Source organism: Anas platyrhynchos, chromosome 7 (genome assembly GCF_047663525.1).
Source record: "Anas platyrhynchos isolate ZD024472 breed Pekin duck chromosome 7, IASCAAS_PekinDuck_T2T, whole genome shotgun sequence".
NCBI classification, from domain to species: Eukaryota; Metazoa; Chordata; class Aves; order Anseriformes; family Anatidae; genus Anas; species Anas platyrhynchos.
The window spans coordinates 22,458,984-22,566,458 of NC_092593.1; the positions used below are offsets into that span (position 1 = coordinate 22,458,984).

The following is a 107,475-nucleotide window of genomic DNA, read 5'->3' on the forward strand; positions in this document are numbered from 1 at the left end:
GACAAGTTCAAAGTTTTCTTTCTCATTTTCAGAAAAGAAAGAAGTAGGGAAAGCTTTCAAAAAACTTCGTAACATTAACCAGAATGGAAGACGTGATAGTGATGGTTAAAGTGCTTTTTCATCTCATTAAAGAGATAGTAAATCGGTACTATTTTTGTACCATTTTACAGCCACTTTGCCCTTACTTCTCCCTTTTATTTTGCTATCGTATTGCACCAGGGTTGTAAGCGTGTGAACACCTGGAGGTCCTGTTAGTGAGCACGACACGCAGATCACCACCACAAGGCTCTCCAGGGGACTCTGCCTCCTCCAGAAGCACCTCAAGACAGGCTCCTCCGCCAGGCCCTAAACACTCCAGCCGAGGAGCACGCCAGGGGACTACAGCTGCTGTCCCCCACCCGCCCCCTCCGTGACACTCGTCTTTACCAGCTCCCCAGGAGCTGCAGGAGCCCTGCCCGGTGAGGCCCCCCCCGCGCCCCCCACCCTCCCCAGATAAGGCAGGAGGGCCCCGCCTGCCCGTGCCCACGAGGCGGCCGCCGCCTACCCGACGTTGGGCAGCCCGACGATGCCGATCTTGAGGGACGTCCCGAACCGGCCGATGATGGGGTGCGCCTTCACCCCGTCGCCTGCCTTCTTCGGCGGCATCTGGGGAGGCAGAGCAGAGCACAGCAGAGCACAGCAGATCAGATCAGAGCAGAGCACAGCAGAGCAGAGCGCCGCGAAGGCCCCGCGGAGCCGCCTAGGGGCGGGGAGCCCCCCGGAGGCCGCCCGCGGAGCCCGGCCTGCTCCCGGGGGCAGGGGCGGCGGGGCGGGGCGGGGGCTGCCCCCAGACGGCCGGGCTCACCTCGCGGCACGGCAGCGGCGGGGAGCGGAGCGGCGGGGAGCGGAGCGGCCTGACACGCGGCCGGGACACGCCGGCCCAGCAGCTGCCGGCGGCGGAACAGGCGGGGCCGCGCCGCCCATCGGCCGTGCCCGCCGCCAGGGGAAAGGTCGGCGGAGCGGGGCGGGGCGGGGCGGCCTCGGCGGGGCTCCGCGAGCGGCCCGGGAGCTCCGCGCTGCCCCGGAACCACAACGGGCTCCCGGGGCCGCCCGTGGCAGGCCCAGCAGGCGGGGAGCAGGAACGGGCACCGGGGAGCACGGAGGGAGCCCTGCGCGTCCCGGCTCCGCCGTGCTTCTGCCAGCAGCCACCCAGGCGGGCTGGGGGCACCGCAGCGTGCGGGACGGGAGGCTTCCACCTCCGAGGATAGCAGTGGGATCGCCTGCAAGTTGATACTTCACGCTGTACAACTTAAAAAGACGTTCCTGAAGCTTCTGGACTTCACAGAACCCCTGCACCACATCCAGCGACCTTTCCAAAGCCATTCAGAGTCAGCAATCCATAGTCTAACATAACGCCCAACGCTCATGGCAGGGAAGATTATCGTTGGGGAAGCAAATACCACAACCTGAATACATTACAATCAAATGTAATTGTGTTTACTTAATAAATTACAATGTATATATAACAGCAACTCATATGCTGTAAGTAAAACCAGCAAAAGTACATATACCAGTTTAAAAAAGAACATTGGTAGATGAGCCCTACCCACCTAGAGGAAACAACTGTGTGCCACAAGACACACAGATCCCAGCATTTAGGGCTGGTGACCATGGGGCTCCCAACACCTGTAGCACCAGCCACCTGGGGCATCCCTCCCAGGAGGAGAAAACACACATCCCCAAATCAGCAAAGACTCAAAGATAGGGGATGGTGGTAAACAACTAAGTAAAAGGGGAGCTGACTGAGGTGCAACACCAGCCTGAGGAATCAGTGAGCCAGCACTGGAGGCGAGAACAGAGCTCTGCACCCAGCTGCAGGTGCGCAGTGTCCAGTCTCCATGTCCCAGCAGAGGAGTGCGGAGCCCTACAGAGCTGGTTCTGTCTGGCAGAATGTGCCTGAACAGCCTGAGCTAGGCAGGAGGTAACAGGGACCTGCAAGAAGTTACAGCTGTACTAGAAGAATTTATCTCCATGCAGGGTTCCACTTAACCTGTAAATAGGATTTTAGTGTAATGGATGACCATTATTAATATAACCTGTGTTTTTGCTGCTTCAGCAATGCCTCTACAGAACCAGCTTTGCTGTCCTACAAAGGAGAGTGCAGGCGCGCAGAGCCTGTTCAGCCACTCTTCAGACGCAAGACTGGACTTGACTCTCAGATCAGCTGGGGGAAGAAGTGGCTGGTTTCAGAAGTCAGTATTTCTACAGGGTGCTAAGTAACATAGCAAGGACATTTAGGGCTACACTGACAGTTATCAGAATAAAGAATGTTTCCATTTGCTGTTTCAAAGAAACAAAGATAATTTTAATCTATAGATAGGATAAAGATTGCTAACTAGCTGTAAGTCATTAAGATCATCAGTTCCCCAATCAAATTACTTTGATAATATCATTTTCAACAGAAAAAAAAAAAGAGTCCATAATGATTAGACTTGCATTATGTGTCTAGAACATTTTCTTATCATGTCATAAATCTATGCTAACATCACATTCTGATACTTTGAAGAGTGCAAATACTTAGTTGAGGGTATAATTTGCTCTAGTGGGTCTTTAAAATATTTTAATTGAAGAAAAATTCATTTTTCATCTAACTTCCTCTAAGATCAATTAAAACAATTAGCCAAAAATAAATAAATCAGCAAGAAAACAACAATTCTCTCAACCTAAATAGGTCTTGTCAAAATACGTCATGCTATAATTTAAGGATGTCCTCCTATACAGGCTTTTTTATTGAACGTGATCTCTAAGAGCACTCTGAAGTGATTATTGCTTGTATAGGAACCATGACCAAGACCCTGCACCCTTCTGCAAATAACATGAAGGGAAGGGAAGCATCAGGCACGAAGAGTAACCCTGTTCACTGCAAGCAGAGATGCAGGTTCAGATCTCCTGGGTCTGTTTCCTGACCCAACAATCCTGCACTGGGGCAGGCAGCACCAGAAACGTAGAATACCAGGAGTATGCACTGAGCATTAGCTTTCCTTTTGGATTCAAGGAGCAGTGGCAGTGAGGCATACTACCAGGTCTTTGTTTGTGCTTATTTAGATTAGTAAAGGCAGCATATGCTCAAGAGGCATATGCCCATTGTAAACACATCCGGATTTGTTTATATCAACTCGCACAGCAATTTAATAAATAACAAACTAATCCTTGAGAGGTTGTATCTGGGAATATATTAGATGTCAAGAAGACAAAACACTTAGAATACACAAAAAATTAGTTGTAGAATGTTACAGAAGTCTGACCAAGACTCTTGAAAAAAAAAAATTAAAGACACTTTCTTCAACTCAGACTGTTCCTCTGAACCATTACAGACAGACACCATCAAGTGTTTGCCTGCTAAGAAAATTGAAGGAGAGATGTCAGTAAAAACTGTTCTTACAGCATGTCCTATTTTAGATTTGTAAGATTAAATTCTCAGAACTGGAAAACCACCAGAGTGAAGGAGTCAAGGTGAGAGTATCATCAGATTATATATCATCTCAGTTACAATAAAAGGAATATAATCTTGATTTTTTATTTATTTATTTTGCTAAGAAAGGACACTGTTTTCCAAAGCCTAATTCTGAATTACGTATCAAAGAAACAGCAGTTACTACTTATTTTCCTTTTCGGTGACCAAAGATTTTGCTGCAGTATGGTGGAGAAAAAGACTACGGTATCCATGCAGAGATTTTTCCTCTTAGTGTAGTGGTAATCATTAATAGTCAGTCTTTGGTGGTAGCATGCTTATGCAAGTCCTTCTATTACTTTAATCTAACACTACCAATAGGACAAAGGAAAAAAATAACAACAACAACTAATTCAAGTTAACGTTTAGTTACTTAGCTCTTGAATGAAGCAAATGGATTACTACAAGAAACATTCAGACATACTGAAATTAGCCAAAAATGTGTATGAATAACTGCTGAGCACCTCTGCAGCCTTTGCATCTGTAAATAAAAAACCTCCAGTAAGCAAAATTTGTGTCTTTTTCAGGAATGGAATTGACACATCTCAGTTTTCCAGCCTTCTGAAAGGTCAAGACAGCCAACTCCTACCCATCCTACACTGTATGTCCTGAAAGTAGGGTCACACAAGGCTACTTCACTGCAGAATAAGGCATGAACTCGCCTAGCTCCATTAATAAGGCCACAAACATTGTGAAAGGCTACTTTTGGGGACCATTTCCATCAAATACATTTTCTTACCCTCTTAACATTTTGTAAATCAATTTTGTTGTCCATCTTTTTAGTGTAGGCATGATATCTCAAAATATTTTTTTAAACTATCTTCTTAAAATATTTAAGCTGAGTATTTGTCTATGACAAGAAAATTGTTAATTATCTAGCACCCAGTTAAATTCTTTTCTTCACCAGTTCATAAGCACAATATAGGTATCAGCAGTTTGCTATTTGAAATAAAGGACTATACATATATCTTTGTATCTATAATGTATATTTATGTATATACATAGAGTCTAAAGTGTGGGTAACTCTGATTTTAGCTATCTGGGAAAACAGCTCAAGTCTGGAAGAGAAAAAATTGTTAAGATCTTGACCACTTCTGCTGCTGTTTCTAGTTCAGCATATCTAAATTAGTGCTGTGCGTGCAAGAATTTGCAAGTTTGCATACAATTTTTCTAATTGATGCCCTTTGTACTTCATCACACACCATACTGTAATAATGCCACCCTTCAATCTATTTCTATATCTATTTTATTGTAAGTCATTGCTGTTTCATTACCTACCGTAAAGGACTTGAAAGCATTTGATTCCATCAGCTAGAAATCATCTCTTGGCAGTGTAACATTTCACCCTACCTACCTTTGTTTTCAAGTTGCATTTAGAGTCATGCTTTGCCTTACTTGGTTGAATGTTTCTATCCAAATCTGTCATAGTGATAAAAGCCTTGTTTTAAACTGGCATGCATAGCTTAAATTATAACAATCCTGTTACTTAAAATGTGTTCTGTAAGTTTGATGGGAAAAAACATCTAGAGAGCAGTCATCTCAATGTCATCTTAACTCTACAACATGGACGCCTGCAAAAATACAGCTTATTGTACAGCTAGCACACGTGCAGAAGTCAAACAGTCCCAGAGGGTCTCTGCCTGATTAAAAACAATGTTTAAGGGAGAGTAATAAAACAAACACCTCGTGGTTTGTGCCACCAACATACTCTTTGCTTTTTGCTTCCCAGAACATATATTTACTGCAAAGCCACCGTTAACTACAAAAATAAGTGGTTTTGTAGAACTGAAAGAATAAACACAGAGCCCCTGATCCTTGCTGTGACCGGGCAATGTTCAGCGCAACCCAGGGGGTTAGAAGAACAAAGTTGCTTTTGCACGCCACCAATCCTGGATTGCCTGGGTCCTTGCCCCTGGGAGGGAATAGGATGGCTCTGAGGAATAAATACACTCTGTGCTAAAAAGAAATGCTGCTCAAGGGCACAGTCTAAACTAAATGCTGTTCAGTGACTTCTGGGGAGTTTAAGGGCACTCATCACCCAGCTGAACTGTACTTTAACACAACATTTTTAAACACTACTTTTGATAGGATTCAATAGGCTTTGGCTTTACTTTCTTAACTGTGGATTCATCTACTTCCATAGAGAATCTAGGCTTGTGCCATTCCTTACATTCTGAAATTCATACCATACTTCATGTTTATATTTACTCATTTTCAATCTTTTTTTTTTTTGTTGTTGTTGTACTTACTCTCCTCACCTAAAGACCAGTACAAGGGTAAGACTTGCTCAGGAGCACATAATGAGGAAGAGTCTGATCTGGCACCTATTAATATTTTTTTCCTAGATCACAGAAATTTCAGCTGAATGTCATAACTCTTAACATAGATGATGTCACTAACAGGTATAATATCTACTAAAGTTTCCACAGTGAGAATAGTGAAAAAGATTCAATCAGACAGAGATGACAGAAAGATACTGAAGTAGGAGAAATTGCTGGGGGATTAATGAAATTTTAGTTCAACAATGACAAGTTTGCTTTGAACTTTCCAGTAGCCTAGCTAAATGACAGTATAAAAGCAAGTACCGATTTAAAATAAAAACAATTCTACAATTACTACTACTAAAAGCAGAGAAAAGTAGGGGAAAAAGAGTTACTCATGGACGTGAATTAAGAGATATTACTCACAAAATACCAAATAATTCCTTAACATCTGTCAAAAGCTGCAACCTTAGGCAGGTCAGCCAGGCTTCTGAGGAAAACCACAGCAGCTGTACCACTGCACAGGCAGCATGTGCTCCCGTAACGATGGAGAGCAACAGGGGCTGGATGCTGAGCGGCTGCAGAATGGTCCTCAGGACTCACTCATTAGAGCACCAAAGTGAGTCACACCTACACATATGTAAAGATACCAAGGACATTATCTACTTCTTCAAGAAGACATTGCGTATAATGACGTGTAAAATTTCAAGAGTTTACAACAGCAGTCATCTAGAAGCTTTGCCTCATGAAAGAACATTGTTAGGGTGACCAAGTGGGTGCATATCTGAGTCCAATCCAGAAATACTGTGGTAGCACTGCACCCCTAGGGAACGTGGGATGACAGTTCTATGTTAGGGTTATCATGACCTTTGCAAATACAATTGAGATTCGTTTGCTAGAATACTCCAATTTCCACATAAATGCTAACTGCAAACAGCTGCTATTGTATTCTTGTGGTCATTATAAGAATCCAATTATTCCTTTACAGTAAAATTCAGCTACTACGCTATAAAAATTCAGTAAGAAAAAGCAATTTTAGCCTTGGACCATATAAATATCTATAAATTTTCTTTAATTTCATCATAGTGTTTTTCATAAGAAAAAGTCACAATACAACCATGCCTCATTCAAGTGTTCAGAAGATGATCTCTTAGCTATTTTGCAACTTATTTCATGATTCTCCACTTGAAAAAGCTTAGCAACTCATCACCAATGTTTTCCCCATAGTTAATTGACAAAGTTGCTCCTAAGAGCCAGTCTTCTTCAAAGCTGGAAGAACACTGTGCCTTCAGGTGCTTTTCTTTCCTTGGCTCTGGGTTTCATCTTTCTGACCTACCTTGTATCCATGTTTTAGAAGAGCTCTGATAACACCTTAGATTTCATGTTTCTTCAAACTCTAGTACTTTCACAAAAGTTGGAAAAAAATTATTATCTAGAATACAGTGGTTTCCTCTTTCTGCTTGCTGCTGATCTATATAATTAATTGCTTTCATAACTGCCCTGTTGACAGAGAGATACCGTTTCCATTTTGTCACTTTCTTTTTGCTATGGATCAAAAGAAGAAATACACTAAAATACAGTAAGAGTAAGTATAAAGTGAAACCATAAGTCATGAATTGAACATGAACACCCAGGTTTTCCCCTCATTTGAAGAACTGCATAAAGCGTGAGTACAGTCCTTCAAAATGACCTATTTATGTTTGCCTTGAAGGTCTGAAGGAAACAACTTATATATATGCACTATATACCCTATGTCCCAGCACAAATCAAGAGTTACAGCAGTTTCCAAGATGTACCAGCCTCCATCTCCACAGGTCACTAACAGCCAGAAGTGCCACACAAGCACCATCATCCGGCAACAGCCATCAACACAACAATGTAGCTGAACAGGAACACCATTTCATAGAATCATAGAATATCCTGAGTTGGAAGGGACCCTTAAGGATCAAGTCCAACTCTTGACACCGCACAGGTCTACCCAAAAGTTCAGACTTTCTACATTTAGCAGACACCTTTCCATTTTACCTTATGCGCTGTTCTCCCAAAATGCGAATAACATTCACGTCAATAATTGAAGGTGATCACCATCCTGCCTTGTGAGTCGCTGGGGTGGAGGATACGCACAGCAAGCCAGAGCACGGCACACCAGAAGGCCTTGCTGACCCACAGCCCAACAACACTTCTGTAGGGCAACTCTTGTTAAGGCAACAAAATTCTCTTACAAAATACTATGAAGTTATTTCCTAAGTGGTAAAGTTTACCATCACAGCATTAAAAGTAAAATAAAATATGACCAGAGAAGTATCACAATTTTAATATTTTTGTGGATACAACCAAAGTTTGACTTAAGCTTGGCTGCTTGTATACAGGTTTCATTGATAGGGATTTCAGCGCCCAAATAAATTCTGCAGAGAGATTTTCAGTTGGAGTTTAACTAGGGCCTGACACTATGCAATACCTCCCCCATGTCCCCAAAGAAAAACAAGAGTGTGGTCTTCCACCAATAGCTGCTCTTCTGCCAAATCTATTCTATGTCTTCATACAGATTTATGCCAATATTTTATATCCCAGTCTCCCCTTTAAAGTAAAATTTTGCCTTACAAAGCAGTTTCGTTACTCTCAATAGCTTTACTCAGATCATCCCCTCTTTACTACAATGTAAAAAAGGTGAGCATATTTACAGCCGGGGCAGTAAGACCCTTGAAGTGGAAAAGGCTGCTGCTGGTAAGCTGTGGGAATGCACCAAAATAACATCACTAACCCGTTATGACAAGAAGGAAAAGTGTGTGGCTGCTCTCGTGGCAGATGCAAAACCTCCAGTAGTTTAATTTGTTATACAAGTAAAACAGATCAATTGATTGTATCTCTATGACACTGAAATTCAGCCTCACACACTGAATTTTCTTAGGGAAGAGCAATCTTTATCAGAAGTACTTGCTTGCTCTGCTTTCTGGCTGAGGAAGATCTTGCAACGCTTGACACGCCAGTTTCAATTTACAGGACTCCTGACAACATCATCTGAGAAATTACACATTTGTGTTGGTCTTCTTCAGAAATCGGGTTCTTAAAATGTGACCCCTTGTTTGTAACCACAGGCTGTCTGACTGGAAGTGAATACAGTTGTCAGCTGGTGGGGCACAAATTTTTAATGTCAAGCATCCAAGAATCCCTGAGAGCTCCATAGCCTATAGTCACGTCTGCCTTAAAGTAATTTTGGAAGAAAGGTTTATTTCCTGCCTGCACAGTTCTAACTGCCAACCTATACGTAACATATATTTGTTCTTTCTTCATTTCAAGGTGGGCAATAACATTTCCTTGTACGTTATAAAGACCCAAAGAAGAATATATCACTAAGGATTTTAGGTGCTTAACTCTCTTAGACTGCTTGAAAAAAATCAAAGGACAATACTTGGAGTTGCATAAGACCCTGTTAAGACATTTATAGATCATTAGATGTCAGAAAACACACTTTTCTGAACATCTTGCCTATAAACTATGAATTAAAACCACAAATGTATGCAGTGGTAATTAAATCTTCCTAAAGTTCATCTTTAAGATTTGTGTTACAATTGTTTACCACGTTTCCGGTAATGTCTTTTGTGAATTCTCTTCAATTTTATGAAGGTCTTGTGAACCAATCTCCAACCTATTTAAAAAGAAAATGTTTTCTGTGCCATTTTGCACTCGTGGTCGTTTGGAGCTCTATTTCAGCTTCATTAATATTGATGCAACTTGTCTCTCCATTCATTCTCAGTAGCTTCTTTGAAATTAATCTTCAGCATTTGCTGTGATTTGTTTCTGTTTTGTGCTTCATCCCTGAGTCCAGCTCTTCTCTAGTTAATTTTGTTTTCTTTATTTTTATCCACTTGCTATGACTGTTCTACTACTTGTGCCACTGTGGTGTGTCAGTCCTTTATGGGATCCCTGTTTCGTCTCTGCCTTTCACTGTGATTTTCCGTCATTATGGGCCTCTTGAATAAAAATGTAGCCCTTGTTTCTGACAAAGTCCATGTTCCTTTTCTTTTCTTTCTGTGTGATTTTCCATCATTACAGTTCTTAAATTTCTTGAATAATGATATATACTATGAACAAATGGATGGAGCAGTAATGGCTTCATCAGTGTTTTCTAAAATGTATCTGCAGCTTTTAAAGCATACAGTGCTACAGCAGAGTCTGTGCCATGTTTGTAAAAGCATGATTTTTAAAGTGTATTTTGTAGTCTGTTGATGACTATGCCACTCTGCATTAATAATTTGACTTCTTTCTAGGATTATCTACTTCTTAGGATAGTGGTTCCAAAATTATATTGAAGTTGAGGAGTAAGTATTAGCACTGAACGTCTTTGAATAAAATGGTGAAAACATAATCACTTAGTGATGTTTACAGTAATACCACTGTTTTATAAAAATAACAATACTCTTTCTAGACCTTTTACACACATTAATAGATTTAGAATCCTCATTAAAAATTAGATAAGATTCTAACCTGAAGCACTGTATCATAATAAACAAGTAATAATAAATGCTTAAAAAAAATGTTTCTGCAAAAATGAAAGTGATAAATGAAAAGTTGTACTTCACTACTAATTAGTTACATTTGAACTATGTCAAGTACATAATGGAAACCAAAATTGTGAAAATACATAGAGTTAAAATCTCAATAAATAATGTCAGTTCACCAGTTTGAACAATGGAAATGCTTAATAAACCATAATGTAAATGGGGTTAAAAATAGGGATCAAAACATAACCCATTTCTCACCTTTTTTGATATTAGTGGTATGGTAACCTAGTCTACAATGTCTTCTAGTTATAGTGAAGGGGGAAAAAGTTAATTACAAAATGATAACCAAGAATGTCAGTGACATTAGCATCACCTTTTTTTACATTATCTCTTAAACGATAGCCACTAGTGTTTCAGTTTGGCCAATGAAAGTAAAGCTCAAAGGACTCTAACAAAGATCTGGAATGCCTTGCACAAAGAGTAAAGAACGTTTGGTGATGCTCACCAGGATCAGCCAAAAGTCCAGTAACTGCCAGAAACGTCCATGAAGCCTGACTGAGTCTGACAAAAGTCCAAGAAGTCTGACACAGAAAATCTGCGGCCCAGTAAAGCACGCATGTCAACAGGCCCCACAACTTGGTGCAGGACCAACTACAGTTTCACACTGAAGTTTAAATGCAGCTCTCTGGTGGGATTTCTTACAGTGCTTCCTCAGGGAACTCTACTCGCATCAGGGCTGCCCTGGGCACAGGCAGTGAGCCCTGGGCAGGCAGGAGCTGGGCAGCAAGCCTCAGCCCATGCAGCTCGTGGTAATTAATGCTCCTTGCCTTGATTTAGCTCAAAACATACAGCTGAGAACATTTTGCACATCCCACTCAGCTTACGTTCCAAAGGACCAGTGATTGTTTAATAATGTTAGTACTAACAATTTCTTCTGACTACTTTCCCTTACAGCAGGTTCACAGTGATTCTGAGGCACTGCTGCTTCAGCTAAAAGCCTTAAGAAGAGCCCTCATTTATGGTATCTATCTGCCACGCAACCATCCCACTCCTACTTTCCCTCCATGGTGTTTCATGGGTTGGAACATGTAGATAGATGGCCAGTTTCAAATAGCTGTGCTTCAGGAAAGATGAAGTGTCATTACTTTAGGCTAATTGTTGTATGGCCTGACAGACACATATGATGCATTTACAACCTATGGAAAAGAAATCTAGGCAATTGCTTGTAGGGCTTTGTCCGACCCTTCTAATGAAATGGTAGGGATTGTTTTGCAGCACAAAGCGAGAGAAGACTTAAAAGAAATGGGGACAATTTTAGTGATACCCTTGCTTCAATACCCGATTTAGGAAAATTGGATACAAATTGACATTTCTCATAAGTAGGTGGTTGAGAACAAATTAGGTTTTTTTTTGTTTGTTTGTTTGTTTTTTTAAATCTTCCAGGTAAAGGTACTGTCTTTTCTTTCTAGCTAGGATGAATTTTGAAGTCCCTTCTCAAGTGCAAGTTCCAGTCCTAATCCCTCTTGGTTTCAGAGAAGAACTGATAAAACTAGTATTTGACCACTATTTGTATCACTCAAAGCACATTCCAGCCAAAAAGCCATGAAAGGTTTCAAGTCATTTTCTTCAAGTTATTTTCTAAGTTGTTTTCTGAGCAGACTCAGGCGTGAAACTTCACAATGAAAGTATTGTTTTGTTATGCAAAGAGCCAAGCACAGCCAGATTTTGTTTTCAAATCAAAATGATAAATAAAACATGCAGAAAATAAAAAGGCTTGCAGTATAAAAAAAGTTGTTAAAAATGAAGAAAGTTTCTGAGAATTTTGCCTCACCAGCCACCATAGTTTAGAACAAAAACAGGAGCTCACACATTTGTTGCTTTTTTCACTAGATAAAGGTAGAAATACAGATGATTTCATAGGAGAATTTTTGATCAAGTTAACTTTTTACAACAGTTACCTGTAAGAGATACTGTTTCACAACAGTATCTGAAACACTTTTCACGTTGACTAATGTCTTCCGTGTAATTCCAGCAGAAATACAGGCTACTTTACAAAGGCATCCAACAATCGAGATGTCCAGTCACTGAAAATCCACCCCAATGCAAATCTTAACACTTACCATTTCTCAGCATTCACCTGTAGGAAACCAGTGATGATATTCTGTCTATATCTTCTGCATATTTTTAAACTGATAGTGTGTGGAGAAACACAGGAGACCTCTTATCATCTCACTTTCAGTCTCACAGGTCAAATATTCAAGAAAACTAACAACAGCAGCATCTGCAGACTCATCTGTCTGTGGGGCAGAAGAATTCCTCTCAATTTAAACCAGAAGTGATCTTCAGTTTCTCCAGTTATTTCTTCTGTCATTTCTGTGGTGGTTTTTGTTGTTGTTGTTCAGCACTTGGTGTATCACTGGTGTCAGAGACTGAAACACTGCCTCATGATTCTATGAGTTTAAGATTCACACTTCCCTTAAGATGTATATTGTCAAGCACAAAATGCCTAAAAAACAGCATTCAGCCAAGTACGATATGATGGTCACTACTGCCAGCATTAATCTCACTGGTGTGATAACACAAGGGGCTGGATGACCCCCACACCATCAAAGCTGAAGAAAAGTTATATCCACTGCCAGAGCACCGGTTGTGTTAACCACAAAAATATATTTAATGAGCAAAATAATGACCACAATAAAATACCTTTAAGTGGGTAAAGCACTTGTTAAGAAACACATGAAGTGCTCGTATAGATGTGCAAATTCCAGTCAACCCCACAGCCCATACCTGGAAGAATAAATGACAGAGAAGTCAGAATGCAACATTCAGCTCTCAAGACCAGAAGACGAATGAGGTAATTAAAAACATGGGCCTCTTACCTAGCCTTGTTAAATTCAGGACTTGCTTAACTTTCTTCTACCCAGCTGAGAAACATCAAGCTGTTTAAGAAACACCCAAGCAAGGGCTTTTGGGAAACAGCCAGAGCTTGAGGACTCTTTAGTGCCTTCAGGGCTTAAATAAGAAAATCTGGAAAGCTTCTCTAGCGTTTCAGGAAGCTGCAAAATGAGTTAAAACCGTTAATTGCACAATTACAGGTGATGTTCTGTGACTGAACATAGTTTCTTAGCCATCTTTACCAGATTTTCTTAGATTTCTAATTCAAAGACCCCAACAGGCAATGAATTAAAAACACTGTCTTGGAGATCTCACGTGTAAGAGTGTGCAATGAGCAAATGCAATCATTACAATACAGAGACAAATTCACAAAGTAAATAATTCCTGTTTTTTTTCTTACTTCAGATGTCATTTTCATATCAATGTTGTCTAAAACACAACATCATATTAGATACTACACACTGAGAATGGGTATGAATAGTTTAAAAAGTAGTTGTACTTATTGTTTCTGTTCAAGGTCCGATAATTACGTATGTGCTCAATGTTCAGTCACAACAGAACTCAAAAATTCTCGAGTCATGAGTTTGACTTGAAAGTAATAAGAACATGCAGCATTTTGAAGGATGGAAGAAAGATAAAACAGTGATTTACTTTTGGATTTTTGAACATCTAAGGGCTGCTGCTAATTCCTCTTTAAAACTCTCAGCCTTAAATATGTTTATAAAGATGTCTGGGTGCAACTTGAAGTGGGACACAGAAGCTGCTGTATACTGAAGCCATTCTCATAAGATGTAAAGCGAGGGTGTACTTCACACCAGGAGATTTGTAGCAATTCCCTGCTACTGGACAGAGTTTTCCTGAAAGTGTGAGCTCTCCTATAAGCTGCTCAGCAGAGCACTCTATTAACCCTGTAAGCTGACTGAAGCAGTCTGATGCAGGCAAAATATTTAAATTTGGCGGTAATCACAAACAGCAGTATCTCCAGAGTATGAAACGTGACCTGTTTTTTTTAATTGCTCACAAACACGTCCAACGTGACATGGGTACAAATCACTAAACCTGAATTTGCCTGGATCCAGCTCTGTGAATGACACACTGTAAGAAGGGTTTGGCTGTGAAGCTTTGCCAGTTTGGTCAACAATCAGTCAAATGAAAAAATAATGCTCCTACATCTCTGCGTTGGAGCACATCTGAGTTGGTCTGTTTGGAGCACATAAATTACAACAACAAGGCCACCTCTGGCTTTGATTAGCCTTCCTGCACCTGACAAAGGGTCCACCAGAAAAAGAGACCTCTGTGCAACTTCAGTATTTAAGTTTCATATTCCTGTAATTCATGGAGTCTGCAGGAATCAAACATTTACAAAATACTTGATAACTTAAGGTTTTAAGGTTTTTCTCCCTTTTCCAGTATGTACCTTGCAGTGTTATTGACTGAAGAAGTACCAGACTATTTAATTTTGAAACGTAGAACTGGTACAGACTGTTAACTGTAGTAGGTATCTGCATCTACAAACTGGGAATTCACCCCAGAAGAACACCTGAAATAAAATCTCCTGATTTCAAAAGCCCTAAATACTATTTCTTGCAATGTGTTTGCAATTAAGAAGCTTGAGACTCTCTTTTGTTTAGCTGAAATTAAAGATGATAATCTAAAGTCTTGAAACCCTGAATCACAAAGATTTGCCGCATTTCTCCTAATAAAAATGTTCTATAAAAATCTTCATTACATTCTCTGCGATGGGGTGAATGAACTCTAAAAAGGAAATCCTGTAATTGGGTCTGAAGTTAGAATCCAGTCATGAAATAACAGTTTCCTTGAGTATCAAGACATTTGCTTATAAGGCCTTCTATTTATTACACACCTTTTGTTTCCACATCATATAGCTTCAACTCTTCTGAAAGAGACTAAACAGAGACTATTTTTAATTTTGTTACCAACAACTGTGAAATAATCCTTACAAATCAGTAATACCAGTCCAGGAATGCTTACAAATAAACAATTTGCAAATGTGGGCTAGATATAATTAGTATGGCTTGATGAATGAGCTCCTTTCTTTGCATTTTTAACAGTCATGGCTATGTTGATCTGGGAACAGAATGCCTTTAGCATCAATGTCCATTTTAGATAGTAATGCACAACTGAAAGCATATTCAGATTCTACCCACTACACCTTTTCTTGTATTTCCCATCACCAATACAGAACTGCATCTGGAAGGATTTTCTTAAAGCAGATTGATCACATGTGAAACTGCTCACAAAGACAGGTTATGAGTCTCTTCAGTTGTGTGTATCTCTGTGGCTACATACTACTTCCAACCCTTATAAACAAAAAAAAGGTTGAAAATCAATAAGAATTACAGGTATACCTCATCTTCTGACAGTGTTACGTCTGGACAATTACAGCATTACATTGGCATGCTAAATGACAACGTGCATATTCACAGTGTTAATGTATTCATACTAAGGAGCTAATTGATTTTCATTTTGTTTCCATCATAGAAAAGCTGATTTAAAAATATGTGGTTTTTTTTCCCCTTTGGCTTGTCCCAAAATGGAAATTAAAATCACAAGCTTTTCTGTTTTGGCAGTTAAAACGTATGTATGCAAATGAGGTACAGATACACGATGCCAGAGCTTTCTAGGTCCTTCTGCCTTTTCATTTAATAAAATAAATACTTGTATGCAAACATCAGATCTCATCCTAGAGCTAATATATACAGCTAATATATAATTACTATGAGATTAGATGTGATCCTAATCTAATAGCAAACATGGTACAAGTGAGGTGGGATTTTCAAATGAACCCTTCAGCAGAGGCCAGTTCAGTATCTCAGTGTCAGTCCAAGCCCTTTTGTCAGACACACCCTAACACACTACTATTTAACTGCCTTCAGACAGACCAAGCATTCTTCCAGCCAAGCAAAGCAGCTTTTATCACTAATGTTTCAACATTTAAGAAGACTGTAAAACTGGGTAGGAATTTCGCTACAGTCTGTTCTAAGGCCCTGTCACCGGCTTCAGGGTGAGCAGTGTGAGAGGGTTATTCACAGCTAGTTTCCCTGAGCTTGGGTAGCGTTACGCATACAGCGCTGCACTAGGAATTTTGGCTAATCCCCCCAAACTGCTGCATTCTGAGTACCCCACGTTACCCACAGGCAGGGCTCTGCACACTCTTACACAAGTGGGCTTCTGAAGAACAAAGCGACAGCAACCAGCGGTCCTTGCGCTGCTGAAGGTGCATCCTGTCCAGACAAAACGTCAGCAGAAAAGTTCTGGTGCAAGCAGAGACAACAGCTACATAACCCTACAGAACGGCTCAGTTGGCTTTGTGTAACTGTCCCTCCTGCTCAGATACTGGCATGCTCCCATTCCTGCTCTCCTAGCCATGTGGAGCACACACTCTTTGGCCACATGTTAGATTTCATACTTTATATTATTTAAATACCACACCGCTGGGTGTTATTAATCAGAATCTAAATATTTTGGAGCTGTTTGTTAAACAAATTTCTTGCATCAAAACCTAGAAAATCCCGATCTGAGACACTCAGCTGCCTTGAAGCTCTCTTCAGAGAGCACTTCAAAGAGTAACCCTTTCAGAGAGGTCACTTCACTACAGACAACCGAGTGAATGCAAGGAAACATTTTTGTTTTAAAAGTTAGCAAGAACAAAATGTTACGTAATAGCTCTAAATTGTTGGACTATTTAGGAAGTCATGTTAAAATAGTCAGGTTCCAGGATGAGGCTTGTCTTATAACTTTTGGCATGCGTAAGCTACAAAGCATGTCTATTATTAATTTCAGAAATAGTTGTGGGTACCTACAGTGAATTAAATTGTCACTTTTGATGTAATTATTAAGCAAGATTGCAGACCCTGCTCAGAAGTTCAAATAGCGGCCGTTTCAAAAGTTCCCTCAGTAGTTCCGAGTCCTAGGGCAACCTACAGTGACTTTGTCACACAGGACCACGGTATGAAAGCTCTTTTTGTTTAAAGCCTCTCTTCTCAACCCCACTTACGGCACAGTGGTGTGAAAGCAAGAGATAGTGGCTGTCGGTACATGAAATGCATCTCATTCACATTTCTCACACAGACATGCAAACAACGTGGAGCGTAACAAAGGCGCACGTGGTACCTGTCACTCGACTTCAAACCTGCAGATTTGTTGCCAGTACGAAACGATCTCAGACTGAACAACCTAGCTGCAGCAAATAAAATCTAGCGGGCAGCCGTGTGGATGAACATCCTTCACGTTATCAATCAGGCTGCAGGAGTCTGTAGCACCACTTCCACCTTTTTACCGAAAGTGATGGCTGATCGAGGAGAGTTAAATCAGCCCCGTCACAGCTCTGTTGCTAAACCAAAGAGAGACACTCGAGCAGACATACTGGTGCTGGACCTGCTGCATTCTGAAAAGTAGAAACACATCAACGTGGGTATGCTTTTAAATACTGCAAAACTGGGGGGAGACGGGGAGATCGTTCAGCTACACATCAGAAAAAAAAAGTATCAGCTACACAGGAAGAAATTGTGATCCCTTCTGAATTTTCAATACAGAGCCACAAATCACATGATTTGTGATGCTGTTTTAAGCATTGCTGTTTGCAGACTTCACAAATGAAACAGAAGACACAAGTAACAATGTAATTCATTGGACCTTTTCTTATTCAGTGATAACTACTTAAAAACCAAAATAACTTACAACATGGTTGTAGCTAATTACAAAAATAACCCTTGCAAAAAGAAATAGTTTTGTCCCTAGATCTACTAAATATTTAATAATGACGAAAAGGCAGTACATGCAATTTAGAAAGTAAATAAGGATGCATATTTTGACTTGGAAAAACATTGTGTCCAAGGTTATATACTTTAAATATGAAAGAAGTATAATGAGAGAAAAAGTGGGCAACCTGTGTAATCATGCAACATTTGAATAGCTGGTACCTCAGTTTCCCTTTCCAAGGAAAAAGAAAGTACAACACCTACTCTCCAGAGGGGCAGCTACATTTGATGATCTGATTAAGTTGTTTCTAGAAATTAAATTCTTAAATTAAATTGTTTCTAGAAAGAAGATGGTATTAAATTGTTTTTATTTTTACCGGTATTCAATTATTTTGAATTTGTTTGAAGATGGTATTAAATTGTTTCTAGAAAGAAGACAGTATTAGCAGACAAATTATTAAATATATTTATCTGAACATGTTTTCCACTGTCAACGGTGCAGATGGCCTGGAAAAGTGATTATTTCTTAGTCATGCAAACTGTTTGAATGCAAAACAAAACTGCCAGCACTTTCAGGGCAGCATCAGTGTTTGAAGGGGATTCCTTTTCTTTTGCTCTTTCTGACTGTTTTATAGTAACTTCTGTTTGATTATGTTAAACCTCTCTTATCTACAATATTTACTTTAAGAATTTAGCAAGATATTGTATCTCTTATCCCTTTTATTCCTCTTCCCCCCCCCCTTTTTTTTCCTCCAGTAGGTATATATATGTCCCTAATAGGTCAAAATCTAATTCTTAGTATTTGGTACACCGTCTGTATTTTAAAGTAGGATATTTCAAGTTTGGTCTGATCCAGATTTTCATGTATGGCAAAATCCTACCAACAGGTATCAAACGTCTTGTTTCATGACTAATGATCAGCTCTGAATCCCATCCTTACTGATATTTGCTCTTCAGAGATGGGGAGGGGGGGGAACAACCGCACAACATGTTTTATAAAGCTCAAATTGGCCTTATCAAACAAAACATCTGCTAGATTTGTGAGTGACTTGTGACAGCAGGAGACATCAGCACTGGCCTCACCAAGAGAAGCCACTGCAGTTAATGGAAGCTATTATGGAAGAATTCTGGCAAGAATATTTTTTTCAAACAGGAAAAAAAAAAGAAGAATATGTTATGTTGTTATGGCAACAGCTATTTGAAAAATACTGTAACAAAAGGCAATCGAATATCAAACTACCAAGCTGGTACTTTGACTATTTGGTTTTCCTCTTAAGCAGCTGATTTTACAGAGATCCCCTTCCTCTTCCTTTCTTGGCCACAAGTGTGCGTGCACAGGTAACAGAGCATCTGCAGATAGTCTGTGTCCACAGAATTTCTGTCCTAGAGCTGCAAAACTTGAGATACAGCAGATTTTTACATCTAACTGGAAGAACACCCAGTGTTATATGGGCTGAATGCCTCACTCACATACCAATAAAAGCACATTTTGTAGTATTTCCAGTCTGCACTTTTGGCACAGAGGTATTCTGGGACTCCCTGGTTACAGGATCCCTCCAGCCTCTCTGCAAGTACCACATCAACTGCTGGAACAGAGCAGTATCACTTCTGTTCCACGTGTGCACCTGCACCTCCCCAGCTGCGGGGAGAGCAGGGGTCCCGCACACTGAGGATTTCAAGCAGAATGCAACACCCTACCTTTCCAAGGCCCGCAGCTGGATCACCTACCTTACAATTTTATTTTTTATTTTTTTAAGTTTCTCTGAATGAACCCAAGTTTCTCCATGTACTCACCTTCACCTTACTCAGGTAGGGTTTCTCTCGAGGCCAGTGAGTATCAAGCTGGGTAGGGACTACGCCACCTGGCTATGTGGTGTTACCTACCAGTTTATGTGTGGGGGTACTCCGAAAGAGCTTGAGGACGCTGCTGCCTCTTCCTCTCAGACCTATATTTTGATTCATCATGTCTCAAAAAAAAAAAAAAAAAAAAAGACAAACACCACGCACTGCTGTCTCAGGCTGAACACACTTAGGCGCTTTGCTAAATTTCCTCTAAATGGCATAATAGAGTTACACAGTGTAAGTATTGCATAGGTATGGCAAACATATTTCTTAATACAGAGGGGAGAACCTACGTTTTGTTACACTGATTTCAATCACTCTGAGGTGCTCAACAGTCTACTTTTAAACTGAGTCCCATTGTAATGAGATAAACTAACATGTTTTACCTAACAGAAATAGGAACCTGGGGGGGATATGATACAGATATTAGCTTCTAGTTGTTTTGCTGTAACAGAGAATTTTGGAGTCGCATCATTTTCTAACTAGGCAACTGTTTGTTAGTGCCAACACTGAAAAATAGTCATGTTAGTGTGCAATAACAGACCTGAGAAATATTGAAGTTAGATAGAAAAAACGCATAACAACTTATTTTCTATCTGTTCTCTGCAACCATTCAAACTCAGAAATAATGTGCTATGTAAGTCCTACTGACACTCGTAGGTATCTATGGGACTGGGTTTGGAAACTGAATGCAAATGGCAGCATTTTCAAACCCACCCCAAAATCCCTGGAGCATTTCAGACATTCCAGTCAAAGTGATTCTTTAATGTGGGACCTACTTACCACATTTGTTTTACATTAGAAAACGCTGTATAGGTTGTTTACATTTGGAAAAGTCAGTGGAGAGAGATTTCTGTAAGTGTTCTGAAAGAAAGATTGCACCGTTACTGTAGCAAGGACAATTATGGACAGACACAGGTAATAGCTGTTTAGAAAATGTTAGGAGCATTATTGTGGATAATAGACATTCTTTTCTTATCATTGCCCTTACCCGAGTTTCATTTCCATCGGTGTTGTCTGCCTAGATTGCTTAAGACAGCTGCAGTCCTCTCATTTACATTAAGGTAACAAAAAGTTGACTGCTGGGTTGTCCCAGACGGAGTTCATCTGTACAAAGGTCTGAAACTGTGAGGGAATACCTAAAATGTCAGACATGTCCAATATGTAGTGCTGCTGCAAATTATCACCTCTTCCAGGTCAGAAAGGCCAAAATAATTTCCAGCTCTATTTTTCTGAAAGCCATTTTCATTTAATCTGTCCTTTACAAATGGTAAATTTAATGAGAACTTCAGGAATAACTCAAACTAAAATTAAGAAAAAACCTTGATATATATGTATTCAATTCAAATGTATTTCAGTAAGCAACAACCTGGCCACTATTGAAACAGTTCTCAAGTACTATTGAAATAATAGGTATGTTCGCAAAGGAAACCTGCTTTCTTTTACAGCAACTGTATGCATTATTTCAGCTTCTTCTGATAATAGCACATTTAATACCAAGGCCAAGATGCAATCAATCTTTTTTGTTGGAAGGAAGTGCCGCATTGTACCCGGAGGCTTGTGCTCACCCGGCAGCTCCAATCTGCCGAGCAGCCCGAGGTTCAGCAGGGCTGTGGCTTGCCGGCCCCTGCCGCTCCTCTCTTACCTCCTTGGGGTGGGGGCAGCATGTGAGGTGAGAGCGGGATGGGGAAGCGAAGAGGTCTGCCTCTGAAGAGACACTGAATTAGGCTGGAGTGAATAGCCGACGTCCTCTGTAATTATACACACATTGAACTCTTTACAGTTGACTTAAGTTACGTCGAACTGCATTGGTGTGGCCCTCTGTATTGATTAAAAGCAGCATCTATTTACCTTAACAATAAATGTGGAGATTAGTAAAAGTTCACTTGATCACAATAAGACGACTGATAATTAAAGGGCAATGCAACCCAGATGGAATGTAAGTGCCTGAAGCAGCATGATAGGAAACATAGGCTGCTTTTTCACAAGAGAGTATAAATGCATAGGGTAGGGCTTGCAGAAAGCACTTTGAATAGACAGCATCTGTAGGGATACTTGAAGGAGGGGAAGGCCAGAGCCTGTCCCAAGAAGGCTGGCACAGTGCTTCTCCTGGGCAAAGTGACAAACACAGCGCTCTGGAGAAGGAAAAAGACCTAAAATCACAATGGTTAAGGGACGCACACTGCAAAACCTTTGAAAGCAGCCTCCACATCTTTTATTCTTCTTTCACATCTTCTCTGTAAGAAAGAACAAGTGTAAGGCAAGCAGGACACACCGTGAGCTGCATGTGTTAAGCTCTTGATGGTGCAGGCTCTAGCAGAATGGGAAGGACTGGGTTCTGTGTGACAGGCTCAACAGAAACACTCCCTCTCGCATCACGGCATCTCCTATAGGGAAGCGGGAGGAGGGCTTGTATTCCGATTGCATCCATCCTTCAGTTTACACGGCAGATGCTGCATTTTCCTAATCCCTTTTTATCAAGAAAAGAAGCAGCTGATGACTAGATTAGTAAGTGAATAGTCTCGGTACCATATGAACAACTAGGAAAATCAGACTCTGAAGTGGTTGTACACACGCTTTGCGACAAAAAGGTCATATCCCTTGACAGGATTTGACACCCTTCCCTTGTTTCTTTTCTTTGTCCCGGTATCGATGCACCCTGTGCTTACCTCCTTGCAGAAAATGACATGATAAAATGGTGACTTTTAACAAGTGCTGTAGCAATTTCTGGAGGCCAGAACGTAGCAAACAGACAACCAGATTGCTGCTGAAACACTGACGATACCTGAGATCTTAAATTAGTAATGCTCTCTCAGAGCAGATTTCCAGCTGAAGGAAGAGTAGAAGTGCATTTCTTTTCCTAACAAACAGTGCCACCAGTCCCATCTGAGTGCTGCTTTAAAGAGCAGCCTGCTTAGCTGGCACTGCGTGTCCCCCTCAGGAGTTCAGATTCAGAGCACTTCAGAGCACCAAGCTGCTGGCTCACTCAGCTTGTAGAAAGGACAGCAATTTTACAGTGCTAAGGAGCAGGGCGAGTAAGGTTAGCGAGAAGGTAAGGGAAAAGGGAGAAACAGAGGCCCTCCACTGAATTTGTGGCAAAACACAGTCCCACTGCCTCTGACCCAAGCCAGCCTTCCCAGCCCCTTACTCTGGAAGGCATTTCCCAGGTGCTAGCCGTTCCCTGCCCCTCTGACCAAGCAAGCAGGCCAAGGCCTACCGGTGACTGCTCTGACCTTGCAAGTGCCTAACATGCCACCACCTCGGGTTGGAGCTGCTAGGCACAGGAGGCCATACCCTACTCCTTCCCTTCTTACCCAGCACCTCAAGGGCTGGTGGCTCCACACCTCCCTGCTCAATACAAGGCTAGGAAGCCACCCCACTGCTTCGTTACACAAATGGGTAACTGCTGCTTTCCTCCTTGCCTCAAACGTGCCCAGCAGGCCAGGGGCTCGTTACGGCAGCAGCCAGGATCCCTTTGTTTCCTTCCCCCCTTCAGGTAGGGGGTGAATTAATCCCTCTGGAAAGCAGCAGCACCCCCGTGCCCACAGCCCCTGCCACCAGGGACCGGCATGGTCTCAGGACGGAGGAGCTGAGCCTGTCTCTTCACATGCAAGTTTTCAAAATAAATCGCTTTTGTTGTTCACAGCTGTGATGAATGGACACGCAGGGCCAGGTTGGCCGCCGGAACAGTACAATGGATGCGAGCAGTTTTTTTTTCTTTGCCATATAAATCATTCACATTGTTTAAGGTACATTGATCAATCTAATGGCTTGTAATAGGCTCCTAATTGGCACTAGGAAAGTACTGCAAGCTTGCATTTGGACGTGAAATGGTTCATGATCCGGGCTGAAATTCACCTTAGGCTGGAGCGCCAGCAATTACCGACGCGTCGGGAGCACGGGAGCGGCTCCGCGTGTCCTGGTCCCGAGCCTGGGGCAGGGGAAGGGACGGGGGGACCCACTGCCATCGGGGGACCCGCAGCCACCGGGGGACCCGCCGGCCGCGTTTGGCGGCCACGGCGGGCCGGGGCTAACTTTGTAACGCCGCTCACCTCGCCCGCTCCGTTCGTGCCCGCACCCCTGCCGAGAGGCGGCCAGCTCGCCCCAAACGCCGGGGGCGAACGGAGCCGGGCCGGGCCCCGCCGGGCTGGGCTCGGGGCCCCGCAACAGGCTGCCGGGGAGCCCAGCTGAGCCGAGCCGAGCCGAGCCGAGCCGTGCCGCAGCCGGGGCTCGCCGCGCCGCCGAGCAGGGGAAGAAGCGGGAGGGAAAGCGGCCCCCGTACGGCGCTCCTCGGGCTTCCCCGGCGAGGCAGCGCACGGCTCCGTGCCGCCGCTGAATAATCTCGCAGTAATTGCGGTAATTAAAATCATCGCGCAGCCGGCAGTCACCTTCCTTCCCCTGCCACCGGCCTCGCCTCTAGCCGGTAACGCGGCGGCGGCGCTGAGCGGAGCGGGAGGGCTCCGAGGTGCGGTCCCGAGGGAGGCAGCGCCGGGCAGCGCCGCTCCGGCAGCCCCCGGGCACTGCGGGGCGGCCCCGGGGACCCCCGGGACCCCCGGCACCGGGGCCGGGCCGAGCCCCGTCTCCTGCCCCCGCCGGCTCCGGCTGCAGGGCAGGAGCAGGAGCCAGAGCTTTACGCGGCCGGGATCGGCGGCAGGCTCGGGCAGAAATTGTTGGAGAGTGCCATAATTTCCATTTAATTTCCATGATCTATTTGATCCCGGGGCTCATTCCCTTTTTATTAACCATAAAAAGATTCCCTTCTAATCAAAAGCCGCGCTTCATCTTTCCCCGCAAATGAAAAAAGTCTACAGCAGAAAGAATTCAGTGGGCTCAACAGGCACCGAGGGCTGTATTTCAGCACCATCTCTATCTATTCGTCCCCCTTTTAATACCTCCTCTTTGGCAGAATAGTGGGGAAGCCTTTTCTTAACTGAAGTTATTAATTTATCACCAGGTCCCCCTCTGCGTTGCTCTGATAATCAATGGTGGTTTCTAGATCACGTAAATGAAAAGTATAATTGAGGGAGAGAGAGGGAGGGAGGGAGGGAGAGGTTCGCATGGCAGTCCTGGTGGCAGGAAAAAAAAAAAAAAAAAAAAAGGAGGAAAAAAAAGCAGGACGCAATTATTTGCCCAAGCGATGAGCATTTTGTCTGTTTCCTGCACACGTCCCTTCTGCTTGGCAGAAAATCATGCTGCTGCTCTTGAACTTGGAAGGCTTCGCCCCTTCCCCACCCGTAACATCCCCGTGTAAAACTCCGTGCCCCTCCTAGGACTCGCGGGAAATTGTGCGGCACCCTCGCGTTGAACTGCTGGTAAATCGATTTATTTGGGGAATATTTGGCAGCCCTTTCCCGGAGCTCGGTTTGAGGAGAAGAGCCGTTTCATCTGACGCTCCCGCACAAGAAGCCGGGAGCCTCCCAATCAGCTCTAATGAACGAATTGTTTCCCGGCTTTACCTCCAAAAGGCACCAACTTTAGCACTTGCACAGATCAAAAGACACGCGTGAAGGGAAGATGGGAAACAATATTGTTCAAAGGAAGCGAACTGTTGCGTTTAATTAGGCTATTCTTCTTTACTAGGATTCACATTGAGTTTTTTTTTTTTTTTTTTAAGATTTCTGTTGATTTAAACATAATGTATTTATGATGTAAATATATGCCGAGATGAAAACGTCACGGATCAATTGTGAAGGACCCGGATACATAATTTTAAAAAATCAGTTTCAGTTTATGTGAGGTTCTCACCCCACTTTCGCTTCTTAGTCAGATTTGTTTATGCAGAATCGACATTTAATAGTGCTAATTGCACTCCAGTTAAATTGCCCTGATTGCAGAAAGGGAAGCAATTTTCGTGCTCTCTGTCTGGGTTTGGAAGAAATTGTTTTATATTCACCTCTTTATAAAGAAGTGGAGATAAGGCACCGAGCCTTTGCACAAATTGCACTTATGGGCTGACTGGCAGCATTCAGGCGCTATAATAGAGCATTATTTGGCCGTTTTGAATAATGTAAAGCGTTTGCTGAAAGCTATTCTCCTGAAAATTGCTTTAACTTTTAAAAGGGTGATGATTCACTCCGAACCAGGCCTTTGTTACGTTGTCATTATCCCCCCAAATGTTTTAACAGGCGGCTCGACACTTGAGCATAACACATCGATCTTTGTTTAAAAACTCGGGGTCTGGAGCGCGCAAAGCCCCGCCAGGAGCCACTTGACCCCCCCAAGGCTTCAGCGGGGCTCCCCGCCCGGCCGCCGCCTCTCCTTCCCTTCCCTTTCCCTTTCCCTCGCCGGGGGCCGCGGCTCCGAGCCCCGCCGCGCAGGGACGGACGCCCCCGGCCCCGGGGCCCGCCCGCCGGACCGGGACCGGGGCCGGGGCCGGGGCCGGGCACCTGTTGGGGCAGCGCCGCCCGGCCCCCGGCCCGGGGGCTGCGCACCCCCCGCCGCCCCCGCGCAGCGCTGCCTCTGCCGGAGCGGGGCAGCGGGGGACGAGCGAAGGTGAGGGCGCGGAGCGGCGGCGGGCGCTGCCCCGGGCGGGGGCCGCGGGCCGGGGGGGCACCGCCCGCCGCCCCCCGCCGCGCCCCGGCTCGTGCCGCCGCCCGGCGCCGGCCGCTAATTGCGGAGCGCTCCCCGCAGCCCGGCGCGGGAGTCCTCTGCCCGCGCGCGCTCGGCTGGCACGCGCCCCGCGCCCCGGCGCCGAGCACCTCCGCGCGCCTGATTGGCTGCGGGGCCGCTCCGGCCCGCTCCGCCCGCGCCCTCATTGGGCGAGCGCGGCAGGCAGCGGTACTTCAAAGCGGGCGCGCCCCGCACTTAGGCAGAGTTTGGCCCCGCCGCGCCGGAGTGTCCGTGGCGCCGCCGGGGCAGCGCGGCCGCACCGCCACCGCCGTCCCCGTCCCGTCCCCCCGCGTCCCGGCCAGCCCCAGCCCCGGGAGCCCAGGGCCGTGCTATGGCTACGTCTATACTCGGGGTAAGTCGGCGGCGCGGCACCGCTGCCCTGCGCGGGGGGGGAATGAAATGGATGGGGGAGAAAACCAAGGAGCGGCGGCTGTCGGCGCGCCGGTCGCGCGGGGCTGCGGGCGGGGGCGGTGCCGGTGCCGGTGCCGGGGGCTCGGCTCTCTCGGCTCGCTCCCCCGGCCGGGGCGAAGCGGGGAGCGTCCCTCTCCCTCCTGCTCCCGTTCTTTTGTTTTTCCCCGACCAAGCCGCGGAGCGCTCCGCCCGCCCGCTGCTCGTGCCCGGCTCGGCTCCCGGCGCCGCTCCGCCAGCCCCCGGCCGCCCCGCTGCGCTCCTCGGCGCCGCCGGCCCCCGGCCCCGGCCGCGCTCCCCGCGGGCGGCCGCCCCCCGACGTGAGGCGGCCCCGGGGCGGCGGGCAGGGCCGGAGCCTCGCTCCCGGCGCGGAGCTCGTCGGGTCCCCCCGCGGCCGCCCGGCCAGGCTGACGGAGCGCTCCGGCTTTGTGTCTGTCCTAGGAAGAGCCGAGGTTTGGGACCACCCCGCTGGCCATGCTGGCCGCCACCTGCAACAAGATCGGCAACACCAGCCCGCTGACCACGCTGCCCGAGTCCAGCGCCTTCGCCAAGGGGGGCTTCCACCCCTGGAAACGCTCCACGTCCAGCTGCAACCTGGGCTCCAGCCTCTCGGGCTTCACGGTGGCCACGAGCAGGGGCTCCGGCGGACTGGCCAGCGGCACGGGCACGGCCAACAGCGCCTTCTGCCTGGCCTCCACCTCGCCCACCTCCTCGGCCTTCAGCAGCGACTACGGCGGCCTCTTCTCCAACTCGGCGGCGGCGGCGGCCGGCGTGTCGCCGCAGGAGCCCGGCGGGCAGTCGGCCTTCATCTCCAAGGTGCACAGCTCGGCGGCCGAGAGCCTGTACCCGCGGGTGGGCATGGCGCACCCCTACGAGTCCTGGTACAAGTCCGGCTTCCACTCCACGCTGTCGGCGGGCGAGGTGGCCAACGGGGCGGCCTCCTCGTGGTGGGACGTGCACGCCAACCCGGGCTCCTGGCTGGAGGTGCAGAACCCGGCGGGGGGGCTCCAGGGCTCGCTGCACTCGGGCGCCCCCCAGGCCTCGCTGCACTCCCAGCTGGGCACCTACAACCCCGACTTCAGCTCGCTCACCCACTCCGCCTTCAGCTCCACCGGCCTGGGCTCCACGGCCGCCTCGCACCTGCTCTCCACCGGCCAGCACCTGCTCGCCCAGGAGGGCTTCAAGCCCGTGCTGCCCTCCTACACGGACTCCAGCGCGGCGGTGGCGGCGGCCAGCGCCATGATCACGGGCGCCGCCGCCGCCGCCGCCGGGGGGGGCTCGGCCCGCTCCGCCCGGCGCTACTCGGGCCGGGCCACCTGCGACTGCCCCAACTGCCAGGAGGCCGAGCGGCTGGGGCCGGCGGGGGCCAGCCTGCGGCGCAAGGGGCTGCACAGCTGCCACATCCCGGGCTGCGGCAAGGTGTACGGCAAGACCTCGCACCTGAAGGCGCACCTGCGCTGGCACACGGGCGAGCGGCCCTTCGTCTGCAACTGGCTCTTCTGCGGCAAGCGCTTCACCCGCTCCGACGAGCTGCAGCGGCACCTGCGGACTCACACGGGCGAGAAGCGCTTCGCCTGCCCCGTCTGCAACAAGCGCTTCATGCGCAGCGACCACCTGAGCAAACACATCAAAACGCACAACGGGGGCGGCGGCGGCGGCAAAAAGGGCAGCGACAGCGACACGGACGCCAGCAACCTGGAGACGCCGCGCTCCGAGTCCCCCGACCTCATCCTGCACGACGGGGTGGGCGCCGCCCGCGCCCCCGCCAAGGAGCCGCCCGGCGACTCCTAGGGCAGCGCCCGCCGCCCCCAGGGACGCTTCTCCCCCTCGCTCCTTCGCCTTGGGGTCTTGGTTTCTTTCGGTTTTCCGCCCTTCTGGTTTTCTTTCTTTTTTTCTTTTTTATTTTTTTTTGCTTTTCTTTCCCCGTTTCCTTTTCCCGTCCAAAGGAAAAGCATCCCGAGAGAGGCTGGAGGTGAGAAACTGAACGGGCAGCCCGAGACGGTTCCTCTGTATCGCATAAACAGCTGTATAAATAGGGTTCAAAGAGAAAAAAAAAAAAGAAAAAAACACACAAAAAAAATACCCCAACCAGATTGTGTTTGCTTATTTTTCTTGTAAATGTTGATCTGATAGGGGGGTCGGGGATTTCCTTTTCTTATCGGTGAATTCCTGAAATTCAGGGAGCTTTTGGGGGTTTCGTTATTATTTTTTTTAATTTTAAATTTCTGATGCACTTTGTGGAAGTCAGTATATATGTAAAAGATATTTAAAATGTTGAGTTAACATTTCACTCAAACACACGTAAGTTAAGGTCACTTAAAGAAATTAAATGCGTTTATCTGTATGGAAAAAAAAAAAGAAACAAAAACAAAATCTCGACATATTTTCATTTTGGTATTATTAAAGGACTCTGAACAATACGCTCGCGGTTTTGTCCTTATTCCTGGCACGGTCGGGGCCGCGGCCGGAGCCCTGCCGCTCCCCCCGGCAGGCGCTAAGGGCCGGGGAAGGGACGGAAAGGAAGCGGGCAGCCCCCGGGCGAGGCCAGTCGAAGCGCCCCGCTCGCTCTTCCCGAGCCCCCTCGCCTTTATTTTGCTCCTTCCCCAACGAAACGAAGCCGAGCCCCGCCGGCGCGCTGCGCGGCCCCGAGCCGGGGAGGAAGGCTCGCAGCGCCGAGGAACTATTTATTTAATTTTCAAAGCCTCCAGCGCCACAAGGCTACCCGGGCTGGGAGGGGATCTCGGGGGAATAAATCGCTAGAGTCAATACTCCGGAAAAGACATTTCATGCCTAAATGAAAATCTTGTTAAATGTTATTAATTTTGACTTAGAGCACACAGCAGCCCCCTGTGCCTTGTATTCCCTTATTAGGGATTCATGTCTTATCAAATATCTAATTAATCTCCTAGACATCATTTGTTCTGGCCAACTTTATCTCAGCTGGTCCACGGGGAAAACTCCGAATATTCTCGGTGACAAAGCTCCCTTGAAGATCCTTTTAATTGTCCAAATTAACTGCACCAAATTTGCATGTCAAACGGTAAAGGGCAACCTGAGATAAAATGTAAACGTTTTAAAAGCCCCAAACTAAGCACTTGATTTGATAACTAGGCTTTTTAATGTTATGGAAGACAACTGCTCCTTTCCTTTTCAAAGACAGTTGATCTATGCAAATAGTGAATTGGAAATGCTTATGTCCCCATGCAGTCAAATGGTCCTTGCATGTTATTTGAATATCAGTGGCTCTGCTATTGAAAAGGTTCAAGGATGCTCTCTGACTTCTTTGTGATTACTCAGTGCAGCGTCTTATTCTGAAGAAAAAAAACTCAGGAATAATTAAAGGCTGGGCTAAGGCCTGGGAACACATTTGGGACAGGAATCTCATTTAGACAGGCTCTTTCAAAATAAGGCACAGTTAAATTGACCAGAAGGCAATTATTGAAATGAAAATTATTTTCACTCCCTTTGTCTCCTGACCACCAACCTAACAGCCACAGTATTTTTTAAAGGCAAATTGTTAAATGAGATAATTGTGTTATTAAAAAAGAAAAAAAAAAAAAAGAAAAAAAAAAAGAAAAGGAGGAGGGGGAAGAAGAAAAAAAAAAAAGTTAATTTAGCCTGCCCGGCACAGATTGGAGGAATACAAATATTTTAATCTGCCACAAAACAGGGGATGCGAATAGCACAGGGAAACGGGCTCGGCGGCCGGCCGGGACGCAGCATCGCACCGAACACCGAGTACCCACTGCTCCGGGCTCCGGGGCTGCCCAGGGGAACGGGGCGAGCGGGCCAGGAGCCCTCCCTTCCCTTCCCATCCCGGCCGAAGGGGCGCGGGGCTCCCCGCGGGCCGCCGCTGTCGGAGCTCCCCAGGAATGCGCCGGGTGCGGGGCGGGAGGCGGCTTTGTGTGCGGGGCGGGATAAAGCACATCAAAGGGAACCGTGCGGGTCCGCTTTCTGCCCGGCCGGGGTTACGATTCGCAGCTCAGTGATCAAGGACCTCGTGGCAGTGCCTTTGCCCCCTCGGGTCAGAAAACGTCCATCACCCGCGGGCTCCCCACAAACGGGGAAGGGAGCAGCTCCGGGCCGCGGAACCGGTTCGTTTAACCGGGAAAATAGGCAGCATGTCACCTTTTTAAGAATAAATGACACCATTCTTTCGGACGTGTTGGCGATAATTACATGGTCTGGGGAACTTTTTGCACAAAGGACGGCCGGCGCGAAAATCCAGCCCCAAACCCCGTTTCCCCCTCGCCGGCCGCGGCCGAGGGGCACCCCCGGCGCGGGAAGAAAGCCCCGGGGAGAGGCGCTGCCCGAGGGGGTCCCGGGGTCCCTAACGGGAGGGAGGCAGCCCCCGGGCCGAGCCGGGCGGAGCCTACCGGCCCTCGACACCTTTGTTGGGCTTTTTGTTACGAAAACGCAAGGAAACGCAAAACCCACAACAAAAGGCAACGACGGCAGCCACCGAACAACGGGGAAAAAATAAGGGTGGTGGGGGACAGCGCCAGGAGACAAGGGTTAGCTAGTATCACCCGCTCGGCCCCTGTCGAGAGACATTGGAAACCTGTCCCCTGTCCCCCCGCGGCGAATTACGGCTTCGACAGCTGGCTTTACACTTAAACAACACCCCGAATATTTTTGTCCTAACGGGAAAACACTCGTTTGTTGTGCAAACGCCCTGTCCCGTGCCCGGCCGGCCTCTCGCCGCCGATGCAAACTTTGCGTGCGGGAGCCGCGCTGCGCTCGCATCCAGCCCCCGTGCGCCGCGATCCCCCGGCACCGTCCCCGCACGGGCGACGGAGGGAGCCTAAGGCGGAATCCCGCCCCTCCGGGCGTAATTGGCGCGCTGAGTGTTTATTTTAAGTGAGAACAATTTAGCTCCAAATTTCCTCAAGGAATAACATCCTTAAGGCTTTTATGTCAAGGGAAGGAGGAGGAGGAGGAGGGGGGGGTGGCTCTAGGTTGGCTCTCCGGAGCTCGGCGGCTCTTTGGCGACACCTACAGTCCCGAGCCGCTTGCAGCGGGGGCTGGCGGCGGGGAAGGGGCTCGGCGGCGCGGCTTCGCCCGGTGCCCGCCGGCGGGTCCCCCGCCGGCGGGCACCGGGCGAAGCCGCGCCGCCGCCGCCTCCTCCTTGGCTTCGTCCCGGGGTGTTTCAGCTCGCAGCTCGCCCGCCGCCCCGCTCGCCAGACGGGCTAATTGGTACCTGGCTGCCGGGGCGCGGAGCAGCCCTCGTCCGCCGGCGAGGTGCGGAGGTAGGCTGGCGGCGGCGAATTTGAGATTCGCCTTTCAGCCTTAAAAAGCTCTGCCTCACCTGAACGTGGTAATTACAGTAATTATGTACATCCAAATTACACGCTAATTAAATTAGAATCAAATCGTTCTAAATCGGAATCAAATGAGGTAGCGGGAATTAATCAATGACAACATAAATAGAGAGCTTCCTTCAGGGATATTTATTGGAACGAGCCGAGAGGGGGACTCGATCGGGAAGTCACCTGCTCGCCGCCTCTCCCCGCACCCAGCCTCGGCTCCGAGCCCCCCTCCGCCGGCCGCCCCCGGCAGGAGACCCCCGGGGGGAGCGGGACGGGGACGGGAGCGGGAGCCGGAGCCTCGCCCTGCCCTGCCCGGCCCTGCCCCGCCGCCCTCCCTCAGGTCCGCCCCGGGGCCGGGCAGCCGCCCGCCCGCCCTCGCCTCACAACTTCTCCCGGCCCCCGCCGGGCTGGCGGAGCCGCCTCACGGCGCCGCGGTCCCCCCCCCCCCCTCACACACGTACACCGGCCACGCGTTAACCCGTATCCGCGTTTTAATTCTTTTTAAATAAATAATAATAATAAAAAAAACCACGACACGAGGCGTTCTTACCGTCATCCGCGAAGCGACAGCACCTCCTACAGGGCTGGGGAGCGCTGCGGCCGGCAGCCGCGCTGCGGGCCCGGGCGGGCTGCCCCAGCCGAGCCCCGCCGTGAGGGGTCTCGCCGGGAGCGCCGCGGCCCGGAGCCTGCGCACAGGGCCCCGGGGAACACCCCCGGCCTCGCCCCTCGCCCCCGGGCCCACCTGCAAGGCCGGGGCAGGCCCAGCTGCACGACGGCCGCCTCGTCAGGCGCCGGCCGCTGCCCCTCGCAGGGGGAACGGGGAGCAAAGTGGGCTGAGGGAAGGGCTTCCTGAGAAGCCCTCAGGTGGTGGTCTGCGAGATGGGAGCCTCCAAAACGGCTCCAAAACTGCTTTAACTGCCACCCGCAACGGCCACCATCGCAGCAAACCCCTGCTGTTTGCCGTGTGCAGAAAGGCCAGCTGTACGCAGTGCACACCTCAGCTACACGCAGACAAATACAGCGCAGGGCCCACCACAATGCCTAAAAGCCTCGACGTCCAGCTGCCCTTCCTTCTCCGGGGGGAAGGTGGTTGCATTGCTGTTGGCAGCGGTGGGCAGATTCCTGTGCCGGTGCCACACAGCGACACCCAGACCGACCTGTAGGCAAGAGGTCTTTCTTTGGAGAAGAAGCGCGTTCCGTTACTTAGTTATTATTCCTTGTGCTTTTCATGCTGCATTTAACAGGAAAACGTTTCATGAGAATATGCCTTTTCCCCTATCACAGTACCCTGCCCATCCTCCTCCCAGAGGGATAATATGTTCTTCACAAGATATTTTGTTTAGATTGTTTGTATGGGCATTTTAGCCACCTCCTCCTGTTCCTTCCAAACCAGAGCTTTCACATGCACATTAATATAGGGCCTGACGCTACTGAATTGTGCACGCCCTTTAACTCCCAGCTACTTCATCAAGAGCGCCTGGAGCAACCTAATGCAAAAGCATTTAAAAGAAGGTGACATCGCTTAATGGCTCACCCTTTCAAACTCATTCACATGTGCTTAAAAGATAAGCCAGGTCACTTCCACCATATATTATACTCCATGTGATATTGAAAAACTTCTGCATGGCAGTTTTAAGAAGTAGAAGTGGACTGGTAATAAAAGTCTCATTTGTCCTGTCAGTGGAGGGGAAGAAACCTGCTCATCAGATTACTAAGTACAGCGACACCTTTTTACCTGTCCACTAACATATTTCCATCTGTCACCCTGAACTGGCAAAGAATTCCCTTCACAATAAATACACAGCCTTGTGAATTTGTACTGATTCAGAACAAATTCTGGAGAAGAAGGCAATTCTTACAGTTTTTAAAGAATAAGGAGTTTTATTATGAAGTTCATCTTTATAATAGTGTGTGCAGAAAACGACCAAGAATGGTCAAGAAAAATAAGTTCGTTTCACAAAACGGAAGATGAATATTTACATCGACTTTCTACCACAAACAATGAAATACCTGGAGCAGTTGCGGCAGTAAATATTCTTTTTATGTCTTGAGAGCTTATCGAACAATAACTTGACATTGTACTGACACATACCAACAGGGGTTCAAGATGTTTAGATAGCCCTGACCAAGCTGTACACTGCAGGAGGTCAAAAAAACGTTGGCTACACACTTATGTGAACTCTGTTTCTCTGTTGTTTTAACTCGTGAAATTGATCTCTTACGGGGAACTTTAGGAAAAATGCTTCAGTATGAAAAAAAAACAACACAACCAACTCTACAATATGATGTTTTGATATTGGAAGCAGCGATTTTATCCAGTCCTATCTCAAGTGTTTGTTATCATTTAACATATCCCAGGACTCTTCTGAAATTACTCTCTGCTTCCCGTCACAGTTGCATCTAAAAACAAAAATTATCCTTGACAAAACAAAGAATATCACATACTGCTCTGAAATATTTTAAAGCACTAAAATTAGGTCTATGAATTACCGCATGTATACAAGAGATATTTGCCAACAAGTACATTTATACAGTAAGAAAAATACCATAATATTTGTCCTAATTTACAAATATTATAACATTAGATAAATGATGCTGTTGGCTTTATTTAGGAAACGCTAGTTACGGAGGTTGGAAAATGAACAGCAATATGTAATTGAGCCCTTGTTAAAGGTATTCATCAAAAAGGAGACATTTTTGTTTGCACCTGTCCCCTACACTATCTGTTTTTTTTCCTCTCTCGGCTTCTGCTTCTACTGCGTCTGCTCCTTTCTCTATATTCCAGTTTACTGCACTTGTCCCCATTGCTCTCTCTGTATTTTTTCTCCTGTCTGTGCACATCTGTGCTGGGGCTTCTGGTTTCATTTTTCCTGTGCCGCTCTTCAGCTGGGCTTTTACTTGGACTTCTTCTTTGCCTTTGCCTACTGTAACTGCTGTGACTTGTGCACGGGCTTCTCCCTCGCCTCTCATCCACACTTTGGCTTCTCCTATCCCTCTCTTTTCGTTCAGTCTCTCTCTTGTTGGTGCTGTGGTATCTGCTTTTGGGCTTTCCTTCCCCCTCACAGGAGCTCTGTTTGTTGTTCTCCGCGGAACTATCTTGCTTTAAAAGTCTATACTTCTCCCTGTCTTTGTCCTTGTTACCGTGACTACTGGAGAGATCTTCATAAAGTTTTTCCTTCCTAGTCCTTGCCTTTCCTTCTGAATCGCTGCTGCTAGCCTCTGAAAACTTGTCTTTTTTTCTTTTCTTAGAATACATCTTCTTTTGTGCTGCTTTATCTCTGCTGTCAGTCTCACTATCGCTGCTGCTTCCTGAAGACTCGCTGGAGCATGAGGAAGAGGAGCTCATCTTATGTTTCTTGTGTTTACTCTTGCTTTTTTTCTTTTGCTGCTTTTTCTTCTTTCTGTCCTTCTTTTTCTTTTTCTTCTCCAGACGATCCAATTTCCTTTTATTTTCAAAATAAAAGAGTAGTGCAATCAGACTTGTTAAGACACTCTAAATTACAGTCATTGTCTTTTAAAGTTGACTACTTCAGATGTCCTACACAGTAAATACACTATTTTCCATAAAAGCATGTTGATTTCAATCCTCTTTCAGCCAAGTATTTAAAATTATTTTAAGCTTCTAACCTTGAGCTAACCATAATTACAATATGATTTTGCATTTCCTTAATTTACAAAGAGATAAGTTTTAGCCTTATCACTAGGAATACATGTATTCCGTAGTGCTTTTTTATTGTCAATCTGCTCTTTTATTTGTGCATCTTTATAGCAGATTTTGAAATTGAAAAAAAAAAAAAGCAATCAGCATTAGCAAAAAGATGGAAATTGAGACTTTAAAGCCTACCTATGTCTCAGAGGTCTCCAGGCAAATAATACTGCTGTTTTCAATAACCTCTTTCGTCACAACTAGAAATTTTAAATTTCTAGCCACAATTACAATGCTCTATCACTCACATGCATTCACTGCCATTCAACTACTTTTACCTAACTTTCTATTTTCAACTCATTGCCTTCTGTGTTTATCCTCAGAAAATCAGTGACTGAATAGTGAAACTAGTTTCAGCACACTGAAAAAAAAATCCTTTCAGACTCCTAACATCTAAAAGACCCACATACTTAATGAAGTTCAACTTTGAAAATATAAAGTTCTATAATTAATTGTATTGGGGCAGCAGAAGTTCACAAATACTGCTTTAAATTACTCAGACTACATACACGTTCCTTACTTAAAATAAACATAATAAGCACGATATTTTCAAAGAATGTTTTTTATATATGCAAATATCATATGTACCTACCCTACCCATGTACGGCTTAACCATACACCTATCTCCCCTTCTGCTCCCCGTGTATACAATGTGTTTTTAACCCAAAAGGCTGACTGCTGTTTTAACTAGTGACACCTGTATGAGATCTACCTGGCAGTAGCTCATACTTTTCATCTTAAAAACACTCAGGTTATTTCAAGATAATGTTGCAAATTAACAGAGGAAAAAACTGTGAGTTGCCTGACGTACAAAGTCAGTAGGGTAGAAGCAAAGAATGAAAACCTCATTAACTTTTTATTAGAACTAGAGAAATACGGGGAGCTCCCTCTGCTGGCTTAGCTAAAGCAGCAAACTACAAAAGCCTGATCCTAGAGCAGTGCTCAGCTAGGCCAACCATCAAGTTCACTTTAGCTGCACAGAAAAGGATGATGATAACAAACTTGGCCAAATTGTAAGCCAGTAAACCAGCACATACAATTTTTAATACCAGAAGAAGATACTGTAAGCAACAGAATGCAAAATAATATTTTTAAATACCAATTGTCAGCATTTTCAATGAACCAATTATTATTTCAGTATCTGTTAGAAATGAGGCACAATGCAAATGCAGCACAACTAGGTTAGAATGGATGTATTAAAACAGAACAGCTGGATTAAAAAAAAAATACATTGCACAGTGCTATTTGTGGTCAAGTGTATGTTAAACTAAGTGGATGTTCTGCTGTACCAATGGCATAGAAGAGTTACAAGGACAATGCTGGACAAGACAACGATGGAATCAGAACTACTGCCAATACTGATCCCTTCCCCTAGGTACCAACACTTACCTTAGAAGTTTCTGTTTTTGTTTGGTTGACAATGATTTTAAAAATTCAACTTCTGGATCATCATCTCCTTCACTTGCAACAAATTCCTAGGAAAATATTGTAGGACATTAATTTATTGCATAAAAATAACCTCTTCATTCAGATTTCTGTATTAAAAGTGATGCATCTGCGTGTACCTTATTTTTGCACAAGCACAAATATACTTGCATTACCAAGTCAGATGAAAACTCTTTGGAAGACCGACATACTTGCTATAAGGAAAAAAAAAACAAACCACCCACCCACATCCTATCTCAAAACTGAGTAGGTGCTATAATGTGGGGGATAAACATCAGAAGTTATTAGTAACATATGAAAAATCACTGCTAGAGAAAGAAACATTTCTGAAATAGTTAATAAAAATGAGCCAATTTTGGAGCCCATATGATTCTCTAGGATAAGTCACCTCATTGTTACCATGCTTGGGTGAACAGGTAAGATGCTAGTCCTGCTCAAACCCAGAGTAATTTAGGCAAATTACTCTTCTATCTCAGTTTAGTCATTAGGAAAATGGGCATTAGCACATCTACCTTACCTGTTGTGTTATTAGTCTTTAAATGTTCATAAAGTGTCCTAGCAATGCAAAATACTGTAATCATACAATCTGCATACAGTATCACAATCAAAGCATAGCTACTTTTAAGACCCTGAATTCTTCAAATTATGTGCATCTGGAACACTACAGTTCTCCACTATGATGTTTTTAATTTTAGCCACACTTAGGAGGGGAAAGAAGAAATAAAGATTAAAAAGCTCTTCCACATACACACAAAAAAACAACCATCACACCTAACATAAAGCAAACAGACTGGTATCTCAGTGATCCATTTAACAGTGCCCATCTGTTACATGTATTCTGGGGTGCATAGCTTTTTTAAATGCACGGGTACACACTGAATTGTTGATTTATTCCAGCATTTAAAGGACAGCTGAGGGCTGTTGTCCCCTCTCTATTTCAAACTTGGTCACTTGGTGGCTTGATTATCCTGCCACATGAACAAAGGTTATTTCGTTGTGGCTTGCACAATAAATATATATATATTACACTTTACATTTTTATCAAAGCACCTCAACTAGAAGTGTACCTTGTGCAGTCTAAATAAAGACAACTAAATCTTTGCATTCTCAGAAATAGCAGGTGTAACAATATTAAGTGGCAAAACCCGTAACCATTCTTTCATGAAAAATTAAATTCCTTGTCATCCAAATGAGGTATTTAATTTATTACATATAGTTTTTAAAAAAGTAACTTATGATTCACCATTCTGACTAAAACAGAGCTGGAGAACACAGTAAGTTTCTAGAGATTTTCTACTGGTATAGCTATTCAGCTTTCCTATGGATATGCATATTGGAAAACATTAAGTAGCAATTCACAAGCAATCACATTTAGATTTATAGACATTTTCAGCTTACTGGTAAAAAGATCATTACCTGTGATGGATCATTTGCGGTCAAGTTTCTCCCCAGTACATTTTGTTTCAGTGCAAACCCACTGTTTCTCATCTCCGCTATTAGCTCCGAGGGGTGCATTGATGGCCCTGTTCACAAAAATCACAGTTTGAATGTATCATTTATATCTCTCTACCTTTTTTGGACTCCACAGTAGGAATTCAGTTGAAGCTTTGTTAAGTAAAATCACAGCTAAATCAACTCAATAATCTTCTGCTGAGCAAATAATCAGATATGATTTTCTAAAACAGCAGTCTGGAGATTCAGAATAGAAAATAATTGCATTTTTCTTTAAGTACAAGGGGATTCTCTTATGTAACTTTGTCATGTTGAAAACAATATATTTAGGTAAGTCTAGTAGTGTATTTCTACTACAGTACAAAAAGCACAGGAAAACTAAAAAAACTAAACCATACAGTAAGACTTTTAAGTGCCTCCTCTCCCCTAAGACAATGGGAAAGTACACTGCTAATATGCCACCAATAAGGCATTTTTCAAAATGACATATTTTTGAATTAACTTAAATGGAGCAACTAACCATCATTAGAAACTTGGTATATATATGGAAAATAAATACACAAAAAAGTTAATCTACGTCCTTACTTAGTTTAGTGACCCTCAAACAGGTCTCTGGGTGTTACTGTAAGTCTTCTCACAAGTTTCAGCTTAAAAATATGCAGTACGTTGCATTAGAGTACATGTTTGGGATTAAGCACATCAGCTTTGTTTGGATTGTCCAAGCTTGACTGTGTCACTTACACATCCCATAACTCAGTCTTTTGCTTTAACTGAATACTGCAATCAGAAAAACCTCAAGTAATTCTCTGATTAGTTGCTTTCTGTTCACCCCAAACATACCCTCTCTGGTTGGTCACATTAGTAAATTTCCATACCAGTTCATTCACTAGCCTTCCTGACAATGAATTAGCAATACTGCATAACATAAATCTAGAAGGTACAATTAGAAGCCATGTAAAACTGAGCATCAAACAGATGATTACCAATACTTTGGAGAACTAATTGCAAATGATAAGATTAACTTAGTCTTATGGAAAATATTGATTCTGCTTTGCGGTTTCAAGAGTTTATTAGTTGTGGAGAAGAACAAAACTCATAAATTTTTAACGTGGAAAAGTATGAAAAATGATTGGAAATTTTTATTATGGAAAATATGAAATAACACCTTCTCAAAACAAGTCAGCTTCACCTTTTTCTTATTTTTCCTGTATAACACTGTTCACAGAAACAAACAGGCCTTTATGTAAAACAAGACTGAAGAAGATAAAACTTTGGAAATGGTTTAAGGAGCCCCCATGTTTCTTCACAAGTTTCTTATTTTACCAGGCAAAGGAATTTTTTAATGAGATACCTTTTAGTCTTTCCCTGAGTTTATGTGATCTATTAAGTAGGGGCTTATTTTTTCCCTGCACATACATTTTTACCAAAAGAGTTTTTTCTTTGTATGTGTTACAGTGTAATTATAAGCTCACTGATGTTAATGAACATATATGTGCTCTTGCATCTACATTTTTGCTTATTTCAAATTTAAAAGACTAATCAGAGAGAAGAAACAAAAGTTCCAGCTCCCTGGTGTACCTATACATGCTTGTTAACACACATTAGTGTGTGCGAAGTACAGAATCAAAACCAAGCCCTGTATGAGGAAGCTGAATGGAGACAAGTGCAAATTCTCAAAGAAAGATTTCACCATAGCAAAGAAATCAAAACTTTTGACCTGATCAAAGCCGGTATTCCTCCCTTTAGTCAAACATGGGAAGAGCCACTGCCTAACAAATAAAGGTAATCAACTCTGCAGGTATTTCCCCCTTGGTGTCTCGGGGCACTGTACACACTTTGAACTGTACTGGATAACTAACAATTCCCATCAGTGTGATTAGATAAACAGAGGAACACAACTTGTCCAAATTTATACAAGAAATCTGCAAGAAGACTAAGAGGGAGCTCCTACTGTTACAGTCATGCACAAAGCCTAGCGAATAGACATGCACGAACAGACAGGCCCGAAGGCATACCTGCCTACAAGAGCACAGCGCTAACCGATCAGGCATTCGTTACTCACAACAGCACTGGAAAGAGGTAAGTAAAGTCATTTCCTCTTTTACATAAAAAGCTAATCTGAATGCACTATATTACTGATGTTTGTGCTTTTCTGTCCAACTGACAGCAGCTGTGCTTTAAGGCACAGACCAGCAGATGGGAACAGGCCTGTGAGAGGCCTGCTCAAGCCCGGATCCACCACACAACCACACACAAAGTTCTGAGTTAGTTTCCATTTGCTTTTTAAGAGGTGAAATCAGCACTAGGTTTAAAAAACAGACACACATACTAGGTATGCTTAAAAGGAAAGCAAACTAGGCTAAAAATAAATTTATGAGTTCTGCTTCTGTGCTTATTAATGCCATCAGGGAAACACACTCATGGCTCCATCTGCTATGTTTTAGTTGCAAGATGGTACTACGATAACAAGGACAGCTAACGAATCACTGTTACTCCTCTTTTCTGCACATATACAAGCTACATTAAACATACCCACAGAACCCTGTGACTAAAGTGGTTTCTGAATCAAGTTATTTCTGTTTTGGTCTCCCTTAAATTACTGTTCCCTCACCACAATTAAAATTCATCCCGACTTGTAAGGAAATGCCTCCACAAAGCTTTTTTACATACATTAGTTTTTCTATAACCAAAGGGTTCAGAAAACAACAGAAATTAAGTCCACCCCATAAATGAAAGTACAGTAAAAAACAAAGTCCTATTTTACAACCCTTCATGCGCAGACTGGGGCCAGGCACAACCCAAGCAGGCCAGTTTGCTTTGTAGTAGTCTTAAAAGCTGTGGGTGACAATGTGTGAGCAAACAACCACACTCCTTTCCACACTATAAAATTAAGTAGGATATTTCTCCTGGCTAATACTAACAAGGAAGACAAAAACAGTAAAAACCTAAACCAAACACTGAACTTCACCTAACATGTCTGAAAAAAATTATTCTCAGAAATGTCCTTGGCTTATTAGGAGCTAAAGCTAAAACTGTGGAGCCACCAGTGTGCTTTCAGGTAGAAGGCATCTTCCTTTCATTGGTGTGACTGGCTGTGGAGTAGTGCTTGTTAGAGACGTGACGATGTTCACTGTGATCAAACTGTTTACTTGGTAAGCCAAAGAGGTAAATCCTTTCGGTTTATCATTGACTTATGACTACACTTACAACATCACCCTGCAAGATCTTCAGACAAAATCTGAAGTCAACTATAGCTATGCATCTTCCTTCAGTTAAGTTCTCATTAAATCATTAAAAAAAAAAAACAAAACTGTACGGTTTAACATGGTAAGAACAGATAGTAAGTTTAAGTTGAGGGGCTCTTGGCTAAGATATTGGGAACTGATGCTAGCTAGGTATTCCTTGAACAGCAAGGAATATGATTCCAAGGAATCATTCATACATGAAGGTAGAAAAACACTTTGTGTACTGTGCAAACCGACGCCCTCATATACGTGTTTCCTTATAGACTTGTGAGATGGTCTGTGAAGAAGCTCGCTGAATCATCTCATGCAGGTGAAAAGGTCTGGAAATGACATTGTGTCATGAGTTGACAGCAATTTAGATACAGGAATCCTGTAAAAATAGCTGATTGCTAGGACTTCTAACAACTAGTCTTTCAGCATTCATCCATCAGCTAACTAAAAATAAGTTCAAAGCTATAATGTTTCATCATCTGTTTCTTATTCTTTCTGAAACAAGTCAAATACAGTACCTTGCTATTTTTGAATATGACTATGTGTCAAGCTTATTTTCTGGAATTTACATTTTGATAGGGAAAAAAAAAAACTACTAAAACTTTTCCAGATGACACTTGTTTAAAACTGAAACATTTATCTTTTGTAAAATCCAGTCTCAGAAAAGCTTTTTGCCACATATTGAAATTAATTGTATGCTGATATCATACTTATTTTTGTGCGTTAAGACAGCTTGTTAAGTTTTCTGCAGCTACAGGTGCTTAAAATTATATTAAGGACTTGCACAGGCTCCATAAATAAAGACTCACAAAAGCATTTTTAAAATATTTTTTCATGGTCTTTACAATTCTCAAGGAATAATGTTTTCAAGCAAACAGGCTACAGTTTATTCCTGCTTCTTACTTCTCAGAGAAGTTCTTAATGCATTAATTCTTTCTTCTTTTTAAGATAGCATTTAAGGAAAACATGGAGATAGTTCAGTTGACTCAGAGGTGGGGCATTAAATCTGGAAGCTCAAACCACTCAATGAAGAGCGAAAAGAGGGTTTTTAGTCTTCATCAAGTACAACCTGAGTGCAACCTTAGCTTGACAGCTGTTGGTGCATCCCTACAATATTCATACAATTAAATAAATAGAAGAGCTGTAAATAGAATTTTTCTGAAGCGTATGTGAGCATCAATTATACTGAATTGCAGAAGGATATCATACCAAGATTTCTACAACATTTTGTCAATTTGCTTTTATAACAAAGAGCACTCCAATTTCTTATCGCACTTAACTGAGATCAATTTAACAGAATCAATTCTGCTTCTATTAAACAACCAGGGGGCAATATAATTCTGGATTTCAATTACTAAATGCCTAGCTTAAAGCAAGCTCTCCTACCCCACATCATTACCCCCACTCTCAGCCCAGAAATGAGAAAAACCTATAGCTGAAACTCATTTTCAGTTCTGTCTGTACTTCTCGTGAAGCTGTGTGTGTAACACTTTGTTGTTGCCAAAGTATTTCCTCTAATGAGCATGGGCAAAGGACTCCTCTTGGGAGAACAATGCTAGCTGTAACACACCATCCAGCAGACCTCCATTAAAATGTCTAAAGCACATTTTTCAAATTACCCAACATTAGAGAACAGTATGTTAAAGCCTCTTTTCATAACAACTGTGATTAAATACCACTTTTTCTACAACAGTTTCAGTGGCAGGAAGGACAGACAATAATATTGTGATTGCCAGTATCACTAAAAATAGCGCTTTTACATCTATCTACTCATGATGCATACTCGACAGTATCTCCTCGATTTATTGATAAAAGCTTTCGCTGCCGTCACCAGTACAGATAACAAACTGAAGTAGTCTTTGCAATCAATTAAGTTTCTAACTAGGTTTTTATTATGGAATACATATGGAAAACAAAGAGATAAGAAGCACTAATATTGTAACCAATATGCTCACCCGCAGCAAAGGAAATTATAGCAACCAGTTGCACTTACATACTGTTTGCTGTTATGTATTGTTACAAATTGAAGTAGACTATTCAATTAAAAATACAGAAAAAAAGGAGTAGATTTTTCATGGTGCCATTTTAATTACAACTTTTAAACCTTCATTTTAACTAATGCTCATTTTGTGTCTCATCAAACCGGAATATGCAGAATACATTTGGAGTTTTGTAGAGCTTTCCTACGCCAAGAATGCGTTCTGGTGTGGGATATCTTCTAGTTAACAGATGTGATCATTTTCATCTAAAATATCACATCATACCATTCGATATCTCATGATTTCCTAATGGAGAGGCAGCTCATATGAACATAAATGTGAAAAAGCACACTGGCTGATATGCTAGCCATTCAGCATTATACTTTGCACTCAGTATACTCCCCTCTATCAATGTTTAAAAAGTCACCTATGAATCAAGGACAAGATACTCTTGTATCCTTTATAGGCTTATCCTTTATAGCCACATAATTTTTGTTAACAAAGTAGGCCTAAGCATGTTGTCATCATTCTTTCTTGCATGCATCTTGGACAGTACGATGCCATAACTCTTCCAAATTGAAATTTGATTTTCTATGTGACAACAATATTAAAGTCATGCTCTGCTGTTGAATCGATCAATCAAATCGGCAACTACCACTCAGACTTTAAAACCCCCTCATTAGTGATCCTTAAACAAAACAAACAGAATTTTATTGAATTATCCATTAAAGATGAACTGCACATCCTAAGCTCACAAATGACACAACTGAACTGCAAACAGCTCTTTCACGTTAACTAGGTGTTGGAAAACCATGCTGCTAGTGGGTTTTAGCTTAACACACCATCGCAAGGAGGATGAATACATTCTGAATTCAGAATGTTACCTTCTCTGTGTGGAAGCAAATGCCTAACATTTGGATACGAGGCTTTTTAGGTTTTCTTCAAAACAGAAACTAATTTTCGAATTTGCATGGACAGGCTTGTCAATAACATATCCATACAGCTTTTGTGCTCTCCGCACAGTTTGATATGTTATTTTGCAGATGACATAAAATGCACTGAGCATAATCACACTGCATCTTGTGTGAATTTTTATGGTGGCTATGGCAGAGATAAGAATAGACATTTCTTATTTATCTAAATGACAAAGGAGTTATCATCATAATTATGTGACCATGATCCTGGTCTTGAAGAACCCAGCAAATTTATGCTGCCTCCACTAATTCATAACTGAAAATTTTTACTGATAATTTTTCCATCCATTTCAGAGATGACTGCATTCAGACCATATTTACACTTCAAAGCAACTGCTCCAGTTGGCATTGAGAGAGACCAATGAATGCAAAAACTCTGGCTTTTAATTAGCTTTTCTTAGAAGTAGCTGCAGTTTAGCTGAATTTAACACTTCGCCATGCTTTTGTCATAGGCTATTTCAGAGAATCTTGAATTTCCTTTTTACTTTTTTGAGAAGTAAAAACCATTTAACTTATCAAGCTGCTATAGCAATCCATATTTATCACTCAAATGCCAAGCAAAAGGCTTCTAATAGAAATCTGTATTTTATGCATTCACACCAAATACAGAGGCTTCTTCTGAAGCATAAATGGAGGATTATTCTAAAATGTGTCAGTTCTTGAACTATGTGGAGATTTTGTTAGGGCTCCTACTGTTCACAATCAAAGGTCTCAGCTGCAGATCATAAAGGAAAGTTTCATACACTACGCGTTTCTACAGATGACCATTAATACAAATGGTCACAGTTAGCATATTCAAGTACTTTCTCTTTGTTAATACAGATTCAAGGGAACACTTCAATCCAGTCCTGCGTTCCCAATACAATGTAAATTTTTATCTGTTGAAAAACAAAATGGTACCATACTTGTCACTGAAAAAATGGAGTGAGATTACAGACATCATAATATATGCTTAGATTTCATTTTTCCTGGCTCAATATGGTTGATAATTTCAACATTTACCATAGAAAGGAATTTTACACCCCAAAAAGCTTCAGATCATCAAGTGACAGACACGACCCCAATTAGTTCAGGTATAATAAAAAAATAATAATAAAAAAAAATTATTGGCATTAACTGAGGTGACTTTTTTGTTTGTTTTGTTTTTGTTTTTTCTTCAAAAAAATCTTGGTAGAACATCAGGCTCTGGATATCCAGTCACATTTTTATTATTATTTGTCGGAATTATCCTTAACATTTAAATCATTTTACAGTACTTGCTTTCACTGTAATTTCACTGGAAGAATTATGTACAGAGCCAGTTGATTGCAACATATTTGAAGGATTTCATACTAGAGAAGGATGCCCAGAACTTTCCAGGCTTAGGTTTCCTAGGCCAACATTTTTTTATTTTTTTTTTAAATGTTAGTATCCCACTAACTAGAGCATTCACAAAATTCCCTCCCCAACTGAGACTACATTTCATAATGTAGTAATGCCTTTTTTCATAAGAGAGTAATAAATTGTTTCCTAGCAGTTTTTTGTTGTTCTTGTTGTTCAAAACAGATATAATTTAAGTTGTAAGTGTTTAAGCTTTCATATGTTTTTTTAGCAATTTCTTCCCTCTGCCTCCTTCAAAACGGAAGAAGAAGATAGATTGCTTGCAGGAAAAAAAAAAAAAAAAAAATTTAGTTCACCTAGCCAGGGCAGTTACAGGCAATGTTGAAGTGAATTAACAACATTACTTCAAAAACTTTTTGCACATAATACCTATGAGTCCCTGTTCTAATAAAGGGAAAGGTTTTTCAGGCCTCACACACAAAAATTATTGAAAAGCACAACAAAACAGATGTTGCTGATTAATAATTTTTAAAAATGTACAGTCAAACTTTCAGAGGCTACTGACATGTTTTTCTCCTGGTATACATTACATATTGTGCAACTGCATGTATATGCATGTGTAAAAAGTCAGCACCACAACAGGTATTTTCATTGTCTGAACTTTGAAAGCTACGATTCTATCAGTAAAAAAAAAACAAAAAAAAAAACAAACAACAAACTGTAAATCAGTTTAGCCCAAAGCAGCATTTTGATTGCCTAATTTAACTTTGCAAAGGAGAAGTAAATCTTATAAGTTGGTCTCTGTAAGCCTCACAGCTGGAGCATTCTAACACTACTTTGCAGTTTCCAGTGATCAAAGTAAGTTACTTTATATCTAAAACTAAGAATTTCATAATGGAAATAATGCAACACCAGGGGGTGCAGTTATCATGAAATAATTACACTCCTGGGAGATTACAGACAAGGCTGTACCCCAGGGGTGTGATTATCCCATGATAACCACATCCACTGAAATTGCCTTATTGCAAAAATAATCTCTATTCACTGGTGAGATATTATTCAAAAGGCACTTTTTTAATGGTAAGATTATTATTTTTTTTCCAGTATGAATTACAAGCTAGATTAGTAAAGCAGTCCCAGAAGCAAAATAACCAAGCCACCAAGCCTAAGTTAAGGTACTGGTGGTAATTATTTTTCTGTTTGTTGGAGCGCTGCAGTGTATTTCAGATCCCAAAAGACAGTGGCCTTTTTTCCTCGTAAAACAGAGTTGTGTGCCAAGCATGCATTAACCTGCAGCAGTACCACCTGAGCAAACCAAAGTCAACTGCTCTTTGCATGCAAGTTACTCAACACTAAAACTGATTGGCGATTGCTGCTGTGGTTTATGTGACAAGAGGAAGATCACAATGCAGTCGTCACATAAGGTAAATTCGATGACAAGTATCTTTCTTCTGAAACAAGAGAATTGCAGTTTGTAGAATTTATGGGAAAGAAAAAATGGTGTTTATTTATGATGCTTGAAAAATTGTAAATAGGAGATGAATAACTCTTTCCTCATGAGGAAAAAGAGCAAGAACTTTAGGTAATGCAATTAAATTTGACACACGAGTTTCATTTTCATTCATTTTTAACTCAACCATTTCCCTTGAGGCTGAAAAAAAAGCCTGAGCCCAGATAAGATATTTTACTTCGCTCTCTTCCTGGAGGAGGAGAACAGTAGAACAAAACACATACTGCGCTTGTGTTAATTGCTCTTCAATATCTTCTTTGCCTGTAGAGATGTCAAAGGAAACAATGCTGGCTATTAGAAGTCATGTGTACAGTTCTTGTCTCAGTAGTAGAAGAACAAAGTAGAAAATTTTTTGAAGCACCTTCTAATGGCAGACTACTCTGGAAAACTTCTGTCAACAAACAAAAAAGGCAAAAATGCTGAAATGCAGGAACTGTGCTTTTTGGCAGCTCACCATACAAACCTCTAATTCACTGTTCTGCTCACATGCTATTTCTTTCCCTTTAACATGAAATACACATTTGGTAAAACAGCTTCAGTATTACTTAACTTTTCATTCAAATAACGAGTCCAAGTCCTACCGAAACTTACTGATTTGGGCATTTAAAGATACAAATTACCCCCTGTGCTTTTATTAAATTGAAGATGCCATTCAAAGAAGATCTTTGAATGTCGGGTTTTTGGGGGGAAGAAAAGGAAGGATGGGGAATGACTGCTGCTTTTGCAGTTTTTAACTCAGTAATTTAGTTTTCCTAATGAAGCAATTTTCGCATCATTTTCTGGGAAGAGCTTTTGCTTTTAAGCAAGGAAAAAGATGAAAGTTTCCCTCCTATTAGGTGAGTTCCAATCCTTTGTAAATGCATCAAGATTTGTTAGCAATACTGTGGCCTACCACTGTTTCCTTTCCAGATTAATTAGCTGTTCAGTAATGTTCCTGAGAGCAGTGACCATTCTACAAAGGAGATTTTTAAAGACTTCAAAGTTATTGCATGATGCAATTCAGACATGAATCCAATTCGTATAAAACTACTCACATTTGGGTAAATGCGGGAAGAGAGCAGTGAACAAGACAAAGTCATCTACCTTCCTCTGCATTAGGTGTGCTTCTCTAAAGCAGAACAGCAAGGTTCAGAAGAACAGGTCTCTTAGAAGCCTTCCACAGGGAACCCACACCATTTCTCACAAGATACTTCTCAAGAAATCAGCAATGTCAATGGCCATCTAGTATCAGCTGTACTACCACAAGGTCAAGGGATTTCAAGCACTGACTACTTTGGAATTTGCTACCAGCCAGGATGATTTATGGTACATGGACTAGCACCTTCTGACACTGTGCTGATGCATGGTATGTTCTAACAAGGGAGAAGGATTTTCAAAGTTTTAAGAAACCTAACCTAAAGTTAGGTAGTGTGACTACCAAGCATTGCCTAGAAAAAAAAAAATCAGTTAAATGAAAAAAGAATTGTTAGATCATCTTTTTTTAGGATGACAAGACTACAAATCAGAATAAGAGCTACTAAGTAAATAACTTAAGAGCAACAGAACTCTTTTCAAGGACCCTATCTAAAAATTCCAAGTATAGACCTTTAAAAAACAACCAAAACACAAGCCTGTTCCTTACACAGCAGTATTTTCTACAGTTCTAGCCAATCAAAAAAGAATGGTGCGGCAACAGATATTTTCGAAGTACTATAAATCAGAAAAAAAAAAAATTAGAAATTTAGTCTAGAGACATAAAAGCAGAGCTTGAAGAAGTGTGTTTTACAGAAGAACAGAAGGAAGTTCTTAGAGGTGCAGACTGATTCAGCATTAGGGCTAATAAAAAAGCATTGGGTAGATGTCATGAAAGGATACAAAGAGCAATAAAGAGAAATAGTCAAAGCCAAGATTATCTGGGGAGGGGGGCATTGATCAGAACATGTCAGAATGTTTTTTTTTAGTAGTACAGTGTCTTGTTATGAAATAAACAAACACTACCCTGACAGACTGACTTTCAGTTTAGGTTAACTTTACAGAGCTGACTGCAGATCCACAGCACAGCAAAGACACTTACTCCCATCCAAGACAACAAAGGACTGGTTTCAGGGTTTAGTTCAGAAAATACTATTTATATGAGACATAAACTTAATCTGCCCTGTGCATAAGTTATGAGTCTTAATAGAATCAGTGAATTCAGTAACTTGTGTTCTCACTAAACTGTGTGCTTTGTTTACACTCATGCAAACTAAAGAAGTCCCTAAAGGTGCATAATTTAGCTTGTTTTTAAATCAGATTAAGATTTAGAAAAGCTGACGAAAGGATTGCATGCCTGAGGTTAGAAAAAGCAGGCAACCTTTTTACTGCTGATCCAATTAATGATATTACTACTTCCTATAAGCCTTTTATCTGCTATTAAATCAAAAGTTTGTAATTGTTTAATGTTACTACTAGTGTTTTTACATATAGTTTGCCTGAAAGAAAGGAAGAGAAAGTAGTAGTATCATCACAGCTGATTGTTTAAATCCAAGAACAGTGTCTAACAAATTATATATACACAAATCCTGATCTGTCACCCGCCCCTACTTGCTGAAATCTTTCTTCTCAGCCTGTTAAAAAGTCTGTGCTCAGCATAGCACACTGTCGCCTAAGTTCCAGAGTCGAAAATGTTAGGTCACTTGCACGGTCTGAGAACATATAAATAGTTTTACAGCTCTTTCCTTCATACAAAATTCATCATGTGCAACCTCTCTTAGGCTTACATATGGCTGTTTGGGAAGCTAACTAGAGACAATCTCTCTCAGTAGGAAACACCCACGCAGTCAAACTTTGCCCGTATCTAGGTAATTAGTTTGGTTAGGTTTGAAGCAAGTAGTTAGCGTTACATTGACACTGCAAAGTGTCCATTTTACACTGTTATGAATAATGAGTCCATTCCCAAGTTGTGCAAGTATGCACAAATGTTTTCAAATTTCCCAGCCAAGCGCTCCTAAAAATTGCCCACATAATTTGAACTGAAAGAAAAAGTTCTGCAGCACAAAAGCATATCTGACACCTACAGCTGCACCATGTAATTCCGCCACCACCAAACGCTCCAAGCACAGTTTCTTCTAAGATAAGAACGAGGTAAGAAAATGATTTAATGTTATAACCTATTGAATATAAAGGCTGTGAATGTCAACTACAGGATTGCTAATACAATGGTATAATCATCAGACAATGCCTAAAAGCAGAGGAGTGTAAGAGACACTATTTCCTTTAACTTAAGTCTTCTACATCTCATCTCAGAGAAATGACATATCTAGGTGGTCTAATTCTGAACGGCAATATTGTTGGTAGGCTAAACATGTAATAAAACTAAGAGCTACTACATAAAATAGATTACCTGAGGAAAAATGGAAGAAAAATAGATGTTATCAAGTGTGCAACTGTAATGGTATCCCTACAAAACTGAATACACATGGCACATGATCTTAAAATGCAAAACAAGTCTGAAGACTCACCTATGTTACCAAGTGTTTCCTAACAAACCCCAACTTTAAGAATATCAGAAGTGTTACAAACTTGAGTCAACTTATAACAAACTACTGTAGGCAAACAACATTCCATTTGAATGTTTATATCCATCCACTTCTTTAAATTTAATCTAATACTAACAGAAAACTCATAAAGAGAAAAAAAGTAGTTCCTGAAGCAACAATAAGACAGCTGAGAAGAAACCAGGCATTTGTAAAGATGGTTTTGTCCATATTAAAACCAACTACATATATTAAAACAAACAAACAAACAAACTCTCCTTTTCCCCCAGATGATTAGCGAAGACATACTGCTACATTACAGATTTCCAAGCAGTTTGTCCAAATCTGAATTTCTGAACTGGGACAGTCTTTGACAATATGTTTTTTTTTTGTTGTTGTTTGTTTTTTGTTTTGTTTTGTTTTGTTTTGTGACAGATATTGTCAATCTTATATAAACAATTTAATGGCAGCTTCTGAATTTTTGCCACAGATAGAATTAAAGGCAACACTGTTTACAGATTCTTTTTAAAATGTGTTACTAATTAAACAATTAGATCCCTAGCTTTTGAAGTAATTTGAAATTGGGGATAGCACCGTTGAAATAAAGAAGCATTTTCCCCATTTTATTAACCCTTTCAAATAAGATAAACTTAAACCTTCCAAAATAAACCTGATGCTTTTCCCCAACATTTCTAACCAGACCCTTTGAAAGGCATTCACTGCCTACCTGAACCATCGCTGGAGACTGAACTCGCGTTAATTCCAGAAAGGCCAAATAAAGGACACTCTCGATCAGTGTTTACATGACCCCATTTGTGGCATTTAATACATCTCACATTCCGCACCTAAAAGGAAAACAAACAAACAAACCATAATTTACCTAACAATTCAACCTAACACTTAAAGAAATGTACATGTTATTAGGCATAAAAAAAGCTTTTAAACTCACTGATAAACAGATGATAAAATTAAGAGAGTCCATGTGAATGTTCTGCGGTAAGATAATATTTGAAATATACCCAAGACATCCACAGAGTGAAATTTATGTAACTTGCCTGGATACCAAATGGCTGATCTCTGATATTCATATCATCCTTAGCATATCTGTTACACAAACACAAAAAACAAACATATTAAATTCGCTTTTTTTTTTTTTTAAATCATCACATACAAAACTACTTTGAGACCTTTTATTGTTAAGTGTACCTATTTCAGAGATATGCTTCTGGTAAATGTTGGCTTTAATGTATTTTCAAATATGGACATAAAATTCAAACAAAAACTAAGCTGATCAAGGAAACGGTTCCAGGTTTAGAGGTTTTACTAATTAACTGCAAGGACGTGGAAGGGTTACACATACAACCTGCTTAAAAAGAATAAGTAGTAAGAAAAATAAGAGGTTATGGAAGGTATATAGGAAAAAATATATATTTCTTTGGATGAAATTGAGATATCTTACTTTTCTCGAGGGGCGACTTTTTGCCATTCAAATTTGTATTCAGTCTCTCCTTCTTGCTGTAAAACAGAAAACACCAAAAGTTTGATTTTAAAAAAAATAAAAAATCAAGTAAATAGGTAGAAAGCAAAAGAAATGGTGGAATTAAATACCTCTTTAGCTTCCTCTTCAAGTTTTCAGAAATCATGAAAAGAAAAGAGATGATACATTAATTATACATTTAAAATGCAGCTGTCACCTAATCTGGAAACAAAGTATTTTATGGTTTATACTAATACAATATCACAAATACTCAGAAAGTAACATAAAGTAAATAGAGAACACTAATAAATAATCAGCTTCTAGTATGTGCAGTTACAAATCCTTTGAAACCTAATCTTCTTAGAATTATATTGCTTTGATATAGAAGCACAAAAAACTTTAAAAGTTTACCAAAGCAACATTATACAATCAGGCAGCAGAAATGTCCTGGAGTTGGACTCTACAATGTGAAGTTTTCTTTGCTTTTCAGAGAGAGAAGGATTTGTTTCATAGTTACTTCGTCTGTCATACCAGTTATACAAGGAGTTGCCCTGGTAGGTTATCATTAACTTTATAGTCAACTCAATTGGAATTTAATAGATGAAGCTTAGTAGAGAAACCTAACCTACATTTCTCAAAATAAATTAGTGCCTCCTACAGTACAGTACTCTGTTAAAATGCGTTTTTTCACTAGCCAATTCATGAAATTGAAATTGCAATTTATGAAAGGTTTTCCTCTGACAAAGTTTAACGTGATTCCTAGCAGGCATGGGCTTACTGCAAAGCAGGTTCAATTTATATTAAACTCAATTCTTTGGTTAAAAGGATCTCAAAAATACCCTAAAAGCTACTTAACAAAAACTACTGTGTCAATCACTGTGTCAGTCCCATGGGCCCATACTTATCAGTACAGCTTCATGTTAAAAGTGTCATATTTAAAACTTTTAAAAAATTAAAAGGTCATATTTCAGTAAATATGATGAAAATATTACATATGATGAAAATAAATATTTCAGGCAAATATGATGAAATATTTTGGCTTAATTATTGCAGATAGAATTATATATATATATATTCAAAAATAAAAATTCAGAAATTCAGCTCAGTAGGGACCGTAATCAGTAACTCCTATTTATGAATCTACTAAACATAGTCACAGACCCACCAGAGTTGGATCATTCAGTATTTATTTAAAGAAATAAAATAATACTTCAGCTAATTAACTCCTTGATATCTCCCATGCCTGACATGGATCAGGCTGAATTTTGAGCAGATCTTTTAAGCAAAACTGACCTTGCTGTTTCTAAAAAGGAGAGCAGGCCAAAACACAGGTTTGTGTAGTCTGAGTTACTGTGTTGGTAAGTTACTGTGTTCGTGCCCCTCATGCAATGACTTTGTAATTGGCTAGAGAAACACCTTTAGTCAAAGACTGAATTTCTGCTGTTGCCATAAAAGTTATTTTATCCTTTTCTTCTCTTCACATTGAACTGCCGCTTAAAAACAATTTCTCAGTTTAGGAGGAATCAAACTATTATTACAACAAAATTATTAAATACTATGCATCTCCACATATTACCGCAGGAAGAACTAAAAACTATACCTTCTAGCATTAACTCGCTTTGAAAATGTTATTTTAAAATATAAGACACTATGCTTGTTTCTTTGGAGTGATTTTAGTTTTGCTACACTGTTTGCTCACAATCAGGAAACCAGAGTACCTTTCTTTGCTCCAGGTGGGGCTTCATACATGAAATTAAGACCATTCTTCACACGCTCATCACCCATAAGCAATCTAAATGAAAAAGACAGTTTGTAGTGTTACACACAAAACATTCACATTCATATTAATTATTGAAGAAAAAAAGAAAGAAATGTGCAGCAGGAAATTGTGATAGCAACTTGAAATTTGTCATTTGTTAATCTGAGCACCAAATCTTGAATAGCAAAAGAACTGAGAGACCAGTCAACACTTCTGTATGCTCCACTGTGTACCAAAGATCACACATTTCAAACACAACTGAAACACAATTCTGTGTTCACAAAATTATGGAAGACAGATTCCTGTGTGATCAGAGTATGTCACTGTACAAGGTTACCTGCTGTTCTGTTCAATGTAGCAGATTTTAAAAGGAAAATGAGGACCCACATAAATCTTTTGAAAGAAGTTCTTGCGACTTCTGCTTAAACAGATAATAACACACAAGTCACTGACCTCACTTACGGTTAGTGGCGGACAGTCTGTGAAATAACTCACACTAAGATGACCTTCGCTGTCATGAAAAGAGGAGGTGGAAGGAAGAAGCATGTGACGGTATGCCAATTCTCACCTGTTATCATAGGATTCCTGTTCTTTAAGATACTGTTGCATTAATTCTTCTTGTTTCTTTTTATCATATGATATTTTCTGTTCTGCCATCCATACCTAGTAAAAACAAGTCAATTTCTACTTTAAACAAACAAGGACTTACTGTACAGATCCATGTACAACTTCATCACTTGTTTAGTCTAAAGTAAATTAACTTTGTAGAAAAGATAAGCTGAAACTTAAACAACATTTCAGAAATAAAACGTGGAAAAGTTTAGGAACACAAATGGAAAATAAGTTCAGAAAATGCCCTGTTTTTTCCTGTACCAACACCCTGACACCCAAGGCTCAGGGCAGACCCTGATCGGACCCCAGCTTCTCTCAGGAGCTCTGGGAACGGTGAAATTTTTTCTTTTGGGGATGAAATCTCAGCAGCCAGGTCAGACAGTGGGGAAATACTGGGAAAAGGAGAGCACACGGTGCCAGGAGGGGGGCTCCCTGGTCGGTGGATGGTGTTTATTTATCAAGGGAGACGCGTCTTCAGGAGGTGGAGCCAGGGAAAGAGAGTTACACAAGCCTGTGAGGAAGTCTTAACTAAACTATTTTTAAGCTTTTTTTCCTGCCTTTTCCTCCCGCTGTTTATTAACGTTTGCTTTTCCAAACCAAAATCAGCAGCTTGAAAAGACAGCACTGAGGGCAGCGTTGCCATGACAGGTCAGTTTATGCCACAGGAGACGTTTATTAGAAAACGAGAACACCAAAATCAACGCGAATCGCTTCTGAATTTCCAGTCACCGCCTGCTTTCAGCCGGCAGCCTGCTTTCACGCTGCTGATCTCCTGGGGGCGTGAGCTGGAGTGGAGCTGCCCGACCCCTCTCTGCTCCTCCGAGCCGCGGGGGCAGCCCCGACCCCGCAGGCCCCCAGCTCCCTGCCCGTGGCCGCCCCCCCTCACCCCTCACCTTCTTGATGTTGGACTTGGAGGCGGGGTGGAAATCCTTCTTGCACATGAAGTTGGCGAACGACTTCCCCATGGCTGCGGCTGCGAGACGGGAGCCGCCGGCTGTCCGCACCGGGCCGGCTGCGGGCCTTCCGGGGCGGGCGGGCCTTCCTCTTCCTCCTCCTCCTCCTCCCTTACCGCGCTCCGCCCCGCCCCGGCCGCAGAGGCAGCGCCATGGCCGCCCGGCCGCCTCCCCGCTCCTGCGACACGTTCGTGGCGCTGCCGCCCGCCGCGGCCGGGGGCCGGGTGGTGTTCGGCAAGAACTCGGACCGGCCGCGGGACGAGGTGCAGGAGGTGCTGCACTGCCCCGCCGCACAGCACCCGCCCGGCGCCGCGCTGCAGGTGAGCGCCCTCCCCGCCTCCCCGCCTCCCTCCCCCGCTGCGCACCCGCGGCCCGAGCGGCTCCCTCGGGCTGCCCGCACCGTGACTCGCCCCGCGCTCCGGCTCGTTGCAGTGCACCTACATCGAGATCGAGCAGGTTCCGCACACCCACGCCGTCGTCCTGAGCCGGCCCTCGTGGCTGTGGGGAGCAGAAATGGGCGCTAACGAGCACGGGGTGTGCATCGGCAACGAGGCCGTGTGGGGCCGAGACGAAGTCTGCGATGATGAAGCTCTGCTGGGCATGGATCTCGTGAGGTCTGCGCGGGCTGGGCTGGTCAGTGGTACCCCGCCTGGATTTAGCTTTAAAGCACGGCTGTTCAGTTCTGTAATGCCTGCCTGCACTTTCAGGACACACACCCGTCTATGCTGCTGTTCCAGCCCTGGCTCAAATAAGCATTTCTTGGCACAGCAGGGAGCGCTGCCGGGAGCTGGGAGGCCTGGGGAGGTGTCACACACCAGAACAGAATCTGAAGGAAACTATCACACTTCTCTCTTCTCTGCAAAGCATATGCTAAACTGAGCCAAGACTCTTAAAAGCACAGCTGAACCACAGGAATTAGTGTTTGGGCTGGTTAAAAGTACAGGGGATGTCCTAGGGTCTGTTCTCATTTCCCACTTCCTCCATCTTTCACACACGTACTACAAAGTTTCACTCTTAGCCATACATCTCCATGTAAACAATGATAATTTATTTTGTCTGTGTCACTGGGTGCCAGTGTAACTCATTAACCTGCAGCAGGCAGTCAGCTCTTTGTACTGGTTCCCCCCCAGACCAATACCCAGTTCAGATTCAGAGGCACTTCCAAAGAGCCCTCTGCCTACCTTTCTGCATTTCCTTTTGACTGTTAATTGAATTCCAGTTCAATTTGAATATTCATGCTGAATAGATAATGTTTAAAGTTTATGGTTCCAAAGATAACATCTTCCTTTTGTTTTAGGCTTGGACTCGAGAGAGCAGACACAGGTGAAAAGGCTCTTACTGTCATAGTTGATTTGCTAGAAAAATATGGACAGGGAGGAAACTGTATGGAGAGCCATATGGCTTTTACATACCATAACAGTTTTCTGATAGCTGACAGAAAGGAAGCCTGGGTGCTGGAGACATCAGGAAAATACTGGGCAGCAGAAAAAGTAGAAGGTATGGATGATGCTTTTTGTTTCAAGTATTTTGAATGCAGTGACAAATGGCAAATCTCTAGTTTTCAGTTACTATTTCTTTAAGGCATGAAACTAACCTCCAGATATATACGTGCCTGTGAGCAACAAGAGTTGCATCTTAGGGTAGCGAGTTGAGAGAGAAGCCGAGACACACAGGAGGCCTGTTCAGAGATGACCACTTCTGCAGTTAGAAAACAGAGGACAGCAAGGTCAGGACGAGATGTGTAGTCTTAAAGATGATGGTAATCGATTACAATTTCATTTGGTGACAGGGTGATACTGACAGATTCAGTGCATTGGGTCCTGAAGCGGTCAATTCTTCCAGTGGACTTAAAGGGACAAGCTGTGTCTTTGGAGGTGTAAGAGGAAGAATGCAAAGACAGGAATAATCAGGACAGAACCCGAAATATTATGGTGGTGGTAGAAGTAAATGACTCAGAACTGAGGTAGCAGCGGAATTTCAAAATCAAGATGCATGCAGCCAGGGAGAGAGTGCAAAAAAAACCACCAAACTACATTATTGCACAGATCTCGTAGGAAACTCTTCAATGCATCATTTGTTTACATTTAGCTTAGCAGCTTACTGAAGCAAAGTGCTTGGAAAAAGCATTTGAAGAATTAAAATAACTCTTTCTTCACCTTCCAAGCAGGAGGTGTACGGAATATTTCCAACCAGCTCTCTATCACGACCAAGATTGACAGACAACATCCAGAGCTGAAGGAATATGCCAAAAGCAAGGGCTGGTGGGATGGGGAAAAGGAATTTGATTTTGCTGCCACATATTCTTACGTAAATACTGCCAGAATGACTACATCCAGGGGCCGCTATTGTGAAGGCTACAAACTTCTGAACAAACACAAAGGTATCATTTTTGATTTTTTTTTTTTAAAAGAGATGCAAAGTGTTTAGTGAGCTACATTAATTTAAATCATAAATGATTAAACATCTGATGCTGATGATTTGGTGAACCAGAATTTCTTAGAACAACTTTTTCCTTAAAGGAGAAATTCTGAACTTTGGAGTCTTCTATCCATTTTGCCAATTTGGTGTTGAGGAAAAATTAAGCCAAGGGTCCATCATCAGACACAACTACAGTGACAATGCTGAGAGGTCACATTATGACCATACAGCTAAGTAGTCGATAAGCCCTGCTCTGAAACACTTTGACAGGCTATGTATTATTATTATACCCGTAATTACAGGTGGAGGCCAAAAGAGACTCCCGTTGGTTGGCAGCCACAAACAGCCCTGTGAACAACTTTAACCTGGTCCTATTCATACAGTCCTAAGACGTCAGCACAGTGTTTTCACACACATCTTGCATTTATTTTTTAGATTGTTTTTAAAATCTTTGTGGTTTCACCAGTAACTGCTACAGCAACCTTATGCACTCTAATGAAACACTGAGAGCAGAATAAAGGAATTTTCTGTATAGTAAGCAGGTTCTCCTAATTGCTAACTTATTTTTCAGACCTGTATAGAGAGAAGCTATTACTTCCAAATACATCCATCTGGAAGCTTTTTGATGCATCCGTATTCACTTGTTCATTTGAAATAATTAATCTGAACCAAAATAACATTGCACCCCTGTTTTGTTTTGTTTTTTTAATTTGGCTAAGCTCTGCCAGGCCAAGTTTAGCATTTAGTTCATGCATCAGAATGAATTACCTTTTACTGTCCTGCTATAGTGATCATGTAAATCCTGCATTCATTTTGGGAATTGCAGGTTCTGAATACTGAAAGCATTTTCATAATACCTGTATTTACCTGTATGATGATAACGCTGAGATTCTATCAGGGTTTTCATTCTAAATCCCCATTTTCAGGCTTTTACCTGAACCATTTTAACAATCACACTAGGTGTTCAGGTTATCAACCTCATATGGTTTCAGTCTTGTTGAGATTTATTTTAAAGTAGGTGCCTTAACTAAAAGCTATTTAGTTTAGAGCAGCAGTAAAATCGCTAGTTTCTTAATCTACCCTTCCCAGCTTTTTCACTTAGTGGCATTAAAGTTTTTTTCCAGGCTGTCTACCACAGGAACACCATTTTTAGATAAACATTTACATTTCAAAATATAAGGAATGTATTTCAGGAATATAAAGTAATGTAAAAAAAAAAAAAAACCTAGTAGAAAATATGTAATACCATCCTTTCTGCTGGACAAGTTGCCAACTTGCAGCTCACAAACTGACTGCTGCTGCTTAATTTCTTCAGTTTATCTAGCGTGCTGATTTTTTGAATTCTGACTGGCCCAGGCAACTGTGGGAATAGTTATGTGTGTTTGCTTGCTGAAATAGTGCATTTCCTAGCATGCCTGTCTACAGGCAATTCAGATTGTGTATTAAAAAAAAAAGGAACATCTGACTTAGCAGTAGTATATTGTAAGAACAGACGGCTAGGCAGTTTAAAAAAAAAAAAAATGCAGCTAGAACTTCACCGAGGCAACAGCAACAAAAAAATTAACAATACCTTCAAGTAGAGGGAAAAAATAGTGAATTACCTATTCTTTTTCCGCTCTACACATATGTTCAACTGGTACACCAAATCTGAAAAGAAAACTACTTCAAGTACTGCCTGTTAGAATACTGGATGGTGTAGTGATACTGTACTACACCAGCCTTTAAGCTCTGGTGTACAGTACACAAACGGCAACAGCATTTGAAGGCCAGATGCAGAGTGGAAGGGGTTCTGTTTCACCTCACTGAGAAGAAAGAGTTACTGTCATAAGGACACTATACATCTCATAGGTAATTGATTAAATCTTCTTTGCAAATGGATGTGCTATTTTAGTTTCTGTTGACTCTGGGTTTAAGTTACTCCAGTGCATCATTTCAACTGTCAATATGTAGTCTAAGGGCTTTGAAAGGTCAGATGTTAAAACCAAACCAAAAAAAAAAAATAACCACAGGCTTGGTGTTTCATTTTCAAAATAACATGCAAAATCCATGCACAGTTATCATTTTTTATATTTTCAAAGCAGCCTCGTGGTATCAACTGTGTACAAATACCAATAACTAATATGATTATTTGTCTTGTCAACTCCCACATAATACTTAGAAAGTTCAGCCCTTAATCCAAGCTACTAATTTTCATTTGAAAAGTTACTGTGTGAATGACCATTTGCTAGCCATGTGTATCTTACCCTTCTGGGAAACATCACCCTCCTCTCCCTGATCGTAAATGTTATAGCTCATTATCACCTACCGTCTGAAATAAATTCTTGTGGGAATACAGTAGTATTTTAAAGTATATTACATATTAAAGCATACTGTTGGGATTTTTTTTTTATTTGCCAATACAAATTAAAATTAGCATTGCCTACTGAAAGTAAAAGCAGCCAGTTGTAGAAAACATGCCATTTAGTTGATAGTATAAATAGAGTTTTGTGTAAATAATTGTTTTGTATCTGAAATAGGTTCTATCACTTCTGAAACAATGATGGAAATTCTTCGTGACAAAGAGAGTGGCATTAATATGGAAGGCGGTTTTATGACAACTGGAAGCATGGTGTCTGTACTGCCTCAGGAGCCTAATCTGCCTTGTATTCACTTCTTTACAGGAACTCCAGACCCTGCAAGGTGATGTAGTAACATTATGATAAAAAGCTGCAAGTACAAGTATCTAAATGAAAAGTATTGCAGTTTATCTAACTACATTCCTTTTTGATTTGGTTTGTTTTTGAAAGAAATCAAAAAGCAGGGCAAAAGTAATGCTTATGAACATTTTGGTGTCATCTACCAACTTACTTACTGGAACACTGCTATGACACTGACTTAAAAACGCATTAGGATGTTTTTTAAAGGATTTTTTTTAGAGGTTTTTTTTTTCTTTAAACTTCTAAAAGTTCTAAAATAAGTTCTAAAACTTCTAAAACTTTTAAAAACTTTAAAAAAAAAAAAAAAAAAAAAAAAACTTCTTCCTTGAGAGAAGCAAGTAGAAGTATGGGGAAAATACAGCAATCTACTGACTTAATTTTATCAAAATTGTATCGGTGAAGGATCTCTGTTTTATTTTCTCTTTCTAGGTCCGTATTCAAGCCTTTCATTTTTGTGCCCAATGTTACTCAGTTATTGAAAACCACCTCCCCTACATTTGGTCATGATGATCCAGTTAAGAAGCAACCACGTTTTCAGAGTAAGCCAGATCGAAGACATGAGCTCTATAAAAAACATGAAAGTGCTGCTGTAGCTATGGAAGCCATGAAGGTATGTTGATTAAATTAGATTTCAATGCAAGCAGGTGGTTTGTATAAGCTCCTTGCTCACATTTTGTTAATGCAATACCACTTAATGCCCTTTGATGGATAGTAAAGAACACTGTAGTGCACCAGAAGCCAATCATCTTGGCATCTGGCAGGCATATGCTTCTAACACAAAAAACTGAAACTAGCACTTGGTTGTCTGGGGATAGGCCTGGGTGTACAGCTATTTGTACTGCTTATATTGCAAAGAAGCAGGCCACACATGCACAAACTAGTTAGATAACAAGGAAGTGGTTGAGCAGCTGCAGGCAAATATGGGTCAGTAAGGAGATCCTGCCCTTTTCCATTCTGTGGTGGGGGTAGACCCCCTCAGGTACACCATATACCAGACAAGCTTAGGAGCAAAACCTGAATTTTGCATTTTACTCAGTTTCTGTAAGTGCCTCAGGTTGATTTAATATAACGACATCTTGGCACCAAATTCCAACTAATCCTAGTGAGTGTATTAGATACTACGGTATGTCAGTTCTGGGGTTAGAGGGTAATGAGACATTCTTCGCCCCACCACGATAAACAATGGAAATAGCTTTTTTTTTTTGAATAGTTGATTTGTCCTTACCCACACCAACTTCAGCTCCTGTTGTAAAGCCAGTTCTTCTAGTTATGTATTGACACAATCTTCTGCTGCTTTTTCCCCCCCCTTATTCTCTCTTCTTGCCCCAGTGCTAGTTTCTTCCTCTCTTCCCCAAATTAGCATCTCGCTGATGACCTTGACACTACATTCACTAGTATATCTTCTCAAGATCCTGACAGCACCAGATAGTACCAAATACTAAAACCGGTTAGAATTTGGAAACATGTTTAAAGCGCATGACTTGTATGTAGCTCTATGACAATAGGTACAGTTTGTAGACCCCAATTTTGCTGACCTAAATGGCAATAGAAAGGAGGTAGCAGTATAGAAATCTGAAATACGTAAGTTACTGTGAAGCAGCCAAAACAACACAGCGTTAAGCAGTTCACATTGAGGAACTTCTGTGTGACACCAGGAAAGGAGAGATCACAAAGATAGCTGGGCACAAAGGTAAAACAGGGCGGTGCTTACCTGTAACAGTGGTGTCTCCTGTTTACACAGCTAACGTGTTCTTAAAAAAAAAAAAAAAAAAAAAAAAAGACATGAAACTTAAGTGGGGTTGCTAACATAAACACCCGTAACAGCTCTCATGCCCTCCCCCCCCCCTTTTTTTTTTGCATTCCATCAAAGGATGTAGGGAGACAGAATGAATGCTAGATAATGAGAAAAGAAGCACTGATCTAAGAAAATCTACCTTGATGCTAACTTCTACAAACACCAACTTGTACCCTAGAAACAATTAGAGTTAGATAAGGACAGTACAACAGCATTTTGTTAGGGTGAACACTACATATTTTGTATGGCTTGTGGTGAAATACAGGCATTTCTTTTTGCAGGACGAAGGAAAAGAGATGCTGCAAAAGATACAGATGCTGGAGAAAAGTAAGATAAATGAAATGGAATCAATCCTGCAAAACGGATGTCTTGACACTAACCAGGTGGTCAACCTTTTTTCACAGTGTGTAGAAGAAGAACTCAAAATATATAGTAGTTAAAACTACTATTTGAATAAATGGATTATAATTTGTTGTTATGGTTAACTCTTCTAATGGAGTGGCTATATAGATTACCTCATATTTTCAATATACCAGTTACTTAGTATGGACAGTTTTAAAGCTGCAGTTCTCTGTTTAGGCCAAATAGCTTTTAGTTGTAGGAAGCAAGGCTGAAAAGTGTCTTCAGAGCTGGCAGTACCTCTCTAAGTGGCAAAAAACTGACAGCAGAGATTGATTCACCAACAACCTGAGATGCAATTAGGATTCAAGTAGTTTGACTTAAGTTGCTGAACAACCCAATCTTTGGATGAAGAACACCAATGTAGCTACACACATGTAGGTTTTATAGTTAAGATAATTGTTGTAGCAGAATTTCCTACTGCTTGAATTAAAACAGCCAGGCTAGAGGCTTTTCTAAAATGTAGAAAAATATTGCTTTTTACTAAATTAAAAGGAACGTGATATGCAAGTCAAGTGAGATTGATATTCAGCTGTTTGATAAAGGCTTTGTAAGGTATGTTTCATATATGACTTTTCTACTCCTTTAATGTGAAATAAGGCTAAGAGCTTAAGGTCTTAGGCTAAACCTAAATCAATTACAGCTTTACCATAATTTGTTGTGAAACCTGATTATACGGGATTCAACAATGTTAGTGTCTAGCAAGTTACCACACAATTATTTATTTAAATACAACATGATCATTGTAAATTAATTCTTAATTCTTCAGTACACTTTATAACACTGTGAGGGACTTTTTAAATGTTTCTTGATTTTTTTTTTTTTGTTTAAATCAGGCAACTAAAATGGAAGAAGTCAGGGTCCATGAGTATATACTTGCACTCAGTAGAGCACTTAAAAAAAAAAAAAAAACTCTTCAAAATTTTTCCACTTCATATAAGCCATTTTAACCATACCTTGTTTTACCAAAATTGGTAGACTTAAGGAGTTGATTTAAATAAGCTTTTTGCCCTGCCAGGAGCAATTCCTTGCCAGTCTTGCTTAAAAGTAGTGATCAAGCTGTCAGTACTTTATTATCCATGGCAAGGGGCAAACAGAGCAAACAAAGAAGTAAGGTTCCGACTTGACTATGTGATCAAGCAGGATAAAAAGTATAACCAGATTAAAACAAAGAACAAACAAACAAAAAAAAACAACCAACCAAACAAAAAAAAACAGTTCTGCAAAGCTTCAGGTGAGAACATGTAACATGAAGTGGAGCATTGAGGCTGCAGTGGTAATAGGTAATACGTGACAATATACAATAACCCCCCAGACCACAGTAAGACCATTCTTTGATGAATGCTTTATATTTTGTCAAGATGCTAGAGTCATCTCATCTCAGATGCAAAAGATGGGGCTACACATACAGTTTTCTCATTTTGCAAGCCATTCTATATTCCCACTGGAAAAAACAATTAGGCAAATAAAAGAAATACACTTAAAATGAAGTTTGTTGAATGCTGCTAAACCTGTAAGATGAGGAGTTTGATAAAATGTGTACTTGATCTAACAATGAAAGTATTTAGATCCACACCAAAAATCTAAAGGGTTGGCAAAAGTTCTTGAACTTCCTAGTTCTAGGGATCGTATATGTACCAAGTGGCAGCAGCAAGTAAGATCTATGAAAGTAAGCACATGTTGATTGTGAACCTTTTGTGCTTGTGTTGCCAACAAAATTTATTAGAATAATAAAAGGATGTTCATGAACTGGATGGTATATTTAATAAAAGTTTGCTGTATTTACCTGTTTTCTTTGGATGTCTGTATCTGACAATTCTTTGCATCATGGTGTGCTGTTTTGTATCATCAGCTCTTCCATGCTAGCTCCTTGATAACTTCAGAGAAGCAATAAATGCCAGGTAAAACAGTGCTGGAAACCAAGGTACCATTCAAGTTTACAGGCAGTGTAGCAGAGTGAGACAGAGAATTTTATGTGATACTGCAACTAGAGTAAAGTTATAGAAGAATGGAAGTAGTGAAAGTTGTGGTACAGGCTTTTAAGTGAATTTTTTGTCCATCTAATTACAGGGTGTCAATTAACCAGTCTTACTAGGTTAAGCATAGTGGTCAAGTTCTAATATAGGTAGACACAGTCCAGCTATTCCTCTGTTTTTTGTTGTCCTTCATTTATTTGTCTACAGGACACACAGTAAAAACAATGTGTTTTCAGATAGATCAAGCCATGGCTGACAGACTATGGTATATTTTGGTACCTTTCTTCCTGGGATTTCATCCTCCTAGAACACATGCAGTGCAAAATGCAAAACAAGGATGAAACCAGAAGGAATAAATGACCCTCCATCCTGCAACCATAAATTTAAAAAAAAAAAAAAAAAAGTATCAACAATCAGAAAGTCCTCTAGAGGGCAATCGTTGCATGTATTTCATCTAGTTTTATGAAGGCTCATTATTTAAGAAAAAAAAGAAAACTGCTACCAAAAAATTTTAAGTGTTTAATATCTACCCCATCCATTATCGTAAGTATTTTGAAATGAATGCTAAAAAAATTAATGCTGTCTTTCGTTGGAGATACCCCTGGACTTACTATCTTGTTCAGTGAATGTTTTCACAGAATTAGAGCTTTCAGGTTAAGCAGTATTTATCCCAAACTAATCAGCCTTCAAAATAAAAGAACTTACTGCACCACTGGCCACATCTTCAAAGCAAAGCTACTTCTAACCACCAGAAATTCACACATCAATAAACAAAGTATTTACATACACTGGATTATCAACTATTTTTACAGCTTAGTGGTACTCCTTGGTGGAAGCAAATACTTGTCAAATACGAGTTAGGTAACTTTCTAATGTTATTCAAAGTCTCTTCTTAGTTTCCAAAAGTACCCAGTGATTTAGGAATAGATTAGCTTGTTCCATATTTGATTGATAAATTCTTTAGTCTATGTTTTGACCGTTTCTTACTTAAGACAGGTACGTTGTGATCAAATGCAGGGAATATGAGAGCCATTATAATAAGGAAGGCCAGGGCAAGGACTTAAATGATGAAAATGACAGAGATGAGTGAGAGAACAATGACTGTTTTGGAGCATAAAACTGAACTAAGAGCAACTTTTTCAAAAATTGAAGGATCTTCAAAGGTACATATTTGGTAAGGAGAGGATAATACAAAAAAATTCCTAAAGATCTGAATTAGCTCCTTGCTGGTATAAGTAGCAGGGAGGCTGTTAGAAGAAAACTGGTGGGCATCCATTAACAAATCTACATACTTATAAAGCATCAAGAATGGATTTAAGATACAGCAAAATTTGAAATCCAAGAGCCACTTTAACAAACTTCTCAGACATATTTCTTATAAAACTTGACACACACATGTAACCCTCCCACTTCTTGTATCACACCAAAACTCAGAACTCTGAAATCAAATAATAGATTTATTGATAAGTTACAGTATTTAGAAGCCAGACATACTCATAGCTTCTACTCTTAAGCGACGTATATTTAATTATTCCAAAATATCTTATGTAGCTGTCTTCAGCAATTGTAATGGAAATAAGCTATCATTTTCTTTGTGGCTGCAGCCTGATACAAATATCAATTCTGTTGTTGGAAAACATTAAAATGTCAGCTTGTATAGTATACATACATAGTTATGTTTCAGTGCAGACCGCAGATGTGCAATAAGACTGACAGTAAAAAGAATTATTTTTCCAATAGAAGTCTTGCATGGAGTTATAGCTACCATAAAATGACTGTTTCCTGAACAGCAGTTTATGCTACTAAAATCAGTTTTAATTCTTAATACAAAGTAGACACATAAGTAGTTGTAATAAAATCTATGTATTAAAAAAAAAAAAACTTGTTTTTTTTTAAAAAAAAGAAAGAAGGTGAGAAGAGTTGTTCAAATGCTTGACTGTTCCAGGTAAGCAATTTTTTCCCCCAAATACCTGTGTTCTTTCCCTTCATTAGGTAATATTTTACGAAGACAAACAAATACCATTCTTACAATTTAGAAGGGCAGTGTAATGGCTGTCAGATACTATGGTTTGTTTTTAACCTTTTCAAAAGTATGCTGGCGGATGTAGAGATTCTCAGATGGTGCTTTCAGTGCACAGAACACTGAATGACGCTGAAGTAACTACTTAATGTCACAGAGGGATACTGAGACTTGCTAGGAAACTTTGTTACATACCCAATAACAACATTTTAAGGTATTTAGTTTTTTTTAAAGCCCAACTTTGAAGTTGTTACATCTGTTTATGAAATAGAAGTCATTGCATGTCATTTAGAAGTTTTTATATTTTGATACAATTTTTGGTTATAACTTGCACAGGTATCCAGGGCTTCCCTAACTTCTTTCTTTGAGGCTTGCACTTCTGAATTAAAATGGAAAGGCTTATTTCAGAAGGTAAAATGCAAATCTTGACAAAGCTGTTAGTACTGCCAAAAGGCAGAACTTCAAAACCAATTGTTTATATATAAAATCCATTATATTGCTTCCTAGTATGGAAAGTGGTGGTTATTATTTCTTTTTATATGTAAAGTTTTCATGGTATTGTTGTACAAAACCTTTTTTCCCCGCACTCTGTTTCCTCAACGTTAATCCTCTTACACTGTAATCATCTTCACAACAATTCTGCTATCATGAGTGGAGGACTTTATCTTTAAGGGAGAAACAAAGTGCTTCATCCAAGGTAAAAAACAGCCAGAAAAAAAATTCTGGTGTTAGACAAGAGTGCACAGTAGTAAAAACTGGGGTATAACAGAGAAAAAAATCCTATTTCTGTGAAGCCAGTGGGAAGCCTGACCTTAAATCACACTGAAATACTGAAAAAAAATGGCAACATAAAAAACACAATGAGAGGAATATGTTTGTTTTTCCCCCAATTGTGGCACCAGTCACTAAAGCTGCTGTTACAGTGCAGGTATAAAAACATCAGTGACACACATAATTTCACTGTTTGTTTTGCTGAAAATGGAGAAAATGCTCTAAATCCGAAGTACCTTGTTCTGTTCTAGCTGCATTCTGGTTTGAACACTCACTGAGAATATCACTTGCTACTATTTTCTTCAGAATAGACACAGGTAGAACCACATTTCGTAACTCCACAAGAGAGTGTGACACAACTCCCTAGGAGCCCTGAGAAAGGGACACTTCCAGGTGCGGTGGCAAATGCAGAGGAGATGGTCACGTTTACCCCACCTGCCCGTCCTCTGTCTACATGCTCAGGTCACTGGCTCTCGACTGTAGTTGATCTCTTAGGAATAAAGCGGTAATACAAATATTCATCCCGAAATTCAAATTCATTCGTAATGTGCTGGATGACGCCTCCTTTCATCAGTCTGTCTCCATACATCACAGCTTCACCACGGTCAGAGGCAAGGCCAACTTGGATGAGCCAGTTCACCAGGTCACAGCCAAAGAAGATGCCAGTGGAGATCTTTGCACCACACCTGTATGTCAAAGGAATGATTCACCCACATGTTCTGTAAATCTGGTATCACCACTGCACGATGGAAAAGGCAAGGAAAAATAGCAGGAAACAAGGAAAGACATCATGATAGTTAAGAGCATGTTAGCAGAGAATTTGCAAGATTTGCATTTTAGGGACATGCCAACGTTCACTACCTTTTCCTACAGACAATTCAATGAGAAGTAAGATTTATGTACTGTTATTTTAGGTCTGTGCAAATAAACTTCAATGAACACAAGCAGCAGCTTTCCTACAAACACACACAATGCGAGTCTATTTATTGGATACTTACTTCCCATGTACTCATTAGCATGACCATTTCTGCAACAAAATATGATTTGAGTGCTGAGTGCCTGCAGCAGCAGGACCTCAATCTGCAATTTAATGCCATTTTATAATTTCTCTACAGCTTTAAGCAGACATTAACTACTTACATATATTGTAAACAAAAACCATTTAACTTGCATATCTGGTTAAATATTTATTACAACAGGCAGTACTAAGAATAAATGAAACATTTACAAGAGGACTAAACTAACTTTCTGTTACATATTTATGAAGCAATTCCATTAACATCTAGCTAGCTGCAGTAAAAATACCATTCAGAAATTTACCTGCAGCAACGAATGTTTCTGCTTATCTAAAATCTGCTCTATGGAAGCCAAGCACAGGGTTTTTGAAGATGATTAATAAATATACAAGATAAAAAAATAGAGAAAAAATGTTTGTGTGTTTGTTTGTTTTCCTAAGATAAAAGCAACAGAAACATAGAGCATGTGTTAATATCTTAGCAGAGAAATAAAAACAAAAATAAAAGTCCATGATCGCAAGGTCTCAGTTACAGCATATTTAAATTGAAGAGGATAGAATCAAGTTAGATGAGTATGATAAATACTTTGTTTTAAACCACAAAGAGAAATAAGACATGAAGCTAGTTCTGCACAAACATAATATTATAATAACAAAGCAATCAATGTCATATTTTATGTATTCTTAGATGATATATAATTAAACAAACAAACAAAGCACTGAAAAGAACCAAATGAACGGCCTAAAGCCCAAGAAACAATAACAGCAGAAACAGAGGAAACAGCTATAATACCTGTCCTATTCTAAAACATTTTCTGATGCTTTTTTGTTTGACAAGTCTTTGAACTGCCATAGTTCTTTTTTTCCTAAATTAGCAAGGTTCCCTGAATTTATTTCTTATGGAACATTACTGATTTCTGGGGAGACTGAATGAAATAATGATCCAAAGTAGCCAATGCTGTCAAAAAATAGTTCTGGAATGTGGTCTGAGTTTATCTAACCATTTAAAGAACTTCCCCTCCAAAACTAGTCCTACTACCAAGAAAAATGAAAGTGTCTTGTTCAAACAATTCTTCCTATTTCTATTTCATACAGTAAATATACAAAGGCAGACAGAATCTCTTGTTCCTGCTTTTTCTGTTGGCACTTCTCATCTACCTGCACATACCTGAATACATAGTCTTCAATTCAGGTATTATAATTTGTGTCTGCAAGCTTTGGCAATCTCACAAATTGAGGTTCAGGCCTCATGAGAAGCATGAACAAAAAAACCTGTATGAATTCAAAAGGTATAAGTGTTCTAAAAACGTTATAATCTCACATAGCGAGTGGCCTTTACTACAATGGTTTTGCCTCCTGCAATATCTATTAGTAAACTCTCTCTAACATAAATACCAACTCCTTCTTAATCACAAAACAAAACAAATGAAGCATCTCAAGTTTGATGAAAATTCATGGACATACATGCTATTACAGGAATCGTCATATGCACTTCTTCAGAAAGATTTTGTCTCCTAAACTCCTAGTAAATGGAAGAACCGGGGCCAAGTCTTCATGCTATGTTACAAAACTCATGATACTATAAATACTAAATGGGATAACATGGTAATTTGTACCTCTATTTTTCAGCTTTAGACTGGAAATATTTTTCTAAACGTTACTGCTAAGATCTTAATCCTCACCTCAAAGTTTCCATAAATATTCCAGAACAGACATCACCCGCAGAACAGCTATACTGCATTTCATTATTTCCAGAACGTGAGATATGACCTTTCATAACAGCTATATGTGCAGGTTGAAAACCTTACCTTCTGCCTTTGACAATGGTTTTGACACAGTGATCTCTATGATAGCGAACAAACTGTTGACAGGTCATCCTGATTTCCTCGGGTAGAGTGGGATCTGTATGCTCTGCTGCTTCTCTGCCTCCCAAGAGAAATTCAAGTCTGCGGGGGGGAATGGGAGGGGGGGAAGGACCGAAAAAACAAACATCAAACGAAGGCACTTTTAAGGAAACTGCAAAGATGAAAGGTCTTCTAATTTCCAACCTAAACCCCCCTCCTGGCACAACTGGAGGCAGTTCCCTCTAGTCCTATTGCTGGTTACCTGTGAGAAGAGACCGATCTCCAGCTTGCCACAACTCCCTTTCAGGTAGTTGTAGAGAGCAATAAGGTCTCCCCTGAGCCTCCTCTTCTCCAGACTAAACAACCTCAGTTCCCTCAGCTGCTCCTCATAGGACTTGTGTTCCAGGCCCTCCACCTGCTATATATGCTCCCTTGGAGCATATGCTCATATGCTTGTTGAACACTGGGAGGTTTTATGCTGGTAGAAGGACAGACAGAGAGTAGTTGGGAGCCAGCTGTAGCTGCTGGATTCACACTGCAGCCAGACAGCTGTAAAATAAACATTGCTTTGTACTCCTCTACAGTGAGGTACCAATGAAAGTCCCCATTCACACAAAGAATCTGTATGAGCTAACAGGACTTTAAAACAGTGATGATAGAATCTGGTTCAATATTCACATTGAAGTTATTTATCAGTTGAAATTATTTCTGAAGATCCATCACCTCAGTGACCCAAACACCTGCTTCACCATCATTAGACAAGGATTTTGTCTACAGGGAGACTGTGAGATTTTTGTCTGTGCGAGTGTCATAAGGGCAGCAGTAAAATCTTATGTATGGTGAACTGCAATTAACTCTCCACAACAGGAATGAAAAGAAATTTGAAAAATAAAACAAATAGGAAATCGAATGCTATGGCACTAAACACTCACAGCCCCTTAAAAATGATTAGTGTTAATAATTAAGTTTATAGGCATAAATGTAAATTTTCTACTTACCTTCGCTTGAATGGTAGAATGATTAAATGCTTATCTAAGCCAAAAATACCAAAGGAAATGAAGCCCTAGAGGAAAAAAAAAAAAAAAAAAAAAAAAAAAAAAGGAAGAAGATTAAGCAAAAATGTTTGGTTTCTAAATAACTGAAAGAAAATGTTAAAAACTCATTGCCAAAACACAAGTGAAAGGTATCTCTCTTCCACAGATGCTATTTAAAATTCATTTTGTTTCTGCTTTGATTTTTCATTTGGTCCTTAAAAGGACAGATTAATATATAACAGTCTGTCAAAAAAACAGTTCAGTAAACCTAATGCTGTGACATGCCATCTGATAAACAAAATGTCAGTATCCTTACATAGCCAGTTATTTAAATCTGACTTTCCTTGACATTAGCAAAGAAATGATTTAACTGATGACAATTTAAATGCTAGAATGCTCTCCCGTTAATTCATTTTTCTATACTGCTTTTGTTTAAAAGCTAGTATATCATTACTTAATACTGCACTTGCTTCTCAGAGGCACACCTGTTCACTGATCTATCAAACAACACTCTGGTAAGTGTATTAATATTGCCTTGCTTTCACCTTCATAGGTAACAATGCTAACTTGTGTCAGTTTGCATGTGAAATAGACTATGTTCAGCTGGCACATTTATACATCTAATGGACAGGCATTAGTTAATGAAACTGAAGAGATAATTACTTAAAGCCTTATAGGTAAAGTATCCACATATCTATCTTGCATGTATTCAGTTTTACTGGTGCAATTCTATAGAAGCTGGTGAAACCTTCTGGTACGAATAAGGCTGAAATCCTCCTCAGTCTCCATGGGCATTTGGCACTGTGGTGCCATTTGTACCTTTGAAAGTGAGCACGCGCATGAAACAATTTCATTATGATAAGAAAGCTATCCAAGGAAATGGAAAAGGTCTGAAAAAAAAAAGGCTAAATAAAATAAAGAACTGCTGTCTTCAGCATTATTTGAGGACTTCATCTTACAGTGCACATAATAGAATGAATTGCAATGCCTGTCAAAGTAACTTTCAGAATTAACATTGATAACTACCTGACCAAAATTAAACACAGCACAAAAGAACTGCAATTCAACGTATAGCCTTCCAGGCTCTTGGTTGAACAGCCACCATAAACAACTGGAAAGATTCTGTTAAGAGAACAAAAAACAATCAAACAATAAAACCACCAAGCTCGTTAAAAATAAATAAATTAAGAAGTACTTTCTAAGTCTTCACATGGTAATAAGATTCTTACACAACATTCACTACCTTTATTCAACAAATAATTCAGATAAAAAGTAAGAGGGAATAAACCCCTTAGAACATCATTTTAGTTAGGCTTATTAGATGAAAAAAAGAGCTCGTATGTTTTTAAAGAAAATAATGGAAAACATACCAGTGTAGAGGTCCTGCCTCTTCACACATTTACATAAGGAACTTGGTTTAAGCATACTTAAGTACGCAAGCCAACACAGACAATATTAGCCCAGACAGGTTTGCAATATTTGTCTTTAGGCCTGTTTAGCCGAGTCCAGTACTTTCTAAATATTTTCTACATAGTTAACATTGTGTTAAGCTGAAGCACATACCACTTCAGCTATTTTAGATGCCTGATAAAAGGAAAAAACAACAACAAAAAACCACCAAAGTTAACCCCTTTGGGTGTAAAGGTTAATGAATTAGTATTATTTCATAGTATGTAAGTATTCATTCAGATACAACTAAAATAGAGGCTAAAATTTGGGAATTTGGGACACCTCTTTTACATAGAAGATGTAAAATATATTGCAATAGAGTATTTCTCTCTCAAACTTCCTGTATCAAAACCTTTTTTCCCCCCATTTAATAGGCATTACCAACTCGGTTACCTTATCCCCAAATCACTAAAAGCAACAGAACAGCACTCTTCCATTTCAAATAATGCCTTACATTATCTTCGTTACTAAAAACACCTCAAAGAAGTACATTTTCCAAATTCTAGCAAAATCAAATGGAAAAATTTTTGTACAGTCTCCTTCAGAATTTGTTTTATAGTCTTAATATCTAGGAAAAAAGACTAGCTCTTAAGCAAAATAGGAAGAGGGGTAGTGGTGAAGAATTAATTACCTAATAATATGATACCATTTTTTTTTCCTTTGTACCTTTAGGGTTCTCCAGTGAGGCTTGCTTACTAACACCATTAGCTTCAACTTGCCTTTAATTTATTGTGTGGCATGGAAAAATTAATCTTATCATATATTCCTTAAAACAAGACACTGAAATAAAGCCTCCTTATTAAATATATATAACCACAAAAAAAAGGAATTGGAAGATTTTCTACTGGACTGTCTACATGGCTTTCCTAAAAATCATTCTACTTCAAACAACAGGGAGATAAAAAGTATTTACAGCAAACAAGCCAACAACAAGAAGTAAACACAGCAGCACATGTCTGGCCAACTGTTTGTCTCCAGTCTGTAGAAGCTGTTCTTCCTGAGCCAGTACACAGGTTCGAGCACTGCAATGACTCACACACTGATCAGCTGAAAAACAAACCATAATTTTCATTAGGCTTCTAACTTATAAAGTATCTCTAAATCCAGTAGAAGACGTACTAATGTAACTTACTACGTTAAATTGTGTTGTAAGTATATGTATTGAAGTCCTGCACACAAAGTTAATATTAGTCTTGACAACAACCAGTTCAGACATCTATTCCCAAATGGAACAGTTTACATGTGTTCCTAAAATTAAGAAACTTTTTGCAACAGATCTCTTCCTTCTAAGCTTTAATGCAAATATAAACTATGGTTAAAATTTAGAAATTACTGCTAGAGATAATAAAAAAACAACACAATTTCTCAGAACAGTTTTGAAACCTAGAATTAATTTATGGAATAAGTATTTTAGGTATACCATCAGCTGTGATACTGTTACTCTGTATCTCAGTGTCACTGTATCTTGAGATAGCTACAGAGTTCTCAGGAATTCTGAGCAGCATCCTCTAGATGGCAGTGAAAAACCTCCTGGCAAGGACATAACTAAGAATTTGGGCCAGATAACCTGCCATAGTTCATTCAATGGGATAGCAGAAGGATTAGTAATTATTGCAGAAAGTTACACAAGTGTATCCATTACGATTTGCTTTTAGTGATTTACAGTTTTGAAGTGCTCACTCAGTAGGCAGAAGAAAATCCCACTCAATTATAAGATATGATTTCTTACCCTTCAGGATAAGAAAATTATACTTGCTTTCCATATCACTGGAAGACATTCTTATGGTGCTTGTCTGAATTACATCACAGAATAATAGCTGGCAATATTTAGAAAGCTACATATTATGAAAGGAGATAAAGCCAACTATGTTTCAGCATGAAATATTTAGATTTTTTGAAGGTTATGCAGCATGCAAAAAAAACCAAACAAAAAAAAAAAACCCATACGGATAAGAACTCTCTTGTTAAGGATGGAAAAAAAATAAGGAAAAAAAAAAAGGAAAGGTTGCCCTGCAGACAACTTTCATTGTTGAAAGTGATGTATGATGAGAACAGGCTGAGCATGCAATTTTCCAGCAGGTGCTGAACATACAACTTTGATTCACTTTTCTATTTCAGTGATTCCTAAGGCCCCCTTCATCAATTTTCTCCACATCTCTCCCCTAGACATGGATAATGCAGCAGCATGGACATTTGATCTAGTCTGTAGTATTTGCTTCTCTAAATCTCAGGTTTCTTATTGAAAACCTGAGCATGATTATAATAAATAATTTAATGTACGTTTCTGGGGGGGGGAATGAGATGTGAATATGAGTATGTAGAAAGCACGCTTAAATCAAAAACTGCTAAAATTGAGGCAAAGTAGGACTGAAGTAGCACAGAAGTTTAAAAACAACAACACATCAAAAACTAAACTATCACCCTCCCCCCCCAAAAAAATAAAAACCAACCAAACGCATACAAAACTGTTCATCTTGAACAATGAAAGATTCCCAATGAATATCAAAAAGAATAGAACAAACATCACAACAAACATACTAACACTTGAATTTAATATGAAATATAAGTTAACTAGGTAGAGATGAGAGAACTGCAGTTCTTAACAACAGTTGAGAGAACAGATAGTTTCACTGTGAGTGCAACACACGCAAATGTTGTGGAAGTGTATCAATCACAGAATGGTTTGGATTGGAAGGGACCTTAAAGGTCATATATTTCCAACCCCCCTGCCACGGGCTGGGACACCTCTCACTAGACCAGGTTGCTCAAAGCCCCATTCCTGGGGCATTCACAACTTCTCTGGGCAACCTGTTCCAGTTCATAATAGTAAAACAAGGATACACTACTGGTTTACCTGTTTCAATGGAAGGAACCTTCCTTTCAACAGCATTTGGCACTGCTTTACTCTCGTTAGCACAGGGTAATTCCCCATTTGTTGTCTGACAAGAACAGCAACCTATGAAGTAACAGGATAGTTTCTTTCACCACCATATTTTTTTTCCTAGTATAACAATGTATACACTATGCAACTCACAAATAACCTGAAAGGGGAAAGTGGGCAATTCTTCCAATTTGCTAAGAGGGTATGCGTGTTACACTACAAATCTATAGAAATATTTAGCACAGCACTATCACCATGGAAGCAACACAAGTATTTTAGCTAGAAGGGAAACATAAGGGAAGTGACTAAGAAAACTAAACATGAACAAGGAGTAGCAATGCTGTAGGCATATAATTTATTTTCAAAGAGACAGTTTAAAGGGCTAATGTCCTGAGACAGCCACTGGACTGCATTTATCACATGCTTATCAAGACAACATTACTTACAAAAAAACAAAAAACAAAAACACACACACCTTTTTTTTTTTTTTTTTCCCTCCTGTCCACTTCCCCCCACCTCTACACTGATAATAATCAAACCTTTCTCAGAAATATAAACCAGAGTCCTTGGAAAGCTATATCTAGATCTTCTTCCACCCTAATCTGAAGTTAACAACAATCCTTCCCAGGTCAGAATTAAATCTGGAACAGTATTTTATTTATTTATCTTTGTATGCCAAGCCATTTATTCATTTATTACAGATCTTGTTTCTGTACCTCTTTCTGGAGATGGCTGTGCAGAAGATGCCACAGAAGGTTGAGCAGAAGACCCTGCAGAAGGTTGAGGCACAGTGGCTGAAACTTGATTCCCCGCATTTCCTTCCACCTCAACCTCCTCTGCTTGGCTACGAGGTGAGTATGGGTTCAGTACCTCATAGTTTGACTCTTGTCTATTTCTGTTCATGCACATAAGTGAGATGCCTGACATCAATATACTGATGAACAAAATCACTGCTGTGGTAATTATCTGTTAAGAGAGAAATGAAAATACACCTACATACAAAATAAAGGAAAATAGTTGCAAATATAACTCTACAGCTTCCTAAATATATTAAGAAAGGCATCTGAAAAGGTACAGTTTTCTATATTTACTGCTCTTACATCTTCTAGCATTAAAGGAATATTCAGTACATGAAACTAATTTTCCTCTCATGAATAACCCAGCTGCTCCTCCTGCTCTCCCCCTTTCTTTTTTTCCTCCTCTCTTGTTTTTAATGGGGACTCCTATTTCTCATGCAATCCAAACATGTCCTCTCATCATTATCTTCTTTCTCCTCAGGGTCATTAGTGTTTCATTTTAAGTTCTGTTTGGGTACCTTTTAATTCCAAACAGGAATGTACTCTTGTCACCCTCCAGCACAACTCTAATTTCCATGCTTTCTCCAGTGGGGACCATCCCATTAATTAACTTTTCCTTCTAATCATCTGCCACCAATACCCAGAGTCCACTGTGAAGCTACTTTGCTACTTGTGAAAACACCACATGAATAATCTTGAGCAACTCATAGCCTCCCTATCCATAGGGAAGGCAGAGGGAAAACAAGACAACTATCTACCCTAATGCACTTCATATCATCTGGTGAAGGTGAACTATTAATTGGTAAAAACAGTAGTTTAGGCTCAAGAACTTTCATCTACTGATTGTGCAGAGAATTCTTGCATAGTGCAAGCAGTTGCTGCTACACGTGTAATACAGATCCAATCTACTACAGGCTAAAAAACATTAATTAACTATTGGATGGTGACAATTTTAGATAATTATGAAGCTGGACTACAAATTAGTCACCAGGAAAAGGACTTTGCAATTCATTAACTGTCACTCCTATGTCTTTTCTTTTGGAAGATTACTCCCTTTTTCTTAGTCATAGCTGCCTAAACTTGAAGGTCATTGCTCAAACAAGTTGTTCTACTGTTTCATTACAGAAATACATTTTTATACTGATCTGCAAGCATTCTATAGTGATATTGTTATGGCACCCTGCACTTCGACTGAAAGCTACTTATATAAGAAGCAAGCAGAGAATGCAATTTCTCAATAATGTATTGGATATGTCAGAAATCAGGAGAGATTAGGACAGAACATATTCATACCTGCTGTTTTCCATAGAAAAAGGCAGAGTCAATGCTAGTGCTGTTATGTTCACCAACTATTAACAAGATTCCCACCAGAAGTGTTGGGATTCTGAAAGAGCAAAATGCAAACAAAGTAATGTATTTAGCATGCTCCCACTAATCTTACAGGGAAACATCTGTACTAACTTACCCCCATCCAGCTATGATAATAAACCCAATGGGAATCTTTACTGTTTCTCTCTTCCTCAACAGAAACAAAGAGAAAGATAGAAAACCTACAAAGAACAAAAGAAACGCCTTGTTTATTCTTAAAAAGGGAACTGAAAATTACAGAAACTAGACACTCTAAGATGTGACCTGTTCAGTAACCAAAACGTTTCTCTCAGAACTTCAAATATTCCAAAATTGTATTTTTTCTAGTTGCGTTTTGAGGAAGTAAAATAGAAATACCTACCATCTTTTAAAAAAGCCACGAGTAACAAAACTTGAAGAAATTCTGCCACACTTTTTATTGTTTCCAGGTAAAAATGCTTAGAAAGCATTTTTTTGCAGGTACTTAAAAGGTGCCATAAGAATATTTAAGACACAGTACTTACTTATAATACAATGCTTAACTAATTTATTAAGGTTAAAGCAGATTAGTCCTTTATAAAGTCACTGATAAATTTCACCAAAAAGTTTCTTATGTTTTCACGTAAATAGCTATATATGGGAATATCTTCTGGGACTGTCTATTCTATTTAGAACTCAGAAGCTCAGCAATACTCTCCTTGTTGAAGTAAAACTAGTATTTATGTTAGGCTATACTAATCATTAGCTACCTATCTCAGCTAAACGTAAACAGAACTTACTCCATGAAAACACCACAGGTATTAAACCTTTAAACTTCTGGACTCATGAATGGTACACAAAGTCTCTTAAACATCTGAAGTCTGTTTTAATCACACCTGTATGGTTCTCCAAGTTCCCTGATGCATCTTTCTACTCTGCCTACTTCAAATAATCCCTTCATTAATTATCTACACATGCAGAACACACATTGTTTTTAGGAATTGCAATTGACAGCGGAAAGAAATGTTAAAGTCCCTTCTTTTGTTGTTTTTTTGTTTTTTTTTTTTTTTTCTTCAAGCATAAGGTTTTTACAATCTCCTTAATGCTGAATAATTTAAAATCTTAAACTCTGCATTACTTAAAAATTGACAGTAAGCTTTTGACCAGTTGAAGGGCAACCCATCACCATTCACTCTATTTGTAATTGCTTCTGCCTTGAGACCTGGGATGATTTTTTTGTGTTACCCTCTCCCCTTTCCCACCTCAATCCAGCAAGTCTGCTGCCCTGCATTGCTAGAGCTTCAACCTGGCACAGCTTACAAGTAATTTGTAGAATTACACACAAGTGAAAGGAATAATTACTCTGAAGAATATAATCAAATTATTTCAGTACATCAATCTTTTATTACATTACCTAGTTCTGCCTAGAAAAATCGTACCTGTCCACAGGTAGGTGCTATAAAGTGAGCTGTAGAGAAATATAAATACTAGGATCTGCAATGTGATGTCTTTCTCTTTAACAATGAAATTCCATATCACCATTCCAATGCAAGCAATAAACTGAAAAGAAAGGGAAGATGCCGTTATTTGGATTTCAAAAGCAGGATGACAGAAGAAAATTGAACACAGTGTAGTATAACTACAATAAGCTTCCAGACTCCACCCCCAGATCAACTGCAGTGTCATTTTATGAATTAGATGGTTATCATAGCAGTAAAGTAATGCAGCAGTAAGCTCAGTATTACAGTTATGTCAACGTCTAGGGTAAACCTCCTTCTTTCTCTCTTATTTATTATTTTTGACAGCAATTATATATCTCAATAAGCTGGGAGTAAGACAAGTTAGGAAAAAAATAACAATCTTTATATATCTTTTAATAACAAAAACTTTGCATCTTAACTAAGTACAAATCATTTATCTTAAATGATTCAGAAATTAAGCTAAAAACAACAGATATTTGTTCAGCCAAGAATTATACAAGTTTTCATCATCATATGAGAGTTAGTACTGAAAGAATCTCAAAAAATAGGCCAAAAAAATAACATGGAAATAGTAATACAAGGGTTCAAGCTATTTTTAAATTAAAGCTAACTTCATGCTGTTATAGACAAGAAGCATCTGCAACTCTCATGCACTACTTTCTTTCCCAAACGTGACTACAATGTAACCTGTTTACTTTTTTTTTTAAAAAAACTACAGAACACCAGACAACATCTACTGCACTGATGTATTACACTCACTGAATTTAATAGTTGTACAGTTGGCTTCAAGGAAAAAAAGAACACGTATTCTATAGTTTTCTCTCAGCTTAAATAACAAATAAAATTATGCCAAGTCAGAGCTATTAGACTTTGCCATTCCCTAGCCACCAGCCATGTATTCCCACACCCCTTCCCCGTGTCTGACAGGTCCCACTGGCACCTGTCTTATCCCTCTGTGAGTCACTTCAGGGAGCTACACCAGCATTTGGATTAGTTTCCTATTTAACTCATTGAATCAGATCACCACAGAGTCAGACGCACACTGCTGCTGATCATGGCATTGCAAATTGGCATAAACTGACTTGGAAGTGCACTCAATGCTATTTGGCAGTAACTTACAAAGCTAAAAATATACTGCAGAAGCCATTTGCCATTCTGATTGCTTACAGCTCTGTTTGAGATGCTGCTCTTTGAGAGCTGTACTACCAGCACAAAGGGTCATTCTGTCATTTTCTTCAAGGGTGTGTTCTAAGTCACAGAAATTATTCAAACAAATCATGAATTAAATTCCTCTGCTCACCTTACAAAGATATCATGGTAGAAGCCAAATTTGCAAAAATGTTAAAAACAAGATGTAAAATAAAATCTTCCTACTACTGACCTGAGCAACCAGTAGATTTGTTGTAATCATATGAGGAAGCTGTTTGTATTTCTTACTCAGAAGAACAACAATGAGAGACCAAATCTGGAACAGACAAGATAAAGTTGAATTTAAGACTAACACAAAACAAACAAACATGCAAGATGAACATTGTGGCAAACTACAGTGAAATTATACATACAACAAATTTTCTTGACAAGTTTCTCAGCAACATGACTAACATGGTCAGCTCCATACCATCTGCTGCCAATCCCTGTGCCTCAGAAAACAGGGCCAGAAAAATCAATGCATTGATGCCTCTCAATCAAGACTGTGAAATATTTCCAGGAAGAACCAAGGGTTTGCCTGCAGTGTGAAGAAGCCTGGATGTTCCCCAGGACATAAATGACCTTAGAACAGCCTGGCAATGTGGAATTTAAGAGTCTCTTCACCCTGTCCCTTCTGAATCTCCCAGCATGACTTGTGACGGCAAGAGACAATATATTGCTTCTCTTGAGGCACAGTTTTATGATATGACTGCTTCAGTGAGATACCAGCTTAAGGAACTTTCAGCTCTCTCCAATATGGAAACTTTTAAATAAAAGTAAGAAAACCTAAGCACATATCTATAACACTTGTGAAGCCAAAATACAATTCACATTGAGCTTCTGAGATATCAACACCCTTTAAAAGGGCTAGACACCTAGAACTGCTAGGAATTCTGGATCCAATAGGCATTGGATAAGGTTAAATTAAATATTGTGATTAAACTGTGATTTGATGTAATTATTCCCCATGAGGTAAACAAGTACTGTTATTTCCACCCCACTCCATCATTTAAAAAAGGAACTAAAGATGAGCAGCTTGATAGCTTGTCCACACATGCACCATACATATCAGGTGGACAGATCCCAAACTTTCAAGCCCTGCAGCAGTGCTGTAATTCACTTACCCATTTTTTCCCGCACTGTGCAGCTTTCCAGCTGAACCATTACTAAATTAAGAAGATTGTGTTTTTAAACTTAATTCCTCCCTCATCCTTCTGAGGACAAAATGTCAGTCTCAACTGATCATGATTTGATTTGCTGCTTATGTACTAAAGCTACCCTGACATTACAGTGTTTTTGTAGTTGACTTTACCAACACCTACCAGAGAAACGAGGCTGACAATACTGATGTCAAAGCTAACATTTTGGAGTGCAGATGCCAGTGGGTTGGGATCCATAGATGGAATGGTCAACAGCCATGCAGAAACATACATGATAGGTGCAGACACAAACGTGCTTATCACCATGCCTGAGGTAATCTGCAAAAGGAATCAAACAGAACATGAACAGTTAAGCAGATCAAGTTAAATAGCCTGTTTTTATGAATACACCAATAGCAATATTGTACCTCTGGCTTAAACATAGAGCTTTAAACAAACCATTGAGTTGTTTCTGTGACAAATTAATTAGAATTTAAACCAGGAAGTATCCATTTTATACATACAGTTAAAAAGAATCTTTCAACAAGTTTTTGAAGTAGTAGGAATACTTGACTTCCCCACTGTGAATTCTTACAGAGCTTTTTCATAGGTGTCAAGGATAGTAATGTCTCCAACCTAGTGGTGGATTCACAATGACACAATACACTTTTGGATGTAAAGATTCACACTGTAAATAAATATGCAAACATGTAGTTATGTAAACACTAATATGTATGAATTAATGAGAAGTATCAATATATATTTAAATTTAAATAATTTCTATCTTAGCTTTGCATTGTTTTTCCACTTATTAGAATTTGCAGTGATGGAAGTACAAGTTTCTACTCATGCTTCAGATTTTTCTTTTAAACAAATATCCTGAGTTTGTTGGGCACAAAATTCTATCTTGTAATGCTGGACTTCCAGTGTCTTCAAGTTTGGGGAGAGGATGGGAGGCTGGAAGTGTGTGTGTTGGGGGGAGCTGGGGAACTTAATGTTTAAATCTTAAATTGAAAAGGTTAATAATACCTTCTACTTAAAATGCATTTCTACCACAAGATTTAACTGAAGGACAACACAGGAGAATCAGTTAAAGCACAAGCTCTTCAAGCTCTTCCACAAGTTTTCAGCATGAACCTAACACTGTTCTCACTGAAATCAGTAACAATATTCCAGTTTTTCCTACAAAAACAGTAGAACAAAGATAAGGTATTTGAAAAATAAAACAAAATAAATATAAAGAACTTGTATCTTTGAAGTTATCCTAGTTCTTCCTACTATTTTCATAAATAGGAAAAGTATGAGGACAAATTTCAGACTCTGTGCCATCAAGAAACTTGAGATACCGGGAAAGAGTGCATTGGTTAACTATTAAATTTGCAATACAGTTCAAACTTGAAATCTGGGGAGTCTACAGAAAAGTAATTTCAGCTAGCCTGTTTATTATAAGTATTTCATCAACAAAAATAAGCCCATATGACAAGTTTGGGAAGAAAAAAGACTACATACAATTCCCACTTCCATATTAAATTGAGCTGCAAATATTGCGACACCAGGTGCTGCTGGAAAAACTCCATAAAGAAATGCATAGTTTGATAAACTGGTGTGGTTGACTACGCTGTCACTCTTGTCCAGGAGTTCTACCATTTCTCTACAAAGAAATGGCATCAGAAGTCTGAAAAGAGAGGGAGGGAAAAAAAACAGAATAGAAGTAATTCAAGACAGAGCAATAGAGTCTATTCAGAAAAGACTGAATAGAACCACAACATTTACAGGCTGCTTCAAAATTTTGAATCACAAGTTAAATTAAAAAAAATACACAAAAATGTTTAAAAAGACACTAATGTCTGAGATCCAAACACATTTTCTGACTATGCAGAAACATTCTTTGTATAACCTCAGATTTGAAAAGGTAGAATATATAAACAAAACTATTTTCAACTGTAAAAGCTGCTATAACCAGTAAGCAACTTTGAATATTAGAGCACCTTTATGTAAACTGTCTGACACGGAACAAGGACGCAAGCTGAAAGCTTTGCCCAGTAATTAAAAAAACAAACGCACAAACATTGATGCTTCTCTGATTGCCTTTAGCAATATCCCTGATGTCACACTGACTCGCTATGTAAGTCTTGCACAGGCTTCCATAAGTCCACCAGTAAAGCAGGGTGGTGCACAATCACTTATTTTTCCCATCTTCTTACAGAATTTATCATTGAGCTGGTTTACAAACTAGGTCTTTAAGCTTGCTAGTTAGTTGTACTGATACTCTAATAGGTTTTCAAATTTTCTATTCTAAGCATAATCACCAAATAAGATTTTGGTTATGCTGATTGTAGCTCTGTAGCAAATACTTGGCTCACCAGTACCTGAGATATAGTTAAGGGAAAATAATGACAGCATAAGTTCTAAATAAAAATTGTAATTTTTTATGTTCAAAAGTCAGTTTATCAGTGTAGAATAATAACTTCTAAGCTCTACCCAAAACAGCAGTCTGAAAGATTTATAGACACAGCAAACAAAAAAAACCAACTAATTTAGAGATTTGTTTAATCCAAAGAAGATGCAAAAACTAATCAAGTAGTGCTTAAACTTAGTCTTCTTTAACTACTCAAGCTAGTGAATTTTAACTTAAGAAAGTAATTCCTCAAACACACAATTCATGACAGATGGCCTGAGGGCAGTCCAGGAAGCTATAGCACCCTTGAAATTATTTTCTCTGCAGAGCCTGACAACAGGCATGTGGTCTGCAAAGTTTCTTTTGAAAATTAGAAGTTGTGTACTCTTAGAGAGTTTGGGAAGTACTCATACAAAATACAGGAAGTTAAAGACACTATCGCTACAATGATTTTGAGAGAAAAGCCATATGGGCTGTATATTCAGAGTTTAAAACACCTAGAAAAACTTTATAGAACAAAATTATAAAAGTACATAAATTGAACTTACAGTTTAGCTGTGATGAGAAGGATCAGTGCAACAAACATACCCTTTGTCAGTTTTTTTGTTTGTCCCACCATGGTTAGTCCAAGGTAAAATAGTGCAGAGCCAGAAAATGAACTGCCCAGTCCGTCAAGGAAATTTTCAAGGTATTCGGGAATTTTCTGGCCGAGAATAAAGTTTGAGATGATTCCTATGAAGACCATGAATACAATTGGGTTCTGCAGAACTCGAAGGAGTGCTAGGCCCACTATTTTGAACTTGCTGTGGGCCACAGTGCGATTATCCCTCCACTTCTGGATTTCACAAAAGATAAACCCCAGAGGGTTTAGCATCATAAGAGATATTGGAGCCACTAGGTAAATGTACTGGAGATACTCTGGGTAAGTGGTTTGATATAAAGCTTCAACTAGAAGACAGAAAATGAAAAGTGATGAGTGATAACTTTTCAGAACAAAAATACATTCATATTGAAATTGTTTTTTGATCCCTGAAAATTAGAGAAAATTAGTTTGTTATCCTTCAGAGGCATCAGTATTCACAACCGATACAAGGTGACACACTAGGTCCGATCACCATTAGGCCACAGTCATGTAATGAAGACATTAAAGTCCTGACATTAACTTAACCAATACTACTTAATGATGTAACACTTACAGGAGAAAAAACAAACAAACAAAAAAAAACAACATAAGCAATTCCATGCACCTTTTGATTAATACCAAATGCTGAACGTTGATTTTTTTTTTCTTTTCTAAATTGCTTTTTCTCCCTAGAAACATATGAGAATTGTGGAGCACTACATATGCATTCGCAGGACACAATATTTTTGAACATTTCAACATCTCCACCAAATTTTGATCTGTAGCAATGATGCAAAATACAAAATCTAGTTGCTTATGTTCACTTTTAGATCAGTCTTTTCTATGAACAAGATTCTTCCAAATATCTGCTACTACTTTTAAGGTTCACAAAGTAGTAACTGCATAAAGGCAAAGTGATTCTTGGAAGTATTAAAGCAGGAGTTGTGAATATAAGGCAGATTTTAAAAATAATAGTTCTGCTCTTATACTTCTGAGAGTATATGAAGCTGTTCTGTCAGAGCTGCATCATCTCTCCCAGTAATACAAACCAACCAGGCGAAGCTTTCTATCATAGCAATTCAATTTACCTTGGTAAATTACCTTGCTAGCAAACCTCCTTACCAGCATCACCTTGCAACATAGAACTGTTGTAACAGTGATTAGAGAAAAACAGGCCAGCGAGCTTTGAAAATATAACCTGTATTTTAATTTCCCTATACAGGTAGTTATTTTCATATGTGCAAATCTTTGCTCAATGGCAAAAATTAGCATACTGGTTACTGCAGAAAAGAAGTATCACATTGGATGAAAACTCCAGACATTATTTTTTAAATAAACTGCCTTTTAAAATATTGTAATATAAAGAATTGTCAATACTAACTTTTTTGCTTACAAATTTCAACTGAACCTTTTAAAGGCAGCATTAAAAAATATATTTCCATTAGAAGATCAAGTTTTGCTCAAACCACCACCTATTACCACAAGTAAAAAGAACTAAGCAAGGCACTCTGTGTTATCCAGCCCTGCAAACACTCCAGAGAAGCCACTAACATGAACAGCTTGCACACAACACAGCATGAATCAAAAACTGGTAAAAGTCTGGGGGTTGGAGAAGAGAAGTGAAAGGGCAAGAAAGGAAATAAACAGCTCTAAGAAACAAAGCCTACAGTTTCTGTTGTGGTAGGTATGCCATTAAACCCTTTATAAACTAGATGTTGTGAATTTGGCTAGACTGTGTATAGAGGAAACATGAATCGTATCTTATATGTTGTGGATATTTGGAGAAAAATGTAATCCAACAAGAAAGTCATTCAACATAGAAGGAATGTTTTGAGTAGAAAGATGCAAGGCAAACATATTCAGAGAACCTTAAAAGAGAAGAAAAAGAAATCCTAACTGGCATTTTAATCCAGCACCAAGAAACAAAGAGGTAATTCTCACAGCCGTATTTGTGATATACTTCCGATTTCCCTCAAGAGGAATAACTCTCAGGAGACGTAACTGAGGGAAATGGTATATTCATCTAGGGAAGAAAAAGTTTGCAATTGCATTTGTCTATATTTTATATACATCCAGCAAATCTGAAGAGAATAAAGATCCAAGATTCTCTGGAGCATGCTGGCCTGGAATAGGGTGAATAAAACTGCCAGCTCCTCAAGTTATCTAAAATATGGAGCTACTTGTCGCTACATGTAATCTGGAGTTGAATGCTTAAGCTTTTCTTTTGTAACTGTATTTTCAATTCTGTAAGCAATTATCTTGCTCTTTCATTTGCTAGAACAAACTTAATTTTATTTTTTTTTTTTTGTTCTTAACATTATCTGGACGGTAACAGTGATCTCAAGAGAATTTGAGAGGCACAAGTACCTTCTCCTCAAGGAACAGCAAACAAATACAACTGAATCCAACCATCCTCTCCAAATGCTACCCACTCAAGGTGTATTTTGAAACTCTCTGATACTTGCACTGTTCTTTCTGCACTGGCCATACAGGTCAGCCTGGGGAGAGGCAGCACTGAAAGCTGCGCTGGAACAAAGAATCTCCCAAAGTAAAAAGTACAACTCCAGATCCCTTGTTAAATATCATAGTACATATAACTAAAAAATATATCAACATATGCTTAAGGAAATCTATAAAAAGGGGAAATAAATAAATACCCAAAGGGAAGAAAATAATAGTCTTGCAGATTGGGATAAAAATCAAGTTTAGTAACTGATATTGTCTGGAATTAGAAATATAGGCTTACAAGAACAAGAAGACACAGCTATGCAAATTGTACTCTGAATGCCTTCTCTTGTTTTTTCCTTTATTGTTTTTTGTTTAACTCCACTGGAGGGGTGGTTAATTGCACATACTGAGAAAGGCATCACAGCCACATAAAATTCCAATTTGAGATAACACAAATGCAGATTACCACAATAATCTTCCTTTTAAAAGACTTCCTTCTTCCAAAACTATCCTAAGGCACATTTACTGGTTGTGACAGAACAAAGATTAAGGGATGGAACATGACTGGCTACGTAGATTAACACAAAAATTAGCTTGTTCTAAGTTTTTTTCTAGAGTCTAAGCATGTTAAAAGTGCGTCTTACACACACCTTAACCAGTAGGCATCAACATTATGGCTAAATGTTTTCTTTGAGGTAGACCAAGAGTTAATGACAAATTCGCACAAAGTCCCCCTATAACTATTTCAGAGGCCACAGATACAGGCTCCATTTATTTTTTTTTTTATTGATAAAGATCACAGTCCTATACAACAGAAGATAGATTGTTTAAAATTGTTTCATTCATACCATCCAACAGTTTGCTTTTCTTTTCCTCTCTTACTGAAAAGCATGCCGTCTGAGGATTTTTTAAAAATTAGTTTCCTCAAGAAATGTAACAAGAAATTGTTAAGGCAGCTCATAACTTCAGTCAATTTCAAATAATGCAAAAGAAAAGCAAAAGCATCTAGAGCACTGAAAAATAATTTTGAAGAGGAAAGCATAAGGAACTACTTACCTATTGGGTATCCCAGTGCAAAGTCATTGCTTTGTGTAGCAAAAATAGGAAACAAACCTGCTTTGCTAAATCGATTCTCAGGACTGGCTACCAACAAGGTTAAAACGCAGACTAAGAAAAACACAGCAGCTTTGGCAACTAAGATACTGTACAGGAAAGACCAATTCACATTAGAAAAGTTAAGTACCACCATGTTTTTGAACAGTAGTGCTGGGAGTGCAAAACGTGAGACAAAGTTTCCCAATCCTTTGGCCTGAGTTGACGTGATAATGTTGGCTCTTCCAGCTATGTAGCCACAAAGAATTATTCCAAAACATTCTAACAGGGCTGGGAAAAGCCTGCTTATTGACATAGAAGGAGGACCGCTGGTGGTATTGAGTCCAACTTGTCCAGGCAAAGCAATAGACATATTAGCTGAAGATGAGAGGTTCTCAGCACTGAAGTCTGAATAGCTATCCATTTCCTCTGACCACCTCTTCCAAAAAAAGGAGCATGCAGTGATCTCATCTGCAAAACAAACAAAAATATTCATTAACTTCTGAAACCGTGCTTGTAAACGTTTATCGTATCTGGCTTGCTGACAGAAGAGTTTATTTTTAATGCACTTGTAAGTATAAACGGTGAGAAGAGTAATAAGTAGGTATTGAGAAACAAATCTGAGAAAGTGAAAAACTGAAATACCATTCTGTACTCACACATTCTTCTCTCAAGTTCACACATCCCAACAAGATAAGTGGTAGAGGCTAAATACTGAAACAGTAATTGTAGCTTGGGAATCCAAAAAGGAAAAAAAAAATAAAAGGATCTAAACATCATTGAGGATAAATTATTGCCCTTTAGCCCCTTCCAGTCAGAAAACAGTAATTGTTAAATTCTCAGAGTATATTCCTTATTTTCCTGGACTACCACTACCTCTCAATTGGGAAAGCGTAAGACTCTGTAAACACTCATTACCATCTTACAATCCTACTTACCTCCTCAACTCACTATCAATTCCCAGGTACGGTCCTCACATTCTCTTTGCTTTCAACTATCAAATTGTTAATTTTCTTATCTAACTCCCTTTGTTTGCCCCATGACATCTTATCTCAGGTCCTTCCTATGCCATGTCTTACTTGGTTCTTTTTCCTCTGCAATAAAAGTACACTTTAAACTTCCAACATTGAAGTCCTACCCTTGCTCTCCCTTCAGCTACTGCTATTTCATCTTTGCTTCCATATGCACAGCTTCAAGCATGGTCAGGAACCCTCCTTTACCTCCACCTTTACATCCTGTTTAACCCAAATTCTGTCCCTGAAACATCTCTTACCAAAACCCTCAGAGGCCAAAAGTCTTCTTAACCTTTCAGTATTGGTGTTCCAACCTCATCCTTTGTGAGCACCATACATCATAACCACCTTCTTCTTGATCTTGCCCTTCCTTTATCTTTTGTAATTAGAGCTCCTCCTAATTCTCCTCCCATCTCTACTTGATCCTATGGCATTTACATGGGAGGATCCCTCAAAATTTCTGTGGGTGCTGATAAGGCTCCTTCCTTGTTCCTCTTTTGTCTCCCTGCACCCCCTGCCTCTGTACTTTCATAAGCCCTTATTCAGTTATAAACAGATGACTCAGATCTCTTGCTCTCTAATCTAGATCCATCTTCTTTTGTTAAAACTACCATTTCAGCCTGTCTCCAGGATTTCTTTTGTGAATGTCCTGCTGTCAATTAGAGTCCAATGAGCCTGAAACAGTTTTCCTACGTTCCCAAAGGGATGCTCCCTCAGTTACTGTGGGCTATCTATTTTGTTAGAGGTGACGGAGAACAGTTAGAAAACCCTCTGCTTCAGGGCACATGCAGACTTACTGGACTCACATTGATATATAATGCTGTCACATGGAAAATTTTTAGTCCATCAGTAGCAGTTCTTCCTTTGTACACATCCTTGTACAGACATCCAAACAAAGCCACAACAACAAACCCCCCCAAACAACAACTTGTTTCCATGTTCCTTCCCATTCTAAACTGCATGCCCTCACTCCATCGTGGAACAACAAGAGCTCTTTTCCCACTGATCAGCCAAGAACATGACATTGTATTTCAATAGATTTTGTGCTTTTTCTGCATGCAGATGCTGATGTTTAAAAGCAGGTCATCAAAAGACTGAGTAAAACTGCCTGTTTCCTTATTTCTACCCAATATTAGAATCCCTTTTGGTTTTGATACCCATAAAGGAACAGCATTTACTGCTCCAACAGCACGCCACCTGCAAGAGTGACTTCTGCCCTGCTATGTTTGCCAGCTGAGTGTCTGGATGTTGTGAGAGGTGGGTCTGCTCAGAGCTTGTTTGGAAGCCGATATACTGGGAAATCAGTATCACCTTCTGTCTGAAATGTAGCACAGACTAGGCCTAAAACAGAGCCAGTCCTTTCAGAAGGCAGCGAGCCTGTCCAATGCCATGCTGCCTTCTGCTACAACTGCGTCCTAGTGGTAGTTCAAGTGAGTTTTAAAATCTTATTTCCAGATTTTTTTTCCAGCTTAAAAGACATTAATATTCCAAACTTGGTTTAGGCTGGCTTGCCAACTTTAATTTTTCAAGGTAGCTTTCCAAAACCTTGGCAGTTACACATCTTATACACTTTACACCCACAGTACTGCTGGGGACCACTGGCATCACATCCCTCACGTACTTCTGTACATGAAACCTGGTCACTTCTCTTCAACAGTTCTGTCAGGCTGAACATACACCGTTACTGAAGATTTACTGCACTAACTGCTCTGAGCAAGAACACTCTCTGAGAGTCTTTCTTCATCAGCATACAGGATTTGGGATAATTTCAGGAACATGGACACTGCAGCCCACGTATTACCTCAAATTAACAGGGCTGGTCATAAGACCAAGATTATTCACTTATTTGCTTCCATACACCCAATTCCAAGTTCCATTTTAGCACGCTGTCTGTGCACGTCAGGCTACAGCAATGCCTTCAAACTATGACTGGCACAGAAACCTAACTTTCATCTTTTCTCAGCCACAAGAAGTCAGTACTTGAGCATGAGACCATGGGATCATAGAATGAGTCACAGAATGGCTCGGGTTGGAAGCGACCTCAAGGATCACCCAGTTCCAACCCCCTGCCATGGGCAGGGACACCACCCACTAGATCAGGTTGTCCAGAGCCCCATCTCCAGCATAAAACTACCTCTCATCTCCCAGGCTGTGATGTCCAGAGCAGTTAGATGGACGCAAGGAGTTGTCGAATTTACTCCAAGCCTCCACACTAATGTAATTGGGCTTGCATCAATGGAAGACACACCCTATTGATGAGAACCTTGTCACCTACTCTGGAAAGTGGTTATACATCACCTCCTAACACTCCGGACAGCCAGTTCACAGATTTCTTACCATTCCTGTTCTTCCTTGTAACAGACAGAGGAGGAATAGCCCTTATAAGAACTGCATGCTTGGCAAGGAAGAGAAATTTGACCAGGACTGTAGCTTCTCCACCCCTGCACACAAGTGTTTGGCAAGGTGCTCCCTACCTTCAAGAAAAGCATACAGAAAACAAGTCATCTTATCACACTCCAATGTTGCACCTTGCTTCCTGCAACTTTGACCTCCCCCAGTTTCCCAGTATCATGTGCTAACGAAGTACACTTCCCAGTTAGCAAGGGATTCTCATGGACACAGTGGTCGATGGTCTAACGCCACACATCAACGCTAACCCTACATATTAATTTTTGACGTGACTAAATCCTAGAGTACTCTGGAAAGCAAGTCCAGATAGCTTCTCCCATTTTGTAGAGACAAAAAATAAGGCCAAGGCAGACCGATTTATCATAAATCAAACATATCAGCGGCAAAGCTGAGATTCCCAGTTCCCAAAGCAGGGCTTTGTACAGCAGTGTGGTTAGATCTGTGCACATCAATGGCTGGTTTAAGAGCCTCCCCAGCCTCCTTGTATCCTGTCCTCAAAGAGCAGAGAGCACGTAACAGCAAGGTAAATAAGCAAATAAATCAAGTCAGAGCAAAGGTGAGATCTTGTATGCCCTATTTCACCCCCTGGCATCCTGCATACACATATTCACATGTAGCATAAGTACAAGTCATGAGTCAGAGAGTTTATGCCCAAAGCTTTTAATGAAAAACACCACAATGCTGTTGTAATTCATCTGGACCGAGCAGCTGCATCATCCGAATCTGTCAAGTAGCCTGGCTACCTCTTCCTCCAAGGAAAATAACTCTCATTCCAAGCAGGGCTTACTTTCAATGTTGTTTAGATGTTGTATTACAGTAACATACATATATAAAAATAAAAGATACATTCACCTAGATTTATTTAGACCCCAAGCTCAGAGAATTATCTCCTATAGAGCAATGGCAAAACTTGCAAGAAATAAAGCAGACAACAAACCCTTTCTCCTACTAGGAAAATCTAAGGAAGCAGTTGGGATTTGCAAAACATCCAAAAAAGAATCAAGCTTTGTTTTGTCAAATACAGATTTCCAATGCTGAATTCCTGAAAGCCAGCCACATTCTACATTAGCTGCAAGGTAAAAAGCATTTTTTGGTGCAGCCCTACAACAAATAAAAGCTTGCAGGACTGCATGGAGATAAGACTCTGCAACGCAACATGTTCAACCTGCCCCCTACTCTGCTTAGGCATTTTTTTTAGCAATAACAAACTTTTTATATATGTATATAACCTTTTTATATAATAACAAGGCTTTTTAAAAAAGAAAAAAAAAAAAGCAACATTTAATCTGTACCAGAAGTATATTCTCCTGCCTGTACTTATTTTCCCAAATTCTTACTCACAAAAGCCATAGTCTACATGCAGTTATGTACAGTGAAAGACTTTTGCAGCCAGAACTTCTTCCTCTCTTTCTCTCCTGAAAAGACGTTTGAGCTATGCAAGCTTTTTGCTTGCGCAGGCCAGGCGCTCACAGACAAGTCTACCAAGGCAAATGCTTTTAAGCCAAGATCACGCCAGAATTGGTTAAACACCCTCTGTTCCCTCTGTACTGAAATTATCTCTCCTTGTAAAAATCAGTGCAAAATATGGAATTGGTCCCACGTTATAATTCAGGACTCACTCAAATGAATACACAGCAGGCTGACTCTCGTTGTAGCAGTCAGCAGCACGTGCTAAATCCCCTATCTTCCTCACAAGATCAAAACTAACACGGATATACACCCACACATCCTACAACCATCTTTTGTAGAGCACCACAAGCACTTCTGCAGCCTTCCTTCAGGCTATCTTCACCTCAAACTTTGTTCCAAGGGCCCCTGTAAAGTCAGGCAGGCATGATTTCTGGTGAACCACATGAGTTTCAAAGACAGAAACTGCGCCACGGTAAAGCTGTTACTGGCACTCCTCAGAGGGCTTTCAGCATGAATCACCTCTTCAGCTCCAGAGATGCGCACATCCCAGAACATTCATGCTTACCACAGACTGTCTATTGCAGAGCCACAGGTATTTTCCAGAAACACAGGCTTTTGATTTACTGATTATCAGTAAATTATTTCTCTCGGTTCCTTTTGCTCCACAGGATACGTGCATTTACATAACTGTAGTGAGCCTACATAATGACTAATCACACATTTAGCATACAGCCTTATCACACCTAGGGCTGAACTCAAACTAGCTTCTCATGTGAGCAAAAATGTCTTCAGTTCAGTTTTTAATGAAATCAATATTACTGAGTTGATGCAAAACCAAAGCCTTATATATTCTACACAGAAAGCCATCAGTTCGTACAGGATGTATAACATTAACTAGTCAAAGGACGCTAAAATAAGCAGATACAACACAGCCCCAAAGACAAGAGCTTGGCTTTGCCCACATAGGATATATCAAGAATTTAAGATTAAGATTTGAATCCTTAAAAGCTCTGCCACAGCTACATTGCTGGGAACTAATAATAAACACAAAGCTTTTAAGAACAATGCTGCCTCATCCGCTGTTGACTGTGTCAAGAGCAGCTGCTTGCAGCCCATCCGTCAGGTTGCACCCGTAAGAAAGGACAGTTCAGACATCGTGAGAGGAAGCCTAGCATGAAGACTGACAACAGTTGGAGAGCAAGGAACTAGCACAGTTTACAATTCCCTTGAAATAAACCGGAGCACTGATATTTGCCTATGTCTCCTGTAGGCTGTCAATATTTGTAAAGTGTTAAAATTCACCAGACCAGAAAGTCAGTTCTCCAGCAGCTGGGAGTTGAGCAACATCAGGTTCTTTTCTCAGCACGAAACTAGAGAAGTTGTCTCCTTCTTTCCCAGCAGGAAAAACCCTTTCGTGTTTTTTTTTTTTTTTTTTTTTTTTTTTTTTCCCTCCTTTGTCCGGATAGTTTTGTTGTTGTTTTGTTTTGAACTATGAGAGATTGTAGGCGATACCTCAATCCTCAATGTACATCTCTCTGGTCTCTCAGAGAAACTTCCAGCTGACCATTACTCTCACGATAATTCTGGTGACACTAGCAAGACTGCACACTGTTCATAAATTATATCCCACACTGTGACCTTATTTGCTACCCTAATGCAATGCAGGAACACCTCACGTGTGACACTAATTTATTCAAGAGGCTGAAAGTTAGACTGGGGCAGGAAAAGTTACCCTTCATGGCAGCTCCAGCATCTCAGAGAAGAATGCAATGTACATATCTTTATGAGTTTTTACTGTAAGTCAAAAAAAAAGGAAGCATCTGCAGATAGTTACAATGATAAAATTAAGTGGGAAGAAGTGATTGCTACAGCTCCTGTTCTTGCAAGTTAACCACAAAATTTGCTTTTCTCTTTGCTGGGCCAAGAAGGCAGGTACAGAATAACCCCGCAGCAGCAGTTAACCTGAGAAGCATGCCACCACGGGCTTGCAACCCAAACACCGCCACGAGAGATTTCAGGCCTTGCACATCTCTGAGCGGCTGTTGTTTTCCAGGTCACGTTTCCCTTCCCCGTTCTCCGTGCTGCGGTTACGAGGCAGCAGCGGAGCGGCGCAGGAGGGGAAAGTGAGCACCCACAAAACCCCCAAGCGCTGAGGCCTGCCCCACAGGGGCACCCAACGCTGCTGCGGGACATGGCCGTGTGGGTGCCGGAGGACCCGAGGAACCTCAGACAGATCCCAACGAAGCCACAGCTGCCAGCGGCGCAAAAACACCGGGCAAGAAAAGCAAGCGGAAAGCGCACCTTCCTTAATTCCCAGTTGGGCTCATCTGAGGGCTCATTAGCAGACACACGCATTTTTGGTGCAAGCAGCAGAGCATTTTTCGGCACACAGATCACATTTTGTTGTCAGCATCTCTTGAAAGCCGCCCCGCAGGGCTGAAGCATCCCTCGCCTCACCGAGAAAGGGCCACGGCAAGCAGCCGCCCCAGCCCCGAGCACACGGCGCTTTCCACGCGCGGGGTGGAAAAATAACAGCGCTACCTGCTGTGACAGCTGGCTTCGGGGGAAAAAAAAATACGGAAAGAAAAATACCAGAGGATGGGGGCAGGAGCGGACCGCTTACCTACTCAGCTTTGGGCAGGCACCTCCGCACGAGCGCGCGTATAGAGGATTTCTCCCCTGCCAAGGTGACCGCCTCCCCAAGGCCGAGGCCGCCGCTGCCGAGGCCCAGGAGGGGAGGGAGGGAGAGGAGGGAAGGGAGGGGAGGGTCTGGCCCGGCCCCGGAGCCCGCCCCGGCCCGCCCCGAGCGCCGCGGGGGGAGCGCGGCCGCAAAATGGCGGCGGTGGCCGCGTGCCCTCAGCGTGTCCTGCCCGCGGCTGCTTCTCGGGGCGCACCGCGCTCCCCGCTGCCGGCGGCCGCCGCCTGCCCTCAGCCTCTTCACCCCCCCCCGGCTGGCAGTGCCTCGCCTCGCCTCGCCGGCCCTGCCCGGGCTGACAGGCTTTATCTGCCCGCGCCACGGCTGCCGCCCTAGGCTTGGTCCCGACGGATAGCGGGGCCGGCTCCGCACCTCCTGCCGGCGGGGAAGCAGCCCCCGTGCCCGAGCTGCGGGGCCTGCTTCGTGCCCGGCCTCGTCAGGCTGGCTGGAGGGGTGTCGCACGCGTGCTGGCAGAGGACCACTATTCTGGGGGGTTTTAACGCGTTGGTTCTCTTTTGTTTCTCAGTACGTTATAAAAAGGTACAACAAAAAGTGACAAAAATAGGTATGCCCTACGTCAGTATAGAAACCACTTGCAACTCGTTTCCCCTTTAGGACTCTCCAAAGTTTGTGTCAGTTTTCCGAGCTTTCTACACTAACCTCTTTATATATAATGTTGTGGTGCTTAGAAACAAAAGTAACCTAATTTTCCACGTGGTATCAGTTCCTGAAGGCTGGTCAGGCAGTTAATCTCCCCAGTAAAAACCAAAAGCTGGTAATAGTCAAGCAGTTTCTTGCTGAAAAAAGGGATCCAGCCTTTCTCATGGCTTCTCCTTTTGAACACAGTTGAGGAGACAGCAGCTGGAGCTGCCCATTTTTCTAGGAACTCAGCCAGATACTGCTGCCACAAAGAGGGCACGTACACCATTCCCTAGGTTATCTACTTTCTCCCATGGTTTATTTGACCCAAACCAGCTCGTTACACGTAGCAGATGGATAGCAATAGGTGTCTTTACTAAAGAAACTAAATTTGTCCATCAGATGTAATGCCCTCAGTTTGTGTACTGGGTAGTTTCCCCCCACCAAACTAGGAACTTTAAGAAAAAAAAAAAAAAAAAAGAACCATTCTTCCCCTTTCACATAACATCTAGAAAAGATGAAACAAATGGGAAGGGAGAGCCACCTCCACCCAAAAGTACTGAAGACTTGCACATGACTGACAATTTATGAAGCACTGTGTTGGATACAATAAATTCACCCATAATAGGTTCATCCTACAAGGTCTACTGGCAAAATACTTGCAGGAATCTTACCAGAAACAAATCAGTGTATATTAAGAGCAGTAATATCAATAGCAAAAACAATGGTATTTAAAAGACATAAGCTAAGAAAGGGTTAAATAAAATCTCATAAACAATGCAGACAGGTAATTAAACATATAGGGATAAGAAAAACCACAAAACTGTTGGAAACTTCTAGAAGGTACTATAGTACTATAAAGCATTATATAGAGTACTATATAAAGTAAAAGTACTATATAAAGGTACTACAGTGCTATAAGCTACAGTACTTTAGTACTATACATTTGAATAAAAATTTAAATGCTATCATCCTTCACCACATTATTTTTACAAAAGCATGAGTTTGGCTGAATAGACTGCTCAGCGATTGATTCTTCTCCAGGGCACGAGCAATTAGGGGAAGCAGGGCTATATGTCTATCTCAGAGGTCACATATGCACTCCAGATCAGGAAAGAGCACTTGACCTGGGTCTGGCATCTTCTTCTGGGGAACACTGAGGAATGGACATACATGAAAGTACTGTAGTACCCAGGGCACACGATAAGATAATAAAAAGGAAAAAAAAAATCTATTTGGAATTCAGATTAATTATTTAAGGAAAGTGTGTGAATGATAACTGCTGCCTGAGAAATAATAAGAGAAAAGGATATGCAAGGAAATAAATAATTAGGACTTAATAAGCCCATTTCCTCTTGAAGTTTTTTTATTATTTTTTTTGAAACAGATTACATACAGCCTAGCAACAGACTATGCAGTTGTTAAGAAACAGGAAATTGTTATTAAGCAGACTGTACCACCAGAACAGCAGCATTAATAACTAAAACATGGGACTGCAGGACCGGTGGACTACCTAGCCAAAAAACTCTAGACTTTTCTTTGAGCCACATGTCCTCCTTCAGCCTCAAACCCTTGTTTTGGGTGGAGCTCCTTCCTGTTCCAGCACCTGGGGCTCATAATGGCACAGCTTTCCTTTTCCAGTTAAGGTATTTGTAAACTAAGGATGACAGTCCTGGACACCATCTCACCAAAGTTTAACCCAAACAATAGAAATACCAGAAAGTCCCCCCCCAAAACAACAACAAATTAAAAAAATGTGACTAGCAATGATCATAGCTATCACAGTATGCCTAATGTATGGGATAGGCAATTGTTTCATTTGCAAACTACTGAGATGATAGATTCATGTAGTCCATCACAGCTATCCTCCACCACTGGCAACTGAATTTCCAAGCAGTTTTACTGCAGGGCACAATCCCATTAATGGCATTGCAAAGCCAGGCTTTCCAATAGGTACTTAATCAACTTAAGACTGAGAGTTGTCCCCCAAATCTTAATTTGATCCCCTTGAGCATTCCCATACCACCTATTACATAATCATTAACTGCTTTCCCCCTTTGTTTTTGTTCTGTATTCACAGAAGTTGGATGTTTGTGTCCACTTACATGCCCTTACGAAGTTCAGTTTTCCATTTATGTGTCACTAAAGTAATTCAACATGTATGGAAGAGACAGCGCCTGCTTTTTGGTCTGGGCAACAGCCCAAACCGCGAAAAGCAGCTGGGAGCAACCAGTATGCAAAAGTCCTTCTTCTGACCTTCATCAGAGGCATTTGCCTAAAACAATAACACCTCTGGCCCCACACTGGACCTGCAAGAGGCTTAACCCCCTCAATGAGAGCAGGCTTAAGATAAGTTAGCTCTTAAGATCTAGCAGTGACCACAAGCAAACATATTTTCAAAGATAAACAGCTGAGCCAATTTGGACAGGTTTTCAGGGGACTACAAATGCGTCTTTGTATTTTATGTAAATTCCAAGTGCTTGTTTCAAAGCAGAAAATGCTGGGGTATTTTGAAGAACGGCCCACAAGAATTTACTGTAAGCAAGTAGCTTTTGCAAATTCATTTCCAAAAAACACTAAAATTAACTTTTTTTTTTTTTTTTCTTCTAGAAAGAGTCAGAGGTCTAGCATGGAAGTTGAAACCAAATTGCTAGGGGATGGTGATAAGTAAGAACACCACCTTACACTAGGAAGCATCAGGTAAGCTTCAAAGCAACAGTATCAACTGAAAATGTAGAACAAGCATCTCTCTAAACAACCTCTCAGAAAAATGACTTTTCCAAGAATAGATGCAAATACAGAGGATCAGCAGACAGCAAGAATGCTGGCAAATCAAATATCAGTTGAATCAGGGTGCAATCTACCTGCAAATCTACAAGTATAACCTCAGTGTCATTTCCAGAAAACAGTGCACCTGGTTTTCAACAGCACGGAAACATCTAAATATCTTACTAACCCGGCAATTACAACAATGGGCGGAGAGGCTAGCACTTAAGTAATCTCGTTATATTCAATTACAGGAAAAATACTTACTCAATGCTCCTTGGTTACTGAGAGCAAGCCAAATTTTATGTGAGAATTGGCAGTATGCCTACAGCCAACGTGCAAGTTTAGGACTCTGTGTTTGTTATTTTCTAGCGTCTGTCCTCCTGCAGTTGTGTGTAGGATGTTCAGAAACAACCCAGAGCACTTATCTGTATCTAGATGTGTCTGATCACTTACACTGACTCACATGGTTACTGCAAAATAAACTATAGCTTACAAGGGACACTTGTTTGGAGAAGTAGTTAAGCAACAACGGAAACCTGAGTGAAAAACAAATAAGTAAATAAATTTGTAGACAGACAATAGACCCATGGATTTCTTCTTTACTAAAGGTAGTGTCAGAGGGAAGGTTTTGCAACCCTCTGCAAAAGAACTTTCCAGACTTCTGAGGCTTCAACACTTTGGCAAACCCAGTCTGCAGCCCTGAGAGCCATCCCACCCTGAGACCAGGAGAAAGCTGAGTGCTGTTACCCATAAGCCTGAAGGTAGTCATCACACAAGTGAGGACAGTATGCTGGACATTTATGATCACTTTGGTTAGCTTAGAACGCTTTTGTAAAAATAGCCTACTCAAGAAAAAAGATATCATCTGTTTATCTACAGTATTATCCAGTTATGAGAATTTGTGGTATTTTTGCTACAGTACCCTTTGTACAACAACAGAGTTGGTCTTGCAAAGCTCACCTTCACTACACCATGCCCACATCCCCTTGGCTCTGCAGCTGAGACATTGGCACCTGTTACTGGCAAATTACTCAAATACCTGCAGGTGCATCTTCACCTTCATAATATTGTATCTGTCAGAAGACAACATATGAAGGGAGCAGTTAGCTTGCAGAATGTCAAACTAAAACCTCAGCAATTTTTATGTATGTTCAGGTGTGGAGAACTGGACTAACCTTGTGACCTAGCAAAGTAAATGTCATGCATGGTGAAATTTACCTAGCTAGCATAAAATGAGGAAAAGAAAAAGTTCAAGTCAGGTTGCCCTGAATTCAGTAGAACTCGGAATAGTCCTTAATGATTTCAATAGGAAGAGATTCTTTACTGAAATTGCTTTCAGGGGACAAACAAAGCTGCAGAGACATCCTACACGTACACATTTGATCGCTCATAGGAGCATATCACCTTGTGGCTTGACTCACTAAAAAGATGAGCTTACTGAAGTCAAATACAATACTCACAGATTTGTTAACAAACTAACTAGGCAGACTGGAAAAAAAAAAAAAAGTATCACATATAAAGAAAGAAAACCCCACTATTTCAAGATAGTGTTTTTAATCGCTTTATCTAGAAAATAGCTTTAAAATCTCATCCATCTGCCTCATATTGTGGTTAGAAATGTATCTACTATACATACACACTTTTTTTTATTAAAAAACAAAACCCACAATATTTTCACATACCCACAAGTCTAACAGTAGGTTATAACATTATTAACAACAAGACATAAAAGTTATGGCTCTTTTTGACCTGAGAATACCCATTCATTCAATTTGACCTATGCAATCTGTTACTTACACATTCTCAGTACTCTTACTGATCAGTCAATGTAAGACTTCGCAAATTTGGCCTAATTTCTCCAAAGGAAGAAAAGAAAGAAAAAAAAAAAAAGGAAAAAAAAAAGGAAAAAAAAAAAAACACAACACAAAGACTTGAAGAGTTTTGAGTATTGTACACAAGCAAATCACAGAATATTATTACTAATATTCCAATATTAGGGATTATTAGGGATTAGAAGGGACCTTAAAAGATCATCTAGTCCAATCCCCCTGCCAGAGCAGGAACAAATACTGCTTTGCTCAGGAAAATGATGTTAAAGCAGGCTGCTCTGATGAGTAAATAAAATGTTTCTGATCTGCTGCACCTGTTGGCTATTCTGTAAGTAATTGATTAGTGGGGAAAAAAGGCAAAAGTGGCAGCACAAAAGAGAAGCTTTTGGAAATTTTCAGCATATGACTCAAATACCTGTAAAACTTTTCCCACTTACTGAGTTTCCATTTGTGATCACACCATACCCCACCATTTTTCAAGTCACTCTTTATCACCTGTACAAACACAGTTTAAATATTATCCAAAAATATATATTGATTGCAGTGTATTATCTTCTTTGGCAGAAATTCAATTGTTTGTTCTTTTATTTCTCCTTTATTTCATCTCTGCTATAGCATTCTACCCTTCATGTTCCTCTGTTACAGGCCACAATTGGCATACCCTCTCCTCAATGAATTCTACTATTTTTTTTATATTTATTTTTTGGTACTTCTCCCTCTGCAATTTACAGATTCTTCTCCGACATTGTTTCTTTTTCATACCTTTACCTGATTGCGTTCAGCAGTTTGGCGTTTCATTTAACTTCATGGCCAATATTTCAATCTCACAGATATCCAGGGATCTCAATTTGATTGTTTTCTATTTCTTTGGCTTTTAATAGAAAGGAATTTATTTCTTCTCTTAAATATTTGAGTAAACTTTTATATTAAGACTGCAATAGTGTGAGTAAATTCTTGTATTAAATCTGCAGTATTGTCAGAGTGGGTTTCTTACAACTACCTGCTACTTCCATTTGATTTTTTTCAATAGAAAAGGTATTTTGTTGTAACTCTTACCTCCTTCTCCAGCTGCAGTTAAAGACGTGTTTAGTTCTATCTAATAGCATGCTGCTTTCGGGTTGAAGTGAAACAGGGTAGAGTCATACGTGTTATTCTCTTGCATCATTTTTATGCCAATACTGGCATTTTCCTTGCTTAAGAATTGTGTAACTGCACGGGGGAATCAGGCCGTAGACGTCTAGAGTAAACAAGCTGCTGTCCCAACAGAAACAAGCGTGTAGTGCTCCTGAAGCAAGGGACCATAACCAAACACACACGATCAAGGTTCCTGACAGTTAAATAACAGGACCACAGCTTGTGAATTGGGAGCTGCTTCTCATACCAGCGGTGGAACAGAGGTTAATAATAATAATAATAATAATAATAATAATAATAAATAAATAAATCACTGACATAGTTCTTGAGTTTTGACATTGCCATTAAAGCTGCTCCCCGGGCTGCAACGTGCAAAATTCAGCAAAGAAGTCAAAAGTGCCACCTAGCGCCCTCCTCAGCAAACGCCAGCTGCCGTCCTGGGCTGGAAGCAGGGACTGCAAAAATGAACTCGAACAAATTCCAAGGCAGGCGCAGATTTAAAGCCAACAACGAGAGGGAAGAGGAAGAAAAGGCGATCAGTTGGTAAATCGGCTAGCTCACGGACCTTACCTTCAAGGTGCTGAGCAGTCAATACAGATAACAAGGGTGTTCTGGAAGTCAGCTTCTGCACCTGAGCCAGCGTGCACAGCCCCGTGTTGGGGCTGGGGTCTTGTGTGCCTGGGGTCTTTGAGCAAAGTCACAGCTTTCTATGGTGCTGTGATTTCACCTGCTTGCTTGGATGGGGCTTGGCAGACTGGGCCTCTTGGGCCCCTGGTTATCTCTTGCTTTGAGAACTAGGGGCTCTCATAAAATATATAGTTTTCTGTGTGAAGACAGAGGGAAAATAAAATATCATTAAAATATATATATAAACCACAAAAGCTCTAGAAATAAACATTTAAAATAAGATTCCCTGGTGATGATAGGAGAGCATATCCTTGCTAATAATTTACCATACAGAATGCTCTTCCATAACATATTGAGCCCGTGGCTGCTTACGGTGCGGAGCTGAGCTAGGTGCCAGGGTGCAGCACTGCTCCTGCGCCTGAGGCAGAGGATTCTCAGCACACAGACACAGGCCAAGACACATCAGAACTTTTCCCACCTGCTTAGTTAAAAACAAACATACAGGATTTCTCACTTTCTTGCATGTTTGTACTTGGACTTATATTTAAAAAGTTTGCAGCTTGAAATAAAGTTTTGTGCTTTTCACCCCTGCTACACAAAGGCCCAGCAGGTGTACAAGGAGGAGGAATGAAAGTCCTGGCAAAGAGGCTGTGTGGGGATTCTCTTAAGGCACACAGCTCAATTTTTATTTTTAAAATCAACAGCAATCTGGAATAAACACAACAAAATGACCTTTGATAAGTATGTGGATGATGGCTCAGCAGCAGCCCTGCAGGCCCAGCTGAGGAGAATAAGCTATATTTTCAGAGGACACCAGCAGGACCTCTGTGTGTTTTCAGACAAAGGTTCCCAGTTTTCAGAAGGAACCCCAACTACTTGCAAAATAGGAGAAATGAAAGCTGCTATTTTTAATAGGGAAAAAGAAAGTCAACACAAGGGTTTCAGCAGTCAACAGCAAGGGAGGGCTATTAGGCAGCACAGAAAACACGGGGCTCTGCAGCCTCTGACAAAATGTGGCTTGACAAAGGACAGGTGAGACAGCAGCCACATATCCTCCTCAGCTGCAGTGGATTGAGCCCAGACCTTCCCCTGAGCCTTCTCCTTGCTCTCTCTGCAGGCTCTGTGGCAGTGTTTGCACAGCCTGTTGGTGGTGTCTCTACTTTTAATAAAGCTTTCTGCTGGAATGAGGAGTGACCCATTTTCACAGGCCTGTACGGATAGATGGGTGCTTATTTTGAGTGGGGCAGGATGCGAGATAAACTATTGCTTAAACATCCATCCATGTGAACACAGGACATTGCCACTTGGATGATGTTCTTGCAAACAGTACTCTTACACACAAGCAAATGCTAAACGTAGCCAAAGCAGTCCCCTTTGCAAAGGGATGGTTTTGAACAAGGTGCTCCTCAGTGATAAAGCACTGCCCCAACTGCGGGGAGGAATCTGCAGTTCCTGTTTTGGCGAGACGAAGATGAATAGGAACAAACACCCCTTCTTCCTCAGCCCTGTGTCTGCCCTTATCTTTCCCTTATCTTTGAGGTTTGTAGACAGAGATTTCTTTTCTAATCTGCTGTATTCTTGAAAAAAAAAAAAAGAAAGAAAAAGAAAAATACAAAAACAGTTCAGTTTTCCAAATGAGAAAGGGATTTAAGTAGGTTAAAACCCAGCAAGCTGGAAAAAATATTTTTTTTTATTTGAGGAAGAAAAAAAGAATGGTAAAATCAGAGAGGAAAACATATAAAAATTAAAAAGTGACGATTTGTAACGGAGTAGAAGGCTTGACTACTGAACATCATTCATGATAGATTTGTTTTACATTTTTAATGTAGCTTCTGCAGAAGCTATATCTTAAGCCATATGTATGTTTTAAGATTGAAGTAGCAATTATCTCCTACGTTCTGTGAAGTACTATTATCTATCTGCACTGACATTTTGGTGCTACTGGACACAGACAGCACTGGCAGCAGCTACACAATATATTCTCCATGTTTTAATCGAAGTACTTTTATGACAGTCATCTTTTCCTTAAGATTATTTCTGTACCTGGGTCAATGTTGAAATTTTTAGATATGTTAAAAGCCTGACTGTGAATGCAGGAAAAAAAAAAAAAAAGGGACAGTATCATAACTATTTCAAATGATTGTGCTCTAATTCTGGTGCCATGAATAGCCTTAGACATAAAAAAATAACTTTTGAATACCTGTTTTTGTCATCTATGAAATAACAGAATGAACTTAAAGCATTTTTATTTTATTTTTTTAAATTCAGACGGATTATCCATTACAGAAGGAATCCATTACATGTTCTTACCCAGAGAGTTTTGATCATCAAAACTGAAGGACTGAAGGATAACCACAACAGAGACATTTTGTTTTCCATTAAGCTGCCACCTTGCAGCCTTTGGGGAGCTGTAATACAGACAACAAGCGGTTTTGGCTCATTTGGAGATGTTATAAAAGGGCTGCCTAGCATGGGTCTCATACAGAGGAAGAGTGCTCTTACATTGCTGGGATGCAAATGACTGGGCTAATGAAGGCTGTGTTAGAAGGTTTCCTGGGCATTGGACAGGCAATGGGAGGGAGACATCAAACAAGCATCTTCTGAGACTTATGGCAGCATTAGTGAACTCTTAAGAGGATACTTTCAGGGGTTACAGAAAAGCCAAGTTACAAGCAATGAAGTTAAGTACCAACAAACAGCTCCATCCTCCTATGGTGTGAAACAGTCATTCTGCTCCAAGGTGTCTTTAAGACCTGTAGGTTAGTAAGTGCAGCAATCTCTGTGCTCACAGGCTCTTACTCTCCCACATTAGTGACAGAAACTATTTGAATCGCTTTTTACTCCCAGCACTGCTGCAAAATCTACAGTCTGGAGACAAAGTGCCATTCTGTTTGCTTTTATGCTTCATCGAAGTTTGTGATTAGCAGTCTGTATTTGTGGAAACACAGAACAGGCAGCACAGATACCACAAAGGCATAACGAGCAACAAGTCACAGAAAACATTGCCGAGGCCCAAATTTGCTTTGTATGTTTTTTCTTGTAACATCTTCAAAAGGGGGAGTTAAGCACAGGCACAGCTCTGTTTGTAGATAGCCTTTAATGCCTACAGGGAGAAACATTTTGTTTCTAAAAGAACGTATTTGCTTTTACAGTTGGCAAGACTGTGTATGCACCAGCCCCTCAGAGCTTGGAAGAATAAGTAGAAACTTTTCAGGAGGATTACAGAGAGTCCCCTTTGGCAAGTTAAAAGGATAAGCTCTTTTAAAAGTGTAAAACAGAGCTTCATTACATATAAAATAACATTTACAGGAACTCTAGAGCCCAACTGAAAATGAAACTTCTTGGAATTGATCTCACACCTTGTTGCATATCTTATTACTTTTCTAAGTAATACATTAATTGTTGTACGGGCACGTATGGACCAATATTTAGCCCCTAAATTGATAACTGGCCAGGACCAATTCACTATTTTCAATGCAAATTGGAGTCAGACTAGGTAAGAGGGCAGAAGGGAGCAGCCTGTGCACACATGGCAGGAAGGTCACTGGAAACTGTTGAACCATGATCAAAGGAGTTTGATATTTCTGCGTGTGCTGCGTGCAACACGTGGCCCTTCCTGCAACTCCAGAGAGCAGTTACAAGTTTTACGGTGTTCTTTCTTTCTTCCTCTCTTTCTCTCTCTCTCTCTTTCTTTCTGCAACAGTATGCTTTTGGGGTTAAATAGAGGAAAGATTATGTTGTGGTTATGGCTAGGTCACAGTATGCTCAGATCAGTTCCTCCCTCCCAAAGTCAAGCAAATCATTTACCTGCTTCAAAAACCAGGAAGAAGCATGTTTCCTTTGATTAAGTCTAAAAGAAGTATTCCTATTATCTGATCATTAGACTCATAGCTCTGAAATCAATGCTACTCCGAGTTCAAGGCTACTACCACTAAGATCTGCAGCAAAGGTCTCTGAGCCTGCTGAGCCAGCTCCTCTGCAGCTCCCGTGCTCTGACTCCACCCTCCATGGTTCTTCTACTCACATAGCCCAGGCATCAGGACCAGGTGCCAATCACCACACGATGTGTGAGCTAGGGGTTTCTGGGGCCTTTTGGGGCCCTCTGTCCCAGGCAGTCTGTAAAATGGAAGTGCCAACAAGCAGTCCCCGTGGTCCTCAAAGGATCCTCTATTTCTGTAAGAATAAACCTGCTGCTGAAGTTTTTGC

General features: G+C 40.8%; 5 protein-coding genes and 1 long non-coding RNA gene across 12 annotated transcripts in view; 2 read left to right on the plus strand and 4 right to left on the minus strand.

The window, feature by feature from the left end:
• The window catches only part of OLA1 (Obg like ATPase 1), a 109,171-nt gene extending 96,106 nt beyond the window's left edge, over nt 1–13,065 (minus strand). The window contains exons 1-2 of one of the 3 annotated variants that reach the window (XM_027461345.3): nt 13,041–13,065; nt 545–645 (exon numbers count right to left, since the gene is read on the minus strand). In XM_027461345.3, the coding sequence (XP_027317146.1) occupies nt 545–645 (101 nt within the window). In that variant the 5' untranslated portion in view covers nt 13,041–13,065. Of the gene's footprint in view, nt 1–544; nt 646–844; nt 1,006–13,040 lie in introns of those variants that run through there. The other 2 variants (XM_027461344.3, XM_072040966.1) reach the window with 2 other exon arrangements.
• A 325-nt stretch (nt 13,066–13,390) lies between these two features.
• LOC106017144 (uncharacterized) lies at nt 13,391–21,085 on the minus strand. The gene is made up of 4 exons (XR_001190395.5): nt 20,703–21,085; nt 20,495–20,575; nt 19,754–19,836; nt 13,391–17,556 (listed from the first exon to the last, which is right to left on the minus strand). It is a non-coding gene; the product is annotated as an uncharacterized lncRNA (long non-coding RNA).
• Nucleotides 21,086–26,514: 5,429 nt separating this feature from the next.
• On the plus strand, nt 26,515–28,683 carry SP9 (Sp9 transcription factor). Its single transcript, XM_027461348.3, has 2 exons — nt 26,515–26,672; nt 27,170–28,683. The coding sequence occupies exons 1-2, from the start codon at nt 26,652–26,654 to the stop codon at nt 28,517–28,519; spliced, it is 1,371 nt and encodes a 456-aa protein (XP_027317149.3). The 5' UTR covers nt 26,515–26,651; the 3' UTR covers nt 28,520–28,683.
• Nucleotides 28,684–33,898: 5,215 nt separating this feature from the next.
• Nucleotides 33,899–56,029, minus strand: CIR1 (corepressor interacting with RBPJ, CIR1). The gene is made up of 10 exons (XM_005019704.5): nt 55,896–56,029; nt 54,959–55,053; nt 54,350–54,423; nt 52,763–52,776; nt 52,614–52,669; nt 52,210–52,258; nt 51,882–51,999; nt 38,606–38,712; nt 37,133–37,218; nt 33,899–35,480 (listed from the first exon to the last, which is right to left on the minus strand). Exons 1-10 carry the CDS (start codon nt 55,965–55,967, stop codon nt 34,757–34,759), a joined length of 1,395 nt encoding a protein of 464 aa, XP_005019761.1. The 5' UTR covers nt 55,968–56,029; the 3' UTR covers nt 33,899–34,756.
• Nucleotides 56,030–56,107: 78 nt separating this feature from the next.
• Nucleotides 56,108–67,120, plus strand: SCRN3 (secernin 3). Of its 2 annotated transcripts, none has more exons than XM_027461342.3 (7): nt 56,108–56,275; nt 56,388–56,569; nt 57,253–57,452; nt 58,120–58,335; nt 60,890–61,052; nt 61,499–61,679; nt 63,146–67,120. In XM_027461342.3, exons 1-7 carry the CDS (start codon nt 56,108–56,110, stop codon nt 63,302–63,304), a joined length of 1,269 nt encoding a protein of 422 aa, XP_027317143.3. In that variant the 3' UTR covers nt 63,305–67,120. The 2 variants fall into 2 exon arrangements, with proteins under 2 accessions (XP_027317143.3, XP_027317144.3); XM_027461343.3 differs by having other exon boundaries at nt 58,123–58,335.
• Nucleotides 66,684–101,495, minus strand: GPR155 (G protein-coupled receptor 155). 4 transcript variants are annotated; one of them, XM_072040961.1, is made up of 16 exons: nt 101,477–101,495; nt 88,709–89,215; nt 85,131–85,530; nt 83,694–83,859; nt 82,368–82,523; nt 81,239–81,322; nt 79,816–79,936; nt 78,516–78,600; nt 78,344–78,434; nt 76,970–77,219; nt 76,227–76,328; nt 74,286–74,419; nt 72,950–73,045; nt 71,888–71,952; nt 70,854–70,991; nt 66,684–68,716 (listed from the first exon to the last, which is right to left on the minus strand). In XM_072040961.1, exons 1-16 carry the CDS (start codon nt 101,478–101,480, stop codon nt 68,494–68,496), a joined length of 2,622 nt encoding a protein of 873 aa, XP_071897062.1. In that variant the 5' UTR covers nt 101,481–101,495; the 3' UTR covers nt 66,684–68,493. The 4 variants fall into 4 exon arrangements, with proteins under 4 accessions (XP_071897062.1, XP_005019757.3, XP_038038077.1 ...); XM_005019700.5 differs by lacking the exon at nt 101,477–101,495 and adding an exon at nt 96,200–96,355; XM_038182149.2 differs by lacking the exon at nt 101,477–101,495 and adding an exon at nt 96,200–96,355 and having other exon boundaries at nt 66,684–68,769.
• Between the last annotated feature and the right edge of the window lie 5,980 nt (nt 101,496–107,475).

Bases quoted from the DNA above. Each gene is read 5' to 3' on its own strand.
- SP9 (XM_027461348.3), top strand. From the start codon at position 26,652: ATGGCTACGTCTATACTCGGG. The intron at 26,673-27,169 runs GTAAGTCGGCGG...TGTCTGTCCTAG, and splicing joins TGGCTACGTCTATACTCGGG to GAAGAGCCGAGGTTTGGGAC.
- CIR1 (XM_005019704.5), bottom strand. From the start codon at position 55,967: ATGGGGAAGTCGTTCGCCAACTTCATGTGCAAGAAGGATTTCCACCCC. The intron at 38,713-51,881 runs GTAGGCAGTGAA...TTTTGTGAACAG, and splicing joins AGTCTCCAGCGATGGTTCAG to GGCCATCAATGCACCCCTCG. The intron at 35,481-37,132 runs GTAAGTGTTGGT...TGAAAATAAAAG, and splicing joins CAAAAACAGAAACTTCTAAG to GAAATTGGATCGTCTGGAGA.
- SCRN3 (XM_027461342.3), top strand. From the start codon at position 56,108: ATGGCCGCCCGGCCGCCTCCCCGCTCCTGCGACACGTTCGTGGCGCTG. The intron at 57,453-58,119 runs GTATGGATGATG...TCACCTTCCAAG, and splicing joins GGCAGCAGAAAAAGTAGAAG to CAGGAGGTGTACGGAATATT. The intron at 61,680-63,145 runs GTATGTTGATTA...TTCTTTTTGCAG, and splicing joins TAGCTATGGAAGCCATGAAG to GACGAAGGAAAAGAGATGCT.
- GPR155 (XM_072040961.1), bottom strand. The intron at 81,323-82,367 runs GTAGGTGTTGGT...TGTCTGTTCCAG, and splicing joins TTGTCAGCCTCGTTTCTCTG to ATTTGGTCTCTCATTGTTGT. The intron at 77,220-78,343 runs GTATGAATATGT...CTCTCTTAACAG, and splicing joins TTTTCTATGGAAAACAGCAG to ATAATTACCACAGCAGTGAT.